The sequence below is a fragment of the Henckelia pumila genome, chromosome 3 (genome assembly GCF_033568475.1).
Source record: "Henckelia pumila isolate YLH828 chromosome 3, ASM3356847v2, whole genome shotgun sequence".
Lineage (NCBI taxonomy): Eukaryota > Viridiplantae > Streptophyta > Magnoliopsida > Lamiales > Gesneriaceae > Henckelia > Henckelia pumila.
In genome coordinates, this window is record NC_133122.1 from 182,912,800 (window position 1) to 183,047,749 (window position 134,950).

Consider the following 134,950-nt stretch of genomic DNA (forward strand, 5'->3'; position numbering starts at 1 on the left):
TGGTTGGATTTTGATTGTTTTGTTGGTTTAGAAGATGATATGGGTTGTTTGGAGTTGTTTGATGTTGTTGGAGATTTTTTGTTTGACCGTTTATAGCCGTTATGCCGTCGAAATCGAGTTTTGAATTATCGGTTGTATTGTTTCGGTTTGATTTCCGGGTTTGGTTTGAATTAGTAGATTGATATCGAATCCGTATATTCTTCATTTTCAGATTTGGATTGGAGTTTCGGGTTTGAATCGAACTTGGGAGTTGAATCGATTTGAGAATTGAAGACGGTATATTGTTGAGCTTCTCCGTTTCGATTTGTTTTGATTCGATTGATTATTGATTTGAATTCGTTGTTATTTTTCAGATTTGAATTCTCGACGAACTTGAAAAGGTAAAAGACGACATTAAATTGAATGGTGTTGAACACTCGAGTTCGATTGATTCTCAAGTCCCTAAAATCACATACTACAAGTTTATTTGTTGGTGTGAACTTGAATGATTATTTTGTTTACACTTGCATTCATATTGAGCCGATTATTCGATTCGTTTTGAAAATAGACGATTTAGGAAGCTATATTGAAGTGACTTTGGATTTCGAGTATTTCCAAGTGCTAGAATACTTCTTATAGTTGCTCTGAAGTCTAGGGGTTTGAGTTGTGCGACATCCACCCCGAAAGGGAGTGTAGGTGTGTTGTTGTAATGACTTGGCCCCGGGATCCCAACCGAGTACCGATCGATATTTCGATTATCTGATTTGATAATCTCGAGTTTTGAAGTCATGCATACATCCACCCTCATTTGATTTATTGATGATTATTATATGTCTATATGAGGTGTTTATTTGATATTGTATGCCTGTCTTTTTTACTTAGAAATTATATTTCTAACCGGGTTATCCGGTTGTTGTTTTTGTTTATATGTGTATTTGACAACAGGAGGATCAGGAGCCGGACCGAGTCATCTGGATTAGCTTGGGGTGAGAATTATAGAAGTGAGACACCGTCTGTCGTAGCGTTGTACCTTTTGGATTTGTACTATTTTTGATTAGTCGAACGAACCCTATTGTCGAACTTGTTATTGTATTTTTTTGAGTGGAACATTGTATATGGCATGTTATAAATATTGATTGTGTGTGTTCTTGAGTTTAGAATTGTTTGGATTTGCCTTAATTTGATTTTCCAGGCTTCTGCTCTCTCTCTCTGCCGGTCTGACCATGCGCGCGCGCGTGCGAGCCACCCTCGAGCCCTCTGTCCGCGTAGCCTGCGCGCGCGCAAGGCTATGACCTCGCGCGGGCGCGAGGAATTTTAAAAATATATATATATATATTGATTCATTTTTCCGCGGCTCTTCGTGTTCGATTTTGGTTAATTATTCTAGATTAGAAGATTAGAAATGGGGTCTCACATTAAGTGGTATCAGAGCGATAAGATTCTTGGATTTGAACTTTAGTGAGCGGGGTAGATCGAGTCCGCATGAATTGAATTCTCGCATGTGATTGATTTATTTAAATGATTATTTTAAATACGTGCGAGCATGCTTTATTAATTCGTGAATTAATTGAATTGCATGAGTTGTGATTTAATTTATAAAGAATGAATTATGTGATATATATATCTACCTTGTGCTATTATCTGTTCTCGTATATCATTGAGATTTATGAGTACTCAGAGCAGAGTTTTGGACACCGAGGTTATGCGATTGAGATTGAGTTTGAGATATTATGTCCTAACCCTTTGATATAAGATGGCACCTCGACGATCTGTGAGAAGGAATCAAGCACCTTTGGTACCTCCTTCTACTGAGAATCCGCAGCCAGTAGTAACTCCTCCGAATGATCAGGGTAGTACTGGAGTGGATCAGTTTGATGCAGCCGCGACCCCTATGAAGACTCTATTGAAGAAATTTTGATCGTTCCGACCGCCTACCTTGACGGGTACTGAGAACTCCGTTGACTGTGAAAGTTGGCTAGATGACATTGATCAGCTCTTTGATTCTCTCGACTATACCGATGACCGCAGAATCAGGTTAGTCATTCACCAGCTACATGGTGTTGCTAAGAATTGGTGGACTACAACCAAGAGGGCAAATGAGAATCGAGGCACCGTTGTCACTTGGAGTTTATTCAAGACTGAATTCTACAAGCGGTTCTTTCCTGTCTCGTATCGTAAGGAAAAAGGTGCCAGATTTGCAAATTTGAAGCAAGGAAATTTGAGTATCGAGAAATATGTAAGCAAGTTTGACAGTCTTTTGAGGTTTGCACCTCACATCGCAGATCACGAGGAAGCCAAAGCCGATCATTTCATCAACGACTTGAATCTTGAGATCTTTACTTGTCAATACCGGGAGACCCAATAACTTCGCAGATGCCATGGATCAGGCTAAGGGAGCCGAAGCTGGACTTTTGATGCAACGAGGAAATCAGATAGCTCATCAGCAGCAGAGATCTTTTCAGAATCAGCATGTTCAGTTTCAGCCCCAGCAGTCCCAGTATCAGTACCAACCTTCTCAGCAGTCGAATCAGTCTCAGAGGGTTGAAGGAGGCAACAGTGGCAAAAACAGACGATATCAGTATCGACCAAAGGGGAAGCAATTTAAGAAGTCTAGGAGCAGTTCATCGAGCTCCAGTGGCTCTAGAGAGTTCAGTTCTGGGCAGAATTCAGGGTTTTCAAGAGCATTGTGCAGTAAGTGTGGAGGACGTCACCCAAGTTATCAGTGTCGAGGCGTGTTTGGTAGTTGCAATATCTGCCAGCAGCCGGGTCACTTTGCTAGAGTCTGTCATCAGCGAGGATCCGATAGAGCTCAGAACGGCAGTTCTTCTTGACCGCCAGCTCAGCGTGAGAGATCAGCTTATGCAGTCCATTCGTTTCAGCCCCAACAACAGTCTCGTCAGGGAGGTAATCAGAATCAGAACCAACCTCCTCGACAGCAGTCGAGGGTGTTTGCCCTGACAGAGGATCAGGCCAATGCAACTCCGAATGATGTAATAGCAGGTAACTGTTCGATTTTTGGTTATCCTGTGTATGTTTTGATTGATACGGGTGCTTCTCACTGTTTTATTTCTAAAAGATTTATCGTGATGAATGATTTATTTGCTGAGCCATTATCTGATGTCGTTTCTATCACTTCACCTTTGGGTGGGGAAACTGTTTCGGTGAGATTGGCCCGTAATTGTGTGTTAGAATCCGAAGGGAATTCGATTGAGATTGACTGCATTGTACTTGGATTATCTGATTTTGATTGTATTGTCGGGATTGATGCTCTGACCAAGTATAGGGCGACAGTAGATTGCTTTCAAAAAGTGGTTCGTTTCAGACCTGAGATGGCAGATGATTGAAAGTTTTTCGGTAAGGGTTCTCGATCCAGAATTCCTTTGATTTCTGTGTTATCCATGTCTCATTTGCTACAGAGAGGAGCAGAGGGATTCTTGATTTATGCAGTAGATGTTCAGAGGTCTAGTCCTGAGTTGACTGAGATACCGGTGGTTAGCGAGTTTCCTGATGTATTTCCAGATGAGATTCTTGGTTTGCCGCCTATTCGAGAGATCGAATTTAATATCGAACTTGCACCAGGTACTCAGCCTATTTTGAAAGCGCCTTATTGTATGGCTCCATTAGAATTGAAGGAGTTGAAGGAGCAGTTAGAAGATTTGATTGCCAAGGGATACATTCGACCTAGAGTATCACCTTGGGGTGCTCCAGTGCTCTTCGTGAGGAAGAAATACGGTTCTATGCGACTTTGCATCGACTATCGTCAGTTGAATCAAGCGACGGTCAAGAACAAGTATCCTCTACCTAGGATTGATAACCTTTTTGATCAAATGCAGGGTTTTTCAGTGTATTCGAAGATAGATATGAGATCAGGGTATCACCAGCTGAGAGTTCGCGACGAGGATGTGCCGAAGACAGCTTTCAGAACCAGATATGGGCATTTCGAGTTTATAGTCATGTCATTTGGTTTGACCAATGCTCCAGCGGTTTTTATGGATCTGATGAATCGTATCTTTCAGCGGTACTTAGATGAGTTCGTCATTATCTTCATTGACGACATTCTGATCTATTCGAAGAACCGTTCAGATCATGCAGAGCATTTGAGGATTGTATTATAGATTTTGCGAGCCGAACAGTTGTATGCTAAGCTATCGAAGTGCGAGTTTTGGTTGGACCGATTTGTTTTTCTAGGCCACATTATCTCGGGATATGGAATTTCTGTGGACCCCAGTAAGATCGAGACAATTATGAATTGGTCGAGACCGACATCAGTGCCAGAAATCCGAAGCTTCATGGGTTTAGCGGGTTATTATCGCCGATTTATCAAGGATTTCTCTTCTATTGCAAAGCCGATTACCCAGTTGACCCAGAAGAATGCACCGTTTGTTTGGTCCGAGGAGTGCGAGGCCAGTTTCATAGAGCTGAAGAAGAGATTGACCAGTGCTCCGATCTTGTCTATTCCATCAGGTACGGGAGGTTTTTCCGGTTACTGTGATGCTTCTCACCGTGGTCTTGGATGCATTCTTATACAGAGGAAGCATGTCATAGCTTATGCTTCGAGGCAGCTGAAGCCGCACGAGACTCGTTATCCGATCCATGATCTTGAACTTGCTGCGATTGTCTTTGCTTTGAAGACCTGGCGTCATTACCTTTATGGTGAGTCATTTGAGATATTTTCTGACCACAAGAGCCTGAAATACTTGTTTTCCCAGTCCGAGCTGAATATGAGACAGAGGAGATGGATGGATTTGCTTAAGGACTTCGACTGTGAGATTAAGTATTATCCTGGAAAGTCGAATGCAGCTGCAGACGCTCTTAGTCGAAAGCTTTGTTCCTTATCTCTTACTACGATTGGTGTCTCTCAATTGATTGAAGACTGTTTTACTTCTGGTTTGGAATTTGATACCGATAGAATATCCATCAGAGTTTTTGCGATTCAGGCCGAACCAGAGTTGTTTCAGTTGATTAGAGAGGCTCAGAGATCTGATCCGAGCAGTCAAAGTTCGATAGAGAAGGTCAGATCAGGTCATCAGTCAGAGTTTCAGGTCAGGGATGATGTTTTATTCGTGAATAACTGTATTGTTGTGCCCGATGTTTCTGAATTGAGATAGAGTATTCTTCGAGAGGCGCATTGCAGTCGGTTCAGTGTTCATCTCGGAGGCCGAAAGATGTATAATGACTTGAAGACTCAGTTCTGGTGGAAGCAGTTGAAAGGCGATATCGCGAGATTTGTGTCCCGTTGTCTGAATTTTCAACAGGTGAAAGCAGAAAGGAAGAAACCAGGTGGATTATTGCACAGTTTGTTAGTTCCGGAATGAAAGTGGGATCACATCTCTATGGATTTTGTCACGAAGCTACCGCGTTCAGTCAGAGGTTGTGATGCGATTTGGGTTGTGATTGACCGGTTGACGAAATCTTCTTGTTTCATTCCATACAGAATGACATACCGTCACGATCAGATGACCGAGTTGTATGTCGGAGAGGTTGTGAGATTGCACGGCGTGCCGAAGTTGATAGTATTTGACAGAGATCCAAGATTCACTTCTCACTTTTGGCACAGTCTTCAGGAGGCATTGGGTACTCGTTTGCACTTGAGCACAACGTATCACCCTCAGACCGATGGTCAGTCCGAGCGTACAATCCAGACCTTGGAAGATATGCTTCGAGCAGTAGTGCTTGATTTTGGCTCAGGTTGGCAGGATTCTTTGCCTCTAGTGGAATTTTCGTACAATAACAGCTTCCAAGCGAGTATTGGGATGATACATTTCGAAGCTTTGTACGGAAAGAAGTTCAGATCTCCCTTATTTTGGGATGAAATTTCAGAATCACCTGAGTTGGGTCCAGATATGAGTCGTGACATGGCAGAGCAGGTGAAGTTGATTCTAACTAGAATGAAGACAGCCCAAGATCGATAGGCCAAGTACGCGAATGTCCGACGCAGACCACTGTGTTTTGATTAGGGAGACCGTGTGTTTTTGAAGATTTATCCTTTCAGAGGTACTGTCAGATTCGGGAAAAGAGGGAAGTTGTCGCCGAGATTCATTGGTCCGTATGAGATTCTTGAGAAGATAGGCGATCTTGCCTATAGGATTGATCTTCCTCCGTCTCTTTCAGGAATCCACGATGTTTTTCACGTTTCGATGTTGAGACTCTGAGTTACTTCGAGAGATCGATTCAGATTCTTGACAGGAAAGAGAAACAGCTCAGAAACAAGTCGATTCCGTTGTGAAGATTCAGTGGAGTCGTCACGGAGTTGAAGAAGCAACTTGGGAGACCGAATCTGATATGAGGCAGCGATTTCCAGAGTTATTCAACTGATGTGAGTTTTTCTTCAGTTTGATTCTTTTTTGTTTTCAGTTGCGATCTGTCAGATTTCGAGGACGAAATCGAATTTTAGAGGGGGAGAATTGTAATGCCCCGATTTTATTATAATCTAGTTTAATTGAGATAATAAGAGTTTTCAGTAATTGAGGGCCGTTTTGATAATTCGCAGGGGTTATTTTGCAAACTTTGGAGAATTGAGGGACTAAAATGCAAAACTTGGATTTTATATATTATCTCTTGCAAGTTGACAAATCATATCACTTCACCCTCTCCTTCTCCCTCTCCCAACCGTGCGTACCGATCAGAGAAGCCATGGAAGCTTCTTTGAGCTTTTCTTCCCTCTGATTCGCACGATCCGACCGTCAGATTTTAGTTCCGAGTTGAGATTCACAATCACCGCATCGAAGGCTTCGTTTTGACGTAAGTTTTGCTAAGATCCTCGAACTTTGTTTTTTGTTGGGTCGTCAGATTTTGATAATCTTTGAGTATGTTGTTCTTGAGCTAGCATAGATCGTGTATTCGAAGTCGATTCGGAAAAAAAATGAAGTTTGGATTATATATGATTTTTGGAGCCTATTTCGAAAATGGGGTTTTGGATTTTGGTTGGATTTTGATTGTTTTGTTGGTTTAGAAGATGATATGGGTTGTTCGGAGTTGTTTGATGTTGTTGGAGATTTTTTGTTTGACCGTTTATAGTCGTTATGCCGTCGAAATCGAGTTTTGAATTATCGATTGTATTGTTTCGGTTTGATTTCCGGGTTTGGTTTAAATTAGTAGATTGATATTGAATCCGTATATTCTTCATTTTCAGATTTGGATTGTAGTTTCGGGTTTGGATCAAACTTGGGAGTTGAATCGATTTGAGAATTGAAGACGGTATATTGTTGAGCTTCTCCGTTTCGATTCGTTTTGATTCGATTGATTATTGATTTGAATTCGTTGTTATTTTTCAGATTTGAATTCTCGACGAACTTGAAAAGGTAAAAGACGACATTGAATTGAATGGGGTTGAACACTCGAGTTCGATTGATTCTCGAGTCCCTAAAATCACATACTACATGTTTATTTGTTGGTGTGAATTTGAATGATTATTTTGTTTACACTTGCATTCATATTGAGCCGATTATTCGATTCGTTTTGAAAATAGACGATTTAGAGAGCTATATTGAAGTGGCTTTGGATTTCGAGTATTTCCAAGTGCTAGAATACTTCTTATAGTTGCTCTGAAGTCTAGGGGTTTGAGTTGTGCGACATCCACCCCGAAAGGGAGTGTAGGTGTGTTGTTGTAATGACTTGGCCCCGGGATCCCAACCGAGTACCGATCGATATTTTGATTATTTGATTTGATGATCCCGAGTTTTGAAGTCATGCATACATCCACCCTCATTTGATTTATTGATGATTATATGAGGTGTTTATTTGATATTGCATGCCTGTCTCTTTTACTTAGAAATTATATTTCTAACCGGGTTATCCGGTTGTTGTTTTTGTTTGTATGTGTACTTGACAACAGGAGGATCAGGAGCCGGACCGAGTCGTCTGGGTTAGCTCGGGGTGAGAATGATAGAAGTGAGACACCGTGTGTCGTAGGGTTGTACCTTTTGGATTTGTACTATTTTTGATTAGTCGAACGAACCCTATTGTCGAACTTGTTATTGTATTTTTTTGAGTAGAACATTGTATATGGCATGTTATAAATATTGATTGTATGTGTTCTTGAGTTTAGAATTGTTTGAATTTGCCTTGATTTGATTTTCCAAGCTTCTGCTCTCTCTCTCTGCCCGTTTGGCCTGCGCGCGCGAGCGAGCCTGGAGGGCTCGGGAATTCTTGCCCCCGCGCGTGCGAGCCACCCTCGAGCCCTCTATCCACATAGCCTGCGCGCGCGTGAGGCTATAACCTCGCACGGGCGCGAGGCATTTTAAAAAAAAATAAAATTTTTTGATTCGTTTTTCCGCGGCTCTTCGTGTTCGATTTTGGTTAATTATTAGAGATTAGAAGATTAGAAACGGGGTCTCACAGACAGAGTTAACAAATTGCCACTAGTAGTCAATAGCACAAATCCCGTGCCACATCAACACTACTAATTGTTGTTTTGTTCACCCAAAGCGAACATCAAGACGAACTAAGCCCAAGATTTGCTCACAATCTATCAACCTAGACAATTTCCATCCCATGAAAAATCCTACGCTCAACTTCTGAAAATATCAGACAGTACTTAGCGTAATCACTGGACTTACTATCCTTACCTCGTTCATTTGAGATGAACGCCACGACTCGTCAAGTCCAAGAATCATAACTAACGAATCCCAAAGATTTCCACAATCTTCGGACACACTCCTGATTATATCCCTCGTTAAGATTGTGCAACAATTCAAGACTGAGGTAGCTTACCACGATAACCCACCTGGACAACCACCAAGGCTTCATGGGTATAGGCCACGCTTCCCTCTCATCTCAAATAGTCCTGTACAGTCCTTAACATCTGATATAATCCATCACAGATGAAGTCAATCATCATGGAGTAGTCCTCGTATTCGAGTCGAAGTCTCGAAACAACATCCCATCTAGTATCTTGGATGATTCCTATCACAGGGAAACTCTAACCACAACTCTGATGACAACCCCTAGCCATCGCTGGTAGAAACCCGTCCACCTACTAGATCCACACGTCTAGCAGTAACCCAAAAGTTATAACCTATCTGCTCAGAGTACACACTTGTCAAGAAAATCCCTCCAAGACTGGTTCCCACAACAGAATACTCAACCTATATCTCTGGCACACCAGACGATATCTAGCTAATGATATCAAACCTGATATCCAATCCAAGGTCATACCCTGTTGTGACTGCTACCAAATACCTAGACTGAGTAGTCTTTCCACCGCCAATCCTAAAGCACGAAGGCTCCCAGGTAACCTCTGAAGTACAACTCTCGGCATATACTTGACCTGTCATCTTGATGAAAAACCCAATCATCATAAGTCTAAACCTAAAAAAGGTCAGACAGCCTACTGTTTTAAGGAAACAACATAGAATAAAGCACAATGTTCTAAACCGAACAATATTCCCATGCCTCCAGATGAACCACCTAATCACTGTCACTAACTTAGTCCACTGACTCATTAGGTAAATCCTAGGAAAACGCCTAGACTAACCACAAGTCAAACAGTTACAATCGGCCCACTCAAATTCCATGAGTTACCACAGTTGAACACTAATCAACTAACATCATGCCAAAACTTAGCAGAATCACTTGCAATTATTCACGAATTGCTGGATAAATAATACATGTATCATTGCTTCAAGTTATGTACAATTCTCTTTATTACAAACCAATGTAATATACACAGTATTCAAAATACAATGAAATATACAACCGAACTTGAAATGATACAACCATAGTATGATGATTCATTACAACTGAAATACTATTTACAACTACAACAATACAGTATTTAAAATCATCGTACTAGTCTTCGTCTCTTGAGCATAAAGCTTCTAATCGACACACGCATCAATATAGGCGTACTGCCGTCCAAGTCTCTCTACATGTCCTCCTACGAAAAACTCCGGAGAAATGGCACGTGATAGCCAACCAGCTATGTTCTGCGCAGTGCATGTCAGTTGACCTCTTCTGCTCACGATCTACCGTCAGTTTTCTTCTTGTATTCATATCATTCTTTTGAACATAAAGTTTCCCGTTTGCCTACCAAAAGCATCGATGCATGCATATCGGCAAAACCATGTTCCGCATGAGTTTAGTGATCTTATGCTCGAAACCTGTCATGCTTAGACACTCGAGGCATTCCTTGGTGAAGGTCAATAGGACAATCTCTCCAACTACGACTGGAGAATCTTTAGAGTTGTGTCATCATGGTATGGTACTGTACAGATGCAAACATCAAGTAAGTCCCCACTAATCCTCTGCCACTGCCTCTGGCATCCGGTACTCGATCCAAATCTAGGATCCACATGAGTAGAAATCTTGAAAGCTTGGACACGATCCATTGCTCATATCCGCACTTGCTGGAATCCCATAAGCCAAATCTTTAGAAATCCTGCAGATGATGATAGTATTCGAGCAACCTAATCGCCGCATCATCACCTCTTCCAAGGTCTCATCAATCCTATAAGGATAACCCAAAGTCTTAATACTATATCCCAAGTCTCTTGCATGCATGATCTGATACCTATAAACGTAGCGACCCAGCCCAAAACCACTACATAATCAGAGTTAAGAGCATAATTAAGCATGTATTAAATAAATTGCTGCGGAAGACTTAAATAAAAACAGACCGGCAGAATACAACCGGTTAAACAAATTCGATTATACAACCCAATCGAATAATAAGCCTAAAAAGCAAAAACCTTTAGCTAATCCTGCTGTCTTTACTGGTCACTGGCGACTCCAAGCTCCTGGTGCTCAATCCTGCACCTACACCTGCCCCGTCGAATGGGTGTCCAGATACACAGAAAAGATTGGACGTGAGCTCTAAGCTCAATACAAAAGCACGGGTAAAACATACAAATATGATGCATGCAAATGACAGGGTCTCCATATCTGGGATAACTGTATACAACTGCTCAGTAATGGCACCTAGGACATGAATGGTACAACCCGGGGATCAAATCCTATGTAATGCTCATTCCTAACGGACGTAGACCGTGTCTTCCAAATGCCAGTGCCGGCTAACCCATCGGTCGCGGGGCGCTCGACATCAACCGTCCGAACAGGGCTGAGCGGCCCTACATAGCTCATCTCAAAAGATGGTTAGACACAATATGATATGCACATGCTACATAATAATATGACACACAAATGCAATACATAAGCATGCAAAACCCGCTGGCTATCTCAGTCAGAACTTACGTATCTTTCTACAGGCAAATCCTAGCAGTCCCACTCTAGGTTCCAAGCCTATCATCAACTCTACAATGAAAATACACATGCATCATTAATTAAGCTCTAAAAGCATTAACTAAACTATTGCATACTCCTAAATATTTTTAGGAAGCCAAAACTATACCTGCGTCCGTCGTTAGCCCTTTGTTGACAATGACCTCAAAACTAGGCCACAGCTCCGCTACGATGCCTGGATCGCTATGCCACTTCCGGATTCTCCATACGATGTCTAGATCTCCCTAGATCTGAGTTAGAAGGCTAAGAAATTGAGAGAGAAAAAGGAGAGGTGCGAGTTGAAAATGAAATTTTGGACCCCTATTTATAAGCGAAGTTCGGAGCCTCCGAACTCGACTTCGGATCCTCCGAACCCGTTCGGAACCTCCGTTCCTGTTCGGAACCTCCGATCCTATTTTCAGATCCCCAGGCCCATCAGTGACGTCACCAATGACTCATTATCTTTGGAGCCTCCGATCCGAGTTCGGATCCTCCGAACCCGTTTGGAGCCTCCTAACCTGGTTCGGATCCTCCGAACCTTCGGAACCTTCCCGGCCATTTTTGAGTGTCCTGGATCCATTTTTGGACTCCGTTAACCAATTTGAAATTTCCTTAATCATGTTTTACTTAATATAACATGATTACATGATTAACATACTCATTAATCGCTAATTACGAATACGGGTCACTACAGTTAGTTGATCTTATTCCGTACTTTTCAAGTTGATTGAATAACATAGACATGCAAGAAGAAAACGATTTAGTTGACCAACCTCAAATGAATTCTATCTTGAAAAATTAAGGGGTCAACTGCTATAGTGATTTACCCAACCGATCACCCCAAAACACGATCCTACCAAGTGGTGTCATAGCAGTTTACCCATCTGATAAGTGTGTTGTTATACATTCTTATGTGCTAGTTTCGAGTCGAGTTTTCATGCATTTATTATGTCTTTAGAGTGTTTTTGCTTAATTAATTTATTTATTTCATGCATGTGGTCTACATTTCATTTTCCTTGGTTTGAATGAAGGTACAATGAAGAAATCAAGAATTTGGAGCAAAAGAAGTGCCACAATAATGAATTATGAAGCAGCAATGGTCAAAAAATTAATTTTGATGTTAGAGACATTCAAATCCAATCTCCACCGTTTAAAATGACAAGATGTTTTGAAGTTGTTGTCCAAATTTCATCTTGATCTGACAGCTAAAACTCTGGATATGATTTTTTCAAGAAAACTACGCATTGGGAAGGAAAATGTAGCGCCTAAGCGCCAGTGTTTGGCGCCTAGGCGCTGCTGCACGAACAAAAAAAATTTTGGGCAAAAAATGACGCGCTCGTGTTTTAAAAATTCTGGACAGAAACTTGTGCGCTCGAGTTGGTTTTTCTGCCGCTTGAACGCGACCGCGACATGGAAATTTTATATTTTCGGACTCTATCAACAAAGTAAAGAAACATGGCTGGATTTTAGCATATAAATAAGATATTTTACATCAGATTTTGGGACTTTCACGCAAGAAATCAAGGCGGCGATTAGGGCTAGGAGATTGAAGAGGATTGAAGACTTTTCATCTTCTTCTTCTTTGTTCTTTTTCCTTATTCTTTTTATGATTACAACTTTGTTTTGAATTAAGTTTTAGATTTGAGTAGTTTTCTTCAACCAAGACCATGAGATTGGGTCGAAACTAATTTATGTTTGAGACATGGTTACATGTTTGAATGATTTTGAATATTTTTATTATTGATTGATGTTAGTTTAATATTTATTATGAATAGCCTGATCACCTAGTCACATGTGTGTTGATTAACCATGAATCGAAAGAGGATTGTTTAAAGATAGCTTTAAATACGTCAATCAACATATGGTTAAACCAGCTAGAAATGTATTCGGTTTCAGTATGCTGTTTTAGGTGAAAACTGAATTTTTATAAATATTGAATGTGTTTGAGTTTGATTAGAATTAATTAGAAATAACTAATCCGTCCAACTTGAATAGGTTTGACAACTCTAAAAATAGATTGTTGAATAAGATAGGAAAATTCACTATGATTGGAATAAACATAATTTTCGGTCTGTGCCACGTGGATGCATAAATTAGTTCGATACATTCGTGTGTCTTAGTTGTCTCGTTTTAATTAAATTTATCTTTCAGCTATTTTAATTTTTATTTTTTTATTAATGGAATTTTTATTTAACTCATCGCATCCTTTTTATTATTTTGTTTAGATTAAGTAAAATAATCAAATCTTGGTAATTGACTACAGTCTCTGTGATATCGATATTTGGACTCGTTGTCCATATACTATAACTTGACCTAGTGCACTTGCTAGTTCCAATCGAATTTTACGGTCTAGTTTTTGGCGTCATTGCTGGGGACTGTTTAGTTAATATTATGATATATTATTTGCTTGAGACTCGACATATTATTATTATTATTTTATTTTATTTTTTGTTTATTTATTTATTTATACTTGTGAGGTACTTGGAGATGGACAATCGACAGGTGTTCACAAGGTTTGCCCAACAGTACTCGGAACCATTCTATGTTACATGAGGAAGATTTAATTATTTGGCTAACAAATTCCGATACCACAAATTTTCAAATTGTTGCTTACTCAATTTTTTCTGTGGTGGATTGGATGAGACAACAAGAAGTTGGGTAGATTATGGAGTTTTGGCCACCGGCAGTCATTTGTTCAACAGAGATTACGACAATGTGATACACTTGTTAAATGATATGGCGGATTTCGACTATCATTGTCATTGTGATATTTCACTGCAGGGTTGGAGTCACCAATATCCTCCAGAATTCAACTCTACCAATTTTGCGAACCAACCACTTGAGCATCAAGAAGAGTGTATCAAGCGTTTTGATGATAATGTGACTCAGTTGGAGAACATTGTGAAAAAGCAGACAGAGATAAATAAGTTATTAGAAAGTCACATCATGTAACGCCCCGAATTTATCTTAATTGAGTTTATTTGAGATAGCCGGAGATTTTATTATTCGAGGATCGATTTGTTATTGATCAGGGACTATTTTGAAATTTTGGAATTTTCAGGGACTTAAATGCAAATATGAGATTTTATATAATATCTTGGCTTGAGTTGACTTGGTCTTCATTTTTCTCTTCTTCCTTCTTCCTTCTTCCTTCTCCAACCGTGCGCCTCCATTAAAGAAGAAGAAACGTGAGCTTCAAGTTTTGATCTTCGGTTTCTAGTCGATCCATCCGGTAGAATTTAAATCCGAAGGCAGATTAGCGATCTCAGCATTGAGAGCTCCATTCTATCGTAAGTATTTCTCCGATCAGTTATACTTTATTTTCCGGATTTTGTTAGAATCGAATGAGTTTCGAGTATGATTTTCTTGAACTAATTCTTATCGTTTATTCTTAGTCGGATCGGAAAAAGAACGTCGTTCGGAATTGTTATGATTTTTGTTATGATTTTCGAAAATGAGGCTTAGAGATATGATGGATTTGAGATGTTTTGATGATATTGAAGTTTTTATGAGTTGAATGAGATATTGTACTGCTGTCTGCGTTTTCAGTTGATCGATTTATAGTCGTTATGCCGCTGGTTTGAGTTTGGGATTTTCGATCGATTGTATTGTTGAAACGTATTCGAATTGAGTTGTTGAATGATATTGATTCGTTTATATCTCCGTACAAATTGGTTTGAAGGCCGATAACTTGGAATTAAAGAGTTTGAATCTCGAGAGATTAAAGACGGTATAGTATTGTACTTCTTGACTATTTGATTTGAATTCGAATAGCTTTTGAATCGAATTATCTATTGATTGTTCAGGATTGGAACTTTCGATCAAAGAGAGGTATAAGATGACATTGGATGGAATATGACGATTAACTCGAATCTGGATTGATTCGAGTGTCCTAGAGAAATCACATACTTTCATGTCTATGTGAACTACTTGAATTACATGATTGAATGTTTTAGTTTTTCATATGCATTCATATTGAGCCGAAAGCTTCGTTTCATTTGAATTAGACGATCAGGGGATTATATTCGAGTGGCACTGGTAGGCGATTTACTAGAGTGACCGATCAACTCTCTATTGAATGCTCCGGAGTCTGGAGTATTGAACTATACATCGTCCACCTCGAAAGGGGAAGTCGGTTTGATTGTTGTGATATTTCATCCTCGGAATCCCAACCAAAGAATCGAGGAACCGATTTGCCTTTTGATTATCCGGATTGATAATCTAGACTTTTGAAGTCATGCATTCATCTACTCTCGTTTGGAATATCTGGAAGTTGATGTATTTCATTTTGAGATGCCCTTTTGATATATCATGTTTGTCTATTTTTACTGGGATTTATTGTAGCGACCCAGCCCGGATCCACTACGTAATCAGATTTAAGAGCATAATCAAGCATGCATTAAATAAATCGCTGTGGAAGACTTAAATAAATAACAGACCGGCAGAATACAACCGGTTAAACAAATTCAATTATACAACTCAATCGAATAATAAGCCTAAAAAGCAAAAACCTACAGCTAATCCTGCTGTCTTTTCTGGTCACTGGCGACTCCAAGCTCCTGGTGCTCAATCCTACACCTACACCTGCCCCGTCGAATGGGGTGTTCAGATACACAGAAAAGACTGGACATGAGCTCTAAGCTCAATACAAAAGCATGGGTAAAACATACAAATATGATGTATGCAAATGACAGGGTCTTCATATCTGGGATAACTGTATGCAACTGCTCAGTAATGGCACCTAGGACATGAGTGGTACAACCCGGGGAGCTAACCCTGCGTACACTGCTCATTCCTAATGGACGTAGACCATGTCTTACAGATTCCAGTGCCGGCTAACCCGTCGATCGCGGGGCGCTCGACATCAACCGTCCGAACAGGGCTGAGCGGCCCTACATGGCTCATCTCAAAAGATGGACATGCACAATATGATATGCACATGCTGCATAATAATATGACACACAAATGCAACATATAATCATGCAAAACCCGCTGGCTATCTCAGTCAGTACTTACGTATCTTTCTACAGACAGTTCCTAGCAGTCCCACTCTAGGTTCCAAGTCTATCATCAGCTCTGCAATGCAAATACTCATGTATCATTAATTAAGCTCTTAAAGCCTTAACTAAACTATTGCATACTCCTAATATTTTTAGGAAGCCAAAGCTATACCTGCGTCCGTCGTAACCCTTTGTTGACAATTGCCTCAAAACTAGGTCATAGCTCCGCTACGACGCCTGGATCGCTATGCCACTTCCGGATTCTCCATAGGACGCCTAGATCTCCCTAGATCTTAGTTAGAAGGCTAAGGAATTGAGAGAGAAAAAGAAGAGGTGCGAGTTGAACATGAAATTTTGGACCCCTATTTATAGGCAAAGTTCAGAGCCTCCGAACTCGACTTCGGATCCTCCGAACTGGTTCGGAGCCTCCGCTCCTGTTCGGAGCCTTTGATCCTGACTTCGGATCCCCGGAAGTAACATCAGTGACGTCACCAATGACGCATTATCTTTGGAGCCTCCGATCCGAGTTCGGATCCTCCGAATCCGTTCGGAGCCTCCTAACCCGGTTTGGATCCTCCGAACCCTCGGAACCTTCCCGGCCATTTTTGAGTGTCCTGGATCCATTTTTGGACTCCGTTAACCAATTTGAAATTTTCTTAATCATGTTTTACTTAATCTATCATTATTACATGATTAACATACTCATTAATCGCTAATTACGGATACAGGTCTCTACATTTATTCTCACCGGTTATCCGACTGTTGTCTTGTTTTTGTATGTGTGCTTGGCAATAGGTAGGCCAGAACCGAGTCAGAGGTCGCATGGATAGTTGGGATGTGAAGATAGAGTGAGGACTTGGTGTTAGAAGTCGATTATGTAATCGAACTTAGATTGTACTTGAACTTGTTTTGAGTTGTATTGTATAACTAGAATCTTGCATGTACTACTGGATCTAATGGATGTTCAACTCTAGACTTTTAGGGGTTGGATCTTGTTGTCTGGAGTTATTTATTTATGTTGGATGGATGTTGTTTTGAATGGATTTGAGTTGGAGATTGGATTTTTGAGAAACAGCCCAGATTTTTGGTTCAGAGTGCTGCTCGCTCGAGCGGGTGTTTCTTACCGCTCGAGCGAGGGACCAGAAATTCCTTTTTTTTGAGACAGGGAATTTCTCGCTCGAGAGGGTGTTCCTTATCACTCGAGCGAGAGTATTCCAGGGAGCCGGGCAGAGTTTTGCTCGCTCGAGCGGGCGTTTCTTGCCGCTCGAGCGAGACACTGTTCACAGGAAATAATTTTTTTTTTATTGATTTTCAGCTTGGCTCTTGTTCGCTTTATGTTGGTTATTCTAGTTTAGATGTTTGGAACCAAGGTCCTCACACATCAACTCTATAGAACCATTTTCTGAGATTTGTCAAGAGAATGAAGTAATTGTGCCAGATCAAGAGCCAATATTGTTTGAGGAATTTTCATGCGAGGATAAGCCAAAAGTGACAGTGGAGGATGAAGAAACATACAAGGTAAAAGATTTGAACTCATCGATGGTCTTTCCATGTACATCATTAGAAGATCTATGTTTGCCATGAACGCCAACTCCACAATATTACATCTAGGGGTGTTCATCGGTCGGTTCGGTTTGAATTTATCCAATTTCGATTCGGTTTTCCGGTTTTCGGTTTATGAAAAATGTAATCCGAAGTCAAACCATTCTACTTCGGTTCGGTTCGGTTTCTGTATTATAATGGACCGATTTATACGGTTCGATTTGATTAGTTTGATCATTAATAATACATAACACAATAAAAGAAACATGAATTTTATCCAACATGTAATTTAAATACCCGAACACAAGTAAAGAAACAAAAAATAACAAACTATACAAGAACAAACATCCAACCTCAGTCTTATAATATTTTTCAAAAAAACAAAACAATACATACTACATAGATTCTCAATTGACATATTCATGATGCTTGTAAGTTGTACTTTGTTGGTGTCATGTTCAAAATTTTGAATGGAATACACTTGAGTTTGTTTGAACATTTTTCGTGCTCCACACTTGTCAACTATTTCGATGGAAAAATGGAACAATCAGTATATAAATCAAGGTCTATATATCCTAAATTCCTAACATTAATACTAAAATTTGATATAAATTAATTTCATTTATTATACCTGATTCCAAGACGCATTTACATATCAGTTATGCAAGAAACATCTCTTCCCAAGCTCGCCATATCTGGAAAAAAAATCCATTTAAAAAAATAAAATATTGATCTCATTAATTTAAAAAAATATGTACTTTCAGTTTTTTTTTTTTTACTATTTTCAAACTTCTCGAGCTTATCCAAGTCCTCTTCTACTGTAATAGGTAAAGATTCATGACGAAGCCAATCTTGTGCACAAAGAAGTGCTTGCACCAATTTAGGAGTTAACAAACTCCTAAATGGATCAAGCACACGTACGCCGGTGCTAAATGCACTTTCTGAAGCCACAGAAGAAATAGGAATTGCCAATACATCACGAGCCATCTCAGCAAGAAAAAGAAATCTAGGTGAGTCAACTTTCCACCAAAGCAAGATATCAAAATTATCATTTACAGACTCTGTTTCTTCACTAAGATATTTGTCCAACTCTGATTTAGAGTCTGTAGTTCCACTAATGGCTCTGTGCCTCAAATACTCTTGCTGAATTAATGTTCTTTTATGTGTGTTTCCGGAACTTGACATGTCAAATGTGCTACTAGCTAAAGCAGTAGACTGAGATTCTTTTGAAGTTCTCTTTCGGTACTCATCATATAAAGTTATCACATAGAGCTTTAGATCATCTCTCATCCCCCCCCCCCCTTTTTCTTCTCCAACGAAAATCATATTATTCATATTTTCTGGAGCACCCCAATACTTGTCACATTTAGCTTTCATCCTCTCCGCCATAAAACTCAAATAAATATCATCAATATCCACTAACATTTTCAAAATGCAAGAAACTTCACCATGAGTCTTATTTTCTTCCAATCATCATTAGTAAAAGCACCTGCAACCTTCTCATCTTCACAAGTATTATTAAGAAGATTATCCAGCAATCCAGGACCAAGAAAAACATATCTTGCAAAGGCATTCTTAAATTCTTGTGTTGTATTCAACATCAAATATGTCGAATTCCACCTAGTAGGAACATCCAAACACAATGATTTTTTACTTTCTATTTTTTCAATTTCACAACAATCTTTGAATCTTTTTATCCTCGCAGGAGATTGTTTGATGAATCTCGTAGCTTGTCTCACACAATGGATGACAGTGGGGCGGGTCTAGATCCGGCCAAGCGGCAAGCGGGTCCATATGCAGGTCCGGGTCGGGTTTGTTTGGACCCGCCAAAAATATATATTAATATATAAATATAAAATATATATGTATATATATATTAATAATATATAATTATATTTTTATATTAAATAATCAATACTCTATTTATAATTTGAGTTTATAATATTCTTGGGTTGAAATAATTTTAATATATCATGATATTTTTAATATAAAAATATATCATTATAAAATTTCTTTAGTTTTAATTATTAATTAAATAAAAAAATAATATATTTTAACTTATGAGAATATTTTTTGTCCTAAATATTGTTAATATAAATTTGAAAATTAAATTTAATGATTTTTTATTAATTTTTTATTTAATAAAATTTAAATTATATAAAATTTGGCGGATCCAACGGGTCTAACCCGGATTGGACCCGTCGGGTTCACGGGGCGGGGCGGGTCTCGGGTTTGCCCAAACTCGACCCGCTGCCATTCCTATCTCACACGTTTCACAGAATCACCAACCTCTTTCAATCCATCTTGAACAATAAAATTGATAATATGAGCAACACATCTCACATAAGATGACTACCATCCATGATAGTTCCCCATTTACTGAATTGTTTTGAAAATTCTTTCACCGTTGTATCATTTGAACTAATATTATCAACTGTAATGGTGAAAACTTTATCCAAACCCCAATCTATCAAACACTTGAAACTGCCATATCATCACCTTTATGACTACTTTGGACAAAAATTTAGGATCTTCTTGTGTAGTTTCCAATCTTTATCAATAAAATGAGATGCAAGACACATATAATTGATTCTCTGTATCGAAGTCCATGTATATGTTGTGAGACAAACTCTTTGATGTGTTTCTTTTAAAAAACAACTTCAGTTTTTTCTTTTTTCCAAGAAAAGTTCAAAGCAATCTCTCGTTATCGTAGCACGAGAAGGAATTCGAAATAGAGGTTGTACTATATTAATAAAGTGCTTGAAACCTTCTCTTTCAACAAAACTAAAAGGTTGCTCATCTACAATGATCATCCGAGCTAAAGCTTTTCTACGTGATTCTTGATCAAATCTCCAAACATTAAGTTAAATTTCACTTGCATCATTCAAATTTGGTTGAAATCTTAATTTAGCTTGTTTAGTCTCAGCATTATGGGGATTTAGTGTACACTTTCTCATATGATTACCTAAAGAAGATGTTCCATTGGAGTTTGAATCAGCAGCATTGTTTGAACTACAATAACGACACCTTGCTCTTTTATTCCCATCAGAATCATCATACCTTTCAAAATGTTCCCACATAGCTGATCTAAGATTTATGGATTTCCTTTTCTTTGAATCATCGGCAGATTTCGTAGAAGATGTGATTTGTGGCTCATCATTTGAATTTTTACTTTCACCAAGTTTGCTATCATCTTCAGCCATCTAAAAATGCCATTAACAAAATATAAAGATTAAACAAGAACCGAGCAGGCTGAGCAGCTTCACAACATCGCAACAACAAACAAAACAACCGAGCACAACCACAACAATGAACAGAGCAATCGAGCAGAGTCGCAGATGAAGAAAGCTTCAGCGACGAACATAGAAGTCGGATCATGAGGAAAGCTTGGCGGTCGGAAAATTTTTTGATGAAAGCTTCGGTGGACAAAGCAGATTGGAGACGGTCTGTAGAAATTGTGAGAGAGAGTGAGGCGGCGATGCGTGTCTGCGTGAGAAGGAAACCTAATAACCCAGGGACTAAAATATAATATGTATAAAATATGAAAACCTAATAACCTAGGGACTAAATTATAATATATCCTATATCCCGATCGGTTCGGTTATTTCCGGTTTTTATTCATAAAAACGAAACCGAACCGGTAAACCGAACAACTCAATATTTGTATTCAAAACCGAACCGACAAACCGATCCAAAAAAATCTAAATTTTAATTTTGGTTGGTTTTTTCGGTCATATCCGGATAATGAACACCCCTAATTACATCATTTATGAGCTTCGGCTTAGATTCGAAGTCTCTTCCCAAAATAATCAGTTCATATGGAGTGTTGTTGGAGCTACGAGCTTAAAATGTTAATACCACGCCAAGCATGAGGGCGTACAAAATCAAGACCCATACGTAAAGTCGTATGATTCTTACCATGAGCGACAACCGCTCTTTGATGATTGCTTTGAGAAAGTCGGGCTATAGACTATAAATTTAGCGTTGACTGAGAGGCAACCCATCGTTTTCTTTTCTTTATTTCTTTATTGTTCTTTTTATTTTTATTTTATTTTTATTTTATTTTTATCCTTTTTGCTAATCCACCACCTTATCCGTCGCCTTTATATGTGCAGTATGTTGCCCCACTAAGAGAAGTTACTGTTGGAGTTCTACAACCGGAGGAAGAGGAAGAATCTTAGACCAGAGGAGCTTTATATTTGTTTTCATTGTGTTTATGTTCGTCTTTGCATTTGTTTGTTCTTGCCTTGTTTTTGTTGTTTCTGAAGCATTGAGGGCAATGCTTTGGATAAGTATGAGGGGTAGTCTAGTTTTTATTTCATTGTGTTTTGTGTTGTGTTTGTGTTGCATGTGTTCATGTTTTAGCCTGCTTGCATCTTGTTCGTTTTTGTGTTCGCTTGCATGTGTGTTGAGTAGGATGATGAATGAGAGCCAATGATGATATGAAGTTATGAAATTAATTTTTTGAAAATGTTTGCCCTTGATTTGACATGAGAAACCTTATGTTGAACCGTGAATCTTTTTAAGCACTTATGTTAGACCAGTGAATTGTAGCGAAAAATTGATGATGTTTGTGTCTGTTTGACCATTGCATGACACTGGGTGCTAAGTGATCTTAATTGTGTCTTTTGAATTCCAATGATGCTCTAACATTGCATTTATGATCTTGGGCACACCATCATTTTTGAAAAAAAAAATTGATTGATTTTTTTTTTAAAAAAAAAAACTCAACTCCATCCGGTTCATGGACGAGGAATTGAATCCTAATTATCAAGTCCAAGGCTAAGTCTGCGGATTCAATGGGGTTGATGCTCCATCCAAGCTATAGAAGAGAGGATTGAAATCCGAATCCTATCACAATTATAGCTAAGTTTGCGGGTAATTTATGGGGCTTAAGAAAGTCGGGTGCAAAATTATGCGGTGCGTAATAATAAATATCGAGAAAGGTGTGTTTGTTAAAGGTATTTGGAAGGAATGAATGCATGAAAGTGATACTTGCACTGATGTGTTATTAGGTCGCTAAGAAGTCTTGAAAACAGATTCTTTTTAAGTTGCATGTAATTGGAATAACATCGCACACACACACGTTCACATTAAACCTGAAAGAGTTGATGCCCCGCTATCCAAGTTGTGGCTAAGGGCTTTGAGAGTCTCTTATTGTAAACAATCTTTGTTTAATATAATTTACATTCATTAATGGCATTTTCTTTATTTTTCTTCATAATGTTATATTGTGATATACTATTGTTATTTTGATAAAGACCTTGAATATACTATAGTGTAAGTAAGATGAGATAGTGAATAAAGAGATATCACTATCATGAACACATCTTATAGTCACTGTATATTCTAAACAGTTCCTAGTCAATTGAGCCGTCCGCAAATAAGGATAAGGATCGCTTGAGATTGAGACTAGCATTTGCGATGCCAAGTACCACGTTTCATTGGTATGGAACATAGAGATGTTCAAAGCATGCAAATGGATATTCATATGATGAATGATCGAACTACCCTATTCGGACTTTCCAAGTGGTTATTATTAATTGAGTGGATAAGTCTGCGATTTTGGTTGTACACTATTAGTCCTTACTACTTGAAACATCATGGAGACTCTATATGCTAGTACTATACTTTGACTCATTTACCGACTCTATGAGGGTCATCAGGTGTCGGGATTGGGTACAGTTACGACACATATAGGAGTCGATGCTTTGTTGTCAAGGATTCACCACACGCTTGCGAGTGTGGATATCCTATGCGATCTGAGGAGATATTAGTGTGACAAATCTCTGGCCAGAGTATTCGATGTGATTTAGGTTACTTGGTTTCCTAGTAGCACATGCGATGTCACTATTTGATCTTCAAGATGCATTGCATAGTTATCGAATCTCGAACGAATCTCGATGTACCAATGGTTGTTGATTCGATCGGGATATATGGATGAAGGGACCGTACTGTACGCTAACCAAAACCTACTGGTTCTTGCAGGCACTATCAGTGATACCTAGGGAATCATGGGGCGATGTTGTTAGGCGCTCTTACCATGATTCGATGGGTAAGTCGGAAATTGTTGTTCCAAGTCACAAGGAGTTGTGAGCCCACGGCTAGCTGTATCCCTGAACCATTGAGGGTCATACAAGTAATGAATTACTAATCCCCGTTGAGATAGTTAAATTTAAAAAATTAAATTTAGCGAAAGATAAGTTGGACTTCTTAACTAATGGGAGTGAAATTTCCGAAAATGACATAGGGATGAGAATTTTTGGAAATCACTGAATTCGGATTCAAAAAAATTATCTTGACTTTAAAAGCTGCAGAAATGGTTTCTATGCACAATGGTGAAATTGGTTTATCATTCTGAGTCACGATGAATTTTATATTAATTTTTGAACATGCGGGTTTTTCTTGTCAGACTTGAACCTATGACTAATGGGCCCTAAGGTGTTAGCAGCCCACATTATAAATAAGTTATTGCAGTCCAAAATTAGACACACAAACTCATAATCGACAGAGCAATTTTCGAAAATCTTAGAAGAGTTCTAAGGAGAATTCGAAAATCCTGTCTCCCTTTTGAGAGAGAATTCAGTCAGTGATTTTTTGAAAATTACATTCTGAATTGACAGATCAAATCTGTAAATCTCTTCGATAAACATCTGATTGATTTCTAGTGCAATCAATCAGAGGGTTTTAGTTTTTTGTTCGTGGACCTAATTCAGGAGATTGATCGAGCGAGTCATCAGTTTCTGAGATTTACAACAAGAGCAGATTAATCTGTTGGTGTCCATAATCAAGCCATAGCTTGAAAAGGTAAAATATTAATTGTTATTATTATTTTACATGTTGATTTTAATCGTTAGGATTTGATACCCATGATATGGAATTGTTCCATATAAGAAAATAAAAATTTTTAAACTTTCGCTGCTCCGGGTATCATATCACACTGATCTGAAAACGTGTTCCAACAAAACCGAGGGTGTATTGTGGAGAGTTGAGAGTATTTTTGAGTTTGATATGTTACTTCACTGAGACTGCTACTTTCCATGAATTTATCCTACTTCGTTGTTTTGTTGTGTTTGTTTCATCATTTGTCTTGCACGAGGGCGAGCAAGATTTAAGTATGGGGGAGTTGATAAGTTTGTTGTTATACATGATTTTTTGCTAGTTTCGAGTCGAGTTTGCATGCATTTATTATGTTTTTAGAGTGTTTTTATTTAATTAATTTATTTATTTCATGCATGTGGTTTACATTTCATTTTTCTTGGTTTGAATGAAGGTACAATGAAGAAATCAAGAATTTGGAGCAAGAGAAGAGCCGCAAAAATGAATTACAGAGCATCAATGCTCAAAAAATTAATTTTGATGTTAGATACATCCAAATCTGATCTCCACCGTTCAAGATATTTTGAAGCTGCTGTCCAAATTTCAGCTTGATCCGACTGCTAAAACTCCGGATATGATTTTTTCAAGAAAACTACGCGTTGGGAAGGAAAATGTAGCGCCACCGTTCAAGATATTTTGAAGCTGCTGTCCAAATTTCAGCTTGATCCGACTGCTAGAACTTCGGATATGATTTTTTCAAGAAAACTACGCGTTGGGAAGGAAAATGTAGCGCCTAGGCGCTGCACGAACAAAAAAAATTATGGGAAAAAAATGACGCGCTCGAGCGAGATTTCTTGCCGCTCGAGCGTGTCCGGCGTGTTTTAAAAATTTTGGACAGAAACTTGGGCGCTTGAGCGGGTTTTTATGCCGCTCGAGCGACATGGAAATTTTATATTTTCGGACTCTATCAACAACAGAAAGAAAGATGGCTGGATTTTAGCATATAAATAAGATATTTTCCATCAGACTTCGGGACTTTCACGCAGGAAATCAAGGCGGCGGCATTGAAGAGGATTGAAGACACTCCATCTTCTTCTTCTTCGTTCTTTTTCTTTATTCTTTTTATGATGACAACTTTGTTTTGAATTAAATTTTCGATTTTTGAGTAGTTTTCTTCAACCAAGATCACGATATTAGGTCGAAACTAATTTATGTTTGAGACTTGATTACATGTTTGAATGATTTTTAATATTTTTTATTATTGATTGATGTTAGTTTAATATTTATTGTGAATAGCTTGATCACCTAGTCACATATTTGTTGATTAACCACGAATCGAAAGAGGATTGATTAAAGATAGATTCAAACACTTCAATAAACATATGATTAAATCAATTAGAAATAGTATTCGGTTTCAGTATTCGGTTTTAGATGAAAACTGAATTTTCATAAATATTGAATGCGTTTGAGTTTGATTAGAATTAATTAGAAATAATTAATCCGTCCAACTTGAATATGTTTGACAACTCTAGAAATAGATTGTTGAATAAGATAGGAAAATTCACCGTGATTGGAATAAACATGATTTTCGGGTTGTGCCACGTGGATGCATAAATTAGTTCGATACCTTTATGTGTCTTAGTTGTCTCATTTTAATTAAATTTATATTTCAGCTATTTTAATTCTTATTTTTTATTAATTGAATTTTTATTTAACTCATTGCATCCTTTTTATTATTTTGTTTAGATTAAGTAAAATAATCAAATCTTGATAATTGACTACAGTCTCTGTGAGATCGATAATTGGACTCGTTGTCTATATACTATAACTTGACCTAATGCACTTGCTAGTTCCAACAGAATTTTACGGTCACCACCCAACAGATCCTAACATCAAATAAAAAATAAATTAGGTATCAAGTAACTTAATATTTAATTTTTATCTACATAGATTCAAATAATATTTTTGTATTGTTGAAATCATGTTAATAAATCTTTACTACATTATAATACATGAACCCCATATAAAACTATATTTGGTCATTTTAATGTATTTCCAAATTTACCTTTTATCATTCTTCTAAGATGTTTAACAATGAAGGTAAAAAAAAGTAAATTTCTTATTTAAAAAACTTATCACATTTTGTTCCACTATCCCCATTATCATAACCACTATCACATTATCCTAACATTTAAACAAAAATTATAATTAAATTCAAGTTCATAAAATAAAATTTAATTTTAAATAATATAGATTTTATGCACATGCAACACATGTGCTCCGTGCACTAGTAGCAAGGACACACACAAATATATATATAAAATAAAAAAAATTAATTTGATATAAAAATTTTAAGATATGTTGTATTTTATCTCGAAATTAATAAGAATAAATAAATTTTTACATCCCAATAATTTATATATTCTTGTAAAAATAATTGTCAAATATTTTATATATGAATACTAAAACTTGAGATAATATATAAATAATATTAAATCTTATTGTTATTTAAAAGTTCTTATACATATTCGGTGATTTTTTTTTTTTATAAAAATCGATTTTATTTTTTTAATTAAAATTTAATTGTTAACTCATAAAATTATTGTATTTGTGTTTTTTAAATTAAATTAAATTAAAATTTAATTATAAAAGGAAAGATGTTATAAGGACAATATTGTTTAGTAATAAATTAAGCAAAGTGGAGTGTTTTTTTTTTTTTTTTTGAGTTTGGGGAGGGAATCATTGTTACAATTGAGTCGAACTTGAGATCTCGTCACACAAGGCTATACTTAAAACCTTGGTATCAGATGAGTTACGCGTTATCGACAATAAAACGAAGTGTTATTAACACTTTTTGGATTGTAATAATAATAATAATAATAATAATAATAATAATAATAATAATAATAATAAATAACACTCCATAATATAATGTTGTACAAAACTATATAATATGTGGTACAAATTAACAAAACTTGTGGTATAAAAAAATGGCTAAAGGGTGTAGAGCAAAACATGTTTAGATTGAGGATTTTTCAATAATTTACAGATATAATATATAATTTTTTTAAAAAATATAATAGTGGGTAAATTGCAAGCAGCATCACGTGATTGTCACGTGGAGGCTTCTCTACAAACTCATCACCCTCGTTCTTACTGGCGGGAATTCTACAAGCGTTTCCCTCCTAAGCGCTTCATCACCGTTTCACTGTCATGAGCTCTAACGGCAACATGAGAAAGCGGGGGGCTCCGCCGCTGGTGACGCCGGCGACTCCATCACCTCAATTGAAGCAACAGGCGGTGATGGAAGAAGAGGAATTAGACGAGGACGTATTCCTCGAGGAAACCCTCCTCCACTACGAGGAGGAAGAGACCCAGCGCCGTGCGGTCGCTGGGCGTCTCGCAAAGTGGAAGCGTCCGGTGATCTCACAATCCTTTCTTTCTCAATCCCAAAATATCGGTACGTGCTGAAAAATCAAACTCTTGCCGCTTTATTTTATTTATTTGGGTTCGGTTGTGTGCTTTTTGACTCTTAAATTCCCGTCATTTTTTTTTGCTGCGTTGTACTTGAAAGCATTGGTATGCGAGAACGAATTTATCGTCGTTATTGTTTGGCGTAATGTTTCTCGAAGCCTGAAAATTATAGGACTATGGTATATTTTTTCCAAGTCAGGTTTATCATCTTTATGTTACTTGTATACCAAAGTCTTTGCAGAATAAACAACATTTTGGTTTATCTTACGTGCAGATGGGGACGACAACTATGTTAATTGTGTAAATATGATGTTTTTCAAATAAAAATTGGATTTTTTTGTACTGGAACTAGGATGAAACTCGCTCTTTAATTATGTTATTTTTTTTTTGCAGTATTTCAACAGTTGGAAATCGACTATGTCATCGGGGATAGCCACAAGGAACTTTTACCAAATTTTTCCGGTCCAGCTGCGATTTTGCGGATATTTGGGGTTACCAAGGAAGGTTCTCTCTTTCCACCCCCTGAAATCTGGGAATTCTTAATCCATGTCCATATGCAGGCATTGATAAATAAAAAATTATAGGACATGTTTCTGTGAGGAAAGGCGAATTTCATTACTGTGGAGTGATCAAAGAATTGTCTTTCAGTAAAAAAAAACACAGTGCATGCATTTTTCACTTATTAATTCAAATGGGAGACAGATAATGTAAATGGCCCTTGTTCATTGGAAATTGGGAGAACATTGTTTAAAAATCCATTATTTCTTTTGTGTTGCTCAACTCATCATTTGAGAGGAAGATGTCTGGAATCAATGCACCTGTGTTTTAGTAACGTAGCTCTTACAGTGATATGGCATATCTCCTTTTGAACATCAAAGTCGATTAATTTTCTTTTTTAAGATTCAAATTTAACTTATCTTGTTGCGGAATACAACATCAGAAACTTTAAGGTTTAACTGACAATTTGCATTTAGCAATTTGTTTATAAATCTAACATGCATAATAGTCTTTTTGGAAAGAATCAATGGTTGCATCACTAGAATTTGGATTTGATGTTTCTTTAGAGTTGTATTATTTTCGGTGACCACCGCGGCTGTTGTACTTGGAATTAATAATTTTGTTTAACAAGGGACCTGAAAAGACGTACCTGGATAACAAGCACCTCTAAGAATTTTTATATCCTGGCCAGGACTCAGTGTTTGCTGTCACGTTCATGGTTTTGAACCCTATTTTTATATCAGCTGCCCTACAGGAATGGGTCCAGATGATATTTCCCGTTTCCATCAAATTCTTGAGGTAATTTTGTCTGCTTACAGTCAAGCTGGTGCAGATAAATATATTGATTTCCATCTATTCATACTTGGTTGCTACTACAGGGTAGAATGAGAGAATCAAACAAAAACAGCAAGGTTCCCAAATTTGTTCGCCGCATTGAACTGATTCAGAGAAGAAGCATCATGTATTATCAGCAGCAGAGTTCTCAGGCCTTTCTTAAAATTGTAGTGGCTTTGCCAACTATGGTTACCAGCTGCCGTGGTATGAAATACTGTTTTTCATCTCTTAAAACTTGTATGTATTTTACATGTCCATCTAAGTATGAGGTAGCATGTACTGTAGGTCCATGGTCCATACACCACTAAATGAGTGCTCGTAATTATGTATGTAAGTTCCTACTTATTTGTGATATTGTATTCTGGAATGCACTTATTGCTTTTAAATGAGAAGTAGCAATTATTGGTTATATTAACTATTTCAAAGTGTATGCAAGGCAATTTGAGATGAAGATAGCACACTATATATTTTTTTCAAAACTTCATAATTATTTCTTATGCTTGGCAGGTATCCTTGATCGGGGCATACAAATTGATGGACTTGGGATGAAGAGTTTTATGACATACGAGAGCAATGTTCTTTTTGCTCTCCGGTTCATGATTGATCGTAACATTGTTGGGGGTAACTGGATCGAAATTTCAGCTGGAAAATATAAGAAGACAGCAAGAAGTCTCTCCTATTGCCAATTAGAATTCGATTGCCTGTATCCTTGTGCGTGGACATTTTTAAGAGTCTTAGCAATGAAACTTATGTTGTTTTCTTAGCAGACTTTGACTGCTTTGAACATTTTTTCCTTTACTGGCGCTCTCAGTTTTTCAGACTTGATCTCGCATGTTCCTGAAGGAGAATTCTCAAAGATGGCTCCATTTCGCATACTAAGTTTTGACATCGAGTGTGCTGGTCGTAAAGGTCTCTTTCCCGAGCCAACTCACGATCCTGTCATCCAGGTTTACTGATCATCTTTTAGAATCTATGTGACCATGTACATGACTTAAATGTGATAGTTCTTTTGTCAGAATTTCAGTCTCTGACCTTTTTCAATTTGTAGGTAGCGAATCTAGTGACCTTGCAGGGTGAGGATCAGCCATTGGTTCGTAATGTGATGACCCTGAAGTCATGCGCACCTATTGTTGGTGTTGATGTTATGTCATTTGACACGGAAAAGGAGGTTCTATTAGCTTGGAGGGTAATGGTTTTTTAAAGTACATCTGCTATGCTTGGATCAAATTATTCACATCACATGCCAAACTACTTTGTTGGGTTCAGAAGAAATTTGATTCATTCACTTTCATATTATATTCCCAACCAGTTCTGATATGACTGAGTAGTTGTTTAATTGGACTTAACGTGTTGACTTTTTTTTTTCCATTTGATTTACATTCCCACGTTTTAGTAATCTATATATATATATATATATATATAAACACATGAGCACATACAAGTTAAATCACGCAATAGGAAAGAATGTTGGAGATGCAGTGAGATTTATCATGGAAACAAATTATATATTCAATTCGTTCCCGTGGTTGGCACTGACTAGCTCTCTCGTGTTTCTTAAAAAGTTGATTGAGATTAATAAGTCATGGACAGATCATACTCTCCTTTCTGGAACAGCACTGCACGAGTAGCACACTTGCGTCTAGAAAGAAGCTCGCGTTAGCAGTTGTACATCCCATCTGAATTATCTTCATCTTCTAAATGCAGGACCTTGTTCGGGAAGTGGACCCAGATATTATAATTGGTTACAATATATGCAAATTTGATTTACCTTACCTCATTCAGGTTAGAATTTATTCCTTTGATTTTTGCGTCACTCTATCTCTTAATATTTTATTTTCCACGAGTCTTGAAATTATTTGGTTCGTAAGAGCGAAAGGACAAAACATTGTTAACAAAAAATTTCCTGCAATGCAGAGAGCTGAGGTTTTGGGAATAGCTGAATTCCCAATAATTGGACGCATCCGAAACAGCAGAGTCCGTGTCAAAGATACTACTTTTTCATCCAGGTCATGATTATTTATAATATAATCAAGCATCAGAATTATCATGAGTATTTATTTTTTTCCTTTTATGCCAAAAAGGTAACTGTTTCATCTTGAAATTATCCCCTGTGCAACTTAAATGTTGTAAGAATGATGAGTGTTGCAGTTAATTCCGAGTGATGTATTTTTTAAAGTTCTAAGGCGAATGTGCTTGCTAACTATCGAACAGTCTGAGTTATGTATTTATGTGGTTCCAAGGTACACTATTTTTATTGATGTGCTTGCTTTCTATATTTTGTTAATACTTATTATTCTTCACGCATCACCAATAAAGTTTAATAAAAAGATGCACTTCTTTTTGTCCTAAAAGGGTTTGGTTTGAACAGTGGATTGTCTACTAAAATTGTTAAGGCACAGTGATAACAAAATACCAATACCACAGTATACTTGAAGATCTATTGAGGGCAATGGAGCTGAAAATACTTATTGAACCACATGATACTACTACTTTCAGTTGCGAGCCAAAACCCTGTTCTAAACGTCAAGCATTCTGTAACATACAGAGTTGACGTTTTGTATCATATCGGTTAATTCATGGATTCATGAATAGAGGCCGGCATGCTACTAATCTTTGGACAAGCTTTCCCGGTGACGATAAGGAAATATTATGTCATTCTTGTCTCTTCTGAAGAGTGATTAAAATCAGAGAAGTTTTCTGTTTGGATCCTTAATTTTTTTTGCTGTATAGATTCCAAAAAACTTCATATTTTAATAAGCCTTCACGTATATAATATACTATCGGTTCTTATTAAAAAAAAAACTTCATATTTTGCATTAGGACTGTACTTTAGCAGTAACTCGAATATCGTCCACTTAAGGCTCTGAAGAGTGACTGGTACCATTAGTGAAATCATAGGAGTCCAATATTTTTTTTGTGTATCTTGGATTGATATCTGACTGGTGAGATTAGGAACCATCAAATAGGTTGAAAACAGTGCAAAAGAAGTCAATTGTATAGCTATCCAAGTAGGGACATTAACTAGAGTGGTTTATATATGCATGCATCCATCTTTGATATCAGAGACAGGTCATGGGGAGACCTCAGGTTCGTGTCTCACTCCCATGCATGTACAGCAAAAAATTCACTGCTAGATTTTATAAAAAATGCTACCTATATCCGAGGTGTTTTAGAAATCAATATTTTTGTTTAGCATGTAAGCTTTCAAAGAAAACATTGTCATATAGTTTCTTGAGCTGCACGAAGTGAACTGTTCCGGATTCGAGTAAACGGATACATGCAGAGGATTTATTGGAGACTAGAATCTCTTAAAATTTGCAACCCTTTTATTCTCCATGTCACCTTTGCAACTGATTATGGGTTCTTTTTAATTTTCTGCATCATTTTACAAGCTGATAGTGAGTCATAACGCGGAGCATATTTCCAATGGCCATAATTGAAGTGGATTGATCAAGTACACAAATTCAAGAGATTACTTATTATGTGTCCAAAACCTTGCGTGCCTGTTTACCTTGAACTGCTATTTATTATCTGAGGAGGATAGATGAATTGATCTCAGCTAAAAGGACAGGATATTCTTGGATTGGCCCACAACTTACAAACTTTTACTTGTTGACAGATAAGTCCCCTTTTGAGTGTTTTTGAAAAATATGAGAGTCAGTTGTAAGTTGATTGTCCTCTTTAATTTTTACCTCCCTATGGTCTCTAGATTAGATGAAGCCTCCTGCATGCCTCTCCATGCAAAATTTTGGCAGAATATATGTGTTCAAGTTTACATCTATGTAACGTCAGTACATTTTATTTTATTTTATTTTATTTTATATCTATAAATATAAATGTAGAGGTGCGAATTTGATTTATCAAGTTCCTCAGTTTATATTCCACTGAAACCATGGCACCTACGTTCATTTCTGCAGACAATATGGGACACGTGAAAGCAAAGAAGTGTCAATTGAAGGAAGAGTTCAATTTGATCTGCTTCAGGTTCCCTGCTTCTGTTACTCCCACCTACAATTGGACCTATATCATATGATATATGTTATATTTCTGATGACTCCACAGGCTTTTGAATCTCTTCCTACCATGCGTGAATATTTTTGATTATTCCATTCCACTTCATTTTGGGCAGGTAATGCAAAGGGATTACAAGTTAAGCTCTTATTCACTGAATTCTGTGTCAGCTCACTTTCTTAATGAGCAGGTTAAAATTCTTTTTGGTTATTTTACTTTTGATTTTTTTTTCCTGATGCACTTCACGCTGCAATGCACAAAGCTTAATTTTTTTGTTCTTGATCTTTCTGCTTTTCGTATCCTTGTTGGATATATTTGTTTTGCCTGGATTGTTGTATGAAATTGATTTTGAGTCTTCCGCTGGAACCTGTGTAATAAGTCATTTTTCGGCCTTAAAGGCACTTGGCTTTTATTGTTCCCAGACTATGTGACAAGTTTTTTAATTATTTTCTATGACAAATAATTTTGGCCAAACCTTCTAATTCTTTACATATATACTTTTACTCAACCATACACCACATAGAGAACATCACATCATAGAGAACATCACATTTCTTGCTGTAAATACGATTTTTTTTCTGGGAGACATATGGCGCACATAATTCTCCCTTGCCTGTGAAAAGATATTCGTAAATGGTTCACTTTTTTTAAAATAATTTTTCACCCTTATTAGAAGATTACTGTACATTCATATTTGTTTAGTGCTATTATGTAATTTATTGCACTAAGTTGATGTTTTATTTGTTTAACTATCTATATGTGTGCAGAAAGAGGATGTTCATCATTCAATCATATCCGACCTTCAGAACGGAAACTCAGAAACCAGGAGGCGTCTTGCTGTCTATTGTTTGAAGGTGCAATTTCCTGAATCTAGTGTATTTCATCCACTACTTTATTGTTGGTGCATCAAAGTGCAGAATCCTATTGGTTGTGTTTGGATGGAAAGATTTTGATTTGTGAATTGTGAGAGGATTTCAAATGAAGGTAGGAGTGTGGATAGTGTGTTTGGATGCCTAAAAAATGGAATTTGGAATTGGATTTGGATTTGGAATTGAATTTTAGATACATGGAATTAGAATTCCATTTTGGTGTTTGGCAGAAAGTTAAAATATATATTGGAATTTGATAGTATAAATTTTATATAAATGATATTTTGTAAAAATTTTTTTAAGAAAACTTAAAATTTATAACTAACGTTTATACATTTATTATTAAAAATAATTTAATTATTTTTATAAAAATCTCATGAAATCCCATGAAATCCGATCAATTTTATAAGGATTTCACTTAGTTAAATGAAATCACATGAAATCCCAACAAATAGCAATCCCCTTTTGAAATCCCGTTTTGCCAAAAACAAACGGTATTTTCAATTCCAAATCCCACCAAATCCCATGTAAATCCGTGATTCCAAACACAGTGGAAATTGAAGCAAAAGAATATATATGAACAAAACAAATGATTTCAAATCCATCATTTCAATTTTGAGCCAAATGAATACAATGGATTTGAGATGTGGATTTGAAATCAAATCCACTCAAATCCGTCAATCCAATTGCAACCTTTGTTATTGTCTTGTTCCAGTAAATTTTGTTAAGTTGTGCAAATGCACTTGCCTAACATGAGTCACCAATATTTGAAAAATTTTAGAGTGCTTGTAGAGGTTCAAGTATTCTAACATGGTAACAAAACATAATGTTCTGTGTTTGAACCCCTGCAAAAGCAATCCCGACATCCTGGTATATTAATTAGTTGGTTTGCTACTTATTTATGTGCGGAATATATGACCAACACTTGAGAAGACGTTTTACGGATGCAGGAAGGGGTTAACTTTGTTTTTTTGTTGATAAGGATGCTTCTTTATATACTAAGAACATTTTCTTTTATTTAATCATTCCACACTATTGGTCTCTTTCATGGAAAATACAAAAGTTATGAATTTATGATTTTGATTATACTTATTTCATCATTATAGGCTTCTAAAATTTGAACAAACACCATATGTCCTGGTCTAACAAGGAATGTAAGAAAGAAAACTTCTCTATTGCTATTGCACTGAAGAATTGGTCAAGAAATAAGCCATGGCAAAACTCTTCCATCAGCCAGTAGTCACGGGCTAGTTTATGCATTTAGTTACATCACTGTTCTTATGACCCTGCGAACAAATGATTTTTTTCGATGATAATATCGTGATAAGTTTCTGTTGAATATAAACCTGTAATGCAGTTGTAATCTACCTATGAGAGATCTAATTAATTTCCAATAGTTGGTCATAAATATATATAGTTTCTCATGTTTGATGAGAACTGGCAATTGACGTTAAAGATTTTTAGTATGAATAATCATAGGGATAGAAACAATTTCATTGCATATTGCTGTAAAGTATGGAGTTTTTGCAGGATGCTTACCTTCCACAACGGCTTCTGGACAAGTTGATGTTTATTTACAACTATGTGGAGATGGCTCGAGTAACAGGTGTTCCCATCTCATTTCTACTCTCCAGAGGGCAGAGCATTAAGGTTATCTGGAGTCTTAAACTTTCAGGATGTTGATTACTGACTGGATGGATGAAGGATTCCGACTACAGATCTAAATCATAACAATTTTCTGCAGGTCCTTTCTCAGCTTCTAAGGAAAGCAAAGCAAAAGAATCTTCTCATTCCGAATGTGAAACAGGCTGGATCAGAACAGGGAACATTTGAGGGTGCAACCGTAAGTGTGCATTTTGTTTTCTAGACATGTAACCACATGCGTTTTACGTGGATTCTAATGCAAACTTTGCACATCGTGTATCCTCATGATAGAGTTGTTTTTCTGGTTATGTGAATGGTCAACGTACGCTACCGAAATGTTCTAAAATCCTCAATTCGTATTAATAGTAAAGGTTCTTAAGATCTTTCAACCGTTCAATATTTTACACAGGTAATTTTGAATAGGGACTTGAAACAGTCATGCTTGGAAGCTTTTATTCCATGTGCCTAAATATATGGAGACTGGAAAAAGTTCCTTGGAAATTTGAGACTCGTTGAATATCATAAATCTTTCTGTTGAAATATTGTCCCACATCGGTAGGATAGAGTTCCTGAGAGCCCTTAATATAGACAAGGGCAACCCTCACCTCTTGAGCTAGCTTTTGAGGTGAGTTAGGTCCAAGTCAATTTCTTAACATGGTATCAGAGCCCAGGTCCTCCGTGTGTGTTGGACTGCCCATAATTGGGCTGCCTATAGTTAGGCCACCCGTTAATATCTCCACGCTCCAAATGTTCATTCTTGGGCGTGTGGGGGGTGTGTTGAATATTGTCCCACATCGGTAGGATAGAGTTCCTGGGTAGACAAGGGCAACCCCCACCTCTTGAGCTAGCTTTTGAGATGAGTCAGGTCCTAGTCAATTTCTTAACACTTTCGATTCTTTTGACAATTTGAAGGTTTCTAGAGAACCAATGTCGAAAGTCATTTTGTTGGCTATTAAATGTGTGCACTAGTTTGACTGACATGAATCGAATCTTGATCACAATGAGTAGTGATGTGACTGTACTGATAGTTTTGTAGACAGCTTCTGAAGTTTTGTTTTTGGATTATCTGGGTCAGGCTCTTTGGCCTATCCAATTAATTTTGTTCCTAATCGTCTGTCTTTAGTTCCTGCTTTACACAACAAGGACATACTTATTGCTTGAAGTTTGAAGCGTTTCATCTGTTTTATAACCTCATCCTTTTCTTTTTGCTACCTCTTGTGGAACCTAAACAGACGAAATACACCCTAATGCATGGAATGAATCCTTGCTTATGAGATTCTTTTCTTTTTTTCTTTTTGGGTCTTTTTTTTTTCAGGTTCTGGAGGCTAGAGCAGGATTCTATGAGAAGCCCATTGCTACACTTGATTTTGCATCTTTATATCCATCAATTATGATGGCATATAACTTGTGTTATTGCACCCTGGTAAGCTACTTTTCCATCAACTGCCTTTGGGATTACAAGTGATTTTTGAATTATAGAAGTTTGAATGTTTACTGTCTCTTGATGATTATTCTATAGGTAACTCCTGAAGATATTCGAAAGCTTAATCTGCCTCCAGAATGCGTCAACAAAACCCCATCTGGTGAGACGTTTGTGAAACCAAATTTACAGAAGGTAAATGTTTATTAAGATAAAATTCTGTACTTTATTATGTAGTTTCACTTACTGTTATTTTTCTGAACTGATAAGTTTCATTTTAGGGAATACTTCCAGAAATTCTTGAAGAACTTTTGGCTGCTCGTAAAAGGGCTAAAGCAGATTTAAAGGTTTCCATGAGATATTTTCTATAAATTGTTATGATATTGCTTGGTTTTTTTATTGTGAAGTTGGTCGCTTTATTATTCTGTATAACTTGGATGTACTCTATTAACTACCAATGGATGCTATATCAAGTGTAGTATGACAGTTAAATTTCCTGCTTGGGATTACACATGATGTGGAGTTTGAAATGCTTACTTTTTTCATACATGATTCAATTATTTTTCGAAGAGCTATTATAAATCTAATGTGATGCAAAGGATGATGCAAAAATCCCAAAAAGAATGCCTATAAAAAACTTTTGACTTCATTGTTCTCTTGCCAATCAGTGAGATTAGGGATGAACATCGCTTTGACATTGGTTGTCACATTTTTTGGGTAAAATCCTTCTTGATTTTCGAAAACGTCAGAAATTATCATAATTTGAGAATATATTTGAGATTACCTCTATTGACCATTCATTTCTTCAGTGGTTGCAGTACCAATACCAACTGAACATCTTTCACATCACTCTTTCTTAGCTCGACATATTTATTTAATAAAATGGAGAACTCTCAGGTTTTCCATTCAAGTAGAAACAAAAGAAGAAGACGAATGAAATAATCAATGAAAGGAAAAGGGAAGGAAGAGCACCCAAGTTACCAAATGATAAGTCCTAGAAATTAGTTTCCATTTCATAATCTTTGTATGTATGTGACTGTAACTGAGTTTCCTGAAGATACTGGAGGACACTCTTGGATATGATCAATGGACCGGACATAGGTGATGTTAATTGTTTTCGGATGGTGACAGCTACAGAAAAATGAAAATGGACATAAAATGATGTAGAGATTTGAAACCTACTGCAAGTCATCCTAGTTCGTTCAATCATTTATGTATCTTTAACAGAACATAACTCTACATAGACCAATGGTTTGGTTGGATTTTAGGAAGCAAAGGATCCTCTTGAGAAAGCTGTCCTAGATGGTCGTCAATTGGCTTTAAAGGTATATTCTGGCATCTTTGGTGCTTTCTTGTGTTTGATTTTATATTTTATTGCATGAGCACTTCTTGTACGCCTATATATTTAGCAAATGTATTTCCCGGTTTTTCAGATAAGTGCAAATTCTGTATATGGGTTTACAGGAGCTACAGTTGGTCAATTACCTTGTTTAGAGATATCTTCAAGTGTCACCAGCTATGGTAATTCCTCTTGTGAAAATGCACGACGCAAAGCGTACAATCCATGAAATTTTTCCTACTATATACTAATCTCAATTTTAAAGTTTCATTTGAACTGATGAACTATTATTCCTTTAAAGGTCGTCAGATGATTGAACATACAAAGAAACTCGTGGAAGATAAATTCATTATTGCTGCGGGCTATGAGCACAATGCAGAGGTATGTATGGGAGATAAATCTCTGGACGAGACTTTTATTTATCTGGTAAATCATGTTTAACTGAAGGACTCTGTTTGGTGGTTTGTGAGTGTGGTTACTGATTATACATGTGGCGCTTTTAAGTTGTTGAGCAGTGAAATAGAACATGACAGTAGTCTCTTTGTTCCACCAGGAAATAGTAAAGTAAAGCTTAGAATATGTACACATCTGCGAGATGACTTCGTTTCAAGTAATAACTGGTGCGGGAGAACAAGAAATTGTTGGTTACTTCTACATACTGTAACTATTCAAGACTAAACTTTTCAAAGTAATATGCATGAGAGGAACCGAAAATTAATTTTTTGTGATAATCAACGTTGAGAGCAAACATTTTTGTTTCCACTTCATATCACTTGTCCATAGCAACCAGTGTCACTATTACTCATGTAGTGGAGGTGAAATCCTTCTTGGGTTGTACTTGTGTTCCAATTGGGGTCTGATATTTGGAAAAGTTTGTTTGTGATGGCAGTGAGACCCTTAATTTAATTAAAAAAAGATATTATCAATTTTATGGAAATTAATTCATCTAGAGCTTATTTTAGATGAGATATAAATGTCAAATCTGTCCCATAATCCGAGGTGGAGGTAGAATCCCCATATTCTTCTTCACTGGTTTCTACTTGAACAACAGAAAATATTATAATCTCTCTCCACAAAAAGAAAAAAGAGTTTCCCCATAAATTTTTAATTTACCCATCCCCCACAACTTATAATATTCTTTATGCTATATAGATAACTCATGATTACTTTCCTCCTACAATTTAGGATCGAACAAACTCCACAATATGATGTGTACAACTTTTTTTATGCCATAAATGAATGGTGTCAGGAATGTAGCTTCTCATTTTATGTATATGATTTCAATCATATTCCTACTACCAAATTATAACACACTGTCAAACTAAAATGCATGTACTTGTCAACACATTTGAGCTGCGAAAGTCTCGAACAAATATGTGTTAATTAATTATCCCAAGAATGAATATTTGTGATTCAAAATTTACTGTTGAATGTTGTTCAATATTTAATTTAATATTCTGTAATATTATATTTTCAAGAGGCTGCAAATAAGATTGCTCAGCTTTACCTCGAATATATAGGATGGCAATAAAATTTCAAGGTTATTTCAGTGGTTGTAAAAATTGGTTGTAGCATTTTTTCGAACGAATGATTTATTTAAAATAAACAAGTTCTCTTTATTAGTTTCTCTGCAACCAGCTAATCAAAGATGCTTATAATTCTACGAGAGATTAATGTATGGCGAGAAAATATATTTGTTTTAAGGATATAATATAATTGTGATGTGAAAATTATGTTTTATGGTTTTTTGCAAAGTTAAAAGCTATTTGTGATTGTTTAGTATTTTTTACATTGCTTAAAATCAATTTTGATTTGCTGAAATCACATTCGATATGATGTAGATTATGACTAGTTCCATTCTATTGTGAAGAGTTGCACAATATGAAATAGTATAATTCTAGTCTGAGCTTGTTTCTTATCTTGTTATGTTTATGCTTTCTGCAATTTATAGGTCTTTTTATCCTTTTTGGTCGCCCTCGACAATAGACCTCATTGAGTGGTTTACAGTATAAATATATCTTTAGAATTTACAATATTGTGATTGCAGGTCATATATGGAGATACCGATTCAATTATGGTGCAGTTTGGTGTGTCCTCAGTGGATGAAGCCATGAATTTGGGCAGAGAAGCCGCTGACTACATCAGCGGTACTTTCATCAAGGTATACTAGTCTGTAGGTTTTTTGTGCTCCTTTTGCTATGTAGCTATCATTTGATCCTTTATACCTGTACATCTTGCAAGCATGAATTGGGAGAATCTGAATTGTTCACCAGAAATTGTGCTCTCCTATGTTTTTCATATTTTTCGAACCCTCACTGAATCCTTTAGCTGCCTTTATGTCTCTCGTTGGCTCCTTCCTCTTACACCCATAATTTTTTTTATGCTATGGTCTGCTTTTGTTGTACAGCCCATAAAACTCGAGTTCGAGAAGGTTTACTATCCATATTTATTAATAAGTAAGAAGAGATATGCTGGCCTTTACTGGACAAACCCAAACAAGTTTGACAAAATGGATACGAAAGGTGAACATGGCGTCGCCATTCAGCTTTTTTATACCATCGTTATCACTACTTGCTGGTGTATTAGAGTTACATTCTGGCTATCTTTTTGGTGAAATGGTTCCTTTTTCTGGTTGTAGGGATTGAAACAGTTCGAAGGGATAATTGTCTGTTGGTAAAAAACCTTGTTAGCGAATGTCTTAACAAAATACTCATAGACCGAGATATTCCAGGCGCTGTTCAGTATGTCAAGAGCACAATCTCAGATCTTCTTATGAATCGTATGGATTTATCACTCTTAGTGATCACCAAGGTATGAAATTGAACTAACAATAGTGCTCTTAACACCTTCTTTCTCTCAACTTCTTCAGGCTTTTGGGCGTCTTAGTTAGTTCTGTTCTGTTTGAGCATTAGTCTTTCCCTGTCACATAGGGTCTTACAAAAACTGGAGATGACTATGAGGTTAAAGCGGCACATGTGGAGCTTGCTGAAAGGATGCGCAAGGTAAGTAATTTTTTCTTCAGTAAGATATAGTTGATTTGGAAAAATTTATCAGCTTAGATGATAGATTTCTTAGGGCATCCGCAGTGGTGGGTTCATCAAAAAGCATGGGGTTCACTTGCCATATACACATTATATTAACACCTTCATTCTCTCACATCCATTTTAAAATTCTTTTTAATATTAACACTCATTATTTGTGGGTCCGTTGTCCACTAATTCATCTTTATTCTTATTTTACATTAAATAAATACAATTTAAATTTTATTTACACAATTTAAATGCAAATAATAATAATATTATTTTTAAATATATTTATTACGTAACATTATTTTTTCTTATTTTATGAGTGCTATTTATTTAAAATTAAAATATTATTATAAATTTAAAATGAAGAAGTACAACATATAAAAAAAATCACACTTGCATAAATTGGTGTTTATTTGTATAAATTGGTGAGTGTTGGAATGAAAATATTTGTACAAATTGGTGAGTATTTATAGATGATTTTTTTTATTAAACTAACCGTTAATTAGCCGTCGAAAATTTTATGGATTTTTTAAAATTAATTCAGATTTATTAAAATAAATTAAAGAAATAAAAATTAATTTAATATATCAAGTTTACTGCATAAAAAAAATAAAATAATTTTTTTTTAAAAAAATAAAATTTTAAATTTTTTTTAAAAAAAAATAAAAAAGGAAAGCAGAAAGTGTGGGGTGGCTGTCAGGCAAAAGGTCTGCACGCGCCACACCGAGAGTTGGATTTGAACGCGTACATCCACTTAGCCGCTGAGTGGGTATTATAATAACCACTCATATTGGTTTGAACGCCAATTAGGTATTATAAATTTATAATACCCACTTGTTCAAACCAATGTGGGTGCTCTTATGTGTTTCATAGTGTTCAAAACGCTGCATTAGCTCTAATGTTTGAACTCACTCTCTTGGTTAGCTTGAGTTTTAACTCACGTAGGAAAACTAGCATAATGATGGAAATCAATTTACCCTTTATGAGACCTTATTTTGTTTCTCCGCTGCTTTTGAGTGATATAGTAGTTAAAATGTTAAGGTGATTTTGGTATGTCAATTCTGTATACTAAACCATAACAGTAGCTGTCTTTTGATGTTAATACTTGTTGTTTTATTTTTTTGTTTTGTTTTGTTGTTGAAGATGTTAATACTCATTGAAATATGATAATTGCGGTCTCCTAACAAGTGTACCGTTGTTGTACAACATTGACCCGCAAGAACCAAGAGGTGACTCAAATAACATGCCTATCAACCAGAAAATCACCAAAACATAACTTAATACAGAATGCCGAATTCCAAACAGAAATAGATCAATAAACACCAATCACAACAATATGCATCCACGTCCATTATTGTGGAGCTTGTGCGAAATAATATCGGAATTGGATTGTACACACTTGATGTCCTTACTTTAATTGCGATAACTTGGTCAAAATCTCGAGTATACCAAAATCTATAAACCAAATTTAATCCATCAGATAATCACCCAAATATATCCAAAATTGATATTTCTAATCCCGTTATCTTCCGAAGCATTAACTATATGCTTAGAATCCACTAGTTCTAAATAATATACTTCTTCTACAATTAATACACTAAACAAATTGGCAAAACAACCCTTTAATAATCCTATTTGAAGTGTGCTCAAGTATTTATATTAAAGTACTACCAGTGTACCATACTCAAATTATGGTTTTTAAGGGCACAAAATGACGTACATGCATGTATAAATAAAAGGTTTAGAAATTGCACAACTACATTAAGATATAAAAGTAATTAGGTAATTAAATATATACCTACTCATCATTTGGATAAGTGCTTATACAAGTTTTTATATAAGTGTTTTTTTACAATAATTTTTATAAAATGTTTTAGAAGTTTTTTAGGAATAAATGTGTTTGAACAACTATTCTATTAAATCGTTTTTAAAGTTGAAAAAAATGTTTGGACAGTTTTTTGTAAAAATGATTTTATAGTTAAAAATAATTAAGAAAGTTTTTGGATAACTATTCTATAAAAACCTTTTAATTCTCGTTTAACCCGTGTATTTTAATTGTAAAAACGTATTTCAATTGTTTTTTAAAAACTATACTTGGACGACACTTTTTTATAAATATTTTTCAAAAATGTTTCACAAAATCTTATCCAAACACATACTTTAAGTTTTTTTCCTTTCACCTATAAAACACTAAAAATGTTTTTAAAGTATTTGTCCTAACAGAGTCATAATATCATCAACTTGTTATCCAGTTAGAGGTTCATGGTAGTAGATCGAATCATCCAATATGATGACATGTGATAAGTTTTCGCAGTTCTTCAATTATCTTAAACAACCAAGACCACTTGTCATGTTCTACAAAATATTTTCCTAAAACATCAAGTCCCGGAAATAACATAGCAAAATCGAAATATCATTACCTTAGAACAGTAGTGATCGGACGACATTAATGGAAGAAGGTTGGATTTTATTCTCCGTGATACTTCTTCTACAATTAATACACTAAACAAATTGGTAAAACAACCCTTTAATAATCCTATTTGAAGTGTGCCCAAGTATTTATATTAAAGTAACTACCAGTGTACCATACTAAAATTATGGTTTTTAAGGGCACAAAATGACCCACATGCATGTATATAAATAAAAGATTTAGAAATTACACAACTACATTAAGATATAAAAGTAATTAGGTAATTAAATATATACCTACGCTTCATTTGGACAAGTGCTTATACAAATTTTTGTATAAGTGTTTTTTTACAATAATTTTTATAAAATGTTTTAGAAGTTTTTTAGGAATAAATGTGTTTGGACAACTATTCTATTAAATCGTTTTTAAAGTTGAAAAAATGTTTGGACAATTTTTTGTAAAAATGATTTTATAGCTAAAAATAATTAAGAAAGTTTTTGGATAACTATTCTATAAAAACTTTTTAATTCATGTTTAACCCGTGTATTTTTTAATTGTAAAACTTATTTCAATTGTTCTTTAAAAATTATACTTGGACGCCACTTTTTTATAAATATTTTTCAAAAATGTTTCACAAAATCTTATCCAAACACATACTTTAAGTTTTTTTTTCCTTTCACCTATAAAACACTAAAAACGTTTTTAAAGTATTTGTCCAATCAGAGTCATAATATCATCAACTTGTTATCCAGTTAGAGGTTCATGGTAGTTGATCGAATTATCCAATATGATGACATGATATAAGTTTTCGCAGCTCTTCAATTATCTTAAACAACCAAGACCACTTGCCATCTTCTACCAAATATTTTCCTAAAACATCAAGTCCCGGAAATAACATAGCAAAATCGAAATATCATTACCTTAAAACAGTAGTGATCGGACGACATCAATGGAAGAAGGTTGGATTTTATTCTCCGTGTTTTTTTTCCTTGAACCGTGGGATGGGTTTTTTTTCTCTTTAAACATGATTACCAGGTTGGGAAAAGGGTTTTTATCTAGTGAACAAGTATTTTTGGGTAGTAGTTCTAAGCCCAAGAAATTAAAGAATCCAATTAACTTAAAATACTTATGATATTGTATAAAAGATCTCATTATTAATTGTAAGATAATAATATCAATATCATGTTATACAATAAATATTATCCAAAATAGAAAAATATCATTTAGTCAGAAAATCAACGCTTATCTATCTTTTTAAAGTTCCTTACCTAGTATTTGGGTGTTAAAAACGTGTCTCAGAGCGATAATTAGGCCACATACTGACATGATGAGTTTGTGTCGGTTCGAACCTTCAAGGCACAACAAGGTGTAGCCTCTGCACCTAGAGATATGCCAAGGTCCCCACCCTGACTGTAAAGTACACCTCTTAAGTATGCCTTAAAATCAGAATGCGAGTCAAGTTGCTTAAGTAATGACAAAGAGGACCCAAAGAAAGTTGTGTTTGGACAAAGATGGGCACTATGCATTCTAAATGAAGTTTGATGTAGTGGCCATTGATTTTTTCTTGTCCATTAATAATATTTGTTTATTGTTATTTAATGCTGTCTAATATATATTAGGTGGTATATGACAATCTTTTCCATCTGTCCAAATTCTAAACCATTATTTCTCATTCCCGACTTTGTGAGCACGCTCCTCGACCCGCCTTGCTCCTAGACCCCGGGGCGCTTGCATGCATTTGTGGGCCTTGCCGTCAATAACTATTACATGTTCCTCATATCACCATTTGATGATATTTCTGGAAGAAACTCTTGATAGTCCGCAATACCTAAAATCTTTCGGGTTCTTAAATTGCAGATTGAAATTCTCGTCTTATTGTTGATTGGGAAAGAATTGTTGTTTTATTAGATATTCAGAAAAATTGACTATTAAATCTACTCTTTGGTTAATAGCGAGATGCGGCTACTGCGCCAAATGTTGGTGATCGGGTACCTTATGTCATTATCAAAGCTGCAAAAGGTGCCAAGGTAATTTGTTTGTTGACTTTTTGGTTTAATATACAACTCAGATTGTATTAAGCATGTAAATAAGTCCCGATTACCTATTGCAAACAGGCATACGAAAGGTCAGAGGATCCCATCTATGTGTTAGACAATAATATTCCGATAGACCCTCATTACTACCTTGAAAATCAAATTAGCAAGGTTGGTGTGCCATTTAATTGGTGTTTTTTTATTTTATAATTATAATTTTCGTTGATTCCAACAGCTATTAACTACATTAATTTGCAGCCACTGCTAAGGATCTTTGAGCCCATCCTGAAGAATGCTAGTAAAGAGCTACTTCAAGGAAGTCACACGAGGTCCATTTCCATTTCTACTCCTTCAAACAGTGGAATAATGAAATTTGCTAAAAAGCAACTAAGCTGCATTGGATGCAAGGCTTTAATAAGGTAAAAGCTCGGATCGTATTCCATGTTTGATTCACGATAATGATTCAGACTAACCACATCATCTGCTTTATCTTCGGTTTATTGATTTTTTGCAAGCCTTATAATGTTTTCACTTAATTTGGAATGGCACAAACATGGCAGCTGGTGTCCCATATTTTTCATCTTTGTGCACACACTGGTTTTCCAACAAAAATCTTTGGCAACTATTTTAGGCTTTCATCTAATTTGGCCATACTAGTGAATAATGAAGCTTTCTTAGATAGGCGTGCCAAGATAAATGTAGTTCTCAAACAAATATGCAGTAGCTCTACTAACTTATACGAGGAAGGCATGAATATTTATTAATTTTAAATTTACTAGGCACTAGTGTAACCATTCTTGTGCTTTGTACCAGTAATTCCGAACATACTCTGTGCTCGCACTGCAAAGGAAGAGAAGCTGAACTTTATTGCAAGTCTGTGGCTAACGGTATGCTGAAAAGCCATCGCTACTCATGTCATGGTCAATGCGTATTCAATTTATTTAAAATGCATGAAATTCTCGCTGCTTAAATTATTAATTTTAACATTTAAGGACCTATTTCCTTCTCAGTTGCTGAACTGGAGCAGCTTTTTGGGAGGCTATGGACACAATGCCAGGAATGCCAAGGCTCCCTTCACCAGGATGTGCTGTGCACTAGGTTAGCTGCACCTGCATATATGTGTTTGTATTTGTTATTTTAGCATACCATATATGTGGAAAGTTGATACCTGGTTTTGGGAATGTAAGAGAAAGGGTATGGTTTTTTAGTTATTTAATGAGGCGATGTAGGGTAATTGAAGTAATCCATTACACACTATGCAGGTACCAACTCCTTTAAGTTTATCCATAAAACGGGATATAATCCATTACTTGTGAACTGTTAATCTGGTGGTGTGATGTAAATATCATCATTAGTGAGTGTAAATTGTGAAATGGAAAAAGTTCAGCTGCATCTGAGATTCAAACCAGGATACTAATTCTGCAAATATTGCGACTTTCTTGTTCTGGAACGTTGTCTTTGATCTTGGTTCCTTGAACAAGGTAAGACCGGAGCCACCAATGAATCTGTAACCCTTTCCCTCTTACCTAGATTGAAGAAAGTCGTAGTGGACTATGGCCAATACTGCTGCTTACCTTAAGAATCTTACAAACTAGAGGGGCAGCGGAGGTCAGGCTGGCATGAGTGTTGTCTATTTCCTTGATAAGCTGTTGATTGCTTTATTTCCGTTGTTTCTTATGAAGGTTTGTGTTTTTTTCCTAAAAAATTATATCTTTGTCAGTCGAGACTGTCCAATATTTTACCGGAGAAAGAAAGCACAGAAAGACATGGCTGAAGCCAAGCTACAGTTGGATCGATGGAGCTTCTGATCTCCTAAAACAGTTGTCCTACACCATGAACTTCCTATTTCTACGAGATACACTCAAGTATCCTGGAGTTCGTGTCGGTCCATTAAATACATTCCGATAATAGTTCTACATGGTTGGTGGTGACGTGGGACATCTTTGTTACGACTTGATATTGTCCCTTGCAATAAAAGGCTATGGGAGCTCGAGGCATTTGGGATGCTGAGTATTGTCTGAAACTGCAATGTGATCCCACGTATGCTGAGTTTGCTCAAGTTCAAATGTTGTACGAGATGTTAATTAATGAGGGTCAGCTGCAGTATTCGGTAACCGAATTCAAATACCTCCAGCAGCAACTGGATGGACCTGGGCAAGATTTTGGCTTTAGAGGTTTTTGTGTTTCAAGTTTGATTAGTAAAAATATTTGTAAGAATTTATGCTACCCTGCCGATGTATAATCGTAACACATATTTTTGTTAGTAATTATATATTTTTTTGTATGCAGTAGTCAGTCCTGTGGAGGGTGATGAGTTGATTTTCCCTTTAGAGACATTTTAAAAAACTAGTAAAAATTATGTGCGATGCACGAGGAACACTTTTTATTATTGATAAACGACATTAAATAAATGAGTTAAAATGAGAAGAGATTAACGTGCGGTTAATTAATTATTTCATTGGTATTTTTAGGGATGTCAATGACTTGGATTTAAACTCGGCCCCGTGCTAAACTCGCCCCGGATGGGGCGGGTTCAAACCCGGTCAAATGGGTTTCGGGACGGGGTGAGTCTAAGTCAACGGTTCCAAAGACGGGCTCGGGGCGGGTCCCGGGTTCTCACAACCCTTCTTCACTAGTATATTGGGCAACTGTGACCTTGTTATTAGGACTTTTAAGCTTTGTAATGTAAGGCCCGACTCACAAATAAGGGAGTAAATTGAGATCAATCTTGATTTTCCATCTTTTTCTCATTTTCAATCTAATTTCACTTCGTCAACTCACTGATTTCACAACCCTTTTGATATTTTTCTTTATCTTTTCTTTTCACTTTCATTGCTTTTCAACTTTTCTCATCATTTTTTTTTCTTTTCACTTTTTTTTTCATCACATAATTCCACCCTTCAATTTCAAATCAGAAACATATAAAAATTTCACATTCAATACTTACTTTCTTTAGGGTAGGAAATAGTGTTTAAACTACGCATTTGACAGTTAATGTAGGACTTTGAAACGATGTCGAATGGGGTTCTACCATACGCTTTCACGTATGCCATTCGTTTTCAATAAAACTCAAACAAGGTAACTAGAGATAAAATATATCAATGGGTAGCTTGAAAGGCTCAAACGATTCACAGAAAAATTGCCTAAATCATTCCTAAATCACAGTATGCCCGTATATCGCCTCGAAGAGTGTCCTAACAAGTTCTAAATAATATCTCAATCCACAATCAAATCGTATAAATTCAATCAGTGTAAGAAAAATCTAACAACTTTAATAGAATGTATCAACTGCAACATTTTTCATCGTGCGAGCTCAAGGGGCAACTAGAGATAAAGTGATTTCAAAGAAAACAAGCCCAAAATATCAAACAATGCCTCAATCATATCTATGTTTGCATGTCTTTAGCTCAAAATCAAGTGAAAATCACAGAATATATAAGAAAATATTCATTCAATTAGCTTCACCAGTCCAAAAATGGTTAGATGGGCAGATAATCATGGACATCATTAATTTTCTTTTTCATCATTGGTCATGCTTCCATTTCTTTCTTGACTTCGACACTTACTACACACAACCACCATATGCACCAATTAAAAACAAACTTAACACTAAATCAACTCACAAAAAACGACACCACAAAAATCATCATTCATACTAATCATTCACAACACTACTCACATAACACCAATTGCAACAACAACATCAAACACCATTAAAAATCATTTTTCTAAAAAATGAGCCATCCCCCAAAACTTAGGTACAATCATTGTCCCTAATGATTGAAACAAGAAAAACAAAGGACATGTACCTCAAGCAGCAACCGTCAGTGGTCGCCGCCATCATCCTCATCAGATTCAGGGTGAAGCTCAGGATTACCAACATGAGGAGGACACTGTGGATGGGGAGGAAACAGGTGGGTAGAACTCACAGCATCCGGAAATTGATGGGACAACGCCGCAATGAAGTTCATCATAAAATTCATAAACACCCCAGACGTCTGCTGAAACGATTGCAGCGCTTGCCTTTGCTGGCGTACCTCCTCCTCAAGATAAGCAACAAGATCATTGATAGTACGAGGAGCAGCATCATGCGGTGGGGAAGCTCGACGAGCGGCCACACGATTATTAAATTATCTTCTTTCATTGCGTGCACGCCGTTCATGCTCAGGTACAAATTGACACGAAGACACACAGTTAATAGGAGTACGAGGCTTCAACAATTCCTCACTATCGTTCCATTGGACTCCACCTGCGGTACAAAGGTCAGTAATAAGATAGGGAAGGCAAGAACACCTGTTTTCCGGCCAGCCACCACATTGGAAATCGAATCCTAACAGATTTGACCCAAATCAATAGTCTTGCCCACAAGGATACAATAAACCAAGATAGCCCTATCTCTTGTAACTTCATGAATGTGATCTGTAGGCTTTACCATGGCGCACACAAAAAAGTACCACTGCTTTGTATCATCCACTAAATCAGTTTTCTTTAACATTGATGGAAATTTATCACGACCCAACCACCACTCAGCCCCAGCTATGCATATGCGTCACATAATCGCATCATAATCAACTTAGTTAGACTTATATTCCACATGCTCATCATGCATGACCGGCAAAAATTCAAACAAGGTATTGATGGAATGCGAATCAAAGGCAACCATCTTTCCGCGCACTAGAACCCTTCAACTGTTTGTGCTTGTCCTTCAAATTAGCATAAAATTCCCTCAAAAAAGAAACAATGTTATCCATAGGAGGCTTAGTAAATTTCTTCCAATGCCTAGCCACCACCATGCGCTCTACCGCACACATTGGATGAGATGAATCAAAACCGGGCGTCATGTCAAAACCTTACTCTGGAAAAATGTTTTAGATATGAATGTTTGATAATTAGCAGCCGCCGCCTCATCCCAAAACCGATGAGCATCATAAGAAGATGAAGATTAAGATGAAGATGAAGCCACCTGATTTTGTTTCTTCTTTGGTGCCTGACCGCTTCGATTATCTAGCAAGTGCATTAGGTCAAGTAATAGTAAAGTGGATAGAGATTCCAAGTATCGATCCCACAGGACTGTAGTCAAATCTCAAGATTTAATTATTTGACTTAATCAAGACAAAATCATAAAGAGCAATTTGATTTAAATAAAACAAGAATTTAAAATAAAAAACTGCTTAAGAAATAAGAATTAAAATAGTTGAAAGAAAAATTTAATTAAAACGAGACAATCAAGACACACACATGTACAAAAAAAAAAATCATGCAAACAAGTGGCAAATCTCGGATCCAGATTTAATCTTAAATCATAGTGAATTATCCTATATTATTTAAAAATCTATTTTTGAACAGTTAAACCTATTCAAGTTATGACGGATTAATTTTCATAATTCTAATCAAACATGAATGCATTCAATATTTGTGATAATTCAGTTTTCACCTAAAACCGCATACTAAAATCGAATATTATTTCTAGTTGGTTTAACCATATGTCAATTATTGGAGTGATCGAAATCAATTCCTCCTCTGTCGACTTGGAATCAATTAATAAGCAAGTAAATAGTTGATCAGGTTATTCACAAGACAGAATTTAAATCCAACAATCAATAATATTAACAAAAACACAAAAATCCTAAATAAACATTCAAATATTCAACATAAAATTGTCTGGTCCAATCTCGCGTTCTTGGTTGAAGAAAAACTACTCAATAATTGAAAACAATATTCAAACAAAATAAAGAAGAAGAAAGAAGAAACTAAGATGGAGCGTTTTTCAAATATTCAATCTCCGCCCTATCCGCCTCGATCTATGCGTGCGTCTTTGAACCCCCTCAATATGCTCTTTTATCTTCTATTTATATGGCTAGAAAAGCCCACGAAATAAAGCCCGCGAAATAAGAATTTCAATTTCCAAAAATTCTATTTTTTTTTTCTGATTCTGCGACATGAACGGACCCTGGACGACATGGGTCCATGCCCACCTCCGGGTGCTCTCTGCCTCAAATATTTTTTTCATCGCGAAATGTCCGGACCCCGTGCCACATCTGTGCATGGGTCCGTGCATACCAATGTGCCAGCGCACAGTTTTCTTGAAAAAATCATATCTCAAGTTCTAGCCGTCAGATCGAGCCAAAATTTGGACAGCAACTTTAAAACATCTTGAAATTGATTTTGAACAGTGGATATCGGATTTGATCTCTCTAGCATTAAAAATAGATTTTTGACCATTACTGCTCCGTAATTCATTCTTCAAAAATCCATTTTCCTAAAAAATTAACCCGGAGAGTAAAATGCAAACATATGCAATAAATCAAATAAAAACACATAAAAATACAATGAGATGATACAAATGTATGCAAAATAAACATAAAAATAACATAAAATAATGCATACAAAATGCACTTATCAACACCCCTATACTTAAATCTTGCTCGCCCTCGAGCATGACATACAATGCAACAAACAACAAAGTAGGAACAATTCATGGGAATTTGCCTCAGAGAAGTCACATGCCAAATTAAAAAACCATCGACTCTCCACAATACACCATCGGTTTAGTGTGAACGTGTGTGTGTGTGAACTATCATTCCAGTTTCATGCAACTTTTAAAGAATCCGTTTTAAGACTGCTTAGCGACCTATTAACACATCAATACAAATGTCACTCGCATGCATCCACTCCTCCCAATTACCTCTAACAAAACACACCTTTCTTGAGATAAATTATTATGCACCGCCGGATTTTGCATCTGACAATTTTAAAACCCCAATAATTACCCGCAAACTTAGCTATAATTGTGATATGATTTGAATTTCAATCCCCTCATCTATAGCTCGGATGAAGCAATTAACCCCATTGAATCCGCATACTTAGTTTCAGACTAGGCGATTAGGATTTCAATCCATTGCCCGAAACCCGGATGGAGCTGAATTTTTCAAAGATTTTATCAATTTTTAATTTTTCAAAAATTTTGGTGCGCCCAAGATCATAAGTGCAATTGTCAGAAGATCTTTAGAATTCACAGGATACAATTGAGATCACTAAACACCTAGTGTCATGCAATGGTCAAACAAACAAAAACATCATCAATTTTTTCGCTACAATTCACTGGTCTAACATAAGTGCTTAAAAAAATTCACGGGTCAACCTACAGTTTCTCATGTCAAGTCAAGGTAAAAACAAAATTTTTTTTCACAAAAATCATAACTTCATATCATCATTGGCTCTCATTCATTATCCTACTCAACACATATGCAAACAAAAAAAAAACTAACATGAACTATATGCAAACAAACTAAAACATGACAGACGCAACACAAACACAACACAAATAAAAACATAAAAACTAGACTATCCCCCATACTTATCCAAAGCATTGCCCTAAATACTTTAGAAAATAGAAACAATGAACAAAATGAAAAAATAAACAAACACATGCAAAAAGAACAAACACACAAGAAACAAAATAGAAATAACACTCCCCTGGTCTATGATTCGTCCTCTTCATCCATCTGCAAAATTTCGAAGCAACTTCTCTTATCGGGGAAACTTATTGAACATGGAAAGCGACGGGTAAGGCCTTGAATTAGAAAAAGATAATAAAAAAAATAAACATAAAAAGAACAATAAAAAAAATACAAAGGAAAGAAAACACTGGGTTGCCTCCCAGTCAGCGCTAAGTTTATAGTCTATTGCCCGACTTTCTAGTAGAAACCATCAAAGCGCGGCTGCCGCCCATAGTAAGAATCATACGACTCTACGTATGGGTCTTGATTTCCTACGCCATCAAGCTTGGCGTGATATTGGCATGGGAAGCTCGTCGGTCCATCAACACTTGACATGAACTGATTATTTTGGAAGGAGACTACGAATCTAGGCTGAAGCTCATAGAGGATGTAATACTGTGGAGTTGGCATCAATGGTAAGAACGGATCTTCTAGTGGTGTACATGAAAAGACCATTGACGAGGTCAAATATTTTGCCTTGTATATTTCTTCCTCCTCTAATGTCACTTTTGGGTCATCTTCGCAAGAAGATTCATCAAAAAATATTTCCTCATTATCTGGCGCAATTACTTCATTCTCTAGACAGATCTCAAAAAATAGTTCTGTAAGAAGCGCATGCAATATGTTCATCCAAAAGACTCATATAGTTGATGCGGCTTTCTAAGAACTTATTTGTCTCTGCTTGCTTTTTCACAATGTTCTCCAACTGAGCCACGTGATCTTCAAAACGCCCTATACACTCTTCTTGAAGCTCAAATGGTTGGTACGCAAAATTTTTGGAGTTGAATTTTGGAGGATATTAGTGACTCCAACCCTGCAGTGAAGGATCACAATGCCAATGGTAGTTGAAATCTGTCATATCATTTAACAAGTGCATAGTTCTGTCGTAATCTCTGCTGAACAAGTGACTGCCAGTGGCCAAAGCTCCATAATCTACCCAACTTCTTATTGTCGCATCCAAACCACCATAAAAAATCTGAACTAGAGTGTAGTTCGGAAAATCATGGTATCAAAATCTGTCTGCCAAATAATTGAATCTCCTCCAAACAGCAAAGAATGGTTTTGAGTATTGTTGGCCAAACCTTGTGAAAACTTGTCGATGATCTGTCTCCAAGCACCTCACAAGTAAGAAAAATTAAAAATTAAGCAAAGGAACGAAAAAAAAGTCTATTTTCAAACAAATAATCTATCCTAATATTAACTAAACAGTCCCCGGCAACGGCGCCAAAAACTTGATCGCTTAATTCAATTATCTAGCAAGTGCACTAGATCAAGTAATTGTAAAGTGGACAGAGAGTCCAAGTTTCGATCCCACAGGGACTGTAGTCAAATCTCAAGATTTAATTATTTTACTTAATCTAGACAAAATCATAAAGAGCAATTTGATTTAAATAAAAAAAGAATTTAAAATAAAAAAATGCTTAAGAAATAAGAATTAAAATAGTTGAAAGGAAAATTTAATTAAAACGAAACAACCAAGATACACGTAGATACCAAATAAATTGTAGTGACCCTTACCCGGATCACCTACTAAACAGAACTTAGGCATGCAATTAACTTAATTAAATAGAAATCAGAATTCAACTGCGAAAACCATAACATTATACAATTCCAAGGAAAGGAATCTGTAAATATCCAAAATAATATACAACCAAATCGAATAGCTGTATAAACCCAAAACAACAGAATAAAACACCTAAACGAAGCTCCAGCTGATCAACCACTGCTTAGCCCCTCTTGGATCCACCCGCCTTGTCCAATCGCAAACCTGCCCCATGGAATAGGGTGTCCAGAAACACAGAGTACGAGACGTGAGCATAAAACGCTCAGCACGAGAGTATGAGTATACATGCATGCAAAGTGAACTCCCTATAAACTCAAGGTCAAGGATTAGATGACAGAGACAGACTGAGCCCTGGTATGTAGCACGCTGTGCCGTCGCTGCAGGAGGTGGCTCCCATACCAAATACCAGTGGATATGCCGGATCCAAATCGATGGAAGTCCAACCACTAACAGGATAGGGTAAAACCCTACTATAGACATCTCGAACGAGATAGCTCAATATGCAAATGAATGCAGCATAAATCAATGACATATAAATCATGCAGTCACATAATACATGCATACTCAGTCAGGATATCTCGAACAGTACTTTCGTACCTCAAATACTAGGCAAGTTCTATCAGCCCTAGGTCCACGCCTATAATTCGCTCTACACTGCCAAATGATACTACTATCATTATAGCGCTCTAAAAGCCTTAACTAAGCTAAAGCATACTCCTAAATATTTTTAGAAAGCAAAAGCTATACCTTCGTCCGTCGTTAGCCCTTTGCTGTCGAATGCCTCAAAACTAGGCCACAGCTTCGCTACAATGCCTGGACTGCTATGCCACTTCCGGATTTCCAATGAGACGCCTAGAATTACCTAGATCTGAGTTAGAAAGCTAAGGAATCGAGAGAGAAGAGAGGAATTGGTGCACTCAAATGTGAGCTCGGCACCCCTATTTATAGACAGAGTTCGGGCCCTCCGAACTGACTTCGGAGCCTCCGAACACGTTCGGATCGTCCGAACTGTACTTCGGGGCATCCGAAGTCCCATCCATGCGTCAGCAATGACATCATCTTGCTGATGTAAGCAATGACATAATATTGAGTTACGATCGGATCGTCCGAACTTGCCAACGGAGCGTCCGAACACCTTCGGAGCCTTCGATCCTGGCTTCAGATCGCCCGATCTCGTTCGAAGCCTCCGATCCCTCACTTCGGCTCATCCGAACTCAAGTTTAGCCAATGCGATTAGTTCCTTAATTATCTTGTTTGGTTACGGGCTACTACATTCTCCCCCACTTAAGATATTTCGTCCTCGAAATCTGATCTTAAGTACCGAATGTAAAACAACAATCCAAAACATTCTTATTCAAATCAAACGATTATAGAGTTTACAACTGATTACAACTCAAAATGAAATCAAAATAACTCAGGATGTTCTGCACGCATCATGTCCTCAAGTTCCCAAGTAGCTTCCTCAGCGCCTCGGCGCTGCCACTGAACTAAAACCAAAGGAATGACCTTGTTCCGCAAGACCTTATCCTTATGATCCAGGATACAAATAGGTCTTTCAACATAGGTCAAATCCTTATCCATTTGAACTTCAGACCGCTGCAGAATATGAGACGGATCTGCCACATATCATCGCAACAAAGATACGTGGAACACGTTGTGAATACTAGACAGATACGGTGGCAAAGCCAAATGATAAGCCAAATCGCCAATGCTCTCCAAGATCTCAAACGGACCGATAAATTTAAGAGACAACTTGCCCTTAAGGCCAAATCTGAGAATCTTGCGGAAAGGTGACACCCTCAGAAACACTTTCTCCCCGACATCAAACTGCAAAGGCCTACGCTTAGTGTTAGCATAGCTGGCCTGACGATCCTGTGCAGTCTTAATCCATTTTTTGATCTGACCAACAATATCTACTGCCTGCTGGATAAACTCCGGTCCCTCAGCCTGTCTCTCCCCCACTTTTTCCCAGAAGAGTGGAGTACGACAACGTCGCCCGTATAATGCCTCAAAAGGTGCCATTCCAACGCTAGTATGATAGCTGTTGTTGTACGCGAACTCGATCAATGACAAATGATCCTGCCAGGCTGTACCAAAGTCCATAGTGCAAGCTCGAAGCATATCCTCCAAAGTACGGATAGTGCGTTCTGACTGACCATCTGTCTCCGGATGATAGGCAGTACTCAAACTGAGAGTAGTACCCATCGCACGCTGAACACTCCCACAGAACCTAGAAGTAAACCTGGGGTCTCGATCGCTGACAATGCTCACAGGCACTCCATGAAGTCGAACGATCTCCTGAACATACAGACATGCCATGCGATCCACAGAGTACTCTCGACTATAGGCAATGAAATGCGCTAACTTGGTGAGTCGGTCCACCACAACCCAGATAGCATCACAATTCCTCAAGGACATCGGCAAATGGGTCACAAAATCCATCGTGATAAACTCCCATTTCCACTCAGGAATAGGCAAACTGTGAAGCAAACCTCCAGGTCATTGGTGTTCTTCCTTGACCTGCTGACACGCCAAACATCTCGAGACATACTGATACATACTGCGTTTCATCCCCTTCCACCAAAACCGAGTACGTAGATCCTTTTACATCTTCTTGCTTCCCGGATGAATACTCAACTTGGTGCGATGTGCCTAAGACAAGATCTTCTCTCGCAACTCTTCATCCTGCGGAATCACAAGCCTACCAGACAAACACAGAAAATCATCTGACTGATAGTGAAATCCAGACGAGCTACCCTTGTTAGCTAGACGAGCCAAATGCTGGGTCTTCGAATCAGACATCTGAGCATCCCGAATCCGCGAATACAAAGCTGGCTCAGATAGTATCGCAAACATCTGGATACTCTGCCTACCTTTCTTATGCTTGAAGGTATACCCCGAAGTACAACAGTCACTGATCGCACTAGACATCGAACAAGTCTGCAGTACGGATAGTCGCACCTTGCGACTCAAAGCATCATCGGTGAGATTAGCAGCTCCCGAATGGTACTTAATCTCGCAATCATAGTCCTTAAGCAAATCCATCCAACGTCTCTGCCTCATGTTCAATTCCGCTTGAGTGAACAAATATTTGAGACTCTTGTGGTCGGTGAATATTTCAAATTTCTCGCCATATAGATAATGACGCCAGATCTTCAAAGCGAATACAATGGCTGCTAATTCCAAATCATAAACTGGATAGTTGTTCTCGTGAAGCTTCAGTTGTCTAGAATCATATGCAATCACATGCCCATTCTGAGTCAGGACACAACCTAACCCATGAAGAGAAGCATCAGTGTATATCACATACCCTCCAGATCCTGATGGTAATGTCAACACCGGTGCAGAAGTCAACCGCCGTCAAAGCTCATAGAAAATCTCCTCACACTCGGAGGACCACTCGAAATCAACACCCTTGCGGGTAAGCTGCGTCAACGGTCGAGCTAGCTGAGAGAAGTTCAGAATGAAGCGTCGATAATATCCTGCTAGACCCAGAAAACTACGGATCTCAGCAACCGTCATTGGACGTGACCAATTCAGCACAGCCTCAATCTTGCTTGGATCAACAGAAATCCCATCCCTGGATATGATATGGCCAAAAAACACCACTCGATCCATCCAGAACTCACACTTGTTCAGTTTAGCGTACAACTGCTCGTCTCGAAGAGTCTGCAGTACCACTCGCAAGTGAGAAACATGCTCTTCCGCATTACGCAAATATACCAAGATGTCGTCAATGAAGACCACGAAAAACTTTTCTAAATACTCCCTGAAGACAGGGTTCATCAGATCCATAAATATAGCCGGCGCATTAGTCAATCCAAATGACATCACTAGAAACTCGTAATGCCCATAGCGAGTACGAAATGCAGTCTTGGCTACGTCCTGATCTCGGACTCTCAACTGATGATACCCAGATCTCAAGTAAATTTTGGAGTAAATCGAAGTACCCTGCAGCTGATCAAACAAGTTATCAATGCGAGGCAACGGATACTTGTTCTTCACAGTAACTCGATTCAGCTGCCGATAGTCAATGCACAACCGCATAGACCCATCCTTCTTCTTTACAAAAAGAACAGGAGCTCCCCAAGGAGATACACTAGGACGAATGTATCCCTTGTCCAAAAAATCCTATAACTGATTCTTTAACTCACGCATCTCTGACGGAGCCAGACGATACGGTGCTCGAGAAATAGGCGAAGTACCCGGCATCAACTCTATGCCAAACTCGACTTCCCTAGCAGGAGGAAAACCCGTAATCTCATCTGGAAATACATCTGGGAATTCATCCACAACAGGAATACTCTCTATCCCAATACTCTCAGCGAACAAATCAACTGCATAGATAAGGTAGCCTTCCCCACCAGACTCTAGAGCTCGACAGACTCTCAAAGCTGATACCAAAGGCATCGGGGGTCGCGCTCCCTCACCATAGAAAAACCAGCTATCACTCCCATCCGGATGAAAGCGTACTAATCTCTGATAGCAGTCCACTGAAGCACGATAGGTAGTCAACATGTCTATCCTCAGAATACAATCAAAGTCGTCCATCGCAAGGACCATGAGATTCGCCAACAGAATGTTTCCTTCGAACTCTAAAGGGCAACCCATCACTAAACGCTTGGCCAAAGCAGATTGACCCGTCGGAGTAGAAACAGAAACTACTACTTCTAGTGCAATGCATGGTAACTTATGCCTCTTAACAAAATGTGCAGAAATGAAGGAATGAGATGCACCAGTGTCAATAAGTACCATAGCAGGTATACCATAAAATAGAAATGTACCTGCGATGACTTTCTCATTCTCCTCCACAGCCTGATCATGCCTCAAGGCAAACACCTGACCAGAAGCCCGCGGCCTCTAATGAGAACTCCCAGCAGGCTGTCCCTGCGACCTCTGCTGAACGGTGGCCTGAGAACCTGATCCTGAACCAGAACCGCCTCCCCCAGATAGTGGACAATCCCTCCGGATATGACCAACCTCTCCACATCGAAAACAAGCTACAGAAGCTCTACGACACTTTTCTGACGGATGGTTCTTCCCGCAATGGTCGCACTTGTCCTTCTTCCCAAAGTGAACAACACCTCCATAACCAGAGGAAGAAGTAGATCCGGACTTCTTGAAATATTGGGCACGGGGATCCAAAGAACTAGCAGGCCTCGACTGAGAGAAAGACCTGTTCCGCCGAATGCTGTCCTCTGTTTGGTGACAACGGCTCACCAAACCCTTGTAGGACATGTCATCACCGACCGCCACACAGTCATGGATCTCAGGGTTAAGGCCCTGAAGGAACAGATTATACTTCATCTCAGAGATTTCAGCAATCTCGGGGCAATAGGATAGCAAATCAAAGAACTTCTGCTGATACTCGTCAATAGACATGGCTCCCTGTCGCAGACTCAGTAGCTCGCCCGCCTTCGACTGTCGGAGTGCAGGAGGAAAATACAGCTTCTGAAAAGCTGTGCGGAACTCGGCCCAGGTGGCCACTCCTCTCGCCGTAACAAAGGGTGCAGAAGTAAACCTCCACCACCTACGAGCTCGCCCATCCAGAAGATAGCCAAGGGTCTCCATCTTGTGCTCCCCGGTGCAATAGAAAGTCTAAAAAGTCGTCTCCATGCGGTCTAACCAGTTCTCCGCATCCTCCAGAGACTCACCTCCAACCAAGGGCTTAGGTGCCATCTGTAAGAATCGGCACACGCTAAAACGTTCCTCATCATGACGACGATGATGACGGTCCCGATGATGCTCACGATCGTCATCTCCCCAGCGTCCACCTCCACTACCATGGCTACTCTGGTCATCGTAGTTTGCCATCTACAAAAGTACCTCACGGTTACCTTATGCAGAATCTAAATCCCAAGAATACTATGCATGCTCTGATACCATAAGTGTAGTGACCCTTACCCGGATCACCTACTAAATAGAACTTAGACATGCAATTAACTTAATTAAACAGAAATCAGAATTCAACTGCGGAAACCATAACATTATACAATCCCAAGGAAAGGAATCTGTAAATATCCAAAATAATATACAACCAAATCGAATAGCTGTATAAACCCAAAACAACAGAATAAAACACCTAAAGGAAGCTCCAGCTAATCAACCACTGCCTAGCCCCTCTTGGATCCACCCGTCTCGTCCAATCGCAAACCTGCCCCATGGAATAGGGTGTCCAGACACACAGAGTACGAGATGTGAGCATAAAATGCTCAGCACGAGAGTATGAGTATACATGCATGCATGCAAAGTGAACTCCCTATAAACTCGAGGTCAAGGATCAGATGACAAAGACAGACCGGGCCCTGGTATGTAGCACGCTGTGCTGTCGCTGCAGGAGGTGGCTCCCATACCAAATACCAGTGGATATGCCGAACCCAAATCGATGGAAGTCCAACCACTAACAGGATAGGGTAAAACCCTACTATAGACATATCAAACGAGATAGCTCAATATGCAAATGAATGCAGCATAAATCAATGACATATAAATCATGCAGTCACATAATACATGCATACTCAGTCAGGATATCTCGAACAGTACTTTCGTACCTCAAATACTAGGCAAGTGCTATCAGCCCTAGGTCCACGCCTATAATCCGCGCTACACTGCCAAATGATACTACTATCATTATAGCGCTCTAAAAGCATTAACTAAGCTAAAGCATACTCCTAAATATTTTTAGGAAGCAAAAGCTATACCTTCGTCCGTCGTTAGCCCTTTGCTGTCGAATGCCTCAAAACTAGGCCACAGCTTCGCTACAACGCCTGGACTGCTATGCAACTTCTGGATTCCCAACGGGACGCTTAGAATTCCCTAGATCTGAGTTAGAAGGCTAAAGAATCGAGAGAGAAGAGAGGAATTGGTGCACTCAAATTTGAGCTCGGCACCCCTATTTATAGACAGAGTTCGGGCCCTCCGAACTGACTTCGGAGCCTCCGAACACGTTCGGATCGTCCGAACTGGACTTCGGGGCATCCGAAGTCCCATCCATGTGTCAGCAATGACGTCATCTTGCTGACATAAGCAATGACGTAATATTGAGTTACGATCGGATCGTCCGAACTTGCCAACGGAGCGTCCGAACACCTTCGGAGCCTCCGATCATGGCTTCGGATCGCCCGATCTCGTTTGGAGCCTCCGATCCCTCACTTCGGATCGTCCGAACTCAAGTATAGCCAATGCGATTAGTTCCTTAATTACCTTGTTTGGTTACGGGCTACTACATAAATCATGCAAAAAAGTGGCAAATCTCGGATCTAGATTTAATCTTAAATTACAGTGAATTATCCTATATTATTTAAAAGTCTATTTCTAGAACAGTTAAACCTATTCAAGTTATGACGGATTAATTTTCATAATTCTAATCAAACATAAATGCATTCAATATTTGTGATAATTCAGTTTTCACCTAAAATCGCATACTGAAATCGAATAATATTTTTCGTCGGTTTAACCATATGTCAATTATTGGAGTGATCGAAATCAATTCCTCCTATGTCGACTTGGAATTAATTAACAAGCAAGTAAATAGTTGATCAGGTTATTCACAAGACAAAATTTAAATCCAACAATCAATAATATTAACAAAAATCCAAAAATCCTACATAAACATCAAAATATTCAACATAAAATTGTCTGGTTCAATCTCGCGGTTTTGGTTGAAGAAAAACTACTCAATAATTGAAAACAATATTCAAACAAAATAAAGAATAAGAAAGAAAAAACTAAGATAGAGCGTTCTTCAAATCTTCAATCTCCGCCCTAGTTGCCTCGATATATGCGTGCGTCTTTGGACCCCCTCAATATGCTCTTTTATCTTCTATTTATATGGCTTAAAAATCCCACGAAATAAAGCCCGCAAAATAAGAATTTTAATTTTCAAAAATTCTATTTTTTTTTCCGATTTTGCGACATGAACGGACCCTGGACATGGGTCCGTGCCCACCTTCGGGTGCTCTCTGCCTCAAATATTTTTTTCCTCTCGACATATCCGGACCCCGTGCCACATCCGTTCATGGGTTCGTGCATACATATGTGCCAGCGCACAGTTTTCTTGAAAAAATCATAATTCAAGTTCTAGCCGTCGGATCGAGTTAAAATTTGGACAGCAGCTTCAAAACATCTTGAAATTGATTTTGAACAATGAATATTGGATTTAGATCTCTCTAGCATTAAAAATAGATTTTTGACCATTACTGCTCCGTAATTCATTCTTCAAAAATCCATTTTCCTACAAAATTAACCCGGAGAGTAAAATGCACACATATGCAATAAATCACATAAAAACACATAAAAACATAATGAGATGATACGAATGTATGCAAAATAAACATAAAAATAACATAAAATAATGGTCCTCGGCAAGCCAACAACGAAATCCATGGTAATATTCTCCCATTTCCACTCGGGGAGAGGGAGTGGCTTAAGCAATCCCGAAGGTCTCTGATGTTCTGCTTTGACCTACTGGCATGTCAAGCACTCTGATAAAAAGCGGGCTATATCACGCTTCATGCCCGACCACCAATATAACTTCTGAAGGTCCCGATACATCTTCGTATTGCCTGGGTGGATAGAGTACGGTGATGTATGCGCCTCTGCCATGATAGTAACTCACAGAGAATCACCTGCGGGCACCCAAAGTCGACCTTTAAACCTCACAATCCCTTCTACCACTGAATACAGACCATTGTCCTTCTCCTTAGCTCTCTGTCTCCACTTTCTCAGCTGCTCATCATCTGCTTGAGCAACTCTGATACGGTCAAACAATGTGGTCTGCACTGACAAGGCTGACAATCTAGGAGCCCTACCCTCAGCATAGAACTCCAATCCAAACCTCTGAATCTCATCCTGCAATGGTCTAGCCACTGACATAGAAGCAACCACTGCTGTATTCCGGCTCAACGCATCTGCAACCACATTAGCCTTACCCGGGTGGTAACTGATCTCACAATCGTAATCTTTTACCAACTCTAGCCATCTTCGTTGCCTCATATTCAACTCATTCTGGGTGAAGAAGTACTTGAGGCTCTTATGGTCCGTGAATATCTTGCACTTTTCTCCATAGAGATAGTGCCTCCAAATCTTGAGAGCAAATACCACTGCTGCCAACTCTAAATCATGTGTAGGTTAATTCTTCTCATGCTCCTTCAACTGCCTAGAAGCATAAGAAATAACCCTATCACGCTGCATAAGAACTGCTCCCAATCCCAACTTGGAAGCATCTGCGTAAACCACGAAATCACCTTGCCCTGATGGCATGGCCAATACTGGTGCTGACGTAAGAGCTTCCTTCAATACATCAAATCTCCTTTGACATTCGGAACTCCAAACAAACCTAGAATTCTTCTTGGTCAATGCTGTCAAGGGCACTGCAGTGGATGAAAAGCCCTTGATAAATTTTCGGTAATAACTAGCCAACCCGAGAAAACTACGAATCTCCGTTGCATTTATAGGTACTGACCACTCCTTCACTGCTTGAACTTTGGAGGGGTCTACCTCAATACCTCTGTCGGAAATGACATGCCCCAAGAATGCCACTCTCTCCAACCAAAACTCGCATTTTTCAAACTTAGCAAACAACTTCCGGTCTCGGAGCACCTCTAAAAAAATCCTCAAATGCTGCGAATTCTCATCTCTATCCTTCGAGTAAATGAGGATATCATCAATGAAAACAATGACAAACTGGTCCAAGTATGGCTGTAATACGCGGTTCATAAGATCCATGAAGACCGTGGGCACGTTCGTCATTCCGAACGGCATCACAAGGAACTCGTAGTGTCGAGTTCTAAATGCTGTCTTGAACACATCTGACTCCTTCACCTTCAACTGGTGATAACCGGAACGAAGATCAATCTTCTAAAATACAGAGGCTCCTTGCAACTGATCGAAGAGATCCTCAATTCTAGGAAGCGGGTACTTGTTCTTTACCGTCACTCCATTCAGCCCTCGATAACCAATGCACAACCTTAGGCTCCCGTCCTTATTTTTCACAAAGAGGACTGGTGCGCCCCACGGAGAGAAACTAGGGCGTATGAATCCCTTATCAAAAAACTCTTGAATCTGCTCTTTTAGTTCTTTCATTTCCGTAGGAGCCAATCTATACGGTGCCTTAGAGATTGGCACAGTATCCGATACCAAGTCAATAGAGAACTCGACTTCTTTATCAAGCAAAATACCTGCAACATCTCCTAGAACACATCCTCAAAATCTCTGACAACGTCCACATCTGAAATATCTAGACGTGGTGGCAACTCTGTCAAGGATATACTGGCTAAGAATGTCTCACCTCCATCATGCACCAACTGCTTAGCTTGCATGAAAGATATAATCCGAGTCCTCCTTGAACCCCTAGTAGTCTCAAACCAAAACGGTTCTTCACCCTCTGGTCTGACCATCACTGATCTCTGCTGGAAGTCAATCACCATAGCATTCTTCGTCATCCAGTCCATCCCAAGTATCATGTCAAACTCAGGCATGGACAAAACTATCAGATCTGCACTCACTGATTGCCCTTGCAACAAGAGCTCAATATTATTCACTATATTCCTCGTGGACAGTTCTTCCTCCGATGGGATGGTCATTGTGAATCCACCAAACAACTCTTCACACTCAATATGCCGCTTGCGGGTAAAAGCCTCCGAAATAAAAGAATGTGTAGCCCCCGAGTCTAACAAGGCTCTAGTGGCCACACCCGCTACTAAAATTCGACCTGCATTAAAGGTGATTACAACCCCGGAAAGATTGAACACGAACAAGACTAGTTCTACCCAGGTTCATTCTAAGTCATCGAATTCCCAAAAACCAAAATTATTCATGCCAACACAGATAACTAACACGAAACATGCAACCTAATAAGTTCACATTCCCAATAAGAGAAGCTCATAATCAAAAATTACTTCAATGAATCAATTAAATCACCCTTAATTAAATATTTTAAATATTACATGTGATGAGCGTGGTATCAGGATCAGCCTCCTCGGCCTGCATCACATAGACTCTCCCCTGAGTCGGCATCGCGCACAATGGAAAATCTGAAACCACGTGCCCCGGCTTCTTGCACCGCTAACAGACTCCTGCACCAATCAGGCACTTTCCAAAATGAGCACGATTGCAATTAGTGCACATGGGTTTCTCACCAATCTTGGGAGGAGCGGGTCTTTGGGCCTGGTTCCCCTGAGGTCTCTGAGCATGATGCCCCTGGGTCTATGGGCCAGATTCCCCTGATGTATGAAGGGTCCCTGCTGTCTTTGTGGCCCAGTAAATGGCCTCTTGCCCTGCTGTTGATGGTGGCCCTGATGAGTGAAGGCCCTCTTGCTATGAACCTCAGCACTGATGTCCTTCAAGGACTGCTCGGACCAAAAAGCCTTCCTGATAGTGGCTGCATAGTCCATGGGCTCAGCCATCATCACATCCCTACGAATAGTAGGCCGCAGACAAGCAACAAAATGCTGCAACTTCTCTGCCTCATCATTCTCTATCAATGGCACAAAGTGACAGCCCCTCTCGAATTTGCGCACAAACTCGGATACAGACAGATCTCCCTGCCGGAGACTCATGAAGTCTTTCTTCAACTGTGCCCTCACCTTAGCTGTATAGTATTTCTCATAAAAGAGGGTCTTGAATTCTTCCAAGTTAGGGTGGTAACATCAACAGTCTTCTCCACACCCTCAAACCACAAGGCAGCGTTGTCCTTGAGTAGGAACGTCATACAGCGAACTCGGCCTCCATCTCCCAACTCCATGTAGCGAAAAATCGCTTCAAGCAAGCGAATCCAGCCCTCCGCTACCATCGGATCCGTAGTGCCAGAAAATTCCTTAGGATCCATCTTCCTGAACTGCTCATAGATCGCACTAGGTCTAGCCCTTGGGGCATCGGCATGCTGCTCTAAGATACAAGCCAGGCCAGCTAGCACCTGAGCACCAACATCAATTGGTGGAGGGGGAGGAGGAGGTGGCGGCGGCGGCGGAGGCGGAGGCGGTGGAGGTGCATGGGGATCACGACGAGGTGCCATCTGTGCGCAAGTTCAAATTCCAAAATTTAAATTTCATGCCTAAAGAAAAAGATTTTATCAAAACTTAAAAATGCTCAAATAATTTAGGAAACTAACGCTACTAATCTGAACAAATAATAATAAATGAAACATAAATCTTACATACTTTGAGGCGAGATCCCTTGAGTTTCGGCAACCGGTAGTAGGCACAGCCCAAACCAAGATCGTGCTCTGATACCAACTGACACGACCTAATACCCTCTAAAATATAAAAAATAAATAAGGAATTTGCGGAATTCTTAAAAATTTTCACCATGACTCGGTTCAAAATATTGTAAGCCCAACTGACACAGTCAGCAATTAATATCAAAATAAAATGAACACAAGATAAAAATCCAAATACGATAATCATAGAATCTAAAAAAAAAAGAGTTAATACCACACATTTGCGAAACAATAAACTGTTAAGTTTACATGCCAAAAATTTTAAAGCAGGGAAAACACATCCTGCAAATGACTGACAGTGTATGAAAATATTTCACTCATAAATAAAAAGGGCAACATCAGATTTTGCGGAACAACTAAAAGTACGTCGGTCAAGGGCCTGCACCACCGGTGACCTCGCTCTGGGGATCCTGCCCCTCAGCCTCAATGTAATAGTCATCACCTGAAATCAAATAAGTGTAGTGAGTCTAAAGGACTCAGCAAGAATATGAGGGGAGGGGGGGATAATGAGTACTACATAGATACAAGCACACACATAATTTAAAATAATGCGCAACAAAATAATTGTTCGTGGCCCTAAGCTTAAAAATGATGAACATGTAAAAAGAAATGAGTGCATGAATATGACATGTGCAACGCTAAGTCCAGTAAACTCAATGAATTGCATAAACTATACAGAACATGGTCATAATAATTTTTGGTGAACTTAGATCCTTGAATTGTGACTCTGTGATTTCGATCATGATCATGGCTGTAGTGCACTATGCCGCAAGGAGTTAGGATATCTCCCAACCCATCTTGCTCTGGTGGTAAGGGAGACCAAGATTTCTCCTGGCCCCACACATACACATGAAAATTTGGTAAGGGAAGCCAAACATCTTTGACCCCACAAAATACACATGAATAGTTGGTAAGGGAAGCTAAACGTCTCCAGCCCCACACAATACACATGAATAGTTGGTAAGGGAAGCTAAACGTCTCCAGCCCCACACTTACACGTGAATATGTAGTCACAATCATCTCACTTCGTTCAAAATATTTTCCTTTCTTTATTGAATATAAGACTTAGCATGCACGTGTAGATGTAATGAACTCGAAAATATTTACTCAATGAACATGCAAGAGACTCGATGGTGAATGACCGTAATAGTGATTTAGGGTACACACCAAGGATGAGAATCTAAACCAAAGTTATAACATTTAGGTGAATGGAGCGGTACGCCTTAAAATCTTATAACTCACTCAATACTTGCCAAAAAGGAATTTCGCTTGAAACGAAATAATCCTAACCTCTTAAGCTACTTCCAGTCCCGAGACCTTACCCAAATTCTGATCTTAGCACTGTTTTAAATGTTCAAACCTTGACAAAAACTTGTCGTCTAAAATTCTATCTCTCATAAGTCCCAAGGCTTGAAAGTTAGGGAAAACTCCACCAAATTGAACTGCGTTCAAAACGTCGTTTCCCTAACATCCTAAGGTATCACTAGCCCCGAGCCCTTCACCTAGACCAGCCTCTAACCCTGTTATGAACTCATGGTTCTGGACAGCCCCTAAGTCCACAAAATCTGCTCAAGTTCAACCTCTCAAATCCAAACCAAACCTGTCCATTTGACCTCAACCCCAAGCCACTGTCTTAGCATCACTAACCAACTTCTAAGCTTCCCCAAAACTCTTGAAAATTTAACATAACCCAGCCCATCCGCAACTCCACCAAATTCAACCAAAACTAATTCCTAAGAAGCTGGTAGTTTCGAATTTCCCTATCCAAGACCATATTTCAATTTCATTCAATCTAACGCTACCACGTGAACTACATATCACCCATGGTAGCTCATAAATCACCAAACCAATCCACCAACAATCAAAATACACAAAATTCGAACATACTAACTAAGAACATCTCTGAATTTTCGAATATGCTAACATGCTTAAAATTTCATTCCATGGCTTTAAAATCGTTCATTCTTCACATATGAACATTATAAAATCAACTAACAATCAAAATCCCAAAAAAAACAATCCGACTGTGAAAAAAAAAGAAACAGGGCACGTATCATGAGATTTTCAAAAAAGAGATATACAAAAATCTAACACCAATCGAAACACACAATAATAATCTACAAGGTGAGCAATGAAGCCATAATCTTGCCTAGCTAAAGGAAGAAGAAAAAAAATCGATGGAAGTCCAGAAATCCCGAGAGCTGCGGCCTAGAGCAGGGCTGGGGAAAAGAGCTGGAAAAAGCTAAAAATGGAGCTCAAGAATCACTCCCAGCTATACATGGAACAATTTATGGAGAAGAAATCGGAGATTGAAGAGCTCCAGAAGAAGAATCTAAGAGGCCGTGAGTTTCTTGAAGAATAGGGGAGGTCGACGCTTTTGTGTGTGTGTGCGTATGTTGTGTGAGTGAGTGAGTGATTTGGGTTAGATATTTGAGTCCAAGTGTTAGAATAGGTAACCCTAGAAAAAAAATGTAAGTGTTATGAAATTTAGGGAAAAGTGCTATACACTAAAAAAAATGCCAAACCAAAAAAAAGAAATTAGGACAACAATTAAAATCGCACTAAATAAAAATGCAAGCTTAGAATCCTAATTTAAAATATTAAATTTGATTTTACTAGTCCGAAAATAAAAATACTAATTTTCGCAAAAGTTAACAATAGTAAATTGTATTGCGTGGGAAAAATATAACATTTAGCCAATTAGCACAGAAAATTTAAATAATTAAAATCATAAATATTAACGACTAATTCAGGAATGAAACTTAAATTAAGAAATTCTAGGCGTCACACAATATGTCTGGATTTCACTACCCGTCAGATTATTTTCTGTGTTTTTCAGGCCGTATTGTGGTACCTGAGGATGATACCCTGAGAAATGAGATTCTATCTCAAGCGCATCGTACCAAGTTGAGTATTCATCCAAAGAGCAATATGTACAAGGATTTGCTAACTCGATTGTTGTGGAAGGGAATGAAAGATAGTGTGTACCAGTATGTTTCTAGATGCCTGGTGTGTCAACGGGTTAAGGCAGAGCACCGACAACCTGGAGTATTGCTTCATAGTTTGCCTATTCTTGAGTGGAAATGAGAGTTTATCACGATGGATTTTGTGACCAGCCCATTTGCCAGTGTCCTCGAGGAATTGAGACGCTATATGTGTTGTGGTGGATGACTCACCAAGTCAGCACACTTCATTCCGTATAACCGAGACTATAATTTTCATCGGATGGTTCGTCTGTACATTCAGGAGATTGTACAATTTCACGGAGTTCCAGTGAGCATTTTCAGTGATCGAGACCCCAGGTTTATTTCTAGATTCTGGGAGAGTTTTCAGCGTGCTTTGGGTACTACACTCAGTTTGAGTACTGCTTACCACCTCGAGACTGATGGACAGTTAGAGCGCACTATTCGTACGCTTGAATATATGTTGAGAGCTTGTGCTATGGATTTTGGTCTAGCTTGTCAAGATTAGTTGTCGTTGATTGAATTTATGTACAACAACAGTTGTCACCGTAGTATTGGTATGACACCATTCGAAGCGTTGTACGGATGAAGATGTCGTACTCCACTCTTCTGGGAAGAAGAGGGAGAGCGACAAGTGGAAATACCAGAGTTAGTTCAATAGGCTATTGATATAGTTGTTCAAATCAAGTAACGGATGAAGACTGCACAGGATCGACTGGCTAATTATGCTAACATCAAGCGTAGGCCTTTGCCATTTCAGGTTGGTGAGAAAGTGTTCTTGAAAGTTTCACCTTTTTGCAGAATTTTGAGATTTGGTCTCAAATGAAAGCTATCTCCAAGGTTCATTAGTCCATTCAAGATTTTGGAAAGTGTTGGAGATTTAGCTTACAGCTTTACCAACATATCTGTCAAGTATCCATGATGTGTTCAATAGGGGTGGGATAGGGTCGGGACCCATCTCGTAACCCCCTTATCCGATTCCCGTCCCGATAAGAATTGAGATTATTTTTTTCATCCCGATCCCGCACCCGAAAAGTGTCGGGACCCGTATGTTCGGGATCCCGAACATTCGGGATCCCGTCGGGTCGGGAAGCTAAATCCCGAATAAATATTTTTTCATAATTTTTTAAGACTCTCAAACAAATTATTAGTACATTATAAATAAATAAAAAAAGTCATTAAAAACTAAAACATCTTAATTACATTACAAATAAACCAAACATAATATCTTTTTTAGAAATAAAATATCTCGATATATTACAAATATCTTAATACATTACATCAACGAGCTATTCTTCCACCATGAAACCATTTGAGCATGCATTTGAGGATGATGGATTACTTTTCCTTGTGCATGAGGGTACCTACAAAGAACAAATTAATATCAAGTAATCATAAATCATAATCTTTAACAAGATTAAAATTTACAAATATATACTTGCATCTGAAACTACATCTTTCAATAAAAAACATCTGCATTAGATTTTGAATTTTTAGAATTGAACCCGACATTTTCACTCTTAAAAAACAAGTCATATATAAGTAAAGTGACAAGTTTCATGCTAGATTATTTTGTAATAATACATCAGCTTATTTTTGAGTTGGTGCTTAACTCCTAGAATGCAACCCCATAAGAAATCCTTCCTCAAAATATTAACTAAAAAAAAACAGATAGGAAATCAAATGACCCACAAACTTATAGCAACAGAAAAGTATTAAAAAAAGAAACACAACGAAAAATATTTAGTTATCTAGGACTGTGTTATGAGTAGCTATAAATGCAACCATTACATAAAACTATAATTATATTAACCATTACATAAAAACATAAATATATACCAGACACCAACTTACCCAACTCCAACTTATTGAGTCACATTCTTTCCCATGAACATCGATGACTAAAATAAATACACGCACTTTGTGTTTGAGGTTGAGTGGTGGAAGGAAGACTACTGCTTCCGCTAGATACCTCCATGTTCACTTCATAAAAAACAAAATGACATATAATTATGTGGAATAACAATAACAAAAAAAAAAAATTATAGCTCAAACTTCAAGACAATCATATATTGAATAAATATAATTTAGTGTATTTAGTAGCATAGAGAATGAGCATATAATTAGATTGCATGAAAAGAGTCGAGAAATTGGTGTAATTTTGTTTTCTCTTTAACTAATTTTCTTGTGAATCAAACATGCATATATAAATTTGAACCGAGCATATACAACATATCAATGAGTCTTCGTATTTCTATTATTTTTTTCAATACAATTGTAAATTTATCTATTATTACTAGATTATATATATATATATATATGATAAAGGTTAAAAATTCCTAATTAATTAATTTGATCTCCAAAGTCCAAATACACCATTTTTGTAACCTAAAAAATTCATAAGCATCCACCGTAATGTGTTAATTGACCAACTTTAAAAAAAAATAAATTCCAATAAATTCAAATGTAAGAATATAACGAAAATATATCCATAATTGTATTATGTAATCAAAGAAATAGTTTTCAAACAATATCATCTTTCACTTTCAGTCAATACAAAATCAACAGATAGTAGTCTAATAGATAAATACCCAAAACATGTAAATTTAAATCTCAAAATAGTCAAAACAGTGAGTGTACAACTAGATGACAATTAAAATTTTTTTTTCATCTACACGCAATTTATAATGTATATTTAACTTATAAAGAGAGATTTTGCAAATTCATGAAAGTATTGTTTGTGTCGATGCGTGTAACTAGAAATTAAAGACCCGTATAGTGCAATATAATCTCAATCCTAAATGACTCGGGAGAATGACAAATTTTTACAACACATGGCTTTCGAAAAACAAACAAGAATAACCAAAAATCCCCTAAAAAAATTCACCCATGAAAATTGAAAAACACCGATTCAAAATATATATATAATCACGTACCTCAATTATGACTTGCTTCGCTTCAAGCAAGAATTGTTGTAATTCTTGAGGAATATACCTTGAAACAGACTGCAGAATCACTCAAAAGAAAATAAGAGAATCAATCGTAATCCCAATTGAATAAATGTATGATTTGCAACCCCATTAAAATTTAAATAAGCAAGAAAAGAGAAAAGCTTAATAGATGGATTACCTAAAAGTCTGGAACCAACAAGATTTTCAACCGTGAAACCATTAGCTTAAGGTGGCGAGAGATTTAGATTGGAAAGTGGAAACAAGAAAGAGGTAAGGTAACCCTAATTTGACTAATAAAAAAAATTAAAAATAATATTATTAATATAAAAAATATTATTATTAATATTTTCGGGTCGGGTCGGGATTCCCATCGGGTGATATTTATTTTCCCGATCCCTCTCCCAATTAGTATCGGGACGGGAGAAATCCCGACATTTCGGGTCGGGTTCGGGATGGGAAGCGGGAAGGGTCGGGATTTTTTGTGTTTTTTCCAGCCCTAGTGTTCAATGTATCATGGTTGCGATGGTATATAGTAGATAAGTCTCACATATTAGAGCCGCATGAGGTACAGTTGGATACAGATTTGACATATGTGGATAGACATTTGCGTATCTTGGATTGCAAAGACAAAGTGTTGCGGAATAAGATCATTTCTCTTGTTCTAGTTCACTGACAGCGCCGAGGCATTGAAGAGTCCACATGGGAACTAGAGAGCTGCATGCGTTCAGATTACCCAGAGTTGTTTTAATTGTACTTTGTGGTTTCATGTTGTATCTTGTAAAATGTCCAGTTATATTAAAGGATGTTTTCGCTCAATGATGAGTTATTTACTTAAGATTGATTTCGAGGATAAAATTTCTTAAATGGGGTAGAATGTAGTAACCCAGTTCCATTATACAAGATTAATTTGACTAAACATGTTTAGAATCAATAAAAAATTATTAAGAGATTTTTATATGATTAAACGGACCAAGAAATCAGATCTAGAATGTCCAAAAATGGTCAGAGGGAAAAATTGGGATCGGGTAGTTCGGATGGTCCGAACTACAAAGCCTTAAGGGATCGGATGGTCTTAAGTGTTCGGATGAGGCGATGGAGTTCGGAAGCTCTGAAGAGTTCGGATCATCCGAACCAGAGATTGGAGCGTCCGAACTAGTTAGGCCATGCGCACTAGTGAGGTGTCATCACTGTTTGGACATACAGGAGTTCGGAACGTCCGAAGGTGAGTTTGGAGCATCCAAACGGTGCATGCTACAACGTGGCTTGCATGCGAGATTGGATCATCCGAAGTAGGCGATCGGATCATCCGATCTCCGCCTATAAATAATGGCTCCGAGATCACATTTTGTACACCAAATTAAAAGCAAATCCTCTCATTTCTTGTGGAGTTTTGGAGCTTTCCATCCTTCTTTGGCATGGCCCGGGCATTGGCGAGGTGCTCCGAAGTTATAGCGGAGTAGTGCCCAAGTTCTGGGGGCTTTTGACAGCAAAGGGCTTACGACGGACGGAGGTATACTCCTATAAATAATTTGGAAGTATCTATTAGTTTAGTTAAGACTTTTAGATGATGATTAGTGATGTAGTAATCTCATGATTATAGGCTTGGACAGTAGAGAAGGAGTTTCCTATCTGTTGAATATTTGAGGTACAGAAGTACTTTCGAGATACCCTTACTGATTATGCATGTATTATGTGTTGCTTTGATTATATGACATGATTTTATCTGCATATATTATGACATGTTATTATGTTGCATGCATGATCATATTGAGCTTGTAACCTTGAGATAGTCATTAGTAAGGTTCTCACCCTACATGTAATGGATGGTTGGACACGTGGACTCGTTATCAGATCACTTACATCCACATTGGCTATATGAGCCACCTTCTGGTGTGACGACACATAGTGCTATATACTTGGGCCCGAGTCATTGAGCAAGATTTCTTGACCTTGTCTCTTGGTACCCGTACATTTGCATTCATGCTCAAATAATATTTGTATACTCATACTCTCGTGCTGAGCATTTTATGCTCACGTCCTCGTAGTGTTTTGGACATCCTATTCCATGGGACAAGTCTCAGACTTGATGGAGCATTAGGCTCAGGGAGACCGTAGTTGCAAGTTGGCAGCCATGGTGGAGTTGGTTCCAGTTGAGGGTTTTTAGTATCTGGTTTATTTGGTTTCGATTTGGTTGTATAAACTTTATACCCTCAGATTTCTTTTTCTTGGGTTTGTATAACTAGCTTGTTTTCTGCTGTTTATTTTTTATTTTGATTTATTAAGTTAATTGCATGCCTAAGCTCTTGATTAGTAGATGATCACGGTGCGGGTCACTACATTGACAAAGCTCCATAGTCACATGTTCCCACTTCCATTTGGGAATCTCTATATTCTGCAGTACCACCTGGTCGCTATGCTCGGCCTTGAATTACTGATATAAAAGGCATCTAGAAACAAACTGATACACACTTCTCTTCATTCCTTTCCACCAGAATCTAGATCGCAAGTCCTTATACCTCTTCATGCTCCCAGGGTGAACTGTAAGGTTGTGGGCGTGTGATAAAATATCATTATGCAGTTCATCATCATCAGGAACTACCACTCAATTAGATAAGCACAATAATCCATTCGATGGGTAATGAAATCTAGATGTATTCCCTGCATTGACTAAACGTGCCAATCTCTGTGTCTTAACATCAGACATCTGAGCATCTCTAATCCGAGAGTACAAGGCTATCTAAACTAGAAGGGGATACAATCGAATTCCATTAGTTTTTTTCTTGTGTTTGAAGATAGAACCCAAAGAACAACATTCTTGAATCATGTTAGAGATATCACTAGTCTGAAGAGCAGAGAGTCTAACATATCAACTCAAGGCATCAGTAGTGAGATTGGCGGAACCTGGATGATATTTGATTTCACAGTCGTAATCCTTCAGAAGATCCATCCAGCGTCGCTGTCTCAAATTCAACCCAACTTGAGTTAATTTATACTTCAAGCTCTTGTGATCAGTGAATATCTCAAACCTCTCGCTATACAAGTAATGTATCCAGATCTTGAGTGCAAAGATAATGGCGGCCAACTCAAGATCATGTACTGGATAATTCAACTCGTGCGTTTTCAATTTTCGAGAGGCATAGGCTATCACATGATCATGTTGCATCATAACACATCTTAGCCTCTATCCAGAGGCATCAATGTAAATCGTATAGCCTCCTGATCCAGATGGTAGAGCAAGAACATGTGTATTTGTGTGACATTTAAGAATCTCTTTAAATGATTTCTCACATTCAGAAGACCAAGAAAAAGAAACATCATTCCGGGTAAGCTGTGTTAAAGGTCTGGCTAACTGGGCAAAATTTTCAATAAACCAACGGTAATATCCAGCTAGATCCATGAAACTATGGATCTCAGCTACTGTCGTAGGTCATTCAAAATTCATCACTTCCTCAACCTTACTAGGATCTACCGCTATTCCTTCTCTAGATATAACGTGACCAAGAAACATGACTCGATCCATCCAGAATTCACATTTGATCAGTTTACCATACGATTTCTTTTCCCGTAATGTCTGCAAGAAAATTCTCAAATGTTGTGTGTGCTCATCCCTATCATGTAAATATACCATAATGTCATCAATAAAGACAATTACAAATTTATCCAGGTAATCTCGGAACACAAGATTCATCAGATCCATAAAGACTGCATGTTCATTCGTCAGTTCGAATGGAATCACCAGGAATTCATAATGTCCATACTTGGTACGAAAAGGAGTCTTAGGAATATCTGAGTCGTGAACACTCAACTGGTGTTATTCCGATCTCAGATCAATCTTAGAGTATACAGAAGTACCCTGTAGTTTATCAAACTGGTCATCAATGTGTGGCAATGGGTACTTGTTCTTGATGGTGATGCGATTCAACTATCGTTAATCAATACACAACCACATCAATCCATCTTTATTTTTCACAAAGAGGACTGGTGCTCCTCAAGGACAAACACTCGGGCGAATATATCTCTTATCCAACAAATCCTATAATTATTGTTTCAACTCCCGCATCTCAGACGGAGATAGACGATACGGTGATCCGAATATCATAGATGTTCTTGTAAATAAATCAATGCCAAATTCGACCTCATGTACCAGAGGAAAACCAGGAATCTAATTTGGAAAAACATCAGGAAATTGGCTGACTATTGGTATATGCTCAATACCATGACTACTCTTGTTAGTATCAGTAGCATATATGAGATAGTCTTTCCCGCCTGACCCTAAGGCACGACATGCCTTCAGATCTGACACAAGTGACATCGGGGGTTGCACTCCCTCACCATAAAAATACCAACTGTCACCCTCATCTGGATGAAACTAAACCAGTATTTGGTAACAATATACAGTAGTAGCATGATATACTGTCAGCACATCTATTCCCAAGATACAATCAAAATCTAACTTGCTAAGATCATCAGATTCACTGTCAAGAAATGACCCTCAGATTCTAACAAACATCCCATCATTAGATGTTTCGTTATCATCTCCTGGACCATAGTAGTAGATACAACTAAGTCAAGATCTAGGGATAGATAGGGAAATTTATACTTCTTAACAAAACGTCTAGAGATGAATCAATGTGATGCACCAGTATCATTCAAGACAAGTGCATGTATGCCACATAATAAGAAAGTACCTTCTAGCATACAGTCACTTTAAGCATTCGCTGGTCCTGACTGAGAGCAAACATCTGCCCTTGGGTCCGAGGTCGCAGGGTAGAAGTACTCGAAGGTATTGGCGAATGCCCTTTCTCGCCGCAAATAAAACAAGCTCCAGATTCCCTATAGCATTCCTCAACCGGATGCTTCCTGCCATAGTGATCACATCATCCTTCCTTCTTCTTCATATTTTTCCCATACTGGAAAAATTCTCGAGATCTAGAAAAAGCAAAATTCGAAGTAGAATTAGAACCTTGCTTCTTGAATGATTGTGAGCGGGGGGTCCAAGTGATTTACTAGGTTGAGAAGTCATTAGAGCCTTTGAATGCCTCACATTGTTCTCTACCTGGAGACAATGATTAACCAGAGTCTCATAGGATGTCAGATCATCACATATCATGATCCGATCAAAGATCTCTTGGTTAAGCCCTTGCAAGAACAGATCATATTTGGATTCATCACTTGAGTTAATATGAAGATAGAACGACAACAAGTCTATGAACCTCTACTGGTATTCGTCGATAGTCATCTAGCCTTGCTTCAAAGTCAGGAGTTCCATAGATCGTTCCTGACAAAAAGTTGGAGAAAAGTATAATTTTCTAAAATGCTAACGAAAGTCTTCCCATGTTACCTGGCCTTTTTCTGTAGGTACCTGGGAAGACTTTGCTTTCCACCATTTGTTAGCTCACCTTTCTAACGAGAATTCGATCACTTCCATAATTTGTTCCTCGATGCAATCGAAAGCTTGAAAACTACTTTCTATCATGTCCAACCAATCATCAGCAACCTCAGGGTTCTCACCTCTCACCAAGGGTTTTGGCCCAACCTGCAATAATTTGTGCATTGTGTAACAACATCGACCCTTCTGATGATGATGGTGTCTGTGGGGATGTCCCTATGCATCTCAATCTTCAACATGACCTATCTCATGATGTCCTTCTCCTTGCCCGGCCATTATGCCGCAAGGGTTATAATCTATTAAATCCCAACTCATCATACTAAATCTCAAATGAACAATTTGCATGCTCTGATACAATAAATGTAGTGACCCGCCCAGATCACCTACTAACTTACAGTCTTAAGCATGTCATTATATTAATATAAAAATATTAATTAAACTTAGCAGAGTTTATTGCGGAAAATTTTAAAATGTGAGAACCCCAATATTTGAAGCTTGCCCTCCAAGAAAAAAAATCAAATTTGAGGCACAATCTCTCAAACCCGGAAGCTGTATTCTTTCCATTGTTAAGGCATGTGATGGCCGAAAATGTGTATACAAAAATCAGCACATATTTAAAGAATAAATCAAGACATAAACAATGCAGATTTTACTACATTATTGAATGAAATCAAGGCTGATTTCATTCACAAATTAGGCTGCAGATTTGCCCCCCATCAGCCTCTTATTCACGTCCAAATTCTGCACACCAAATAAAGCCATCAACTTGCACTCCCAAATTTCGAAACCAAGGCTACTGTTTTTCTGAAACTCTCAAGGCATCACTCTGCCCAAGTTTTAGCCATCCACCGATGAATCAATAGCTTCGTCTCATTTATTTTTGAGAACAATAATGGTAAGTGGGCTTACATATGCTTTAAAATGTTATGTAATGCTTTAAAATCTGATCGTACACCATCTCATTCATGTTTGATATGTATAAATTTGTTCTATTCTATATGGCACCTTTCATATGCTTTCAGATTTCATAAATGGACTTGTCTGCACTTTGAACAATAATCATTCAGTTTTGCAATCCATTGTACATTATGTATTTCGAGTCCTCTAATTTGTATATGTTCAGCAACTATTTTATTCGTTTGTTATGCTTTGAATCCTCGAAACAACAATGTTATGATTTGACTTTGAAATGGAGAAAAATATGATATGTTATGGCCCTGTACGATGGGTATAAAATCGTACTTATGGCCCTGTACGATGGGTATAAAATCGTACTTATGGCCCCCTTCGGTGGGTATAAAACCTAAACAATGGTCTCGACCTTTAGATGAGTAACATATAGAGGACATAAAACAAACTATGAATAATGAAATGAAGTTTCAGTGCCTTCTATATATATATGTTTTGTTTCTGGTGTGATTTGATTCTTTGATTTTAATTATGTTCTGTCATGTTTTTACTCATGTCGTGACACGTCCTGAGACATGTCATATATATAATCTTATTTATATGTATATTTATATCATGTTCAGCAAGATGACTTACAGTATTATATATTAACATTCTTTTATCACTTCCGACATTTTCCATGCTCCGTTCGAACATTTTTTATGTTCTGTCTTGACTCATGTCATGACATTCTCTGAGACACGTCACATCCAGAACCATTCTTGTGTATATATGTTATATTATTTTGGTGTACGAACATCTCCCATTTGCTGAGTGTTTTCTAAAACACTCACCCCTTACTTTATTCCCTAGATAGGGATGAACATCAATTCGAAGAGATCGAACAAGACATGTTTTGGGGTTGGTGACCAAGTTTTCAAGACAAGAAGTTTTCTGGATTTGTCTTTAGTTGTTTTCCCTTATGTGATCGCTTCCATATTCTTATTTTGAGTTGTAAAAGACATTTCTGTTTTATGTAATAGACTGACTTAATGGTCTTTGGATGAACTACGAGGCTTATTGTTGCAACATTAAATTGTTTAACAATTTCGGTCTTGGTCTCGGGGCGTGACATAAAAACCAACTAATTACAAGATAAATCAGAGGAATACAAGCGATATTATAAACCCAAGTGTATTCACCCAAAATATATACAAATGAAACTGATTGTAGCAAGTAACTCCTGGCATCTCCAGAACCTGCAACTAACCTTGCTTTGATCCAACCGCTTCGTTCTGCTTGAGACATGTCCCGTAGAATGGGGTGTCCATGATAATACTAAGAACGTGAGTGAATAACGCCCAGTACGTAAATATGAGTATACGAAACTTAATATGATGCATGCAACGTGATATGACTGGGGTGACTGGTCAACTACCAAGTCCTGCTCAGACTAGGTGCCAATGAGTATGCAGAATCATCTAGGACTCTGACCACTAGGTAGCTCACACACTCGCCTAGATCACCATAGTATCAGTCTTTGCTCCGTGCTGTAACTCCCGGTGTCAGACAATATAATCAGGTGTATGGCTGAGCGACCCTATGAGAAAGGCTATCTCGAAGAAGATACGGCTCAACGTGTATGTGCACATGCAAGATATAATTAAAGAAGTAAAACATGTATCATGGCAAATAAATACAAAACATAAGTATGCATAATAAGCTGCCCTTAGTTAGTACTTATGTACCTCTAGTAATAGATCAAGCTTAGGAGAGTCTAGATTCCAAGCCTACAGTCAAGTATTCATCATATCATTAAACATGTTCTAAAAGTTTTAACTAAATTAACATATACTCCTATACTTTAAATAGGATTCTCGGACCATACCTTCGTCCGTCGTTAGTCCGCTGATATCGATAACCTAGTTTCTACTCTCAACTGGATGCTATTTCATAAGCATCTCACTTATATCTTCGGGCCCTAAAGTATAGAGTGAATTAGGAAAGGAAATTGTTGAATTATGCTCTGAAATGTCATCTAAAGTCCCATATTTATAGACGAAGATCGAAAGCATTGAACTAGAGTTCGGACCTTTCGAACTCTGCATGCTTGCCACTTTTCCGAACGCCAGAGTTCGGAAATTTTGATCATGAATTTGGTGGTTCCGAACTCTCGTGCTTTTACACGCGTCCAGTTTCATTGCTTAGTCATCATGTCATGTCATCGGATGCTCCGATCTGGCACTTCGGATGGTCCGAATTGCACCACGTGTCAATTTAATTTGCGAATACTCAGGGACAACTTGGCTGAAGGGGTTCGAAGATTCTGATCTCTAGTTCGGACCTTCCAAACTGATCTCTTATTTCCGAAGTTGACCATGTTGACTTCGTTGCTTTCGAAATATATGAAGTTCGGATCTTCCAAACTGTCCGAAGTCCAATTTTTTACTTTTGTTTTGATTGGTCTTGTTAATTCCTTGTTTATTTAGTTAGTAACCCTTAATCATCTTTACTATTTTAATACTTAAAACACGGTATGAGTTACTACATGGGATATCGATAATGCTTATAAAATAATGTTCACGGAGATAAAATGAGAGATATCCTCAAATTGTTTGAAATTACACTTTTCTTCATATAATTTACATATTTTTCATTTTTCATTTTTCCTATTACTAATACATTCACTTATTTTATATCTTTCTCCAATTAGATTTTAATTAACTCTAGGAGCCGGCACATGCGTCCTTTACCTTATCAATTTTAGATATCAAATAACCAATATCAAATGTCACGTCAACATTCCAACAAATCGAACTTAAATTAGAAAAAAAATGTGTAAGTTAGTTTAGAAAGATCATAATTAAATTTACCAACAACATGATAAAAATGAAAAACATGTACTTTAGGTCCAAAAATGTTAAAATGTATTTCCCCCTAAAAAAAATCATAAATCATTGAAAGAATGAAAGTTTTACAAAAGCGAATCATATATGTTTTCGACAAATCTTGCTTTTGTAACGTACGTTTCTGGGATAGAGATCTCTCTGTGTCTAAATTCATTGTACTCGTGCTAGGATATGAATGCGCTTTTTACCAGCTATTCGTGGGGGTCATGATACGTAGCCACATATTTTTGTTTGAAATTAAATTATTTATCACTAACCTTTTGTCAAGAAAAGTCAATTTTACTTATATATTCGCCACATGATAAAGATAAAAATCTTTGAATATCTGAGAGATAATTGAAGATTTTTGTAAAAAGAGTATGTAGTACGTGTAAAAACGTAATTGAGTTTTTTTTAATAAATAATAATAATAAGGGTCCCTAATAATAATAATAAATTACTTGAATGAAGAGAAATTAATCTTTCAAAATATATTCATTATTTGAAAATGAGTTTTATATAAGAAAACATTTTAGTGTCATGAACAGTTTTTGTATTATCATATATATTACTAATAATGCATAACATTACTAATTAACTATAGCTAGAATAAAAGGTAAATAGAGTAAATTATAAAACTGCATCAAAGGAAATAGGAAGAGTGCAAACATATAGTATGATATTACTTTGAAGACACCTTCACAAGGATGTTTCGCTTGCTACTACACGATTTAATCATTTAGGAAAAATTGTATTATCAAATTGTATTTTTCAGTTCTGTATGTGTGTCATTTATAGTTTTGATTTTTTGCGTTGTAAAATTTTAGTTTTAATATGATATCATTGAAAATTTTGAAAATCTTAGCTATTTTTTTCCACAAGAGTGTTAATGTGATAGTATAATGTTTACATATCAACGCCACATCAGAATGCACGTTCCAACAAGGACATGTTATTGCAAAAAAAAAAAAAACAAAAAAGAAGATGAATAAACAAATTAAATTTGAAATTTGAAAATATAGAGCGCCAATATATGTATACAAAATATCAAATACAAAATATCAAATACGTATGGCCAAAACTGTCAATATTTTCCCCATCGTTTACTAAGTTAATAATTTTTTTTTATTGTAATTCTAATTAACACAATAATTATTTTAAACTTCATTGTAATTTTATATATTTATATATATAAAATATATAATAGTTGAGCTCCTTATAGAAGGGATACCGACTTTTCTTTCAAAATTGTCCTCATGTACTAACAAATATGTGAATTTGATTCTATTTGTATATATTTTCCTTATTTTTTTCAACTAATTAAAAATTATAGATATATAATATATATATATAATATAATAGTTGAGCCCCTTAGAAAAAGGACACCAACTTTTTCCAAAATTGTAGCATGTACTAATAAATATGTAAATTTGATTCTATTTGTATATATTTTCCTTATTTTTTTCAACTAACAATTATAGATAAGATAAATAACTTTTAAATTTATGTATATATTACTTTAGAAATTAAAAAAACCCATAATTATATTATTTCTATATAACATATTATGATAAATATATTATATTATTTTATACACATGCATGCATCGCTTGTGTGCGATTAAATATATGGGAAATAATTTTTTTGTTTAATTAATTTGTATATTTTTGGGTTTTGGTTGATTAGCTTTTCGAAGTTTGGTTTTTGGACACTATATTTTAATTTTTAATTATTTTTGTCCAATTGCTAACAAAACAGCTTGACATGTCAATATTTTCCAAATCCACGTCATCATTTTTCTGTGTCAAGCCAGTATTTTTCGGTGTCACATCAGCATATAAACCAAAGTAACAGCTAGAAAATTAAATGTTAGTGTACCAATTCCAAACGTTGAAAACTAAATAGACCAAAACCTAAAATTTAACAAGTTAGTGAAGAAAAAAAAAACTATTTTCCATATGAGTAGATTTCTTTTGAGACAGACGGGTCAACCTTGCCCTTATTTACAAGAAAAAAATAATATTTTTGGGATAAAAATAATAATTTTTCATTGGTGATCCAACTAAGAGATTTGTCTCATAAAATTTACCGACAGTCTCACATAAATTTTTGTGTTTATATATATATATATATATATATATATATATATGTGTGTGTGTGTGTGTGTGTGTGTGTGTGTGAACGTGTGTGTGTGAGAGAGAGATTTGATCTTTTGAGCACCCATAGTGACCGGCTGATGTGGCGTCTCGTAAATCCAATAGGTCAATGTCACATTAACCGGTGCTCACAAACATACACAACATTTAAGATTTTAAGATGATTAATTTTGAAAACATGTGTAATAATATAATGATGGTTGATCTGATTAGTAAAATTTCATTAAAAACGAGACCGAAGATGTAGCATTGTTGAAAGTTGAAATAGTTATTCAAAGAAAGAAGACTATGGTAGTGTTTGGGATTATTTTTAGGAAAAAAGATTCCTAGAACTAGTCCCAAACACTACCCCTCAATACAGAAAAACGTAGAGGAAGAAGATGAAGGAAAAATGGATATATATTATTTGTATTGCATGAATGATGCAGAGTGTAAAAATATCGGTGGCAACCCTAATTATCTTCTTCCAACCCCATCATCAATAATTTTCCTCTCTATAAATTCACTCTTTCTCTGCAAGTCTCCAGCCCTTATAATGGACTCAACTCCCGACCTTCATCCCACATCGGAGAAACATAAAGAAAGTAGGGCTCTTGTTTTCGACACCTCTCTCATTGAAAAACAAGAAAACTTGCCCTCACAATTCCTATGGCCCCATGAAGACTTAGCCTATGAATCTGAAGATGAATTCAATGAGCCACCAGTAGATTTAAGGGGCTTCTTTAATGGTGACCAAGAAGCTGTAAATCTTGCTGCAAAGCAAATTAGGCTCGCTTGTTTGAACCATGGATTCTTCCATGTCATCAATCATGGCGTCGCTGCCACCACGATTCAGGCCGTTTACGAGCATTTGGATGCTTTTTTTAGGCTTCCTCTCAGGAAGAAGCTTGCTTTGAAGAGAAAACCGGGTAATCTTTGCGGGTATTCGGGTGCGCACGCGGATCGGTTTTCGTCCAAGTTGCCGTGGAAGGAGACATTGTCCTTCACTTATGAGCATGAGAATGAGCATGGACTTGATGTGGTTAACTACATCAAATCCATCATGGGGGAAGAATTTGAAGAAGCAGGGTGAGATTTTAATAATAATAAAAAAAAAATCAATTTTCCTATTTCGTCCACTTGGTTCATTAAATGAAGCTCAAGTATATTCTAAGAACAAAATTAGTTAAACCATAACTTCAACGTCATAATGCTCGATGAATCATGGGATTAATTGAGATTTTCCCATCTCTGTATTAATGATATTATATAATTAGTTTCCATATGTCTCATTTCAATAATGTTTAAATGGCTGTCCATATCTCTAATTTTGGCTTCTTTAGGTATGCTTATCAAACATATTGTGAGGCAATGAAAAACCTGTCATTCATCATCTTTGAGCTCTTGGCAATTAGCTTGGGAGTCGATCGGTTCCATTACCGCGATTTTTTTGGAGACGGTACCTCACTAATGAGAGGAAATAACTATCCACCTTGCAAAGAAGCCGGTCTCACTTTAGGCACTGGACCTCATTCTGATCCAAATTCCTTGACCATACTTCATCAAGATCAAGTTGGAGGGCTCGAAATCTTTTCGAACAACAAATGGGTAGCGATTAGGCCTCGCCATGATGCTTTTGTTGTTAATCTTGGTGACACATTTGTGGTATGTATATATATATATATACATGAATATTCAATATTTTATCATGATCTTTTTTGTTGCTTTCTTTTTTTTTTCCTGAGCACGATTACCATCGGTGTATAATTATGTCGCTAATTGGTCTGAAAATCGAATATATTGTTGCATGAAGGAGCAATGCTTGGGAGAGGATTTACGGGTACGTATAGATGACCAGGATATGATCATGACTAATTGATTACATCCAAATTAAGGGCATATTTGCTGAGAAAATTTTTGGATAGATAGTGATATGAAGGGAAATGAGTATTGAATAAATGATATAAAAAATGAAACAGATGATTTCGTGAAAATGTTTGCAGTGTGGCTTTGAGGTAAGCGAAAATGACACAATATCTACCATTAATTTGCTGGGATATGTGTTAATTACAATGCGTCTGATTTCATATATTTGAGTGAAGATTCAAGATCAATTATTGGTTTTTTTTTTCCCACCCCTTATAGAGAAATTCTTTAGTGCATTGAGGGTGGTGCTTACTTTAATTTGGTAACTTATATCAATGCAATAAAGTCAAGAGAAAAATCCAAGATTCGACTACCAGTCTCCCCCATTTATATATATGCTAACAGCTTCTACTTGAAAATTCATTACAAGATCATTAATTCTTATTTATATATACTATACTTTTCATCACCTTGAAGTATTTTTAATGAAAAAAAAAAAGATAAAATCGCGTTTGAAAATTCTGTAAATTCGTCGTTTTCGGATGAAAAAACGTGCCTCCTGGTGCTGAAAAATTGATATTGTAGAGCCATTATTACACTAACGTACATGGCCACACGAGCACATATGCACTAATGAATACAAGTAGTACTTACTACATGATAGCTAGCGAGGCGCTGAGCCTAATGTGTTTGATTTAATTAATTTGTACAATTAATGTACGTATAATATTTAACACAATCTATAGAAATTAATTGAACATGGCCTGGCTAGCCCGATCTTTTAATGTTAGTGATCAAGTTGAAACTATATCGATCGATGGATCGACTAATCTTGATCATATATATATATATACATCGCAGGCGTTGTCGAACGGAAAATACAAGAGTTGCCTTCATAGGGCAGTGGTGAACAAGGAAAAAGTGAGAAGATCATTGGTGTTTTTTGTGAACCCTAAAGAGGACAAAGTAGTGAGGCCCCCTGCTGGTCTTATACGCGGCGGCGATGAACCGAAGGAGTACCCGGATTTCACTTGGTCGGATTTGAGAGAGTTCACGCAGAACTACTACAGGGCTGATACTGACACTCTACACAACTTTGTTCAGTGGCTTCGTTCAGCAGAAGATGGGCAAGTTTAAAAATTTAACAGCCAACGATTATTAGCTTTCACTCCTTGTTGTTTGCTTAGCTAAGGTACTGATCATTCGGGCCATGTTTAAAATGTAGAAAGAACTCTTCAAAAGTTGATGTACGTAGAGTTTCTTTTACTTTAATAAATTAATATATATGTGGCTTAATCATGTCCTTTTTGTTTTTCTTTTGTGTAGACGTGTGTACTATCGTTACTAGTTACAATTGTGTTGATGTTGATTTCATTGAGTACCATTGTGGTTTACGGTCGTAGAGGCCTTCACGAATAAATAGAAAGATGGGCGTACTCTTTTTTTTTTTTTTTTTTGAATAAAGAAAGATGGGCGTACTTAGAGGGTGTTTGGCTAAGCTTATTAAAAAGAGCTTATAAGCTCTTAGAGCTTAAAAGTTGTTTTACGAGCTTATAAGCTGTTAGAACTTATTTTAAAAATAAGTTGTTAAAGTGTTTGGGTAAACTTATTTTAAATAACTTAAAGATGTTGATATGTTTGGTATTATAAGATCTTTTATTGTTAAAATTACCAAAAAAGGTATAATTCTATGAAAATAATATTTTGAGTTATACACATACGAAAATAGTTTTAGAATAAACCTATATTAAAAAAATAAAATTGTTTTAATATTTTATTTTTAGAAAAATTTATGTGATTTGTAATTTTTTTTAAAATAATATTTAATATTTAATAAGTGGAGGATAAGATAAAGATTTATTAAAATATTCAAGGATATTTTAGAGATATGAAATATTAAAATAAGATCTTTTTTAAAAAAGTACCTCCCCTTACTTTTTTAAAAACAGCTTATACGCTGTCAAACAGCTTATTTTGACAGCTTATAAGCTGTTTTTAAAAAATTTTACCAAACACATTTTCAGAGCTTAAAAGCTCTTTCAAACAGCTCTTTCAAACAGCTTATAAGCTGTTTGACTCTCTTAATTTGGTGTAGTTGATGAATCGTCATAGTGATTCTCTTTTTGACATTGTGGAAATTCGAGAAAGAAAATTTTAATTTTTGTCTATGTATGTTATTATTATATTGTTATATTACCACCATATATGTATCAAATCAACATCACATCATAAAGAGAAAAAGAAAAAAAAAAAAAAAAAGACACGAAAACAAGGCAAAAAACAAAGATGATTTTAAAATTAAAATTAGATAATATAAAACCATATTTGTAAATTAAGAACCAAATATATATATAACCAAAAATATAAGTTTTTCATGTGATTCTTCTGCGGTGAGGCTAAGAAATAGCAAAATATAATTTTGTTCCCACCTTTTCAATAATTCTCAATACCATCAAATATCATTTCTAAGTTCTAAAGATTCAAAATTTCACAACTCATCTCCACTTGTAATCTTCCGGCAGAAGAGAGAAATTCTCTTTATAATTTCCTCAATTCTCCGTCCCTCGTTAAGGGTCGTCTCAGCTCTTAAGTTCACTTCCCCAATATTAGATGTGTGTACATTAAGCTCTCTCGTCCCCATATTTCTTGTTTAGCATATTAATTCAATTAATCCAAAATTGTAAATCAATATGTATACGTACCATACCGGGATGGCCACGGATCCGGGGCCAGATAATTCGGATTCCAACTTGACCCAACATTGACTACAAGTAATTAATTTGGGTAGTGTTTTTTAATCTTAACTTGGTTTCGAGTTTTATCCAAACCCGCAGAGCACGGTTCCGATAATCCGACTCAAAAATCCCATTTTCAAAATTTTAATGAAGTTAAAAAAATCAGTACATTACACCAACATAAACAAGTCTTTTTATCTTTAGTAAGGTTACTAGTTATGATCGGTTTCATTAATATTCAGCACTAGAAGCAAATAACCTGTAAGTAGTATAATTCGAATCCTTCTCACTTCCCATACACAACTGCTATTCCAAAGGAAGTAGAAGATGACTAAGTAGTTACTGAAAAATGCTTTACACACACGTTCCGTTACACACACGGTCATAAATTACCTTTGAAGTTACAAACGAAGTGAGATAATTTTGTAATTTCAAAAACATCGTATAATTGTATGTATAACGAGATTTGTAACTCTGACTTACCAGAAGAATCAACAACTGAAGTAATAATTAGTTCACTTTAAAGAGCTCAATTGAAAAGTTTTCAACAAATTAAATATCACAGAGATGGCAAAAGTCTCAACCATAAAAACCTTTTACGAACATACTGACACCAAAAAGTGGAGAAACTGGCCACAAATTTAAATATCTTTGAAACGAAAAGACCATGATATAGATGGAGGAACCAGGAGAAGGGCCGGAGACAGACGATTTTGGACTTCAAAAAATTATACCAAAATTTCAGACAAAATATAACACAATCTCATGAAAACAAACCAAAAAGAAAGGTTACATTACACCTGGGAAACAAAGCAACCATATGTTTTCTTCAAGACATGGTCATTTATGAGATATTAATCTGCCAGAGCTTAGATTTACCAAAATTCGAGGACATTTTAATTTTAGGGACATTTCCCATTCTTTACTTTATGTTGGCAACATTTCTTCTTTTTTTTTTTCTTTTTTTTTTTTTTTTGTGCTTTTGGTTTCTGGAAAAGCTATACAAGATTCGGGTCCTACTGTGTGATCAGATTCTGTACCGTGTGGCTCTTCGTCCAAACACTGATTATCACGATATGATCGTCTTTTTACATGGCTCATGTATTTTAACTTCAACTTGGCCTCATGCATTATGTTATATATACTAGCAGCGACACACATGCGCTACATGGGTAACTTCATAAATGAAAATTATACAATGTATATGTTAGAAGAAGAATTTTAAATTAATGCATCAACCGGTCATGAGATAATGAGGAAGAGGACAAAATCGCTCCACCTAGAAACTGCTATGGGAAGTTTGTATTTTTTTATAGATAAACTGCTATGAAAAGTTAGTGGAGAGTATAATGGGAAGGGTTCCAACATTTTTTTAAATTTTTTTCTTTCTAATTTTTGGATTTTGCCATACCAATTAGTTTGTATGTTGCCCTCATGCTTAATAAAATACAGAAAGATATATATATGTATATTCAATCATGCGATCTATACTCGATCATAAATTAATGATTACATATTTACGATTTTGTTGGCTTAGTGAAAATTTAGGAAAAAAGTCAAATCGATCAATTGTTGCATGTTTTCTTTTTTAATCTTGTAACTAATCAAACTTAGATATTAGTCCTCTAAATTTTATTTTTCGGCTATTTTGATTAGATTTTTATCGTAGTGTTTAATTTTAAGTACTAGAAATTAATTGTTGAGTAGCTAGGTTGTAAAGTCCGATATCACAACAAAGTTGGGGATTTTCAATTTAGTGGAAAATAATACTAATGGAATGCTACCTAAAATTCGATCCACTACATCAAACCAAAATTATAAGATATTCTTTTTTTTAAAAAAAAAAACAAACAAACAAACTCAAAAAGATGTGCGGAAAAATCAAAAAATAGGACAAAATCCCCCAAATTTGTTTTCATATAATAGCATTTTTACAGTCAAAAAGATGTGCGGAAAAATCAAAAAATAGGACAAAATCCCCCAAATTTGTTTCCATATAATAGCATTTTTACAGTTCGTTAGTAATTTCAGACTGAAATTACGCATTTAGATAAAAAAAAAATGAATCAAAATAATCAAAATTTAAAAGTTAGTGGATTAATACCCAAATTTGACTTAGTTACGAGAATGAAAAATAAAACATGTAAAGTCCCGCGACTAAAATGAGTATTTTCCCATGAAAAATTAATTTGTTATTAAAAGTCATAAATAATTACATATTTGTGATTTTGTTGTTTAGTGAAAATAAACAGTAGCCGGTCGAAGCCCGAATTGATGGTTCAAAATATCTTAGTGGACATAAAACAATCATGGATCGTGCATTTAATTATTATTATTTTTAGAGTACAATTATAATCTTAATTCATTGAGTGTGGATTCAAGAATTGTTTATCTCGAGCAAAAAAATTACAAAAAAAAATGTTTTAATCTACCAAAATAAATTTAAAAAATTACCTAAAAGCAGTGAGAATCGAACTTGAGACCAGTTGGTCTCATCTTTAACCATTGGACTAATGTAGGTTTTAATTATTTGCTTGTACTATATAATGAACATTTAAAGGAAATTTGCAGCTGCAGCCAAAATATAATAAATTAATAGTAAGAAGTAATATGGTATGTTGATTATTGAGTTTAAAGAAAAGTTCCTTCCTATTCTTGATGCTCTTTTCCGAAACAGGAAACCTTCTCCTCCCCCCTTGGCATTTTTTTTTAATCCTGATGGCATTATTTCGTGCCAATTCATTCAAAGACATCATCTTGTTGCTTTTAAAGATGTCTTAAAATAAAGTTAGTTATTATTATTATTATTATTATTATTATTATTTGATAGGATCTGTCTGTGTGCGTAGAGGAGTGTGAATACACACTTAAAAATACACAAGTTTAAAAATATTTTGAGCTACAATAGCACGGTTCTTGAAATATTGAGCATCGATAAATTAAATCGAGTTTGGTTTTCAAACTAAGCGGAAGATACCCAAAGTAATCATTCGTAAAAATTGATTAAACATTTTGTAAATCATTTGAAGAAGAATATGCAAGTTGAAATGATGAGAACAGTTTGGTTGAAGCATTTTATCAAACACTTTGTATGTTATGAAGAACATATAAAATGCTTCAACAATGGTCTTAAAAACAGTAGCAAGAGTAAAGTAAATGCGATAAATAGATAGACACGAATTTGTTTATGGATGTTCAGAGATTTCAAAACTCCTACGTCACCCCTTCTTCCTCCTCGGAAGGATACCACTAGAAGACTTTGATTTATACAACTCATTTGTACAAGCCCACCCCAAGACTAGGACTTACCCACTGCCTATCTTAGAACTTCTAGCACACTCGATTGTATGCCGCAACCTCACAATTCACATATTATTTTTAACGTCTCTTGAGTCAAGACTACAAACACAATCTTTAACGTCTTTGTGTTAAGACTAGTCTCACTCAACTAATCTTTCAAAGTACATCTCTCGTATGTGTGTGGGTGAGCTTTCTTCAACTGATATACAAATATTTTGGACAAGGAAAAGTGTTCTAAAAACTTGGTTTGGTGTGAAGAAGTTGGCAGTGAACTCTCATCTTTCTTCTTGTTCTTCACACCTTGGTCTTTGCTCTCATTCTAGCTAATTTCTTCAAGTAGGTTACCGATACTTTGAATCCCTTTCAAAAGCTTGTATTTGGTCTTCAAGATATTTTATTTATAGGCTTTAAGAATGATATAGCCGTTAGCTAGACACAGAAATAGAGCTGTTAAAGGATTTTTGTACTGTTTCTGGAGCTAAACTGAACTTGGAGTACTGTAGCAGTTTGGGTAGCAGTTGAGCAATCTTCAGTTTGGGGTAGGTAAACTGATCTTGGCCAACTTCAGTTTTGGAGCGAGACTGAACTTGGAGTTCAACTGAACTTTGGTGCAAAACTGATCTTGAAGCTCAACTAAACGAAACTAATTAACATGGAGCTCAACTGAACGAAACTGGTCTTGGAGCTCAACTGAAGTACTGTAGCAGTTGAGCAAACTTAGTTTCGTAGAACACTGATCTTGGAATGATCTGTTGATATCTGGGAAAAGTGATGAACATGAAAGTTGTAGCTCTTTATCTTGTATTTCCAACGCATCAAGAATCTCTCAATTTCAAGTTCATATGAGAGAGATATGATCAAAATACCAGACTGTGCTGGAAATTCTGCTCTATTTCAGTTCTGAACCAGAAATTTTAATGCAGTTTAGCAGCTCTTTATGCTCCGATTCATACTTTGACTTGTGAATATGATTTTTATATCATTGGCTTAGCTTTCTAACGCATGCTGAATCGTTTCATTTGGAATATCGAGCAACAATATATGGCCAAAATACCAGAACTACTCGAGGTCAACTGCTTCTGTTTTCTTGCTCGATTGATCCGATTCCATTTGATTTTGCGACGTCAGTTTGATCTAGATAACATTTGTTTTTGCTCAAGTTCACTATATTCTTCAATCTCCTATAAATCCACTTCATTTTAGCTTGGAAAAATCAAATTTCTTTCAAGTTCACTCTAAAAACAGTCCAATTTCTTTCAAACAATTAACAAAATTTCAAGAGCAATTTGTTTATGATCATGGTGTATTAGACTTCTTCTTCTTCTTCTTCTTCTTCGAATAATATAATATCTAATCTCATGATTGATCAATTTTTATTCACGATAAGATGACAACCAAACTATCGATTTTTGGAGCACCGCTTTTTTCATCAAATGAGAGTCAAGCCACAACGTGGCTACAAAAGAGAACAAAAGGAACACAACAATAAATATATTTTTGAAAGCGATTTCGAATGAGGAGATCTATGTTTCTAGAATTGTTGAAGTTTTACAAATAAATGTGTTTATTTTGTCCAACGGCTAGGACACAACATGTATACTTGGGTTTTCATCACTTCAAAAGGTTACGGTTGCAGTCTGAATGCTTGCATATGATGTAGCGAGCGATGTTGTTGACGAATATTTGAGAATAAGTGCATCGACAGCATTGAAATGTTTGAACATATTTTTTAGGGCGGTGTATGATATATTTTTTGAGCAGTATTTGAGGGAAACAACAAGTGAAGATGTTGCTTGCCTAAGTGCTAAAAATACTCAACGGGGATTTCCCGAGATTCTTGAAAACATTGATTGTATGCATTGGACTTGAAAAAATGGTCTAACATCTTGGGTAAGACAATATCAATGTGAACACAAAAAATAACCTTCAATTATACTACAAGAAGTTGCATCGAAATATTTATGGATTTGACATGCATACTTCAGCATACCAAGATGTATTAACGACATTAATTGTGCTGGACATGTCCAATTTTTTCTTAAACCTAGCAAATGGTGATGCCCCTCCAGTACGATTTGAGCTGAATGAGAACGAGTGCAACATGAGATATTATTTTTCCGATGGTATTTATCTATCTTGGGTTGCCTTTGTCCGTCACTCGGCCTCTCTCGCAAAACCATAGGACTTTTGCAATATATCAAGAGAGCGTGAGAAAAGATGTTGAGCGAGTATTTGGTTTACTACTCCAAGCACGTTGGCGCGTTGTGAGAGGTCCATCTCACATGTGGGAATTATGGAAGACGAAAGAGAGGATATGCTCAAAGATCTTGATTTTTCTGCTCGAGAATATGAATATGCGCCACCAGATGTTGTTTCTTCGAGAGATATATATACTACCGTAGAGTTTAACGTCTTTCTGGGGTGACATGTCGGCATTCAGAACATAAATTTGCATAATAGGCTTCAAAAGGACTTTATCGAACATATTTAGAGTTTACATGAGGTATTTTCTCTTAATTATGTGTGTTATTTTTTTAAAAAAATTATGTTGATAGAATTGAATCATCACAATACCTTAAAATCATCTCAATATAAACATATGAACCATAGAATATTCATTATGATAGTAGCTACAACATAATTATTTTCTTGCAGCTAACATACTTGACAACTAAACTCGGATCACCACTCTAACTCTCACTCTCTGTTCTTCATGCTCGCTTCTGTCCTGATCCCGAACTACCTGTTGTCATGCACACATACAAACACAACAACAGCCGGATATCTCCGGTGAGAAATACATTTCCCAGTATAAGCAACATATAGCATGCTATCAAGTTCAAGTGTAATTACTATCATAATTAATTCATAAAGATATTCATGAACCACAATACATGCTATAATTCAAAGCATATATTAATTACCTATATATTTAATAAAATAAAAATTAATATTTCAACATCATATCTGCAACATCATCTCATCTTTGCACAACCATGAGATGAAGTTATCATCTCTTACATAAGCATGCAATACAGTTACCAATAAAGTTATCAATTTTATCACACCAATATCCTCACATTGTTGAACATGCTCTAAACAAGTTTCAAGCTATATAAAAATCATATTAAGTTATATTATTCCTAAATTCATGCATGCGGAAATGTGTGATCATTGCAACATACCTTTACAGGTACTACCCCCATGATAGATCTAAGAGTGATCATTAAAATTGTCAAAGTCTTTAATGATAGCACTAACACAAAATTTTAGCAATTTCTTCATCAATAAATATCATCAATGCATCCAAGAGAAAATCATCTTCAATTTTGCTTCAAGGCCTAGCTAATTTAGCAGTATCAACTACACCCTGTTAATTATTTTGGTTAATATACTATCTATTAGAAATTTAAAATTTCACATAACCAAAATTTCACTCCTTATTTTATGATATATATAATTTATTATTATTTTTACAAACATTTTTTTTATAACATAAACATTTAATATAACTTGATTGTTGGAAATTATAATTTTTTTAAAAAAATAATTGACCATGCCTTGACAATAAATTGAAAGTGATGAAGTTTTTTTTTTTTTGGCGAATTAAGATTTCATCGTTAGATTTTAAATATAACAATCTTTTGCGATAATTAATAAGTACTTATCGAGAGTTTCAATAATATAACAACAAAAAACGTCATTACGCATTCAAACTAAAAAAAAAATCGACAATCTTGTTGCATAAATATCATTAAAAATGATGAAATAATATTTTTTTACAAAAAAAATATGAAGTTCTTGGTAAACAAATTAATAAAAAGAATTTTTGCATTCCTTATAAAATATAAATATAATAGACATTTTTCAAGAAATTGACAAAGTTCCTTGTTTGGTATTAGCCTATAAGGAAGGATAAAGGATTTGAATCATGAATATCACAAAAATTTAAATCTGTCTGTCACTAAGCTGTATCTTCTTTCAATCGTTGGGGCCTTGGGGGATCATTTAGTGATATATTTACTTTTTTAAAAATACATATAGTATATAAAATAATAATAATAAAATTTTTGAATGGCCGTGGCCCACTTTGACCCTATGGTGAGTCAGCCCGAGTACTCTTATGTTTAAAAAATAAAAAAGAAATAAAGAAAGAGAGAGAGGCTTAACTTCGAGAGAGAGGCTTTAAAAAAAAAAAAAAGTAATGCTACATGTACACGGAATGTTACACGTTGAGTTATACATTACACTTAAAATTATATGATCATGCATGCATTTTATTTGAAAAAAATCTTTCAAAAATGCATGTAGGATAATCATGCAATTTTAAGTGTAATGTGTAATCCAACGTGTAACACTCCATATACATGACGTAGCATTACCAAAAAAAAAAGACAAAAACTTCTATAAGACGGTCTCATGGGTCATTTTTGTGAGACGGGTCTGTTATTTGGGTAACCCATGAAAAAGTATTACTTTTTATGCCAAAAGTATTACTTTTTATTGCAAATATGGGTAGGGTTGACCCGTCTCATTTGTGAGACCGTCTCACAAAAGACCTACTTAAAAAAAAAAAAAAAAAAAAAACTCCACCTACCAATGTTATGCAGCTTTGAACTTCTTATTTTTATGAAACTAAAAATAAATATCAATAAGTAATCAAATACTCAAGCGACCCCTTTTAGGAAAGGGGAAAAAATCTCAAATAATTAATCGTAAAGATGGAATCGAATCTTAATGATTGCAACACATGATCCTATATACGTTCCATAATTTAATTTTAATTAGCCAAAGATTAAATATCTCCAACGGCAACATGGTCGACCTTTTGCATGACAAGGAAAGTCTCTGATAGACATATTGATAAATATTGCCTTTAGATCTGATTCAAAAATTCATCAGACATCCATTCAACATCCACCAAGCTTACACATAGTTTTCTTTCTTTGGAACAGCAACACACGAGTTAAATTTAGCACAAGGGATGTCTTGTAATGTTGACACAAATGCGAGAGATTGAGGGCCCAATATAACACATGACACACAGATAAATAAAAACAAACTTCGGTCAAATTTGTATAATTGGGGAAATGACCGAATTACCAAGAACTGAAAAGTATAAGACTAAGACTGAAAGAAACAAATATACATGATCAAAATTGTCATTTTAAAGATTGAACGACTTGGTTATTTTCTTGTTTATCAATACGGATAATATAATCTTTCAGATGTCGAACTAAATAGCCTGCAGAGATATATCTCTTTTAATTTTGTTTAAAATTTTCAATGTGGGAAAAAAGAGTATTCTATTAATGATTAATTATTGGGCTCTTTGCATGAAAAATGTTTGAGATAAAATTATAAGAGTTGATTATAGTAATTTAAGAAACTTTGGTATGTGAAATTTCTATGTTCCACTTATGGCAAAAAGTTAGCAAAATGAAGGTCCTATTGCCTTCTTTGTTGTGCAAGATGAATAGAGATGAGTTGTTGGATCTGATGCTAATGGCCAAATTTCTTCGCTGTGATATATTATGGTGTCTCCATCTACACTTTAAGAACTTGAATAAATTATTACGTACGAGGGTCCATGTTAATAATGACCAATTTATTCTTCTACATTGAAAATAAAAAAATATCTAGCTAAGCTTGTTGTGCACCTTTGCCAATTTATTGAAGCTACAGTGCTTTTATTATAAATATTTATATATATGTTGTTCCTAAAAAATCGATTAATGAGCAGATAAACATCACTCTTTTTAATGATATATGTTGGAATCCGTAGTCGCTACCTTTCGATGTGCGTTGAGTAAATTCTCGGACTAACACAAGAGTCTGCAAACTACACTAGTCAGATAGACCGCACCAGACAAACTATGTGCGACAGACTAGTCTAATAAGTTGTTGACATGCGGAATTGAACTCTGACTTCTAGCCAAGTGATTAGCTACTTCACCAACTAGAACATCCCGTTAGGAACATATCAACATCACTCTTGTTCTGATGTGACTTTAGCCTTAAATTCAACTAATAGTATTTCGAATTTGATTTAAAGTTCGAAATTAAAAATCAATTGTCACAATTATTTCCAGCTTTATTCAAGTTAGAGGCGAACGAGCTAGGCCAGAGGTTGGTTGAAAATGTTTGAGTTTAAACTTTAAAGAGTAGAGTAGGTCTCTCATGAAACAATCTCACGGATTTATGTGTACGAATCTACTTAACTCATATCTACAACGAAGTAATATTTTTTATGAATAAAGTCAAATAGAAAATTTATCTCACAGAATCAATCCGTAAGACCATCTTATAGAAGGTTTTGAGTTGAGTTTAATGTCAATGAGTCAAATTATTAATCCCGAAGGATGCGATATATACTATAGTAGTTTCATCCAGAAAATTTTACCAAAATTACGTTCTTAAATTATAACAAGCAATTTATATATTAAGCACGTGCACATTTTATAAGTTTCAAAAGTCGCATTTACTTTGTTTGCTTCGAGTACATGTGTCTTAAATATAATTTATTTTTTTAAAATTTGAAAATGTCTTAAATATAATTTCGAGTGTATATTTTTTGGTTTTTGGATTTATATTCGAGGGGATAAATTAGACTAAAATACAAACAAAAAAAAAAAAAATACTCCAGTTCCTGTGAAGTTGAGTTGGAGGAAATTAAATACTGGATTCTGACAAAATTTAGACGCATAACTGTATTTTTTACTATATAACCCATCAATTTTAATGGGCCAACGATGAGGATTTCAAAGATAAGATTGGGCCCAATTGATTTTGACCCAAATGGAACGAGTACATTTTTGTGTTAGGCCCAAACGACGAACGTGCAGAAATAAATCATTTTATTAATTATTATTATTAACAAGTATTTAGTTTAAGGTGTAATTTACACTCTAAATAAATGTCAATTACACTTCACTTTATTTTTTTATTTTATAAAGTGACAATACTATCCTTTCATATTCTTTATTAAGATTTCAAATCATTCTATAATTCAAGTCACAATTTTTTGTGAAAATTTAAACAGAGAAAATCTTAAAACTGATTAAAAATATTTTATAATAAACCGCTACAAATATAATTTATCATCATATTGAATGAATTTGGATAATTTTTATTTTTTCAATACATAGAATGATATCAAAATTTAAATAAATTTTTAAATATTTAAATAGTGAAAAATTTTAAACATTTTAATTATATTGATTTATATGACTCGATGTTTTGCTAATCAAAGTAATAATTATAATTTTTTAATAATATTCAAAAATTAGAATATAATATTTATTTTTTATACAAAATATTTCATGAATTTGTAATATTAACTTCAAGTATAAAAAATAATGTATATAATATTGTGTTAACTTAATTTTATTACCAATAAAATAAAATAATTAAATATGACACTAATTAAAATAATTTGTTCTAAATAATAAAATTAAAATATTTTTAGTAAATAAAGACACTGAAAATTATTTTTTTAAATAAAATTAGGAATAAAATAATATCATCCCAGAACTTCGATTTATTCTTGTCCAAATTTTCAAATATTTAATGAACTGAAATAAATAATATGTGTCCTTCAAATTAACATAATAATTGTTGGAACATTCATAGTTTTGATGTTGACATAATAGTCTAGACAAAGAGGGAAATCATTTGAACATGCGAGATAATTTCGATTAAGAGACCAACTGTTCTTGACAAGAAGCGAAACTGAAGACAAGCTAAAGACGTAAACTTGACAAGATTCGGAATAAGGATAATTTCGATTAAGAGACCAACTGTTCTTGACAAGAAAAATTGAGTTGACTTTTGACTGAAGCTCAACCGTAGAAATGAGGTAAACCCGATCAGTTTTCATATGCTAAACTGTAGTAGCCCGTATCCAAATTAAGTTAATCAAGTGTCTAATTATGATTATTTGGCTAAAACATGATTAAGAGATTGTCAAATGAGTTTTAAAGAGTTGAAAAATGAATTCAAAATAGGGGTGGGCATTTGTTGTCGGGTTTCGGGTACCCGATCGGGTCGGGTAATTGTTAAAATATCGGGTTTCGGGTACCCGATCGGGTCGGGTAATTGTTAAAATGTCGGGTTCGGGTACGACATTTTAAATTTCAGGTTGGTGTCGGGTATTTTTTACCCTACCCGATCGGGTATTGAGTACCCGATAAATTTTATAATTTTTTTTTAAAAAAAATATATAGTATGTTGTATGGTTTGTGGTCTGTGGAACTTGCATTATCTAAGCCCAATATCCCATCTCGATTATTATATCTTATTCCTTTTTTCCAAAATCCAAAATCTCTTATAAGCCGTAGAGCTTGACTCTTGAGTACCCAATTCCATCTTCCTAGTCCCCACGAGGCCACGACCACGAGCCGCAGGCGGCAGCCGCAGCAGCTCTTCACGGCGGACACAATCTGCGACTCCCACACTCTCCGCTCTCGTCGCTCTTGAGTCTCGACACTCGTTTCTCGGCTCTCACGAAGAAGAACCGCAGCTCGACAGTTAAGACTTGAGAAATTCGATTTTTGATTTTTGATTTTTGGAAATGCTACATTATGCATACCTTATTTATTTGCATCTTATTTACTTTTTCTTTGGCTCTATTGTAGGCTAACTCAAATTTCTATTGAAAAGCAGTGGACTAAGGTTGTGGAATTTGAGATTCGTGTGAATTGTGAAGTATGTTGAGAAGTAGAGAACTAAAGAACTAGAGAAGCGAGAAGTCGAGAACTATCTTGAGGACACCAATATTTATTATTATGAATTGACAGAAACTTCCCACAAGATCGTACACTTCAACCATGCTCTGATCCTTGAAAAGCATATTTTTTAGGGAAAAATCGGAAAAAATAGGCAGTGCAATTTTCGGGTACAAGACTTGCGGGTACCTGAAATTACCCGATAATGTTGGGTACCCGATGAATTAGGGTCGGGTTCAGGTAGTGAAATATGCTACCCGACAAGTCGGGTTCCTGACCCAAACTACACGAACCCGAAACTACCCGACCCGATGCCCACCCCTAATTCAGAACACTCGAAAATGGCCCGAAGGGATCCAAGCTATCGGAAGGATCGGACCATCAGAAGTGCATGGAGTTCGGAATCATAGTTTGATATCGGAGGCTCCGTAGAGATCGGATGATTCTAAAAAGGATCAGACGATTAAATCGTGTCTGGATAAGTGGATATGGATTTGATTTGATAACCCAAGGAGATCGGAAGATCAGAACGTATTACGTAATCAGTGACGTCACAGCGAGGGACACATGTTCGGAAAGGATTGAATGGGGAGATCGGACGATCCGATCGCAGGGATCAGACCATCTGATCTATGTCTATAAATAGGGGTCGAGAGCCCCCATTTCCACTCGCACAAATTCCTCTATCTTCCTTTCTAGCTAGGTTTTAGGGACTTTTAGGCGCCTTATTGGAGGACCGGGAGTGGCGGAGCGCTACGGGGATAGTAGTGGAGCAATGCCTAAGTTTTGAGGCAGTCGCCATCAGCAGGCTGACGACGGACGCATGTATATCATTGGATACCTATAGAGATTAGGGAGTATATAATATCTTAGTTAAGGTTTTTAGTGCATTATAAGTGATATGGTGATTATTGCTTATATGTTTGGGTTTCGAGTACCTAGACAACTAGATTGCTAGGTGCTTGAGTTTTTTGGATAGAGGTACGTTCGTATTATCTGAGATACCAGATTTAATATACATGTATTATGTTTAAATATTTTCTGTGGTATTTGTATATATATTAATATTATGTTGCATACATGAACATGTTGAGCTTTATGTCTTGATTGTATAGCCGTAGTAGGGGTCGCTCAGCCCTGTATTTTTAGTGGATGGATTCCATGGATTTGGTTTCGAATATATCCATAATTTTATGATATGGGAGCCATCTCCTGATGCGACGGCTCAGCGTGCTACATACCATGGCGCCTTGACTTAGCAGTCTTCTGGATTAGGATTTCCAGTACCGGTCATATTGCATGTGCATGCATGGTATATGTATACTCGTACTTTTGTATTGAGCGTTTTATGCTCATTTCCGTAGTATTTTGTGTAGGAAACCCTATTCTATGGGGCATGGCTAAGGTTGGACGGACACGGAGGTATTGGTTGTTGAACTACAGTGGTTCCGTGATTTTTGCCCGTTTCTATATCAGGTTGTTAGTGTTTGAGTTTAGTGTTTTCCATTCGATGGGGTTGTAAATATTATTCGATTTTAGCCCGGTTGTTCTGCCGGTGATTTTGTATTATGGTTTAAGTTTCCGCTAGATTTAATTATTTACGTTTTGAGATTTAATTGCATGCTTAAGAATCTGTTAGTAGTTGATTCTGGTCTAGGTCACTACATTTTTTGGTATCAGAGCATGCACTAAATTTTAGATCTAGAAATACAATTTTGGGGATAATCATTGTTGCCTTTACCAGATGGCGGAATATGATGAGAGTCACGGTAGCGGGGGTGGACGTTGTGGTGATGAGGACAATCGTGAGCATCGCCAAGGCCATCGCCATCATTGTGATGATCGTCGCCGTTTTAGTATGCATAGGTTTATAAATATGGGTCCCAAACCTTTGGTTGGGGCCGAGTCTCCGAAGGATGCGGAGAATTGGTTAGAGCTCATGGAGAACTGCTTCAGGGAGTTTTAGTGCATAGAGAAACATAAGATGGAGACTGTTAAATTTCTAGTGGAGGGGCGTGCTCGGAAGTGGTGGAAGTCCACATCTGCACCTTTCGTGGCCGAGCGAAGCGTAGCTACTTGGGCAGAGTTTCGCGCAGCCTTCCAGAAGCTTTATTTTCCTACCGCACTTTGATAGTCGAAGGCAAGCAAGCTGCTGAGTCTGAAGCAGGGCACGATGTCTATCGACGAGTATCAGCAGAAGTTCTTTGAGCTATTTTCGTATTGTCCACACATTGCTGCCAGATCCATGGTGAAATATGATCTTTTCCTTTAGGGTCTTAGTCCGGAGATCCATGACCATGTTGTTTTTGGTGACAACATGACTTACGATGGTTTGGTTAGCCGATGTCGTCAGGCGGAGGATAGTCTTCACCGTAACAGGTCTTTTCTCTCATCTAGACCAGCCATTTCTTTGGGTCCGAGGACTCAATCTTTCAAGAAGCAGGGTGTGTCTTCTTTTTCTTTTGGTTCCAGTTCAGGTGGTGTTCACCATTGTGGGAAGAAGAAACGTCAGGTTCAATGTGCAACTTGTGGAGGTCGTCATCCGAATGAGAAGTGTCGTAGAATAGGAGCCTGTTTCCATTGTGGCGAGGTTGGCCACATGAAGAGAGATTGCCCGCAGGATGCCGGAGGATCAGCGTCTGGTTCTAACTTAGTCTTCTGTTCTGCAGAGGTCTCAGGTACAGTCTATAGGGAGCACCAATCAGAGGCCTCGTATTTTCGGGCAGGTGTTTGCGCTGAGTCAGGATCAGATTCAGCAATAGAACGAGAATGTTATCGCGGGTACATTACTTCTATGTAGTATTCCTGCATTCATCATCATTGATACCAGTGCATTGCATTCTTTCATTTTTGCATGGTTTGTTAAGCATCATAGATTGTCGTATGTGTCTTTAGACGTAGTGGTTTCTGTTTCTACCCCGACCGGTCATTCTCCTTTAGCTAAGAGATTAGTCTTGGGTTTCTCTTTAGTATCCAAGGGTTTTGAGATAGTGGCAAATCTTATGATTCAAGCGATGTAGGATTTTGATTAGGTATAGATCTTTTGACTGCGTATAGAGCTACTATGGACTGCTATCAGAAGATAGTGCAGTTTTGTCCGGTTGAGAGTGATAGCTGGTTTTTCTATGGTAAGGGAGCGCAACCCCCTATGCCTTTGGTATCAGCTTTGAGAGCTTGCCGGGATTTGGAGGCTGGTGAGGGAAGGCTACCTTATCTATGTTATTGATGCGTCCATGGGGATTAGGGCTCTTGAGGAATTTCCAGTTGTCTGCGAGTACCCGGATGTTTTTCCTGATAAGATTCCAGGTTTTCTCCCAATCCACGAGGTTGAGTTCGGGATTGAGCTCGTACCAAGGACGACACCTATTTCTCGTGCACCTTATCGTCTGGCTCCATTAGAGATGAGGGAGTTGCAGCAACAACAACAAGATTTGTTGAACAAAGGATATATTCGTCCGAGCGTTTCACATTGGGGAGCTCCAGTGTGATTCATCAAGAAAAAAGATGGTTCTATGCGTCTTTGTATCGATTACAGACAGTTGAACCGAGTGACGATTAAAAACAAGTATCTTTTACCGTGCATTGATGATTTGTTCGATCAGCTTCAGGGTACTTAAGTATATTCCAAAATTGACTTGAGATTAGGATATAATTATTTGCGAGTTCGTGATGAGGATGTTTTGAAGACTGCGTTTCGTACGAGGTATGGTCACTATGAGTTTTTAGTGATGCCTTTCGGTTTGACGAACGCACCAGCAGTGTTCATGGATTTAATGAACAGGGTTTTTCGATATTACTTGGATAGGTTCGTCGTGGTGTTTATCGACGAATTTCTGATTTATTCCCACAGCATCAAAGAGCATGCTCAGCACTTGAGAGTTGTACTGCAGATTCTTTGAGAGAGGAATTTGTATGCCAAGTTCAACAAGATTCTGCTTTAGCTAAGAGATTAGTCTTGGGTTTCTCTTTAGTATCCAAGGGTTCTGAGATAGCGGCAAATCTTATGATTCAAGCGATGGAGGATTTTGATTAGGTATAGATATTTTGACTGCGTATATAGCTACTATGGACTGCTTTCAAAAGATAGTGCAGTTTCGTCCGGTTGAGGGTGATAGCTGGTTTTTATATGGTAAGGGAGTGCAACCCCCTATGCCTTTGGTATCAGCTTTGAGAGCTTGCCGGGATTTTGAGGCTGGTGGGGGAAGGCTACCTTATCTATGTTATTGATGCGTCCATGGGGATTAGGGCTCTTGAGGAATTTCCAGTTGTCTGCTAGTACCCGGATGTTTTTCCTGATAAGATTTCAGGTTTTCTCTCAATCCACGAGGTTGAGTTCGGGATTGAGTTCGTACCAAGGACGACACCTATTTCTCATGAACCTTATCGTTTGGCTCCATTAGAGATGAGGGAGTTGCAGCAACAACAACAGGATTTGTTGGACAAAGGATATATTCGTCCGAGCGTTTCACCTTGGGGATCTTCAGTGTGATTCATCAAGAAAAAATATGGTTCTATGCATCTTTGTATCGATTACAGATAGTTGAACCGAGTGACGATTAGAAACAAGTATCCTTTACCGTGCATTGATGATTTGTTCGATCAGCTTCAGGGTACTTAAGTATATTCCAAAATTGACTTGAGATCAGTATATCATTATTTGCGAGTTCGTGATGAGGATGTTTCGAAGACTGCGTTTTGTACGAGGTATGGTCACTATGAGTTTTTAGTGATGTCTTTCGGTTTGACGAACGCACCAACAGTGTTCATGGATTTAATGAACAGGGTTTTTCGAGAATACTTGGATAGGTTCGTCGTGGTGTTTATCGATGAATTTCTGATTTATTCCCGCAGCATCAAGGAGCATGCTCAGCACTTGAGATTTGTACTGCAGATTCTTTGAGAGAGGCATTTGTATGCCAAGTTCAACAAGTTCGAGTTCTGGATTGATCTAGTAGTGTTTCTCAGTCATGTCATTTCTCGGGATGGTGTTTCAGTGGATCCGAGTAAGACGGAAGCTATTCTGAATTGGTCGTGTCCGATGACAGCTTTTGAGATTCGTAGTTTCTTTGGATTTGTAGGATAATATCGACGATTCATCGAGAACTTCTCACGGATTGCTCGACCGTTGATGCGGTTGACGAGGAAGGATGTTCCTTTTGTCTGGTCCGCGGAATATGAGCAGAGCTTCGATGAGTTGAGGGGACGTCTGACTAGCGCATCTGTGCTTGCTTTGCCCTCGGGTTCTGTTGGTTATGTGGTTTATACAGACGCATATCTCCAGGATTTGGGATGTGTGTTGACACAGAATGGGCATGTGATTGCCTATGCTTCCAGGCAGTTGAAGGCTCACAAAGGAAATTATCCGGTGCATGACTTAGGGCTTGCTGCGATAGTGTTTGCACTCAAGATTTAGCGACATTACCTGTACGGTGAGCATTTTGAGATTTATTCTGACAACAAGAGTTCGAATATTTGTTCACTCAGGCTGAGTTGAACATGAGACAGCGTCGTTGGATGGATCTTCTCAAGAATTATGATTGTGAGATCAAGTATCATCCGAGTTCTGCAAATCTAGCTGCAGATGCGCTCAACCGTAATGTTTATGTTAGTTCCCTTTATACTAGTGTGGTATCTATTGTTGTTCATGAGTGGTGTTCTTTGGGTTTCAATTTTTGCCACAAGAGAGATCAGCAGGGGATTCAAGTATTTTCAGTGTTAGTTGAGCCAGCGTTGTTTGATCGTATCCGAGAAATTCAACTTGCTGACCCGAAGACGCAAAAGTTAGCCAGGCTTGCTCAGGGAGACAACACCTCTGGTTTCCATTTTCAGTCTGATGGTTTGTTGTTTTGTCTGGCAAACAGTTGTTCCTGATGATTCGTCTTTGCGTGAAAATATTATGTCTCAAGCTCATCGTAGTAGATTCACCGTACACTCAGGCAGTGCTAAGATGTACAAGGATCTACGTACAAGATTCTAGTGTAAAGGAATAAAGCGTAGTGTTTACCAGTATTTTTCCCGATGCCTTGTTTGTCAGCAGGTTAAGGTGGACCATCATCGATCGGGTGTTCTGATGTATAGTTGGAAATTCCGGAATGCAAGTGGGAGCATGTGACGATGGATTTTGTCACCCATTTGCCAATGTCTTCTAGACAGTGAGATGCCATTTGGGTTGTAGTGGACAGATTTTCCAAGTCTGCTCATTTCCTCTCGTACAGTCGCGAGTTCAGTTTTGATAGCATGACGAGATTGTATATAACACCTAAAATCCAATCTACTAAATCGCATGCAATAAATTAAATAAATATTATGATTATTATTTTTAAGTTTAATTGATTTAAATTCGTTATTTGAATTATGTGTTAATAAAATATTAATTATTTATTCAAATGATTTTATCGTACTAACTAATAAATTAATTATTTTAATTGTTTAAGTTTAATTATTTAAATAATTTTATTGTGCAACTTAATTGTTTTAAATATTTTAAAGGTATAGGCTTGCTTATTTAAATAATTTTAATTGTCCAACTTATTTATTTAAAATAACTTAAATCTAGCGGTTAATTATTTAAATTATTTTAAATGTCTAGCTTATTTTAATAAAAGCTTTTGATTGTCAAATTTGTTTTAAAGGTTTTATTCCACTTGTGTATTTATTTAATTGACTTTTTAACGTTCATCTAGTTCGTTTAATTAAATTATTTTAATCGCTCCGTTTATTATTTAAATATTTTATTTATCACTGTGACATAAAAATATTTAATTATTGATTTTAATTTCTAAGTTAGTGTTTAAATTTTTTCAGATGTTTGTTTGTTTAATTATTAAGTTAATTATTAATGAGATTCTTGAGTTCAGTGGATTTCGGTTCTGGCATGAGGTGACGGTGGATTTTGGCGGTAAAACCCTAAGAATTTAAAGATATGAGATTTGTGAGGATTTGAGGAAAATAAATCAAGTACTTATTTTTTTAAGATTTCCAGGTGGTCAAAATTGTTTTTGTTGCATTTTTTAGTTTATTTTAATTTTTTTTTCAAAAATTGGCATTTTCGAACCCGAACTAGTAAAATTCAATTTTAATATTTTAATTTTGGGATTTTCAAACTTAGAAATTTTAATAGGTGTAAGATTTGTAGTGTTAAAGTTGTATTGAGTTACTAGAACTTTTACAAGTGAGATAACACTTTTAAGTTCCCTCCGCTCACACACCTACCTATACATACATACACATATACATACACACATTAATACACCTAAAACTAAAAATACAACACAAATAATCAAACCCTAGTCCCAAAACCCCAAACTAGCCGCCACTCCCGTCCTTCTTTCCCCTTCACCATCGACCCTTCTTCCTCTTGAGATTTCGGCCGCCGCCGACCGACCACCACCACCACCACCACGTCCAAAGGTCGACTCCTAGAGGTCCTAGTTGCTATTAGCCGGCCTTCCAACAGGGTTCCTCCATCCTTTTTCTCTTGTGCGTTCAAACTAGGCAAGTATAGGCCGATTCTTTGGCGCCAGCAAGGCTATTATGTTTTTCTTGACGTTCTTGGGTTTATTTTCGATTTTCCCCAATTTCCTTAACCTAGGGTTTGAGTTTTACATAAAAATCAGTAGGTTGCCTTGTGCCTCTCGAAAATGATGCATATTTTGATGTTAGAATGAGTTTTTATGCTTGTTTGGAGTTAAGACTCGGAGATTTCAAGTAAATTTCAAAATTTCAGATTGTGCCTTGTTTTTAATTCGAATTTATGAGGAATTTTCAGTAGCATGCCTGAATATTTTGTGATGTGTATGTGCTTTGATGTTAAAATGAGTTTTGAGGCATTTTAGGTGATGAAATTTGAAGTTTCTTGCATGTTTCTGAAAATTTCAGAAAATTCAGCGGGAGTCTTGCTTAAAAATTTAAAATTGTCATGTGTTCTTGGTGTTGAATTGAATTATATTATGCATGTTTATTGGTTCTTGAAGTTTCTTGCATGTTCATAAAAATTCAGCTTGTATTCTTGGGTCGTTTGTACCCGTTTCTGAAAATTTTGAATGGTTGATGATAAGGGGCTGCCTAGGCTTGGTTTATGGGGTTTGGATGGTGTTATGGGAAGTGCATAATGTGGCTAAAAGGCTTAGATGAGGGCTGCTCGGGGTCGTGTTGTTTAGACTTGTGGTTTTGAGCTAGGTAATGGATGTATCGGCAAACGGTTGGAGTGAAGAGTTAGTTTACAATTGGAGGTCTTGAACCATGAGTTAATTGAGGTCTAAGGAGTGGTTTGGAGGTTGTGAGAGGGATGGAATTGAGTTGGGTAAGTGGTGAGGTCAATAGTGAAGATAGAAGCATAGGTGGGGCTTGCGGGCTGACGATTTGAGTTTGGCCATGCAAGTTGGAGGCTGAGGCTAGGGATGGGTCGACCTGGACAGATTAGGGTCTGGTCCTAAGTCAATTATAGGATGTTGTGGTCGTTTCGGTTCAAATTTGGAGCAAATCGGGTTAGTTTTGTCCAAGTTAGGAACTTCTCAAGTTGGTATGGTTAGTGCAGATTTTTTTATAAGTTTGAGGGCTGCCCGGAAATCCATTTTTATCAGGTTTCTCGGTTGGTCTTTGGAGGCTATAAACTGGTCCCTAGGTTAGTTTAGGATTTATAGAAGGTGTCGGTTCAAACTAAAGTCAATTTGGTTAAGGTATGGTCAAGTTATAGATTTTACGGTTTGATCGCTCGAAGTGTGTTTTGGTCGGTTAGTCTAGCTTAGGGGCAACCACTTAATCATCATGATTTCCTTGTTTTAAAATCATGTTTCATCATTGAAATTGTGTTTTTAAGGGTGATGTTACATCTTATGATTTGAGTAAAGTTTTGCAAAAGTTGAGGGCTTGGTCTTTGCATTTGCAAGTCAAGCAAAAGTTTAAGTTAAAAGTTCGAAGTCAATGAAAGTAAAGTTTTTGAATGAAGTGAGTTGATTGTGACGATACGAGCAATGTCGGTTGGGGGATGACTCGACTCACTTGCCAAATTTACGAGTAGTGTGCGGCCGGGAGACATCTCAGAACCCCTATCAAATAAATAGACAGGTAGTGTGTGGCCGGGAGAAATCTCGGAACCCCTACCGAATTAGACAGGTAGTGTGCGGCCGGGAGAAATCTCGAAACCCCTACCATGCCAGAGGAAAGTGGCAATGTGGCATCGGGAGAGATCTCGGCGTCCTTGTCGCTATAGTACTGTAACCGTTGATCAATCAAAACAGAGGGTCACAATCGAGGAACTAAATTCACAGAGAAAAGTTAAAGTTAAAGTTATGAAAGTTATGTTTAAAGACTTGAGTTGAGTTAAAATTTAAAGCGTGAGTTTTGTTGTAATGTGTGAGTTCATTGCATACAGCCTTCTTTCTTTAGTTCCAAGTCTCATTCTCTTTTATCATTCAAACTTTTTCGGGTAAGTTTCAAGGTATTATAAGTACTAGTATTTTAAGCATTTCGCATGTTTTTTTAACCCTCGTTATTTCTCGGTTTATACTTGTTGAGATTTTAGGCTCACTACTTTGCTTAGTGTAGGTTAGACTTTCGTTGAGTTTGAGGGGCATGACACTCGAGTGGACTGCGATGCAGGCACGACACATCCCTACGACCTATGCTAGCCTTTCGCAGAAGTTATTTAGATGTAAAAGTTTTGAAGTGTTTATTTTTGTTTATTGGTTTAATGTAAATGTAAGAACGTCTAGATTTGGAATTGTCGGCATGTAAACTATTCAACTGCTACACTTTGAATGTTGTAATGTCGGACCCCTTTCCTTGGATCCTTGTGCATTCTCGGTTTAAATTTTTCGTGTTTTTGGTTGCATTTTTAGTTTGCTGTCTGAGACAGGTGGGTTATAACAGCTACAGATAGGTCATGCCGAATTTTTTTAAAATTCACATTTTTTTTTATTAATTGATTAAAGTAGAGGTTAGGGTCGTTTCATTGTACATCCAGGATATTGTGCGATTGCATGGAGTGCCGCTGAGTATTGTCAGTGATAGAGATCCGAGGTTCACCTCACGGTTTTGGGGTAGTTTTCAGCGAGACTTGGGTACCTCTTTGAGTCTCAGCATAACGTATCATCCAGAGACTGACGGTCAGTCCGAAAGGACTATTCGGACATTATAGGATATACTGAGGGCTTCAGTGATAGATTTTGGGTTATCCTGGCAAGATCATGTGCCGATGATAGAGTTCACTTATAACAGTAGCTATCATCGCAGTATTGGCATGACACCGTTTGAGGCTCTTTATGGTCACCATTGACGAACACCCTTATTCTGGGATAAAGTAGGGGAAATACAGGTTCAGGGACCAGAGTTGATTCAGAAGATTGTGAATAAAGTTGAACTGATCAAGAAGAGGATCAAAACTACACAAGATAGGCAGGCCAGCTATGCTAACACCAAGTGTAGACCTTTACACTTTGAGTCAGGGAGCATTTTTTCTTGCAAGTTTCACCTTTCAGAAAGATGATGAGATTTGGTCTCAAGAAAAAATTAGCACCTAGGTTCATTGGTCTGTTTGAGATCTTGGAGAAAGTCAGAGATGTGGCTTACTGTTTGGTGTTACCGCCGTATATTTCCATCATTCACAACGTGTTTCACGTGTCATTACTTCGTCAGTACATTGCAGATGAGTCGCACATTCTGCATCCAACAGAAGTACAGTTAGAGCCGGATTTGTCGTATGTGGAGAGACCGTTGAGGATTCTCAACATAAAGGACAAAGCTCTTCGGAATAAACACATTCCTCTGGTCATGGTGCAATGGCAGCGTTGAGGCACTGAGGGAGCGACTTGGGAGCTAGAGAGTCGTATGTGTTCTAAAAATCCGGAGTTATTTTGATTGTAATTGTATTTCAGCATTTTAGTTGTCAACTGCAGTATTGTAATAACAAGTAGTTTCAGTATTATTTTGATCTGTTATCCTAACCCTGATTGTGAGGGCGAAATCTTTTAAGTGGGGGAGAATGTAGTAACCCGTATTCAAATTAAGTAAATCAAGTGCATAATTATTATTATTTGGCTAAAACACGATTAAGAGATTCTCAAATGAGTTTAAAGAGTTGAAAAATGGATTCAGAACATTCGAAAATGGCCCGAAGGATTCCAAGCTATCGGAAGGATCGGATGATCCAAAACCTAGGATCAAACCATCCGAAGTGCACGAAGTTCGAAAACATAGTTTGAGATCGGAGGCTCCGTAGATATTGGACGATCTAAATAATGATCGGGCGATCTGATTGTGTCTGGATAAGTGGATATGGATTTGATTTGACAACCCAAGGAGATCGAACGATCCAAAGGCTGGGATCGGACGATCCGAATATATTACGTAAGCAGTGATGTCACAATGAGGGACACGTGTTTGGAAGGGGTTGAATGGGGAGATCAGACGATCCAATTGCAAGGATCGGATCATCCGATCTATGCCTATAAATAGGGGTCGAGAGCCCCCATTTCCACTCGCACCAATTCATATCCTCTCCCTTTCTAGCTAGGTTTTAAGGACTTTTAGCCGTCTTATTGGAGGGTCGGGAGTGGCAGAGTGCTGTGGGGATAGTAGCGGAGCAATGCCTAAGTTTTGAGGCAGTCGACATTAACGGGCTGACGATGGACGCAGGTATATCATTGGATCCCTATAGATATTAGTGAGTATGTAATAGCTTAGTTAAGGCTTTTAGAATATTATAAGTGATATGGTAATTATTTCTTATAGGCTTGGGTTTCGAGCACCTGGACTGCTACTTTGCTAGGGTGCTTGAGTTTTTTGGATAGAGGTACGATCGTACTATCCAATATACTAGATTGAATATACATGTATTATATTTGCATGTTTTTTGTGGAATTTGTATATGCATTTATATTATGCTGCATGCATGAACATGTTGAGCTTTATGCCTTGATTTCATAGCTGTAGTAGGGGTCTCTCAGCCCCATATTTTAAGTGGATGAATTCCATGGATTTGGGTCCGGATATATCCATAATTTTATGGTATGGGAGCCACATCGTGATGCGACGACCCAGTGTGCTACATATCATGACGCCTTGACTGAGCAGTTTTCTGGATAGAATCTTCAGTACCCGTCATATTGCATGTGCATGATGGTATATATATATTTGTACTTCTCTACTGAGTATTTTATACTCACCTCCATAGTATTTTGTGTTGGAAACCCTATTCTATGGGGCAAGGCTTAGGTTGGACGGACCCGGAGGTAGCGGTCGTTGAGCTGCAGTGGTTTCGTGATTTTTGCCCGTTTCTATATCAGGTTACTAGTTTTTGATTTTAGTGCTTTTCATTCGATGGGGTTGTAAAATATTATTCGATTTTAGCCCGGTTGTTCTGCCGGTGATTTTGTATTATGGTTTAAGTTTTCGCTGGATTTAATTATTTACGTTTTGATATTTAATTGCATGCTTAAAACTCTGTTAGCAGTTGATTCCGATCTGGGTCACTACATTTATTTGTATCAGAGCATGCACTGAATTTGAGATCTATAAATACAGTTTTGGGGATAATCATTGTTTCCTTTTATCAGATGGCGGACTATGATGAGAGTCACGGTAGTGGGGGTGGACGCTGGGGTGACGAGTAAAACCGTGAGCATCGCCGAGGCCATCGTGATGATCGTCGCCATTTTATTATGCATAGGATCATACAGATAGGTCCCAAACCTTTGGTTGGAGGCGAGTCTCTGGAGGATGCGGAGAATTGGTTAGAGCTCATGAAGAACTGCTTCAAGGAGTTTTAGTGCACACAAGAACAGAAGATGGAGACTGTTAACTTTATAGTGGAGGGGCGTGCTCGAAAGTGGTGGAAGTCCACGTCTGCACCTTTCGTGGCCGAGCGAGGCGTAGCTACTTGGGCAGAGTTTCGCGCAGCCTTCCAGAAGCTATATTTACCTCCCGCACTTCGACAGTAGAAGGCAAACGAGGTGCTGAGTCTGAATCAGGGCACGATGTCTATTGACAAGTATCAGCAAAAGTTCTTTGAGCTATTTTTGGATTGTCCACACATTGCTGCCAGATACATGGTGAAGTATGATCTTTTCCTTTAGGGTCTTAGTCTGAAGATCCATTATCGTGTTTCTATTGGTGACGACATGACTTACGAGGGTTTGATTTGCCATTGTCGTCAGGCGGAGGACAGTCTTAGGCGTAACAGGTCTTTTCTCTCATCAAGAACAGTCATTTATATGGGTCTGAGGACTCATTCTTTCAAGAAGCAGGGTGTCTCTTCTTCTCTTCTGGTTCCGGTTCATGTGGTGTTCACCATTTTGGGAAGAAGAAAATCCAGGGTCAATGTGAAACTTGTGGAGGTTGTCATCCGACTGAGAAGTGTCGTAGGATAGGAGCTTGTTTTTGTTGTGGCGAGGTTGGCCACATTAAGATAGATTGCCCGCAGGCTGCCGAAGGATCAGCGTTTGATTTTGGTTCTCAGTCTTCCGTTCCGAAGAGGTCTCAGGGACAGTCTATAGGGAGCACTGATAAGTGCATTTTGTGTGCATTATTTTGTGATAGGTTTTTATCTATTTTGTGTGAATTCATATTGTTTTTATGTATATTTATGTGTTTTAGTGCATGTATGTGTATTTCACTCCTCGGGTTAATTTTATAGGAAAATGAATTGTTGAAGAGTGAATTATGGAGTAGCTTTGTTCAAAAAATCAAATTTATTTTTAAATAGATACAAATCCGATCTCTACCGTTCAGAATGCAGTTCAAGATGTTTTAAAGCTTATGTCCAAATTTCAGCTCGATCCGACGTCTAGATCTCGAGATATAAATTTTTCAAAATCGTCGCTCGCAACAAAATTTTTGTGTTGCGCGCACGCGAGAATATAGCTCGCGCGCGCGCGAGTTGCATGTTCAAGCTCTGTTTTTTAATGATGTGCGCGCGCGAGGCCTAATCCGCGCGCGCGCGTGTTTCAGCATCAGGTTTGTTCCGAAAAGTCCTATTTTGTAAAGGAAATTAATTGGTACAAGTTCCAGACCATATAAATAGAAGATATAACATATTTTTTAGGGTTCCGAAGTTCTAGAAGGCAGACAACACAGAGGAGGCGGCTACAAGGCTTGGGAGAGAAGATTTCTTCTTTTCTTTTCTTTTCTTCTTTTTATTTTTATTTTTGAATTATTGTTTTTAATTATTGAGTAGTTTATTTTCAACCAAGATGGCGTGATTGGGCCGAACAAATTTATGTAGAAAATTTGGATGTTTGTTTGGGATTTTTTAGAGTAGATTTTATTTTATTGATTTTCATATTTATATTTGTCTATTGAATAGTCTGATCAACTGTTTGCTTGCATGTTAATTGATTCCAAGTCGACAGAGGGGGTATTGATTTTGATCACTTTGATAATCATCATATTGTAAAACCGACTAGAAATAGAATTCGATTTCAGTGTGCGGTTTGGATGTAAACTGAATTTTCACAAATATTTAATGCATTCAAATTTGATTAGAATTACGAAAGATTAGTTCATCAATATTTGAATAGGTTTGATTGTTTTAAAAATAGTCCTTTGAACAAATTAGGAAAATTCCCGTGAATTAAAATTAAATCTGAGTCCTGAATCGACTACTTGTTACATGATTTGTTTGGTACCTACGTGTGTCTTGGTTGTCTTTGTTTTAATTATTTTTATTTTTAGTTATTTTTATTCTTATTTCTTAAGCAGTTTTTATTTTATTTTTTTATTTTATTTAAATCAAATTGCTTTTTATTATTTTGTCTAGATTAAGCTAAATAATTAATTCTTGAGAATTGACTGCAGTCCCTATGGGATCGATACTTGGACTCTCTGTCCACTTTACTATTATTTGACCTGGTACGCTTGCCAGTAGATTTATATCACACCGATTTAGCCTGTCAAGTTTTTGGCGCCGTTGCCGGGGACTGTTTAGTTAATATTAGGATAGATTATTTTTTTGAGACTAGATATTTTATTATTTTTAGTTTTTTATTATTTATTTTTAATTTTATTGTTTCTTACTTGTGAGATACTTGGAGATGGATCATCGACAGGTGTTCACAAGGTTTGGCCAACAATACTCAGAGCCATTCTATGTTGTTTGGGGGAGATTCAATGATTTGGTGAACATATTTAGATGCCATAATTTTTCGAACTACACGCTCACTCAGATTTTTTACGGTGGTTTGGATGAGACTACAAGAAGTTGGGTAGATGATGGAGCTTTTGCAACTGGCAGTCACTTGTTCAACAGAGATGAAAACAGTGCGATGCACTTGTTAAATGATATGGCGGATTTCGACTACCATTAGCATTGTGATCCTTTATTGCAAGGTTGGAGTCACAAATATCCTCCAGAATTCAACTCCAGAAATTTTGCGAACCAACCACTGGAGCATCAAGAAGAGTCTGTAGGGTATTTTGAGGATCATGTGGCTCAGTTGGAGAATTTTGTGAAAAGGCAGGAAGAGACAAACCAGTTCTTCGAAAGCCGCATCAAATTTTTGAGTCTTTTGGATGAACAGATTGTGCTTCATAGAGAACCATTTTCTGAGATCTGCCAAGAGCGTGAAGTAATTAAGCCAGAGCATGAGGAAATAATTTTTGAGGAATCTTCTTGTGAGGATGAATCAAAAGTGACAATGGAGGAGGAAGAAACATACAAGGCTACATATTTTGCCTCGTCAATGGTCGTTCTATCTATACCGTTAGAAGATTCTTTCTTGCCATTGACGCCGACTCCACAATATTGCATCCTCTATGAGCTTCAGCTCAGATTCGGAGTCTCATTCCAAAATAATAAGTTCATGCCGAGTGTTGTTGGACCGACGAGCTTCCCATGCATATATCACGCCAAGCTTGAGGGCGTAGGAAATCAAGACTCATATGTAGAGTCGTATGATTCTTACTATGGGTAGCAACCGCTCTTTGATGGTTGCTTCTGCTTAGTCGGGCTGTAGATTATAAATTTAGCGCTAACTGGGAGGCAACCCAGTGTTCTCTTTTCATTATTTTTTTATTGTTTTTTTTATTTTTATTATCTTTTGCTAATCCAATGCCTACCTGTCGCCTTTATATGTGCAGTATATTGCCCCGCCACCAGAAGTTGCTGTTGGACTTTTAAAAAAGAGGAAAAGGACAAATACGAAACCATGGGAGTGTTATTTTTGTTTTCATTATGTGTTTGTTTCGCATTCTGTTCATTGTTCTGAAGCATTGAGGGCAATGCTTTGGATAAGTATGGGGGGTAGATTAGTTTTGTTTGTGTTGTTGTTTGCATTCATTTGGTCTAGTTTATTGCATATAGTTTGTATTCATGCATATCATTATGTTTTGTGTTTGTGTTGTGTGAATAAGTAGAATGATGAATGTTGGCCGATGATGATAGAGTTGTGAAACAAAAATTTGTTTTTGAAAAATAATGTTTCTTTTGATTGAACATGAGAAACTGTTGGTTGAATCGTGAATATTTTAAGCACACATGTTAGACTGGTGTAGTGTAGCGATGTAATTGATGATGTTCGTTTTTGTTTGACCATTGCACAACAATAGGTGTTTGTTGTTCATGATAGTGCTTTGGATTCTTGATAGTTGTTAGACATTGCATGTATGATCTTGGGCGTACCTATAAAATTTTTGAAAAAACTTTTGTTGAAAATTAAATTAACTCCATCCGGGTTACGAGCAGAGATTGAAATCCTAATCTCTGTTCTTGACTAAATATGCGGATCTCATGGGGTTAAAAATTTTGAAAATTATAAATAACAATTCCATACGGGCTTGGACAATGATTGAAATCCTAATCATTGTTACATAGCTAAGTTTGCGGGTTAAATGAGATTGATGCTCCATCCGGGCTATAGACGAGGGGATTGAAATCCGAATCATATCTTAGTTATAGCTAAGTTTGCGGGTAATTATTGGGGCTTATTAAAAATACCGGGTGCAAAATCCGGAGGTACGTAATTAATCTCAAAAAAGTGCATGTTTTTGTTTGGGATTGTTGAGATGACGGAGTGCTGGATTGTGATACTTGCACTGAATTGTCATAGGTCGCTAAGCATTCTTAGGATGGATTCTTTTGAAGTTGCATGAAACTGGAATGACATGACACACACACATGTTTACGTTAAACTGACAGTGTATTGTGAACAAACAGAAGTTTTTGTGGTTTTTAGTTGTTGAATTTGAAACTTATCGGAGGCTATGTTGTTCATGATTCATTCTTACTTATGTCGTTGCTTGCATATTGTGTTTTTGCATGTCTTGCTCGAGGGCGAACAAGGTTTAAGTATGGGGGTGTTGATAAGTGCATTTTGTGTGCATTCTTTCGTGATAGGTTTTTATCTATTTGCATTCATATTAATTTTATGTATTTTTATGTGTTTTAGTGCATGTATGTGCATTTCACTCCTCGGGTTAATTTTGTAGGAAAATGAATTGTTGAAGAGTGAATTACGGAGCAGCTTTGTTCAAAAAATCAAATTTAAACTTAGAGAGAATCGAATCCGATCTTCACCGTTCAGAATGAAGTTCAAGATGTTTTAAAGCTTCTGTCTAAATTTCAGCTTGATCCGACGGCTAGATCTCGAGATATGAATTTTTCAAAATCGTCGCTTGCAGCATAATTTTAGTGTTGCGCGCGCGCGAGAATGGAGCTCGCGCGCGCGCGAGTTGCATGTTCAGGCTCTGTTTTTTAATGCTGCACGCGCGCGAGGCCTATTCCGCGCACGCGCATGTTTTTCGGCGTCAGTTTTGTTCCCAAAAGTCCTACTTTGTGAAGGAAATTAATTGGTACAAGTTCCGGACCATATAAATAGAAGATATAACATATTTTTTAGGGTTCCGAAGTTCCAGAAGGCAGAAAACACAGAGGATGCGGCTACAAGGTTTGGGAGAGAAGATTTCTTCTTTTCTTTTCTTCTTTTTATTTTTATTTTTGAATTATTGTTTTTAATTATTGAGTAGTTTATTTTCAGCCAAGACGGCGTGATTGGACCGAACAAATTTATGTAGAAAACTTGGATGTTTGTTTGAGATTTTTCAGAGTACATTTTATTTTATTGATTTTCAGATTTATATTTTTCTTATGAATAGTCTGATCAACTGTTTTCTTGCATGTTAATCGATTCCAAGTCGACAGAGAAGGTATTGATTTTGATCACTTTGATAATCATCATATTGTAAAACCGACTAGAAATAGAATTTGGTTTCAGTGTGCGGTTTGGGTGTAAACTGAATTTTTCACAAATATTTAATGCATTCAAATTTGATTAGAATTACGAAAGATTAGTTCATCAATATTTGAATAGGTTTGATTGTTCTAGAAATAGTCCTTTGAACAAATTAGGAAAATTCCTGTGAATTAAGATTAAATCTGAGTCCTGAATCGACTACTTGTTACATGATTTGTTCGGTACCTACGTGTGTCTTGGTTGTCTTTGTTTTAATTATTTTTATTTTTAGTTATTTGTATTCTTATTTCTTAAGCAGTTTTTATTTTATTTTCTTATTTTATTTAAATCAAATTGCTTTTTATGATTTTGTCTAAATTAAGCTAAATAATTAATTTTTGAGAATTAACTGCAGTCTCTGTGGGATCGATACTTGGACTTTCATTCCACTTTACTATTACTTGACCTGGTACGCTTGCCAGTAGATTTATATCACACCGATTTAGCTGATCAAGCACCAATCAGAGGCCTCGTGTTTTTGGGCAGGTTTTTGTGCCTCTTGTTTTAAGTTATCATAGGTAAACTGAACACCTTTAGTTTACCCACAAACATTCAAGTCGAGGAACACAAAGTTCACTTCAAAGTAGAAATCAAGAGCCGAATAAAACAAACGAGCATATAAACATATCAAATCAGTTGGATCAGATTGTGCTTAAGTATTGAGTTTTAATACATGAATTGTAGCTGTATTTATCAGTTGAGGTACTACAAACCACTTTCTAACAAGAATCAGTCGAGGACTGAGTTCTTGAGTCTAGGAGTTCTGGGATAGGTGATTGTGTGTAAGTCCTAGTCTTGGAGTGGACTGTTGCAAAGTGTTGTAATATCAAAATATTCTAGAGTGAATCCTTTCGAGGTGAAAAAATATGTGGCGTAGGAGTATTAAAATCTTCGAACATCCAGAAACAAACATTGGAGTTATCTTACTTTTAGTCGAGCACTCTCACTCACTCACTACTCCGATAAAACCATTTAATCACAAGTTCTAATATGTTATTTGGAATTATTCCTCATCTAATATTTGTTTGTCCATTAACATCGACAAACGAGAAGGAAACAGTTCAGTTGACCAACCTCAATTGAACACAATCTTAAGGTTTCAGAGGTCAACTGCTACAGTGATATCAAGAAAGAAGTTTTGCCAACCTCAAATGATCCTATCAAGTGGTATCAGAGCGAGGTTCCTTATCGTTTCTAAACTTATCTCAAAATGGACACATTTGTATAAATCTCTATGAGCTTCTGGTACACAATTGTTTACAACTGAACCACCAAGACTGTTGAAGCATGCTCTACAACCAAGAATCTTTGGCATTAGTTGATCGAGCTAGGAGATGAAGAGATCAAAAACTGAAGAGAGCAGGAGTCCATTAATCGAGCTCATTAAATAACCTTGCTTCTCAGAAAAATCCACGAATATAAATGAAGAAAACTGCTTCATGGCTGATTACAATCGATTATCCATCATAGAACAAGCAATTAAAATCAGAGAATCTGAGGATGACTTAACTGATTTAAACTTGTAATAAGTTCTCAGTTCTGTTTACAGAACTGCAAGAGTCACAAAAGCCTATAAGAGACAAAATTGGCCTCGGGTTTAGCGACAAGGACTGTTGTAGTAGCCCGGTTCCATTTTACAAGATTAAGTTATTTTAAACATGTTAGAAAATAACATATAATTTTAAAAGTGTCAAAACATGTTCAAGGAGTCCTTATTTGCTGAAAATAAGTGGAAAATCTGATCCGCAACGTCCGAAAATGGTAGGGTAGTCCCGGAGGGTCCAAAATGAGTTCGGAAGGACCAAAACAGTTCGGAGCGTGCGGGCCAGTTCGGGCCGTCCGAACTCCTCCTATAAATAGGTCATCTGAGGCTTACTTTTCTTCACACCATTCAGCTCTCCTCTCTTGATTCTTAGGCTTTTCTAGCTGTTTTAGGGTGATTCTAGCCTGCCTAGGCTTGGTCCGGAGGTTGGTCAGGTGCTACGGGGTTGCGGCGGAAAGGTGCCCAAGTTCTGGGGCAGTCGTCATCAGCGGGCTGACAAATGACGAATGTATAGCTCTGGATCCTTATAGTAAATAGAGAGTATGCTATAGAGTAGTTAAGGATTTTAGAATAAGATTATAATGCATGAGTAATTTGCATTGTAGTACGGATTATAGGCTTGGACATAGTGCTGGTCTATCTTGCCTATTTTATGAGGTACGGAAGTATTATTCGAGATATCCAGATTGAGTATGCATGTATTATGTGTTTGCATGGATTATGTGATTGCATGTTTTATATGCCTTTATATACATTGTATGTTTCATTCATGAGCATATTGAGCCTTTACCTTAGAGGTATCCTGTAGTAGGGCGCTCACCCTACGAGTTTGTGGATGGTTGGATACATAAGTCTTGTGTTAGGTCACTGTGATGTTTGGACACTTGTACTAGTATCACGTCACCATTTCCACTGGGTATATGAGTCACCTCCTAAGGCAACGGCGCAGCGTGCTATATACCTTGGGCCCGGTCTTTGAGCTTGTTTCCTGACCTGAGAGTCTTGGTACCCAGTTCATTTACATACATGCACACATAACACCGTATACTCATACTCTCGTACTAAGCTTATCATGCTCACATCCCGTACTTTGTTGTATCTGGACACCCTATTCCATAGGGCAGGTCTGCGGCTGGACAATGCGAGTGGTTCCAGGAGGGCTTAGGAGTTGGATGACCAGCAGGGCTTTGTCTAGGCTTTTGTTTCTGTTGTATTTGGGTTAATACACTGGATTTATTCGATATGGTTGAAAACAATATTTTATTGTTGTTTAAGTTTTTCGCTGTTTAATTTCTCATTTATTTAATTAAGTTAAATGCATGCTTAAGCTTCTGATTAGTAGGTGATCATGGTGCGGGTCATTAAATTTATGGTATCAGAGCATGCATAGTAATCTTGGGATATAGATTGTTGAAATTGGGATTAAACTTTAATCATCGTGTAGATGGCGGGTCATGGTAACGAGAGTAGCCACGACATCATAGGTGGACTCTGGGGTGATCAAGACGATCGGGAGCATTGTCGGGGCCTTCATCACCATCACCATGATGATCACAGGCGTTTCAGCATGCATAGGTTTATGCAGATGGGTCCGAAACCTTTAGTCGAAGGAGAGTCACTGGATAATGCGGGGAACTGGCTACGACGTATGGAAGTTTGTTTTCGGGAGTTCTGATGCACTGAGGAGCAGCGGATGGAGACTTTTGATTTCTTGGTAGAAGGACGAGCTCGAAAGTGGTGGGATTCTACGTCTGCGCCTTTTATTGCAGCCCGAGGAGTTGCTACCCGGGATGAATTCCGCACGACTTTTCATAAGTTGTATTTTCCTCCTGCTCTCCGACAAGCGAATACAAGTGAGTTGCTGGGTTTGCGGCAGGGATCGATGTCGATCGATGAGTACCAGTTGAAGTTCTTTGAGTTACTGCCCTATTGCCCCCATATTTCTGATAGCACGGAGGCGAAGTATAATATGTTCCTCCAATGCCTTAATCCGAAGATTCATGATCAAGTTTCTGTGGGAGATGACATGACTTATGAGGGATTAGTGAGCCAATGTCACCAGGCAGAGGACAGCATCCGCCGTAACAGATCCTTCTACTCATCTAGACCCGCAAGTTCTTTGGGTCCCCGTGCTCAGTCGTTCAAGAAGTCTGGTTCTACTTCTTCTTCCTCAGGATCCGGGGAGGTGATGCATTTTGGCAGAAAGAATCAGGGTCCTTGCAAGCATTGTGGTGGGAATCATCCTTCCAACCGGTGCCGAAAGACCTCAGGGGAGTGTTTTCGATGCGGAGAGATTGGTCACCTGAAGAAGGATTGTCCACAAGTCGGGGGAGCTGGTTCTGGCTCAGGTTCTGTTTCTCAGGCTTCAGTGCAGCAGAGACCACATGGAAAGTCGACAGGGGGTTCTAATTTGAAAACTCGTGCTTCCAGCCAAGTTTTTGCCTTGAGGCAATTTCAGGCAGTGGATGAGAATGAGAATGTTATAGCAGGTACGTTCCTGTTATTTGATATACCTATTTTTGCACTCATTGACACTGGTGCATCTCATTCTTTCATATCTGCACGTTTTGTTAAGAGATATAAGTTGCCATACATTTCACTAAACACAGTGGTTGTTGTTTCTACCCCGACAGATCAGTCTGCGTCAGCTAAGCGTCTAGTGATGGGTTGCCCTTTAGAGTTTGAAAGGAATGTCTTGATGGTGAATCTCATGATATTAGCAATAGAAGATTTCGATTGCATTTTTGGAATTGATGTGTTAACTACATACCGAGCTTCAGTGGATTGTTACTAGAGATTGGTAAAATTTCATCCGGTTGGCGATGATAGCTGGTTCTTTTACGGTGAGGGAGCGCAACCTCAGATTCCATTGGTATAAGCTTTGAAAGCTTGTCGAGCTTTGGAATCTGACGCGGAAGTCTACCTCATCTATGCAGTTGATACATTCGCTGGAAGTGTTGGTATAGAAGTTATTCCTATTGTGAATGAATTTACAGATGTATTTCCAGATGAGATTCCAGGATTTCCTCCAGTGCGCAAAGTTGAGTTCGGCATAGAGCTGATGTCAGGGACTTCGCCTATTTCTCGAGCACCGTATCGTCTGGATTCGTCATAGATGAGTAAGTTGAAGCAGCAGATTCAGGATCTGTTGGACAAGGGTTATATTTATCCCAGTTTTTCTCCTTGGGAAGCGCCTGTTCTGTTCGTGAAGAAAAAGGATGGGTCTATGCGTTTGTGTATTGACTATCACCATTTGAATAGGGTAACAATCAAGAATAAGTATCCTTTGCCTCGTATAGATGATCTGATTGATCAGTTGCAGGGTACTGCGGTTTACACGAAGATTGATTTGAGATCCGGATATCATCAGATGAGAGTCCAAGATCAGGATATAGCCAAGACAACATTTAGGACCAGGTATGGGCATTATGAGTTCCTAGTAATGCCATTTGGGTTGACTAATGCACCGGCTGTATTTATGGATCTGATGAATCGTGTATTCCGAGAATTTCTAGACAAGTTTGTCATCGTATTTATTGATGATATCTTGGTGTATTCACATGATGTGAATGAACACGCTTACCATTTGAGGCTGGTATTGCAAACTCTGAGGGATAGACAGTTGTACGCCAAATTGAGTAGGTGTGAATTCTGGCAGGATCGGGTGGTATTTCTTGGCCACATTATATCCAAGGATGGAGTATCTGTAATCAGATCAATATTTAGGCAGTAATGAACTGGTCGTGTCCGACGACGGTAGCTGAGATCCGTAGTTTTCTGGGTTTAGCAGGATATTATCGTCGCTTTATCGCAAATTTCTCGCAGTGAGCTCGACCTTTGACACAATTTACTCGAAAGGGCGTGAATTTTGAGTGGTCCTTAGAATGTGAGGAGAATTTATGTGAACTTCGTAGACGGTTGACTTCTGCGCCTGTGCTGGCTTTGCCGTCTGGATCTGGAGGGTATGTAGTGTACACGGATGCTTCTCTTCAGGGACTGGGATGTGTCCTGACTCAGAATGGGCATGTTATTGCATACGTCTCTAGACAGTTGAAAGTTCACGAGAATAACTACCCAGTGCATGATCTTGAGTTAGCAGTTATTGTATTTGCATTGAAGATCTAGCGTCACTATCTTTATGGCGAGAGATTTGAAATATTCACAGATCACAAAATTCTCAAGTATTTGTTTACTCATGCGGAATTGAACATGAGACAAAGACATTGGATGGATTTGCTTAAGAATTATGACTGTGAAATTAAGTACAATCCAGGAGCTGCTAATCTCACTGCTGATGCTTTAAGTCGCAAGGTGCAAATGTCTGCACTCCAGACTGGTTCTGTAACCAGTATTATTAAATATTGTTGTTCTTCAGGGTATACCTTCAAGCATAAGAAAGCTATGCAGAGTATCCAGATGTTTGCGATCTTATCTGAGCCTGTTTTGTATTCTCGGATTCAAGATGCTCAGATGGCTGATCCGAAGACCCAGCATTTGGCTCGTTTAGCCAGGGATGATAGTTCGTCTGGATTTCATTATCAGTCAGATGGTTTTCTTTGTTTATCTGGCCGTATTGTTTTTTCAGAGGATGATACTCTGAGAGAGGAGATTTTATCCCAGACTCATTGTTCTAAGTTGAGTATTCATCCAGGAAGCAACAAGATGTACAAGGATTTGCGTACTAGGTTCTGGTGGAAAGGAATGAAGAGGAGTGTGTATCTATATGTTTCTAGATGTTTGGCGTGTTAGTAGGTCAAGGCAGAGCACCGACAACCTGGAGGGTTGCTTCATAGTTTACCTATTCCTGAGTGGAAATGGTAGTTGATCACGATGAACTTTGTGACCCATTTACCGGTAAGCTCGAGGAATTGTGATGCTATCTGGGTTGTGGTGGACCGACTCACCAAGTCAGCATATTTCATTCCTTATAAACCAAGACTTCAGTTTTGATAGGATGACACAGTTGTACATCTAGGCAATTGTTCGATTGCACGGAGTGCCTGTGAGCATAGTCAGTGATTGAGAACCCAAGTTTACATCCAAGTTTTGGGGGAGTCTTTAGTGCGCTATGGGTACTAATCTTATATTGAGTACAACATATCACCCAGAGACTGACGAATAGACAGAGCGCATGATTCGTACTCTTGAAGACATGTTGCGAGCATGTTCTTTGGACTTTGGTCCAGCTTGGAAAGATCAGTTGCCATTAACTGAGTTTGCGTACAAAAACAGTTACCATCGCGGTATAGGGATGTCTCTGTTTGAGGCGTTGTACGGGCGACGATGTCATACTCCACTGTTCTGGGAAGAAGTGGGGGAGCGACAGTTAGAGGGACCAGAGTTAGTCCAACAGGCTACTGATATTGTTGGACATATCAAGAAGATAATTAAGACTGCGCAGGATTGGCATGCTAGCTATGCGAATGTCAAGCGCCCTTGCAGTTCAAAGTGAGAGAGAAAGTGTTCCTGAAATTCTCCCCATTTCGCAGAATTTTGAGATTCGGTCTCAAGGGTAAGATATCTCCTAGGTACATTGGTCCATTCGAGATTCTGGAAAGTGTTGGAGATTTGTCTTACAGGTTGGCTTTACCGTCGTATTTGTCTAGTATCCACGACGTGTTCCATGTTTCACTGTTGCGACGGTATGTGGCAGATGAGTCTCATATCTTACAGCTGTCTGAGGTACAGTTGGAATCGTATTTGACATATGTGGAGAGACATTTGCGTATCATAGGTCATAAGGATAAGGTGTTATGCAACAATACCATTCCTCTTGTTCTAGTTTAGTGGCAAAGCCGAGGCACTGAGGAGGCCACTTGGAAACTTGAGAGTCGTATGAGTACAGATTATCCAAAGCTATTTTGAATTGTTGTATTTTCATATTGTAACTTGTAAAATGAATCAGTATGAATAAAATATGTTTATTCAGTATTTTACTGCATTCAGTACTTAAGATTGTTCGAGGACAAAATATATTAAGTAGGGGGAGAATGTAGTAGCCCGGTTCCATTTTACAAGATTAAATTGTTTTAAAAATGTTAGAAAATAAAATATAATTTTAAAAGTTTCAAAACATGTTCAAGGATTCCTTATTTGCTGAAAATAAGTGGAAAATCAGATCCGGAACGTCCGAAAATGATAGGATAGGTCCCGGGGGGTCCAAAATGAGTTCGGAAGGACCAAAACAGTTCGGAGCGTGCGGACCAGTTCGGGGCATCCGAGTCAGTTCGGGCTGTCCAAACCCAGTTTGGACCGTCCGAACTCAGCAGGGTCCAGGTGTCTATTTGGATCGGACAAGTGTCAGTTCGGACCATCCGAACCCAGTTCGGACCGTCTGAACTCCGCCTATAAATAGGCCATCCAAGGCTCACTTTTCTTCACACCATTAAGCTCTCCTCTCTCGATTCTTAGGCTTTTCTAGGTGTTTTGGGGTGATTCCAGCCTTCCTAGTCTTGGTCCGGAAGTTGGCCAGGTGCTCTGGGGTTGCGGCGGAACGATGCCCAAGTTCTGGGGCAGTCGTCATCAGCGGGCTGACAACAGACGTATGTATAGCTCTGGCTCCTTATAGTAAATAGGGAGTATGCTATAGAGTAGTTAAGACTTTTAGAATAAGATTATAATGCATGAGTACTTTGCATTGTAGTGCGGATTATAGGCTTGGAAATAGTGCTGGTCTAGCTTGCCTAGTTTATGAGATACGAAAGTATTATTCGAGATATCCAGATTGAGTATGCATGTATTATGTGCTTGCATGGATTATGTGATTGCATGTTTTATATGCCTTTATATACAGCATGTCATGATTGTATGTTGCATACATGAGCATATTGAGCCTTTACCTTAGAGTTATCCTGTAGTAGGGCGCTCACCCTACGAGTTTGTGGATGGTTGGATACATAAGTCTTGTGTTAGGTCACCGTTATGGTTGGACACTTGTACTATTATCAGGTCACCATTATCCACTGGGTATATGAGTCACCTCTTGAGGCGACGGCGCAGCGTGCTATATACCCTGGGCCCGGTCTTTGAGCTTGTTTCTTGACCTGAGAGTCTTGATACCCAGTTCATTTACATACATGCACACATAACACTGTATACTCATACTCTCGTACTGAGCTTATCATGCTCACGTCCCGTACTTTGTTGTATCTGGACACCCTATTCCATGGGGCAGGACTGCGGCTGGACAATGCGGGTGGTTCCAGGAGGGCTTAGGAGTTGGATGACCAGCAGGGCTTTGTCTAGGCTTTTTGTTTCTGTTGTATTTGGGTTAATACACTGCATTTATTCGATATGGTTGTAAACAATATTTTATTGTTGTTTAAGTTTTTCGCTGTTTAATTTTTGAATTATTTGATAAAGTTAAATGCATACTTAAGATTCTGATTAGTATGTGATCACGGTGCGGGTCACTACAACTGCAGACCAACTGAGACTAGTACTAAACCAAAACTGAATATGTGCAAAGGAAAATACATTCACTTTTTCAAACCCAGTTTGGTACATGAACAGAGTATTCTTGTTCAACGGAATGATGAAACTGTAGAAATTTAGAACAATGTCCGGAAGTTTTGAATTGGATATGCGCCAGAGAGCTCTTGTTCAAAGCAAGACTGGAAATCCAATAAAACCAAACACATCTCTATGACGGAACAACGCAACCGTAGACCTTATAGAAGGCTTGATCCAAAAGGATACAGAGAGATTCATGATGTGGAGAAGATGAAATCACACACTGCATCACAAGCATATTTACGAACACATCACCCACAGCACAACACTTATCACACATATCACTCTCAGTTTAATGCACATTATTTACCTCACAATAACACGAGACACAAAGCACAAACTTTATGGGATATAGTCAATGATAGATCGGTTTGGTTAATCAAAGTCTGGATTCAAAAATGAATAATCCATCGAGGACCCACTTAGATTTGGGTACCATAGTCTAGTTTGGTTTTGTGTTTTTGGGTGACAGGAACTGAAGAAATCAAAGAATCAGTTCTACATGTGATGTGGTTATATTTTCCTATATTTATTTGAGTTAATTTTTATGATTAGGAGAATTTACATTGATTAAATTCATTTTATAGTTCCTAATCATTGTTTGTATTTTGATTTAGGAAAATAGAAAAATAGATCAAAAGAATTGAAGAAAAGAAGCAAAGAAAGAAGATGGAAGAAGTAGAGCTATTCTTTAGAGCTACAAACAAACAGCTCTAACGAAGGGCTCTACCCAAAGAGAGAAGAAAGAATTGAAGCGCTATAGCGCTATGAAAGAGCTCTACCTATGGAATGGAGAAGAAAAGGTTGAAGCGCGTTAGCGCTATGGAGAAGCCCTTTGTGCGCTATTGAGAAGCGCATAGCGCATTGGAACAACGCTTCTCACGTATGCGAGGAGAGATTGAGGCAGAGTATGTCCCGCTCGTTCTGCAACTTTTTACCGATCGAGCGGGAACAAGGAGAAACAAAGAAGATGTTGAACATAGCATGTCCCGCTCGATCTGCAAATTCATACCGATCGAGAGGGCATAGTAGAAAAGAAGGAGATTTGGACCAGATAACATCTCGCTCGATCCGCAAGTTTTCACCGATCGAGCGCGACGTGGATTTTGGAGAAAATTTAATTTAAAAAGGAAACTTTCTTGAGAAGGACTCTAGCCTTAATTATATTATATTATCTCGATTTTTAGTTCTGAGGAATCAATCTTTGGACGGCTGAAAACGTGGAAAACATCTTGGCGGCTAGGTTTTTCTTCTCTTGTTCTTAGATTTATTTTATTTCTTGAATTTTTCTAGAGAATTCATGAATATTAATGGCTAAGTTTTAATTCTTGGTTGAGGAAGACAAACCCTTGAAGTTTTATTTATCTTGTGAAATTCAGATTTTCATTTTTTAATTTTTATTTGAGAATCAATAGTTGTTTGGAATTGATTGATATGCTTGTGTGTTTAATTATTGGCTTGATCACCTAATGATTCTCTCATACAATCTACAGCTAAATTATATATCAAATCCGTAATTGTTTGATCCCTCTAATTTGTGAAGCAACTATGATTAATATTTTCCGCTTGTGAATTTGTTAATTCGTAGGAACAACGATTGACTAGATTAAATACAACCACTTGTATTTGTGTTGTCTAGGTTCATCAATTTCACTAGTTTGAATGCTATCATAGATTTAAATCTTGATCGCTTGTATCTTGATTGATTTATTGGTAAGAGTTAATTTAGAACGCTTGTGTCTAATTAACTATAATTAAGGTGAGATAAGAGTTAAATTTCCAATGATAAATATTCAATGAGAATTAATTATTTTTAGAGAATAGATGATCGAGTGAATAACTTCAAGGGTGTAGTCGACCGATACCAAGGCTTGTTTTCAATTGATTTCTTCGTTAAAATCCAAATCTTGCATGCTAGTTGGTAAAATTCATTTTTAATTGCTTTTAATTTGTGGTAGTTAATTTTAAAATCCAAAAACCTCTTTTTATTTATTTTCAGTAATTTTAAGAACACGATAAATTTTACTTTTCTTGTGGGAATGATCCTTACTCTAGTAACTACATGTTGATTTAGTTAATCTGAGTTGGGTTAATTTGGGCGTGATACGACTAAGCGCTACCAGCATGAGAGCCAAACTGACATCATACCACAAACTGAAACTGAAAGAAACTGAAAGAAAATCAATTTTGAAAGGAAAACTTAAGTGAGGGCGAATCTAGAAGATCGTAACTAGATCACTCATCTTGATTCAAGACTAAGATTTCTTTTCCTTAATCTTTTTAATCTTAAGCCTTATTTAGCTTTATTAATTTAGTTTGTTTCGCAATTGCTGATATGTTCTTACGATGTTAAGTGTCGATCATTTGTAAGTAATAATGTGCATAAATTGAAATAGGAAAAACAACAGAGCTAGTAGAAAATATATTTTATTCATAGATGATGCTTTACAATATATATTTACAATTCCACCGCCATCATCCAGAAACCCATCCAAGTGCTCATCTCACCAGCAGAAGCCTCCTAAAATTCTGGGGTGGCAATGATCTTGTTCAGCATCTGAAGCTCCTTTATGAGCATCATTAGGAAGGAACCTTCAGAGCTGAAGACATCTTCAGACTTGGAAGTACCAAGTCGTTGCTTATATTTTTCCAGCCAACGGTCTTCAACTTTAAGAAGAGGAGCAATAGCTGTTTGCAACATCTTCACCTTAGCCTTCACGGACTCTGTCTTCCTAGAAATATCATTCTCATACTTATTCTTCCGTGTTTCAATGATATCTTCTATTATTTTTTTGCTGATATCGTAGTTAAAACTAAAGGATCTGAGCATCCCTTTTATAGACATTTTAAGAATATGAAGAGCCGCACACATGTTTACATTTTTTCATAAACATTTCAAGTACTCATGAGAATACGAAAAGACCATGTTTCCCAATATAACTCCTACTGTAAAATCATCATTTGAGTGGGAACGAAGACGTGTTACAGAATTCAATTCTTAAAGATAGCTTTGGGAACCTGAATGAAACCAAAGACAAACTGAGTTGACTAAAGCTTTCACAAAATAAAGTTAATCGAGGTTCAAATCAGAACAAGAGGATGAGTCATACCAAGAAAATCGGTCAAAGTCCAAAAATCCAGTTTACAGAGAACATCAAATATTTCACTTTTTGAGAGGGAGTGAAGTCGTGTAGCAATAAGTCATCTGATGAAATTAATCTTGTACCCCAAACTATTGAAGACAAATTGAGCAAATCAAATTTCAACAAAAATATCAGTCGAGGTAGATGATGCATTCAAGCTTAGTTCTCACTTCTGTATCAGTGAGATCAGTGAGACATCACCCATTAAGGGGATATTATACTCAAAAAAGGGAAACAAACTGTTAAGTTATTGAAGATGCAGAAACTGAAGAGTACAAGATCAGGACTAAAGACCAGTCAAGTACTGAAGAATTCAAGTTTTTGAAGATTTCAAAAATGAGTTTGCCCGAAGACAAAGTTATATGTTGAGAGCTTTATCAACACAAAAAAAGGAGAAATTGTTGGAAAATTCATAGTTTTGATGTTGATATAACAGTCTAGACAAAGAGGGAAATCATTTGAACAAATGAGATTTTGATTCAGAGACCAACTGCTCTTGACAAGAATCGAAATTGAAGACTAGCTAATGACATAAACTGGACAAGCTTCGGACGTTGAACTGACATAGACAAACTGAGTTGACTTTTGGCTGAAGCTCAACCATAGAAATGAGTAAACTTCATTCAGTTTAGGGAACTAAACTGAATAATTTTTCATATTCTAAACTCAATCAGTTTCTCAAAGTCAAACTGCCTCACAAACAAATTGAAGCTAAACGATTGCTAGACTGAATCATCCAAGAGACCACATGATCAAGACTGAATCAACCTAACTCTTGTGGATAGACTTTTTCGTACATAGCCAACATTGCAGAAGCCAGAGCACAATAGTGTACGATCATGTCAGATAATTTACGAGTAAAATACAAGCTAACGACCACTATTTGAATTTGGAAAAGCTGTTGCCTGCCAAGTATAAATACATATCAAGGGACACTTGAAAACGCATTCGGATCCTTAGAAAAATACTCGCGCATATATACAAGTTATCATAGGTAAACTGAAAACCTTAAGTTTACCCACAAACACTCAAGTCAAGGAACTCAATGTTCACTTCAAAGAAGAAATCAAGAGCCGAAGAACACAAGAGAGAATATCAACATATCAGATCAGTAGGATCAAATTGTTCTTAAGTGTTGAGTTGTAATACAAGCGTTGTAGCTGTATTTATCAGTTGAGGTACTGCAAACCTCGTTGTAACAAGAATCAGTCGAGAGCTGAGTTCTTGAGTCTAGGAGTTTTGGGAAAGGCGATAATGTGTAAGTCCTAGTCTTGGAGTGGGTTGTTGCAAAGTTTTGTAATAGTCAAAGTCTTCTAGAGTGAATCTTTTCGAGGTGGAAGAAGAGGTGACGTAGAAGTATTGAAATCTTCTAACATCCAGAAATAAACATTTGAGTTATCTTACTTTTAATCAAGCACTCTCACTCACTCGCTACTCTGATAAAACCATTTAATCATAAGTTCTAATATGTTAGTTGGCCTCATTCGACATATAATATTTGTATGCAAATTAACATCGACACGTGAGAAGAAAATAGTTCAATTGACCAACCTCAACTGAACACAATCTTGAAGTTTCAAAGGTCAACTGCTACAGTGGTATCAAGAAAGCAGTTCTGTTACCCTCAACTGATCCTATCAATAATGATATAACAAAATAACTTTATAAATAAATTTAGATGATAGTTAATATTTAATTTGATTGGGAATTTTTTTTTAAAATACTCAAATCCAAACTCAAATTTGCATTCAGTCATTTTCAGGAAAAAAAAATGTGTTTGCACTCCCTTATCCACACAAAAAATGTGTATGCACCTCCTGAACCCAAATATTTTTTTTTACGAATGGTCGGTACAAAATATTGAAAATATGGTACTAATATATGATATTTGAGCACTATCTGGTATAGTGTAGATCCAATACAAAAGATAAAATTTTGGGTATAAATTTTGAGCAACTTTATTGATATCAACACTTGCAACACATATTTGGATACTCGATAATTATATATTATATCAGATATAAAAAAATTGAGCAAAATGCACAGCGCCCCCTTATAAAATTTAAAGAGAGCACGTTTATACCCCGAGAAAAATAAATAGGCTTTCCGACTCCAATTTATTTCCAAAAATAGCATGTGTACCCTTTATTAGTTGAGATTGTTGAACACTCACGTACAATGCATCTAGAAATCAATATTTTGTACGATTTTTCGAGAAATATACAAAATTGCCCCTTAATTTGTCTCCTAAATTGGGATATTGGATTCACATGCTCCATTCTTTCGCAGAACAAAACTTGCAGCAGCCTTTGGAAGCACAAAAACAAGATCGAAATGGAGTCTTCAAATAGAAGCGGGAGAACACATGTGAAACCTAACATGATTTAAGATTCACTTCTACACCTTTATGTTCCTGTCAAAAGATGGATGGTTTTAGGGTTGTTACTTCTGCGAAAAGAAATCAAAAGATATGATTTATTACCATTGCTCGAACAATCAGTGTGGTTTTTTTCGTTGGTGCAAACCAGACTATGCTACATGGTTACCTGAACTTGGTCTTGTGGGAGAAGATACAAAAAGTCAGGGTACTAGAGATCAATCCCAGAGCACCCCCCAATAGTGATGAAAACAAAGACAATTACAAAGAATTTGGCGATGAAAATTGCGTGGAAGTTGGAACAAGATCTGGTGGTCCCATGTCGGTGATGAATATGTGCACATTTGTTGGGTTGCTTGTTTGTTGCTCCTGGTTTTATTGATTGAAGTCTCTGTTAAATAAGTGAAAGTAGTTGATTCTTTGGTGTAATTTTGACTCGGTCAAGCACATTGAAAATGATGTTGAATTTATTTTTTGTGCCGAATGAGTAATTCCAATTGCAAATAAAAATAATCTATGTACTTGTTTTTATGTGCAATATTATTATATTGGATAAAAAATAAAAATTATAAAGAGTAATATTCAAGAACAGATGTACTGTATTGATGAGCAGCATCCCACAAATAATTTAAACAATTTAAAAAATCAATTAAGAGTAGCATATTATAACTTCATTAAACAATCAAGAGTAGCATCTAACAACTTCACGTATGGCCAAACACAACAAATATGACCAAAACATAATAATAAATCTAAAAGAGCATCAATCATAACAAAAAGAAGCAACTATTTTAAACAGTAAAGAAACTAAAATCAAACAAACATTGTGAGTAAGACCTTTTCTTAGAGCCGGTAACATAAAGCCAAAATTATGCTAATACAAGTCCAGCTTCAGTTTTTCCCACAAAGTCC

The 134,950-nt window shown here is 37.1% G+C and overlaps 2 protein-coding genes and 2 long non-coding RNA genes across 5 annotated transcripts; 2 read left to right on the forward strand and 2 right to left on the reverse strand.

Moving 5' to 3' along the window:
• Positions 1-18,361: 18,361 nt before the first annotated feature.
• On the reverse strand, positions 18,362-83,725 carry LOC140887228 (uncharacterized). Its single transcript, XR_012151767.1, has 3 exons — positions 83,713-83,725; positions 18,518-18,675; positions 18,362-18,433 (listed from the first exon to the last, which is right to left on the reverse strand). It is a non-coding gene; the product is annotated as an uncharacterized lncRNA (long non-coding RNA).
• LOC140886714 (DNA polymerase delta catalytic subunit) lies at positions 27,700-48,436 on the forward strand. 2 transcript variants are annotated; one of them, XM_073293445.1, is made up of 30 exons: positions 27,700-28,017; positions 28,425-28,535; positions 29,221-29,327; positions 29,408-29,567; positions 29,871-30,066; positions 30,175-30,310; positions 30,412-30,549; positions 31,068-31,145; positions 31,278-31,369; positions 33,281-33,347; positions 33,493-33,564; positions 34,142-34,228; positions 35,774-35,893; positions 35,988-36,086; positions 37,203-37,310; positions 37,407-37,502; positions 37,589-37,654; positions 38,576-38,632; positions 38,741-38,828; positions 38,948-39,027; positions 40,694-40,807; positions 41,054-41,168; positions 41,285-41,457; positions 41,577-41,648; positions 46,038-46,112; positions 46,200-46,289; positions 46,377-46,537; positions 46,932-47,005; positions 47,129-47,216; positions 47,839-48,436. In XM_073293445.1, exons 1-30 carry the CDS (start codon positions 27,771-27,773, stop codon positions 47,924-47,926), a joined length of 3,255 nt encoding a protein of 1,084 aa, XP_073149546.1. In that variant the 5' UTR covers positions 27,700-27,770; the 3' UTR covers positions 47,927-48,436. The 2 variants fall into 2 exon arrangements, with proteins under 2 accessions (XP_073149546.1, XP_073149547.1); XM_073293446.1 differs by lacking the exons at positions 27,700-28,017; positions 28,425-28,535; positions 29,221-29,327 and adding an exon at positions 29,649-29,693 and having other exon boundaries at positions 29,439-29,567.
• Positions 71,609-73,576, reverse strand: LOC140886470 (uncharacterized). Its single transcript, XR_012151568.1, has 4 exons — positions 73,491-73,576; positions 73,298-73,366; positions 72,216-72,344; positions 71,609-71,725 (listed from the first exon to the last, which is right to left on the reverse strand). It is a non-coding gene; the product is annotated as an uncharacterized lncRNA (long non-coding RNA).
• Positions 83,726-84,951: 1,226 nt separating the features above from the next.
• LOC140891880 (gibberellin 20 oxidase 2-like) lies at positions 84,952-87,777 on the forward strand. The gene is made up of 3 exons (XM_073300552.1): positions 84,952-85,701; positions 85,956-86,277; positions 87,340-87,777. The coding sequence occupies exons 1-3, from the start codon at positions 85,025-85,027 to the stop codon at positions 87,613-87,615; spliced, it is 1,275 nt and encodes a 424-aa protein (XP_073156653.1). The 5' UTR covers positions 84,952-85,024; the 3' UTR covers positions 87,616-87,777.
• Positions 87,778-134,950: the final 47,173 nt, after the last annotated feature.

What these genes read in the sequence shown, in the direction of transcription:
- LOC140886714 (XM_073293445.1), top strand. Translation starts at nt 27,771, where the DNA reads ATGAGCTCTAACGGCAACATGAGAAAGCGGGGGGCTCCGCCGCTGGTG. An exon ending in ATTTGGGGTTACCAAGGAAG is followed by an intron (nt 28,536 to 29,220) that starts GTTCTCTCTTTC and finishes TATCCTGGCCAG; the next exon opens with GACTCAGTGTTTGCTGTCAC. An exon ending in ATTTACCTTACCTCATTCAG is followed by an intron (nt 31,146 to 31,277) that starts GTTAGAATTTAT and finishes CCTGCAATGCAG; the next exon opens with AGAGCTGAGGTTTTGGGAAT.
- LOC140891880 (XM_073300552.1), top strand. Translation starts at nt 85,025, where the DNA reads ATGGATATATATTATTTGTATTGCATGAATGATGCAGAGTGTAAAAAT. An exon ending in GAAGAATTTGAAGAAGCAGG is followed by an intron (nt 85,702 to 85,955) that starts GTGAGATTTTAA and finishes TGGCTTCTTTAG; the next exon opens with GTATGCTTATCAAACATATT. An exon ending in ATCTTGGTGACACATTTGTG is followed by an intron (nt 86,278 to 87,339) that starts GTATGTATATAT and finishes TATACATCGCAG; the next exon opens with GCGTTGTCGAACGGAAAATA.